This window comes from Cimex lectularius, unplaced genomic scaffold (genome assembly GCF_000648675.2).
Source record: "Cimex lectularius strain Harlan isolate CLEC.00 unplaced genomic scaffold, Clec_2.1 scaffold151, whole genome shotgun sequence".
In the NCBI taxonomy this organism is placed as follows: Eukaryota; Metazoa; Arthropoda; class Insecta; order Hemiptera; family Cimicidae; genus Cimex; species Cimex lectularius.
This window is the reverse complement of record NW_019392786.1, coordinates 643,910-781,917: the sequence shown is the minus strand read 5'-3', so window position 1 is coordinate 781,917 and position 138,008 is coordinate 643,910. Positions and strand designations below refer to the sequence as shown.

Below are 138,008 nucleotides of genomic sequence, written 5' to 3'. Positions count from 1 at the left end.
ACTGGAAAATGCATTTATTGACTTTATCAATTCTAAAAATTCTGAATTCTACTCAGACGGAATTAATAAGTTACCAACACGTTGGGAGAAATGTATTGAGAGTATGGGAAATTATTTTGATTAAAGAACATTGCTTTAAAGTAACTAGTTTCTTTTTTTTTGTTTAATACCAAAATCCTGCATTATTTTCCGGACAACCCAATAGTTAAGATAAAAAAAGTCAATGGCACGAGCGGGATTCGAACCCACGATCTTCGGCTTGATACGCCGTTGCTCTACCACTTGAGCTATCGTGACCTCGATCCATTCGGACACTAACTTCCCATCTCAACCCCACCTAGTAGCAAAATCGTAGCGTCCGACAGACTAAATCAATGAAGGTAGGTAGATGATGATCGGTAACGACCTTCATCACCTCACTCGCCGCTTGGGGGAACAATACCCATAGCTTCTTTTTTTTAAATTATTTTATTTAACTCTTGTGTACATACACATTATATTTTTCTAATAAATACTGATATACAGCACGCTCAGAAAGTGTGATTAACATGGCATTTGAGGGTGGGTCCTGCCCTACGGCAGTCCACACAATAATTCACTGGAGTATAATAATTTGAGATAAATAAATATCTCATTAATAAATAAATTAATCTACTTTTTTGTTTTTATCTATAATAATATAAGGCGCACGTTTACACTAGCACTTATTTACATTAACACATATTTACAATCTGTAGTCCGTATGATGCTTTCTTTCCAGCCGTCTTTGTTGGCGGGGTGGAGGCATATTCGCTGGAATTTGTGCAATTGCCGGATTCGGGTGGGAGTCAGCTTTGGCAAGCAGCATCAGGTATCTCTTCTTTAGTTCGTCTTCTACCGATGTCAACGATATTTCATGGTGGAGCTGTTCATTCCTTACGAACCAGGGTGCGTTTGTTATTAACCGTAATACACGGTTCTGCAGCGTTTGTATCCTTTTTATGTGCGAGGCGGATGCAGAACACCAAATGGGCGAGCCATAAAACCATATTGGTTTTATTAGGCTTAGATAAAGGAGTCGCTTAAGTGGAATTTGGACAGAATTGCTAGAGAGAATTAATTTGATATTGCGAATACGCAAGCGAATTCTCGTTACACATGAAGATATATGGTTATTCCAGGTGAGATGCGAGTCCAAGCGCAGCCCTAAGTATTTATATGAGTACTAAGGTAGATTAGTTTCACCGAGTACTATATGTGAGGGCCTTGAGGTCTTCTTATAAGTGAAGTTAATGAGTTTGGACTTAGTTGAGTTCAGCTTAACTTTCCACTTGGATGCTCAATCATCAATTTTTTGGCAGTAATTCTGAATCTTCGTTTCTGCATCACTGAGCGTGATACTTTGGGACTGCACTGCTTTCTCATCGGCAAATTGGGCTATTTCGATATTGCTATCTGCTGGAAAGTCATGCTCGTACAGAACGTAAAGGAGAGGTCCCAGAAAACTTCCTTGAGGAACACCCGCTGAGATGCTGTGTACTTCCGAGTTCGCTCCTTTATAGCGGACAAAAAATTTTCTGTCGGTCACATAAGACTTCACCAGCCGGTAGTATGTATCGGGTAGTAAATTTTTAATCTTATATAGCAGGCCCTCATGCCACACCCGATCGAAGGCCTTTTCGGTATCTATAGATAAACCTAGACAATACATTTTTCCTCATAAGTTTGTAGTATTTTATCCACTACTCTGTGGAGTTGCCATGGACAAGAATGAGATGCTCTGAATCCAAATTGTGTGATCGGTATTACAGGACGTAAATAACTCAGAAGCTTTGGAAATATTAGTCGCTCGAGGATCTTCGATAGTGCAGACAACAAACTTGTTGGTCGATAACTGGTCCATTTATCCCATTCTTTTTTGGCTTTATGTATAGGTACCACTTTAGCAATTTTCCTTTTTTTTTTAAAGTATGCTGTTCGAAGGATGCCATTGTATATTTGTGTTAACAGTACGAGACATTTTCTAGGCATATGGATCAATAGTGGCCTTACGATCATGTCCATACCTGGCGCTTTTTTTGTTTTAATTTTCTGAATTACACGGTGAACCTGAGATGGAGAGAAGAAATCATAAAAAGGTGACAATTGCAAGGGAGCTTGAAGAGCTTTCCGTTGTTTGAGGATTGTCAATGACATTTGGCTGAAACTGCTCTCGGAAAAGATGCCCGAAAATTTCAACTTTGTCCTCAGGACTGGTCGCCCAGCCAGCTTGAGTTTTAAGAGGAAGTATATTGGAGGATATCAATTTTCAATCTTACACAACTTTATTCTATAATTTCATATCTCCTAGAATGTCCATCGAACTGTAAATTTGATTGCCCCTACAAAAAAGTACTTTTTTAGGTAACTTTACCAAAATTCTTGTCTAAGGAAAAGTTCACTCAATGTCAAATTTTCCCAAATGTCATTTATAATCAGTGAATAAATAACGTTTAATTGCAAAAATTTTATTTTCGGCTATAAACTGTTCAAAATAATTCTTCATTATGATTGGAAATTTCAATTAACAAATAATAAAGTAATCAAAAGTAAGCAAATAAGAATAGAAAGGATTCAGGATTCCTATGATGTTATGAGAAAAGTGAAGCAGGATGAAGTCTTGAGAGCAGTAAAATCTATGAGGATATGATTTCACACTTCCATTCTTTAAGATGGTGGAAATTTTGAACATTTATTTTAATTTTTTTCCAGGTTTTTGATTGAATCTGGCACCTGAGTTTACTGTTAAAAGTCGTGGACATCCTACCCTCTACATGCTTACTCATCCTTAAATCCCAACTCCGAAACATACATTAGATTTTAGGGTTTGATCCTCACACTCTACTTTGTAAAGGATGGACTCCGGAGAGTCCCTGTTGTGGTTAGTATATACTGACAATAGGGGTATTCACGATCTTTGTGTTAACCCTGTTAAGTCAGTAGGTCCTGTTCAATCGAGAAAATGTTGACGTAAACTTGTAAGAATTGGCTAGTTAACATTGCTCGATCACAGGCCATGTAAGGTCGAAAATGTAGTCACTTTGCTATCCGTTAGGGCGTAGGTAACCAACATGGCAGCCATGAATTGAACAACTGTTTTTTGTTTACATGTATTTTTATTCCTACACACGCATTAATTAATTCAGACCAATACATTTCTTTGTTAATTTCTGACCTGCCAATGTTACAGCTTTCTTACTGCGGCTGCACAGTGGTGAAGGGGGGAACATGTTGAAGGGAGAGACAAGTGATGGTCGGTGAGGAGGTGAAAGTTTATTTATAGGTGTTATGTTGAGCGCCACGGTATTTTTGGGGAAGGATAAATACCGAAACCAGGGGATAAAAAGGAAAAGAAGGGTATAATAATAGGAAGAAAAGGAAAAGGAAGGGTAGCGATGTAGCGCTTCTGGCTTTCTTCTTTCTGATGGCGTTTCCAACCAGGATTATGATGGAAGCTAAATGATGAAGTTCTTCCTGCTTCTATCCGAGTTAATTCGTTAACACAAGCAAGATATCTTAAGGTATTATCTTACTTAGGGTTTAAAACTACGATTGAAAAAAAAATGAATACTAATCACAACTATTCTATTTACAAGTACATAGACAAATCCTTTTAAATTAAAAGCTAAAAAAAAAAGGCCGAACCTTATAGCTAATGTCTCTAGTCCAGAATTATCAGGCCTGATAAGAAATTGAAAGTACCAACTCACGGGATCACTCCTCACTTGCCAGGATCAGCCCCTCCTCTTCGATCAGCCCGACTAGGTTCACAAACCACACACACATACACTTTTAAAAAAACAATATTTTCTTTTCCTCGCGGAGATCACCTCTTCCTCGGAACGTCTATATCCAACTGACTCTCCTTTCTTTTTTTTTCCTTTGTTTTTTCAGTCTCGCAACCAGTGCCCTCCCGATCAGGATCTTGCAGGCCGCAAATTGCTTCCTGCTTCTCGCGCTTGTCTTCTTCGGTTCGTCCCGCTACTATTTAAGCTTTATTAATTTTTTTCCGAAAAAATGTAATACCAATATACTCTCATTGATAATAGATACATCCCCTATCCTATAAAGTTGCAGGCCGTTAGACATTAGGATACAAGTTAGTTATGTCGGCAAGAATTGAAGCGTGTCATTTGTTAGTACTTTTCGAGTGCATGGATAGCATTTTGAATGAAACAGTTGATTAATTTTCCTTTTTATTAACTTCTGGCATCTTACAATTTAACTCAAAAGAAAACCAAAAAAACAACAACAAGCCTTCCAAGGGGGCGTTGGTGGCCACAACGGTTTAGGCGTTGACACGGTGCTCATCACTGTAAGGTAAAGGTCCCGGGTTCGAATCCAGCGGCACTGCATTCGAACCCGACATACTTTCAAATGGGCTTTTTTTCAAAAACACCCTCACCCTGAGGGTTTATATGACCTCTCCTGTTGAGGGGAAAAAACTTTCCAGGACTGCTATAGCTTTATTTTTAGTTCTACCAATCGCCACGCGCAGCATTGCGGAAAAATTGGAAAAATTAACATTTAGCATGGTAAGAAAAGAAGGAGTCATTCATGATCTTACTAGACGTTTCTCTATTCGAGTTAACACGAGTCAACATCTTACAAACATTGTGAATACCCCTATTAGCCCTTCCCAGACCGACACCGCATACGCTGATGACACTGCCATTCTATTCTGTAACACCGACCCCGACATAACTCACCGAACCCTCCAGACACACTTATATTCTGTTGAACAATGGCTAAAAAATGACGAATCGAAAAAAAATGTATCTAGATAGATAGATTCATAGATAGGGAAAGATATATATATATATATATATATATATATACGCACATAGACATATAGAAGGATACATAGATTGAAAGATAGATAGACAACGATAGAGAGAGAGAGAGAGAGAGAGAGAGAGAGAGAGAGAGAGAGAGATTAATTGATTGATTGTTTGTGTTATTTAATGACACAAAGTTAGTTCTCTTGAACCTTTCTTACAGTTAACATGAGTTATACAATTTATATTATAAATTTGTTAAGATATAGACTTGTTTAGTATTTACAATGTATTTTACAAAACAGAGAGAAAAAGAGAAAGACAGATTGGGGAGAGTGGGAAGAGAAAGATCAATAGACGTAACGATAGAAGATATATAGAGAAAGAGAGACGGAGACTAAGTGAAAGAGAGATATGGAATGAGAGAGAGAGAGAGAGAGATGGAGTGAGTGAGAGAGAGAGGGGGAGAGAGTTGTAAAGAGATAAACATTGGTGGAATGTCAGAAAGAAACGCAAATTGTTTATGTTTTACGTAAAATTAATAGGGATTATAAAGTGTTTATATTATTACTTAATTATCTAATTGGGTCGTTATTTTTTATTGTTGACAGTGGCGATTTAACGGGATGAAAGGCAAGGGTATCAAGTTCTGGTTATCGCGAGCGGTAAAATCTGCCATCTGCCATTAATTGACTCGTTCCGATCCAATTGTTCTCAACCAGGTTGAGAGGCATGCTCGTCCTAATTGACATCGCGCCGGCCACCTGTGCGTCTCGTCAGCGTAGCACGCGAGCTAATCAAATCTTTATCCACGATTGCTTTCTTTGCCGTAGACACGCATCTTTGAACCCCGACGACGTCGACGACGACAGACAAATTGGCCAATTTTTTAAACCTGAAATAATAACTTAATCCGGAGACGAGGATTTCCTGGGCGTTGCGTGCCCGATTAGGCCGTTTACACGCTGGAAAAATGATCGCGTGAACCCTAGAAGGGGTGGTTACTCTATTTACCTTTGCCATGATGAATTAATAGCCTCTCACAAGAAAATAAATACGTTTCGAAGAAATAATAACCTCCCTTTCCGAGAATAATTTCTTAATTGTAACTACCTACAAAAAAATTACAAAAATTTACTAATGGCCAAAATTCAGACGTTCTTTTATATAGCAGAAATTTGATGTTAACAAATAAATACTAATAATCATCTATGTATTTAGATTTATGAATCCTTGCAAACTATATTAATCAAATCTCAATACATTGGTAGATCTAAAAAAATGATGAACATCTTGAACGATAATAAACTTCATGTTACAACCTCCGGTATGGTGAAAAGTAAAAAAGAAAGAAGGGTATCGGGCAGTATATGGTTTCAAGTATGTTCATCCCTATTAATTGCTCTAATTAAGCGGATAATTGGAATTGTTTCTTTTTATTATAAAGACAGGTTGGGGGAAGGGAATCTTCCTCCGGTGTCTATTTCCGCCGCCCATCATTTCCTGTAATGGGCTGCCGACGAAAGTTACATATCACGGGGCATTGTTAAAAATAAAAACACATGAAGCCCTGGAAGGAAACGGGGGCAAAAACAATGGATTTATTATACTTACCCCCCTTCATCATAGCTGTCGAAATCGTGGGGAGTCATTCTGCCAAGTATGAAAACAGGATTTGTTAAAAAAAAAAAGAGAGAGAGAGAGAGCTGAAATATCGTCTGAAGTCCGGCTCGTACGTGCCTCTTTTGTGAAAAACTGATTCCATTGTTCTCTCTGAAATAGAAACCATGAAAAGAGAAAAAGGCTCAATATTAATTAGAATCTACCACATGTAAATCTTTAATCTTTAAAATACAACTTAAAAAACAATTGGCGCTAGCCAAATAAAATGTACAAAAAATCGAAAAAGACCATTTCATATTTGGTGCTCTCTTTCTCGAACATTGTTTCTTTCCCTCTCTCAGAAAGTCATCATGTAATATCTTGGTCTCTCTCTCTCTCTCTCTCTCTCTCTCTCTTTCTTTCTTTCTTTTTCCCCATCTCTTTCTCTCTCTCACTTTGTCTCTCTTTCGTTATTTATTTACTTCTCTCTCTCTCTTTTTCCCCTTCTCTTTCTCTCTCTCTCACTTTGTCTCTCTTTCTTTCTTTTTCCCTTTCTCTTTCGCTCTCTCTCACTTTGTCTCTCTTTCTTTCATTTTCCCTTTCTCTCTCTCTCTCTCACTTTGTCTCTCTTTCTTTCTTTATTTCCTTCTCTCACTCACTCTCTCTCTTTCTTTTTCCATTTCTCTTTCTGTCTTTCATACTTTTTCTCTCTTTCTTTCTTTTTTCTCTCTCACTCACTCTCTCTCTCTCTCTCTCATTGACTCACCCTTCCTCTGTCTTTATTTTAATTCATCCAAAACATCTAAAGAGAAACCCTCAGTTCTGACAAGCAAAACCTTCGAACAGCTCGCCCTTTCAAGAAAGATCCCTTAAAAAATTAGATTAAAAAAGTAAACCGAATCCATTTGTATTTTGTTTCTTCTCTTTCATCCTTGACCGCCAGCACGTGGCTCAGTTAAAAGAAAATTTTGCCTTAAGACCAAGAAGTCACCTGATCCGCGTTTGTTGTGAGTTCTTCTCCGGTGGTCCAACCACACATTTCTCCAAGACAATAGTGACGACCCGTCGGCTTTGTGATGATCCCCCGCGTACCGTCCTCGACCCAAATTGACTCCTACACATCTGCCCTGGCCGGCCCCACCTGCCGGCTAATTCCGATTCCGGATTTCCAAACCGGATCAATAAACAAACAAGGCGTTGGGGCTGGCCGCTTACAAATTGATAGATCGCCTGTTGATCAGTAATCGCGGACGAAATAATGAAGACGTGCCGGTTTTACGACCTGTTTCTTAATGTTGTAAATTGGTTTTTTAATTAATTAATCCAAAGGAGCCTCTCCTGTTAGGAACTACTCGTGACAGGTGTTGTTTATTTTGGTGAAAATTGTATGGTAATTTATAATATTCAAACAAAGCACCTATTTAAATATATTTAAAGCCTACTTCGCCACACAGGAAATGATAAAGTTGTAAATTTAGTAATAACCATAAATAAGTCTAACACAGAATAGTATTTCAACTGTCCCTAATTTTCTAAAATAATTTAATCATCTATGATTTGTCTTCATAATTGTCACCATTATGTCATATACAATTTTCACAACGCTATTTTAAACTAACGATCAAAAATTCACGAAATTTGTACTAAAATAAATTAAATTTTTATATTTATATGTAAATGAAAATAATAATAGAATTTTATCTAATTGTTATGAAATTTTTATTGCACTTTTGGAATTTTATAATGCAGTTAAATCAAGGAAAAGCTATCATTCCCATTTTATGACTTTTGAGGGATGGTTACTTTAGGATTTTACCATTTCATTAAATTAAATTTTATTCTGTTAATTTATTTTGATTGTTTGCAGACTTGTTACAAAACATATATGTTTAATTTAGAGATAGTATTTTTTAAACAATTTTGTTGTATGTTTTTCCTTTCTTGAATGAATTCTTTCTCGCCTATATTCTTCTTCGAAACAAATTTTCAACCGGGCGCTCAGGTGGTTGCAAGAAGGGACTTTTCGCAACGATATTGTCGAACCATTGTCCGGCGACAGATGGTGTCCAATTTCTCGAAAAACCGTGGCGTAAGCGGAGATCTGCTCCCGAGGAGGATAATGCTCGGTGTCCGGGAGGCGTTGAACCAGGTAGGGCGCTAATGGACTCTTTAGATGGCATCGAGGCCCTTGTCAAAACAGCTAAATGGCCTTTTAAACTGCTCGGTTTCACGGAAGGCGGCCTGCATTCATACAATACTTATCTATTCGTTAACGACTAACAAACTGGCAAACGAGAAACATAAAAAAGCACTAAAAATTGTCAAGGGGTATGTCAAAATCGAGTCTCAAACATCACTAGTCACTATATAATTCTTCAACTAAATGTTTCTTTCAGAAGTTTTATACGAGTAGGTTTAAGGGGGTGTAAAGCATAGACAAACAGTACAAAATCGTTTTATTGCGGAAATGTTTATTATTAATTAATCTCTAAGAGGTCTCTCTAAGAGGCAGTACTACCCTGTACGTAAATATTACACAGAGGCAAAGACACAAAGACCAACTGGTCCAACTTCCTTTTTACTAACAACATTTGGGAGAGAAAGTATGTAAAGGGCAGCTTATCAAAATAAAAACTCCTTCATGAATATCAACACACCTACCAAAAATTAAAATCTGGTCTCTTTCGAATGAGGCTAGCGTATACACAGCTGAACTTCATGCAATCAGACGATCATTGAGCATTATAAAGGAATCGCCAGGAATTAGTAATGTCATTATTTGCTCTGATTCGAAAAGTGGTCACGAAGCAATCAAAAATAATTTTTCGGTTGACCCTTACATCTTAGAAATTCACAAATATCTCTATGAAATCAGAACACTCAAAAAACATGTGGGATTTGTTTGGGTTCCTAGTCATGTCGGCATTTCTGGAAATGAAAAAGCTGATCAACAGGCAAGGAACGACGCAAACCATCCACATGATGATTTTCGAGCATGGAAGTCTTAATTTAAAATGAAGATTTAAAAGTTCGTCTTTACCGGCTAATTTTAAATGGGTGGAGGTAGTGTTGTTAATTGTGTTGTAATCCATTAAATGCTTTGACTTTGACTAGCAAATTAATAGAAATGATGAACCCAGGGTGATTATTGTATATCATCATATCAAAATATCATAACAATCATCTAATCTATCATACTCACCCCACATACATAATTTCTAACCTTTTGCTATTTTCTTTTTAATCCAATGTACTAACAAAAAATAAAACAAACAACTCTTATTTTAATGTAAACTAAAATAAACATGATCAAATTTATGAGTTTTAATAAAAATTATTTAACTATGATGGTTGATGACTAAACGACAAAAAACAGATCAATTTCCTCTCCGTCCAGATGATATAGTCGTTTATGTTAAAAACATTATCAAACGAAAGTGGGCGGCAAGATGGAATGTCTGTAGAGATAGTATGAAAGAAATTAAGCCAGATGTACATAAATGGCCAACTGAGGAACTTGAGAGAAAAGAACTTGTGATTCTCTCTAGATTGCGAATAGGTCACATCAGGCTAATCCATAATAGGCTTTTAATAGGCAACAACCTTCCAACTTGTCCTCGATGTATGCGAAGTGGAGAACGCATCATTTTGACAGTAAAACATATTTTGGTCGACTGTCCCACTTTACAACCCTTTAGGCAAAGGCTCAACCTTTCGAGTGATTTACAGGAGTTACTGGGTCCCCGGTGTTACTTTCGAAGAGCACTTTTCAGCTTTCTCAAATTTATTGGAATTTATAATGAGAATTAGGCCTTTTCCCAAATTGTTATACCATTGAATGCCTGCTAATGTTTGAATGAGAGTTGCAAGATTTCTTTTTTTCAGAAGTTTTTGAGGCTGCCGGAGCGGAAAAATGAAATGGAAGAAAATACAAATTGCGCGGATACAAAATGTCTAAAATCGCAATTTAAATAAAAAAAATAGCCTCAAAAAAAAAAAAGAAAAAAAAAGTGTTATTGTGTTTTGTTTCTTATTATTGTTATGTAGAATTAGTTTATGTATCATATATGAATGGAAGAATAAAAGGATAAGGATGAGGTTGAGAACAGCGTTGTATTGAGCCATGTCACAAAAGGTCGTGGGTTCGAATCCCGCTCGAAACACTAATTTTTTTTTCAAAGGTGAAAAACTTACTGTGGTGATTCTAAACGATTACTAGCAAACCTAGAGGCCAGCAAATTTCAGAAAACGACTCCATCTAATAATTTTTAATGGTGTAATTGATTTTTGAATTACTTTTTATAGAAAAAATGAATGAAGGAAGGAAAAAACCGTAGTTAACGAATTGGTATGGAAGATTAAAAAAATTATAATAATAAAAACAAGGAAATTTTGATCGAATTTATTAAACGTCTTTTAATTTGGATTCGAAACCAAGTGTTTCCTGGTTTACCAACATGATTGCAGCTTGGATTAAAGGATTATTGTATTGTTATTCCACGTACTAAAAGAGTTTTAAGATTCAAAACGTTTTTATTTTATTCATACAAAACTTCCTTAATTTTTATTATTAATTTCACTAATTTCGTGGTCCGCTTAACCAATTGATATATTACGATTAATTAAGGTTTTTAGTTGAGATAAAAAAGTCAATGGCACGAGCGGGATTCGAACCCACGATCTTCGGCTTGATACGCCGCTGCTCTACCACTTGAGCCATCGTGACTTCGATCCACTCGGACACCAACCTCCCATCTCAACCACACCTTTTAAATTTTCCCTCCTTTTTGCCATTTTTCATTTTGGTGTCCGAGTGGATCGAGGTCACGACAGCTCAAGTGGTAGAGCAGCGGCGTATCTAGCCGAAGATCGTGGGTTCGAATCCCGCTCGTGCATTGACTTTTTTATCTCAACTAAAAACCTTAATTAATCGTAATTCTTATTAATGTTTCCTTCTTGCCAATCCGTCAACTACGGTTTTTACTTTCAATTTTGTCATCCACCAAAAAAGTAATTAAAAGAGCAATTGCACCATTAAAAAGGATACTAAATGGAGTACGTTTTCTGAAATAATTTTTTTAACTTAAAAAATATTATTTTTCAATGTTCTGCCTACAAAAACGCTTATTTCTCCAACGTCTATAAGTTTAGTACTGACCACGTCTTGCTGGAAATGGAACGTAGTTTTCAATGGTATCAACGGATTTGTCCAAAACCTTCTAGTTTTGGAATTATCAATGTTTATTTGAAGCAAGGTCGTGAAATCTTAAGAAATCAGAAAATCTGGAATAACTCCGAAACTGCTGAGATTCGGGCCATAGTTTACATATGACGTTTTGGTTCCATTTTGAATGTAGAATCTACTGGCAAAGTTGGTAACACGAGTTGCGAATAAAATAAGCACTTCTACATTCCAGACCCTGTCAAATTCAGTTACCTTAAATTCCACTCCAAATCATCTTTTCACCTGAAATTATTTTATCCCAACTTACTCTTACTACGAGCAGACGACTGAAATGGCGATGGCTCTGCGGTCAGTTGGCTAGATTAGGATGGTCAACAAAAATTAACACCTTATCTCACTATGAGGCGACCGTCGCGTCGTTCAGCAGATGGTTTTTCTATGTTGTATAAAATAGTTGCAAATACAAAAAAATCATCATTCCTTGTTTCAATTATACAATTGACTTATTTAAGTATTTAAAACTTGGTTGTTGTTTTTTCTTTTTCGTTTTTAGTAACACTTTTTGTTTAAAACACAAATAAATGAATCCAAGCATTTTATTTCATTGGGATAATGTAATTAGCAATGAAATGGAACCATGAGGAGGAGGAACCATGTTTCCATAATGGAATAACGGTTCGTATTTACCAGGTACAAGCCGGACATCTCTTTACATATCGCGACGTTCACGATTATCCATCGACGTCATTTAATTACGCTAATAATTGTAATATGTTACAATTAAACGATGGTTAAAGCGTTATCTAAATACGGCTCGGAGCGTTAATAAATTTACAGCAATTTATCGCCGTTCGCAAATCAAACGGAACCGGGCATTAGGGAAATTGTCATAATTAGAGCTCCGACAAAATTGGGATTTTCCTGCATTGGCTTTGTTTAATCCTTATAACGTCAATTACGTTTAATTATTCCGAATATGTTGAAATGTGAATTTAAATGTGCATTCTGACGTTCGGATTGGCTGTGAAGTCTTGTCAGTTGAAATTTAATAGAATGGTACTTAAACACACGCTGCAATAATTTACAATCCATGGTGATAATGTGATGTATCATTTTTTTAATAGCAAAAACCTAGTAATATTTGATCATGTTTAATTATTCAAGCTGATAAATCTGCTTTACCAATTTTTGTAAATTAAAAAATAAAGTAATATTATTTTCATCAAAACTTTAGTTTATATTTTCAAAATATCTTTATATTAGTAGAAATGATACTGATCTTTATTTTATACTTTGCATTTAAATAAATATTTTATGAGTAAAGTTATATTTCTATAACTAAATATTTATTATTGTACAATTAATTAAGGTTTTTAGTTGAGATGAAAAAAAGTTAATGGCACGAGAGGGATTCGAACCCACGACCTTCGGCTAGATACGCCGCTGCTCTACCACCTGAGCTATCGTGCCATTAACTTTTTTTCATCTCAACTAAAAACCTTAATTAATTGTAAAGTATTAATTGGTCAAGCGGACCACGAAATTAGTGAATTTAAGGAACTAAATATTTATGTTTAATCTCTTATGTACGTCCTCACAAAATACGTGTAAATGCTATTTGTAATTGCACTTGCATTAATTTAATAAGTGTAATTTTTTTCATTTTCACTAGCCTAACAATTACATTTGTTTTACCTAGTGATTCTGAGATTGAAGAGATTTATAATGGCATGTGTTAGTGATGTTGCTCCACAGGAGCCCATTTGTATTAGTAGCTTTTGTAACTGCTTAAATACTTATTTATTTACATTATTAATTTAAATATCACAGGAAATATCGCATATCACAGACAATTTCTCATATCACCCCAGACGTCTTGCAATGTTCTAGGTCTTAGACGGGAGGCCACCCTGCTGCTTAGGTTGAAGTGGACTGCTCTCTGCACCTGGTGAAGCTTTGTGTGAAACGTCCTGAACCTCGTCCTGATGTGTTCCTTGACGCTCTCCAGTTGAAACTCGCTATGAAGCTGGGCATTCCGGACAAACCACTCTGCAGGATTTGGATCTTTTTTAGTTTTGAAGTGGAAGAATAATAGTATTAAAACGAAACAAACAACGAGTAGAAAAGGGTACAAAAAAGAATAGAAATGGTAGATGATGGAGTGAGTGTGGTGTTCAATCCTTTTTAAAAAGATAGTTCCTACTCACAGTAAGTTTTTTGCAACGATCCGGATTTCGAAACTTTTTGCTCATCATCAGGTTGAAGTCCTTCAAGAATACATCATCATGATGAGCTAAAAGGCTCGAAATCCGGATCGTTGCAAAAAACTTACTGTGAGTAAGAACTATCTTTTTAAAAAGATTTTTAAAAAAAGAATTTACTGTGAGATGTCAAGAGGACATGGATGGTCGTGCTTTTGTTAAAAAGATTCACTAAGCTGGATATGGTGGGAGTTGTATGAGTACCTGGGCACGTAGAGCTGGGAGGTAACGAATGTGTAGACGATGCGTCCAAAGCCAGGAAGGCTCACACTTCAGGCGCCATCGCGATCCGATCAATAAAGAATGTGGTAGTGTCAGAGGACTGGGTCGTCCGAGAAGCTCTTGTGCGTCAAGAGGAAGATTGCTAAGTGTCACCCCGGGGAATCTAAACCACAGAACTGCATAACCCAATACAGAATTTTCCAGTTGATAAACGAATACTTACTTTTGGGCCAAAGCCCGCGTAGTGGCCGGCATGCTGAGAAAGGTTGCTCATTGAACATAATTGAAGGGTGTCATTCTTTGGCTCCCTATAGGGTGCGAGTGGGCAAGCCGCCCGAAATAATAATTGTGCTCGAGTAACGCAGCGAATCTTCGAATACCGTATTCCTATTTCTGGAGGAAAATGGAGTAATTCTGTTTGGTGATTATTAGGGACCGTTAATCGATAATTATTCCGAAATCGTGAGAGCGGTTTGGTGTGATGGTGTGTCAGATCCTGAAACCTACATCACACCAGACCGCATCTCACGATTTCGGAATAATTAATAATTCTGTTTATTGCAGTTAGTCCTATTATTGTACATATGCACTACTTTGGTGAAAGATGTTTTAAGTGTTTAGTGAGAATGTATTTATATGCGTGAATATGTGTGTATTACACTGTGTAAGTGTCGATGTAGGAATGTCAAATACCACATTGACATTCACTTAGACTAGGTATTATAAGTAATGACAGTTGTTTATAAACGTGAGGGAGGAATATCTAGTACTCCATCAAACTTGAGTTTAAAGTATGTACTAAGATGTAACGTAATTAATAATGAGTGATGGAGTGACTGTGTTTAGGTTAAGCATGCGTTGGTGGATTAACTTGAGCCTAACTTGGACGGTGGTATGCGACCCTGAACCCGGGCTACCAAAACACCAAATTTGGCAAGCCGCGAGCTCATAGCATCGAGCAAGTGAAATAAAAAATAAATAACCAGAGAATAAAAATAGTTTGTGAAGCCAACGCTACAAAATACCATTTAAACAAAATTTAAATATTGTTAGTTTTATTCATTTGTTTCTCCGTGATAGTAGTCTAATAGTAAGTTGTATTATGACAGAAATTATTGTTTTCCTGAAACGTCTTAAGTTTAAGTGTGCATTTTGCCCTGTCCCGGTGTTATAAAAGATGGCTGTATTTCAACCGTTGTCTTTTTATTCTTCTTGTTTTATATTGCACCGCCCCCGCTGGTAAGCACCTGTTACTCGAAAAGCACCCTGTTTATTCAGGGCGAGACCGAGGTTATTCAGAAAGCGGAAAGTTGTAAAAATGAACAGTACAAATATGAAGCGACGGGTATGACGGAAGACCGCACAAAGTGTGTTTTCACTGCGTGATATTAAAAAAAATAAACGATCCCCTTTTTTTCTCTTTGTTTGATAAAACCTATATTTTACAGGATGAAATTGTGTCTTCAGCGATAAGGGGGTTGTTTTACAATAATTATAATTATTTTAATTAACCTGCTCGTAAGATAGAAAACTAAAGAAATATTGTGGTTTCGGTGGTTCAGCAAAGAAAATAAGTATTTTTAGAAGAATCATCTCTAACTTGTTTTTGCAAAAATAAAGGCATCAAAATTATATATTTTACTGTATTTTTATTAACAGGGCTAGCGACAACAAATTCCATTCTTTACGCATGTAATTTTTAATCTAGACATGCTCACATTCACTATTTCTTAAATACATTTTTTCTTATTTACGTACCATTCACTCAAGTAGGATGGAATACTCGATATTGTCTATCGCCCAATACACGTACATAAACAACTTCATGTACACAAACTTGTCTAAGATAGAGAACTCAATATTCCACTATTCTCACGAAACAGGAAACACAGAATACATCCATCATCAAACTTGGTTTACGTACAATAACAAATTACCTGCAATACAAAAATGGATAAATACATAAATGCACATGACGCCCGCTTATGAGCAGTATTGAAGTTAAAGTCAATACTGAAAAAACTGATATTCTTCTTCTTTGGCTGATATGTTACTAAAGTTTGAAGTTGTTCATAATCGTTCAATACTTGCCGTTCGTATGTCAACTGCGTTTGACAATTTTTGAGTCGGGTTAGGATGGTCTTTCTCGTCTCGGGTGGATATGAAGAAAAAGAATGACTCCGTTCAATTAAGTGCGACACATTAAGCAACCTTTCTATCCTCTGTGGACAACTGGCTAGGGTTTGGCCCAAATATAAGTCATATTCATATGGCTCGCTTAGCATGTCGGATTAGGATAGTAAAGTCTTGTGTGTATCCCGTCTTTGCTCGTACGATTTCCTCGATCCCAACGTGTCTGGGTACACAACTTTTGCAGTTTTCCCACGAAGCTATTTATACAGTTCTGAGCATAAAGTATTAAAATTTTTCGCTAAAGCCGTCAGCAGATACGTCACCATATTATAACCATTTTCCTGCGATATGTTATAAGAAAACATATAAAACTTAACAGTTAAAAATTAAAAATTTATTCAATATAAATCTCCTACATGATTTAAAAGGATCATATTATACTTGGCTGGTATACTTTCGCAGAATTAGATTTTACTGGTCTTCAAGTCAACATACTGAAGATGTTGTGAAGCGTTTGAGTGAAATCTAAACATGCGAGAGTAGAAAGACTTAGCAGAGTGAAGTGTCGATCAGTTTAGCATATGTTCTTCAATTCGCAGAGCAACACCAAATTTGTTCGTAATTTTGTAATCTTTGTGCACTGGGCTTGATTGCTTGGCTACTTCATTAATTCTGTAGGATTTGTTGACGTACTCAGAGCATAAAAACTATTGAAATGTAGAATTCCCCGGTGGTAAAATGTGTAAATCATTAGAAACAGTTAAAACATTTATGTTTAATGGCCTAATTGATCATATTAATTATTTCAAATAATTATTCTTTTTATGTAAGGCCTTGGTTGAGATGAAAACGTTAGTGTCAAGAGCGGGATTCGAACCCACGACTTCGGCTAAATACGCCGCTGCTCTAACCGCTTGAACCGTGGTGACCAACTCGTCATCTCAACCTACAACCTTTTGAATTTTCCCACGTTTTCCGGCTGAGAACCGAAGTCTGATTACAAGACATTTGAAAAACGGAAAAAGTGGGAAAATTCAAAAGGTTGTAGGTTGAGATGACGAGTTGGTCACCATGGTTCAAGCGGTTAGAGCAGCGGCGTATTTAGCCGAAGTCGTGGGTTCGATTCCCGCTCTTGACACTAACTTTTTCATCTCAACAAAAACCTTGCATAAATTAGAAACAGTATTCATGAGAAGGGGATATATTCCTTGAAAGCTTGACGAAGGTACTGAGTGTTTTTCTTTCTTGCAGATTTTTCTTGCCTTTGATGTTTTTATAAACAATTATTATAATTGAAACTTATATCAATCACATCAAGATAATTTAGAGTTAGTCGTCAATTCAGAATGAAATATTCTTACCGTAAATATCTTTATATGATGATATACGCCTTTGTCAAAGAGCGAAAATAGGCGGACGATCAAACTGCCTACAGAGTTAAGCATAAGCGGCCACATTTTACCGTTGGAAGATTTATTTCGCAGCAATTACTGCCGGCTGCCTGTCGTCGGGGCTGCTCGTCGAGGGCCCTCTTAATCCCAACCACTTAATGGCCCTAAATATTGAACAATCTCCCATTGAGGGCCACAGGGCATAAACATTGATCTAATCCCGGTGTGAGGTAACAGAGCGTGCGGGGTGGAGTGTACTTAAGAGCAGAACGGCACCCCTTCTTGACTGAAAAGGGGAAATTGCTAATCCCCGTTCCTACCTGGAAAACGCCCTATTGCGTTTCCGTCCCGACGATTGTTGCATGCCTGCAACCGAAAGAAATTAAACCACTCACACAAAAAGGTTTCATCCACTATGACAATTATCAACAATGGTTATTTAAAAAGGTGTCTACAGAAATGTATTGTGCTATGATTAAATCTTACAAGGAGGTCACGGATCATGATTTCGTCAAATAAATGCAAATATATATATTTCTAAGAAATGTAATTATAAAACAACACTTCACTGTTCACACTATTGCTTCAGAGAATATTAATCCATAGTAGAAATAAACTAAAATAATTAATTTGATCTTTACTCTGTTAATTTATCGGATTTGCTAGATTTAAATGAATCAAAAACGTTTGGTGATTAGTGACCGTTAATCGATAATTTTTCAGAAATCGTGAGATGCGGTCTGGTGTGATGTAGGTTTCAGAAAAACTTTTTCTTTATCGTGCCAAAGTTTCGATCTTTATTGAGATCATCTTCAGGGCTCAAAGTGTTTGTCTTCTGTGTAATTGTGCCATTCTTGCGTGTCGCGTTGAGAGAGCCGGCACGGTTCGAAACAGCAAATGTAAGAAAAATGAATGCAAAATCAATAAAATTTATTTTTTTTTAGTTTTATGCCCCCTGATCCACTCGGCTAAACAGATTAAATATATTTCAATATTTAATAGCGGATTGTATGAATTAACTGTCTTGATTGTTGAAAAGATGATTTTGTGGTTTATTTCATAGCTGTTGTTTAAGTGGGACAGCAAGCCTATTAAAAATAATGCTTGACCTGCCCATTTTCGATCCGGCTGTTGAGTAAACGAGAGTCATCAGAAATTAATTTATTTTTGATCATTTATTAATGTTGGCATTGACAACCAATGGATCTTATGAACTTTAATAGTTATTTAATATTGCCTGTTATTTATTTTTCCTTTCTTCGACTAACAGCAGTGTCGCTTATGGTGGGCTTTCGGAGACGAACTGTCAGGTTTATTTTTGGCACCCTCGAATGCCCAGCGTCTCAAACTGTATTCAGACCTATCCTGGCTTCAACCCTCCTTCCAGGAAATATTTTCTGGCCAAACTCTCGTCGATTTTCCAGCTACTTCAATTCAAATCTTCTATCTACTCTCTTATGATCCGCTTATCTCCCAGTGACCTATTCCTTCCTCGTCATAAAACCTGCACATTTTAACCTTCCTAGCTCGAATCACAAATCTCCCTGTAATTATCTTACTTAGCCAATCCACAAAGCCGCCTCCCTTGCCTCTTTTAAATCCCTCCTTTACAAACACCTCATCTAACTACCTCCAGACAGAGCTCACATAGTCCACAATATTATTGGGTCCTTTTACTACATAAAAATGCTTGTTTCCATCCTTTTCTCAACTTTTAAGTTTACAGTTTGTGATTACGATCGCACAAAATAAAGTATTCCTTATTATTACTATTTTCTCTAAATTCTTGTTATTGGTATTATTATTTCTATTTTTTGTATTTTGTACTATGTGTTTTAGACAATTTATTTCACTACATGTTAACGTTAAAACTTCGTTAAATCACATGCCAGATTTATAAAAAAAATTTGTGATCTTATTGTTATTCTTAGGGGACTCTAGTCCCAGAATAAAGAATTCTCTGCCTCTCACTCACTCTCTCTCTCTCTCTCTCTCACTCTCTCTCTCTCTCTCTCTCTCTCTCTATTTAATAAATTTTGCGTTTTATCCGGTTTGGCCATCGCTTGAAGTTTATTTCATTTTCTTTTCCGGTCTTTCTCGCGTTTTAATGTTACCATTTTTTTACTGTTTAACCCAGGCATGGCCAACTGTATTTACCCTTGTAAAAAAATATTCTCACGAGTCGGACGAAATATTAATGTCAAGGATTAGCCTGATCTATAAACTAATAGGTTAATCCTCTGACAAATAGTTACTTTGCTGATCATCTAGATTAGTAGAAGATAAATTCGAATTAATTAAGATTTCAATCAAAACTTTACATAAAAATGAGAGTTAAATGAAAGAAGTAATTTGGTCAATCAGACCGCTAAATATAATGGATTAAATTATAATCCATTACAGTTTGTGGTCCGATTGACCAATTAACATTTTTCAATTAATTAACATTTATGAAAGGTATTGGTTGAGATATGGCGTATTTAGCCAAAGGTCGTGGGGACGAATCCGGCTCGTGACACTGACTTTTTTATCTCAACCAATACCTTCCATAAATATTAAATTATAATATCTTTATATATTACTTTATAATATTTAATTCTAATATTTTCTCTCAACCAAAAACCTTAATTAATTGTAATGTATTAATTGGTCAAGCGGAGCACGAAATCAGTGAATTTATTAAATGATAATATTGAAAAATTGTTAATGTTAAAATTAACTAGCCAAAATTTGATCACGCTAATTATGACGGCGTTATTCCCTCTCATTAATGTATTGAAAAATTCCTTCGTGATAATTATTATTTATTATGTCGTTATATTTTAGTATGTTTATAGTGAAATTGGTGTTAGAACGAAGTCATATTACACTCAACGATCGAGAATTCTATCAGTTTCGATCAAATCAAAACTTTTTTTCCAAGTAAACATTTTTTCTAGTTTTATTCATTTTTATTCAATTCAATATCTAGTATATTTTATCAGAGGGAACACGTTAATATTGCAATTGATCCGTTTAATATTTATCCGTTGAGCTGTTTTGTAAGGACGGGTGTTGTAGATGAGGTTTACTGGAAAGGGGGGGCTTATAATGTAGTGAGGTCTACTCGAGCCAATTACGGAGGTACATTTACCTTACAATAGTACCGTGTATTGCATTAGGTTAAGTAAAGGGAGGTGTAAAGACTTCAGGGTATCGACCACGGGAGGGGGTGAAAGGCGGAGCTTTTAAGGGTGGCAGGATGAAGGGGAGCCAATGGGAGGGAAGGCACCCTTCCGGCGAAACGCCCACTTAGCATCTCCTGCCTACCGAAAGGTCCTTGCGACCAGTTGTGTCCTGTGCTATGTGAAGGATGAGCGAGTCGCCGAAAATCGACGTCGTCAGCGAAGACGAAGGGGAGTCGAAAAGGTGCGACACCAGGCCCCAGGGCGCCTTCACCAGTTTTTCGATTTCAAGCATACTTAGCAAAGAGTCAAAAACGCACAAAGATGCCTCCTCGCAGCATCTGGTTGAGCCTTTGGCTATGCAGCACCATTCCGCTGATCCAGCCATGCTCTCAAGGTAATTTTCTTACATATATACATTTATTTAAAAATATATATTTTTTTTCCGGTAAAAAAATTGATTTGCAATTCCATAGAAACATTTTTTTTTTCAAAAAGTACATAATTTTTAACATGGTTACAAATTATAAATACATAAAACTAAATTTATATTATAAATTTTATGAATTAGGCAATTGATTAATTAATTACTCTGCAATCATATAACACTTTAAAAGTAGTAAGAAACAAAAACGCATCAAACAAATCGACAATGTGAATTTCTCTTGAAGAAGTGAATCTGCACAATGATGAACTTGTTGTTTCCGGATCTAAAATAGTTTTGGTAGCCAATCGACGCTGTATTGGTCGGTCAGAAGCGTTTCGCTTTTTTAACCACTTCAGTAATGGGTCAAATAGCACGTTCTGAAGATGATGGGAAGCCGTAACGGGTCTAACAGACAAAAACAGCATGGATTTGCAGACCGAAACTATCAGTGACGACAAACCACACGTTCATCCAAGAGGCCAAAATGAAAGTAATAATATTAATGTAAATGTAATGTAATAATCCATTTATGTTTACTGGTCCAATTGAACAAATTACTTATTTCAATTAATTATTCTTTTTATGTAAGGTATTAATACAAATAATAACTACCAAATTAATTGGTAAAGTTAAATAGGTAAAACATAAAAACTATCAATAAATTTGTCTCGACCAGTACCTTGCACAGAGATTAATTAATTGAAAAATATTATTTGGTCAAACGGACCACGAAAACTAATCGACTATAAATAGATACAGATAATTGACACTTTTTTTTTCAAATTGACTGAAAAAATAAAAATCTAACCACAAACATCACAATCGTATGCTTCTCGATCACAAAATTTTATTATTTTTTACTCACTCGATAAAAAAATATATTGAACAGAAAATTAAGTTTCAAACATTCCTGTCTTAATGAAGTAAATATAAAAAATATGCATGATGTAAACAATTTTAATACTTACTTAAAATGTTCTTGGTGTGATCGGTATCAGCCTTAATATTATAATTATTGGAGATCGTGAGATGCGGTCTTGTGTGATGTAAGTTTAGAAAAACATTTTCTGTATTGTAACAACGTTTCGATCTTTATTTAGATCATCTTCAGGGCTCAAAATAATAAACATCAAAACATTGGCACAATAAAGAAAGCGTTTTTCTAAACCTACATCACACAGGACTGCATCTCACGCATCTCCAAATAACCATTAATTATCGGTCACTAAATACTACACATTTAATGTTATATTTGTATATAAAAAGCCAGATATAACGCTAATTTAAATTTAAATCCAACAGTCAGTTCTTTTGCCAATATTCAAAATTATTTTTTCAGTAAATTATGATGAGTAGCTTAGGAAGAGATCTACCGTCCGGTATAGATTACAATTGTAATAATTTGTTAATAGTTACATCATTGGAAATAGTTTCGATGTCCTGATGAGAGTGATAAAAATAATAAAATAATAAAAACCTCGAAAGCTTGACGAAGGAGCTGAGTAATTTTCTTTCTTTGAAATTTGCCTTATAAACTGAATTTTTATGCACAACTTACTGAAAATATGGAGTTCGTAAAAATTAAGTAGAAAGTTTTTATAAAAATCTAAAATTTATAAGAATGTGCATACTAATGTGCACAATAGAAAAATGATTTTTTCCATTTATATATAATATATAATCTAATTATATAAATATAATATATAAATAAGATAACTGATTTATTGGCTTAGTGCATTATATGACTTATAATCTTATCGATAATGTAACAAATATGTTTCAGGAAAATTATTTAATTAACTATAGATTTAACAATGCCAGTAGAGCCAATGCAACACAAACATAAACGATAAAATCCTAAAAATAAATTAACATAAAATAAGTTCAATACCAAACAAAGAATTATCCGCATCATCTAATTATTAGAATTATAGTCCACATAAAAAAGTTACTGAACTGAATGTATTAATAAACCCGTTTTTTATTAAATTGAAATTATCAATGTCAAAATATGTGCTTTTAACGCCAGTGAAACAATATCGTTAACAAAAAACTATCTAATAACAAATAACACGTTAGCCATTAATATCGACATTTGTCGTTATACAATCATCCATGCTCTAAACTTGAAAATATAGAACCAATTTAAGTTTTGCGTAATTATGGTTAATGCAACTTGCTGACGGTAATGTCGAAACAATTGGTTCTTTTTTATTTTTTAAGTTCCGTTTAATAATAATTGGTTTAACTTATTGTTTAATAATAAGTTAAATAAACAATAATTGTCACAAATATCAGTGCTGATCTATGCATAACAATCTGTCATCCTGTTTGGATAGCAAATATCCCTTGTATTCCAATAAATTGTCAGGGGATACCAATAGGAAGAGACCCATTAGGGTATAATTAATTTTTTTTTAAAAAGCAACTCACCTTATTCCAGCAGTTTTTTAAAAATCCTTGTGTGGTCTGAAGAATATATTAATTTCAGTGGCTCAGTTTTGAACCAAAATTTTTATTAATCCGCGCGGTCCTTCGCATCGGTATGTTGTCTCTTTGAGGTTCGGCGAGGTAATGGATGGGAAATAAAAAAGAAATACGCCAGTAAATAATTAAGTTTTATAAAATTAATATATTTTGATATTCGATTAACTCGATTTAAAAAGGGTTCAAATAGAAAATAGCATTTAAATCTTTCACAGTTAAACAATAAAATATAATATTAACTAGGCGAACTGAAGGTTCTGATTAAATCTAGTAATTGTCTGAAAATAAATCAATTTATTTATACAAAATATCATTTATGTTCTAATTACTAAAACATATTGTAAATATTATTACCAATAAGATATATGAATCTATAATCTCAAGATTGGACTCGATCCTATAAAAATAAATTGAACGTAATTATGCAACTAATATTACACGCAACAAATTAGGCATAATATTTGTATTAATCCAATTATAAGAGTTTATCAGCCTTGCAAAGATATTTGATTGCTTTTTTTTTTTATTGAACTTTTTAAAAGGCACTCAAAAACCAATTACAGAGGAACAATTCAACCCTACCAGTTTGTTTCCAATTGCCTAAGGGACTTTGTAATAAAAAAAATCTTTGTAAATAAAATAAAAATACCGTTGTTTCATCGCTTTACTTTATTCTCAATTGACGGCTTTATTCACGTGATTTTATTTTCAGATTTTTTATTTAGGAAAAATCTCTTGGTATTTCTTTATTATTATTTACTTTTGACATTAACTTCATTTTAACATCAGAAAATAAGGGTTGTTAAAAAATTTATGAAAAACATACTTTACACATTTAAGAATAGGTAAAAGAGAAACCTAAACCTTTTTAGCAAGAGAAAACGGACTAGATCATCATGTTACACATTATTTTATTTTTTGTATTATTTGCTCAAGAATGAATAACGAGAATAATCAGGCTGGAAAAGGTTCATTAGTTCACTGATAAAATGAGTTAATAAATAATTGGTTCTGATAGGGAAATAAAACCAAGAACATACTTCATAGGGTGCCGCCATTCATGATTAATCACGCCTCAGTAGAACTAAAGCAACTTGGGCCTTTTACAATTTTAATAGCTCTTTCCTCTTTGAAAATAAAAAGCTAAAGTGCATCCCTGAATATTTTACGACGGCCGAGATCGTTTTCCGTCGGCGAGGATAAGATTTTCCTCTTGTAACGGTCCTAAAGTATTTCACAGCGTTTTTGGATTATTCCTTATTATAGAGGTGTTTTTTTGGTAAATTAACGTGAAATATCGGCAGGCGGAACTTTGATGAAGTTAATAAACTTTCCAAACTTTCCTTGAGTTCGATCAGCCGTTTTAAAAGCTTACATTTAATGTAATTTAAGGTATAATATACTACTTAAGGTCGGATAAAATACGCTACCTGTTTTAACGTTATTTAAAAACTTTTAAACATGTATAAAATTAATGACATTAATTGTTTGTTTTATTAAAAATAATTTATTCAATAATAACAAAAAAACAATAAAAATTTTAAATTTATTGCAAAATGAGTTTTAGGGTTGCATTTATATGACTAACAGATAAATAACAGAATTTTCACCATTTGATAATATACTCATAATTTAATTTAATTACGATTTTACATTTTGACCCCTTTTATTCGTTTTATATTTTGCCAAATCTAGTTTAAAAGTCAAAAAATGAATTGTGGGCTGTTATCGAAACGGATTATAAAGTTATGCTGCTATCAAGAATGTAAAAATCTCCCTTTTTAATTTCCAATTGAAAATACTATATTACAAAAAATTCTGTTATTTATTGGAAAGAAGTTTTTTTGTCGCTTAAACAGGTCCTGCAGAGAAGGTACTCTGCTAAATCAACTCAAATAAAAAAAAAAAAAAAAAAAAAGCCTATTAACTGTAAAATCCCTTAATATAATACACAAATTTATTTTCTGTCGTAGGCCTACCTGCTGTGCAACTTGGAACTTGGTGGAAAGTTGCATGTTCAGTTTGTTGATGTAGCATTTCATTTAGTTTTAAAAACTTACTTATTACTGCTGGTTCCAAATTATCAGTGAAAATAAGTTATTAATATGTATTACTTATTAATACACATTCAATATTTCGCATGTTGCTTTGTTCATTTCATTTATAGATAACTACGATTCGAAAAGCTTGTACATGTGTAATATGTCTGTGTCTATCTGTGTGTAACAGGTGAAAAGAAAGAGAGAGAGAGAGAGAGAGAGAGAGAGAGAGAGAGAGAGAGAAAAAGAGAGAGAGAGACGGGCAGACAGACAGTGATAGGGAAAATGGGATAGATATACAGGGTGCGTCTAATTATGACTCGGCACATTTTATTTTGTTAGTCTCGTACCAAAAAATAGGCGAGTCACTTTTCGACGCATTAGTTTTAGTAGGTTGGAAGGAAAATAAACAAAACCAATATTATTAAAACATTATTCAAACACAATGTAAAAATTTAAAAAAAAATTCTTCACAAATTAATCTGATTAAGGTTTAAGAGTATTTTTTCTGGTAAAGTACAAAAATTAAATAAATGTAACAATCTTCTTTGTTAGCAAACCAAAAATGTTCAAAATCATTACAATAATTTTTCGAACAGACCTCCATTTGCTGCAACACAGTAGCCTAGACTATCGTAAAGCGATGATCGGACGAAAAAAATACCCTCGAACCTTAATCAAATTAATTTGTGAAGAATTTCTTTTAATTTTTACATTGTTTTTGAATGTTTTAATAATATTGGTTTTGTTTATTTTCCTTCCAACCTACTAAAACTAATTTGTAACGAATGGTGTGTCGAAAAGTGACTCGCCTATTTTTTGGTAGGAGACCAGCAAAGCAAAATGTGCCGAGTCATAATTAGACGCACAAACGTTGATTTCCTTATGGTGCACCGAAAATTGACTCACTTTCTTTTATTAACTTATTCATCAAAGGAAATAAGCCTCGAGTCAGATTTAAACGCACCCACGTTGATTTTTCAACGGTGCGTCAAAAAATGACTCACTCTGTATAGGTAGTTACATAAATAGATAGATAGATAGACAGAGAAAGAGAGAGAGAGAGAGAGAGAGAGAGAGAGAGAGAGAGAGAGACAGATAGACAGATAGAAAGAGAGAGGATGAGAGAGAGAAAGAGAGAGCAGAAACACAGAGAGGTAGTGAGAGGGAAAATGAGATGGGTAGATAGAGAGGGTAGATGTAGATAGAAGGAGAAAGACAGAGAGAGAGAATAATGAAATATAATGTTTATAATTTGGCAATTTTTAATAACGTTTAAACTTTGTGCGTTATTAGGTAGCAATGGAAAAATACATTCGTGCATTAAGTTTATGTAGTGTTAAATATAAAAAAAGGAAAAACAATGTTGTACAGGTTAAAAGGACCTGGGATTTTACACAAAAGTAAATGTTTTGATTAAAAATATCAACTTTAAGTCTTTTAAAATAAAATTTTACGTTAAATCGTAAAACCTTTAGTCTTCCATAAAGTAGCTTTTATATATTTATTTGACCTAATACTTAGTACAGTAAAAAGTATAAATTCTCGTTGTTATCAAAATATTTCTTTATTGTGTATAGTTTAAAATGTTCTCCCATTAAATGATATTACTAAATATCGAGCTACCTTTATTTTTCAATTGTTCGACGTTGTTGGTAGCTGAACTGAAACATTCGCACAAAAAAATATTTATTTTCACAAATACAGTTTATAAATTTATCGTCAAAAATTCGAAGCTGACCATCGTCAAAGAGTCAGTTCCACCCCCAGTTCCTCACTTCTAGGAAAAAAAACCCACCCTCCCTAATAGAGAGATAAGGAAGCTAATCGAATCGTATCACGAATACCAGGGGTAAACAGTTGCCTCTTTATCGGCAGCTCGGATCGCGGCAGATGTACTTCCATCATACTGTCCCCACAAAATGGTCTAATTAATTTATCAGTCTCGTGACGAGCGTTGAGCAAGCAACAGAACCATGGAAATGGTCACGCCCAGTTATGCTGACCGCATAATAAAACGGCCGTCTTTCCGGCTAAACATTCAGATTGGATTTTTGTATTTGTGCGTTTTGTAATATTTAGATCGAGACGCTTAATTTTTTAAAACAAATTTTACTTTCGACAATTTTTGTTAAGTAACCGTTGAACAAATGTCACTGAAATGATGAAGCAATCTGCGGGGAGGATTGGTTTTTGAAGTAGATACTGACGATTATGAAGAGAAGCTGATATTGTAAAAAGTAGTATATCTAAAATCATATAGCCATAAAGAACAGTGCATATATTAGAACACACAACACAAAAATATTATATTATATCATTGAGAATCATAATTTTTTATTATACAATGTACATGGTAATGCTTTTACTATGTCTCCATTTAATTAAATTCTAATGTTTTATTGCATAATTATTTTACCTGTTAAGTGTGGTTATTAAACAAGAAAGTTTTATGCGTGTAAAAATGAAATTGTCATTTTGACAACCATAGACATAAAGTAAAGCAATTCCTTGATCCAATGAGGTTTTACATCCTTGTTGGATGTCGCGGACAAAGGTCAAATAACTTTACAATACTTTTACAAATTATTATCAATTATTTTTGTGGGCTTTGTCTTCAAAACCAGAACCTCTGGTGTGGTAAATACAAATAGGACGCCCTATTCACCGCAGTCGCAGATTAATCTTTTATCTTTTTACTGCTTTACTTATTTCGAAAAAGAGAAAACTAAGTACCGTACTGGTAGGCCGAAATGTGTTAAGGTAAAATGGTTTAACTAGAGGCAATCTTGTAAACAAGCATTTTTTCGAGATTACGAGAAAAGGCTTATAAATTATTTTATGGAAAATCCATTATATTAAGTGATCTATTGACCAGATTACTTCTTTCAATTAATTAATCTTTTTATGTAAGGTTTTGGTTGAAATGAAAACGTTAGTGCCAAGAATGGGATTCGAACCCAGGACCTTCGGCTAAATACGCCGTTGCTCTACAACTTGAGCTATCGTGACTTCAATCAACTCTAATTTCGCTAGTGGCACTAATTTTTTCATTTCAGCCAAAACCTCTCTAAAAAAAAAGAATTTTAAAACGTTCACGAGCGAACCTGGCAAGAATATGTCCATTTTAATTTAATATTATTTGTTCGAAAAGTATTTTGTATAACAAACAAATAGGTATATTTTTCCCTCTTGACAAAGCAAAATCTTATAAGCCCTTGGTGTCTAGATTAATCTCTTTTTCATAATGTAAATTTAATCTTGTATCGGCTTGTAGTCCGGTACACAAGCACACTTACGAGACAAGACATTCACGCGAAAAAATAAACAACATAGAAAATAAAAACTAACGCTTGTACAAACTACAGTACAGACAAAACAAAACAGGCTCAATAGAAACCCTTTCACGCTCCATATCTTAACCCCAACAGGATCAACACCGAGCCTCGTTTCCTCTGACATATCATCAGCACTGACATTTTGTTAAGCGATATTAAGGACCTACGAGCTTCCATGGATGTGTTAGAAATGACTCAAATCCTAACCGGAACGGCACTGCAAATAAAGAAACTACTGTGAACACTAAAAATCGAGGGTTGGAAATATTTCATCGAAAAAAGGGCCCAAAATTGGAAACGAAAGAGCCGACGTCCTGGCAAAAGAAGCGTTAAAAAATGACCTTTCGATTTAGTTTTATGCCATACCTAGATTTTATATATTACAAACTGTTTCACTAAGTAGTCTGCGGTTATGGGAACAATAATGGGACAATATCGTAAAAATAACTCTACAAACTCTTTCCAAGCGTTCACCAGCGACTAAATTTGGACATCAACATGATCTACATGGTATAAATGCTTAGCTGGCACGGCAAAAACAAAGCCAAAGGACGAGAAACCTCGGTCCAAATCCTGTTCTCATGCGCCATCCATGAAAGACCACGGACCAGGCTAATGAAAGGCGTCATACTATAAAGAGAACTTATGAAGAATTTTGATTATGAATTTAATATCATTAAGAGAGGGTACGATTTGAATAGGGTAAAAATGTACCTAAATATCGTGTAGAATATATATTATGTACAGTGGTGATAATCGTCAATAAGTAAAAACTACTATTTCAATTACAAACTTTGCTTTTGTCTAGCAATGCGAACATGGAATCAAAACATACGATCATTCTCTGATTAATTTAGATTAGATTTTTTTTTAAATAATTTGTAGTACATTACAACTACCTTAGAGTAGGTAATAAGTAACAGTGAGCAAGGTAATTAAAACAAAACAAAATAAAAACCAAGAATGGAGAAAACACCCATTGGTATTTCTCCAATGTTATAATAGTATTGTTTGTTCAATTGATACGTGAGTCATTATCACTTTCACTGTCATCACCATCACTTCCTAGATCTCGCGGCCATTGTCTTTTCCGTCGGCGGGGAGGGTTTGAGGGGATTCGTCGGGATGCGCGATTTCTGATGTGTTAGTTTACGTTAGTTGGGTTTTTTAAAATGAAATTTACGGTAACGGAAACGTATTTCATCTTGTACGAAAGGAATATGTAAATCTGTACGTGTAGTTTGGTTTGATACATAAAATAGAGCATCTAGTATTTTTCGTAGTATTATAGACTGGGCAGTTTGAATGCGGTGGATGTTGGAATATTTGGCTGAACCCCACACTTCCAGTCCGTAAGTCCAAATCGGCTTAACTATGGCGTTGTAAAGCAGCCTTTTATTTTTGAGAGGTAAATTAGAGCGTTTGTCAAGAAGTCGTGCAAGAATTCTAAATCGTGTCATAACCTCCTGACGTTTCAGTCTTGTGTGAGGATTCCACGTCAGGCGTTTGTCGATGTACAATCCGAGGTACCGCATCTTGTCCGCAGTTCGGGAATATTGTTTAAGAAAACAGGGGGGGGGAGATCTTTTTACGAAGAGTGAAGGTAATGTGGCTTTTTGTCAGTATTTGAACGCTTCAATTACTTGATATCGGGTTCAGAGAGAAAAATTAAGTGCCCTTTGGTGGATCTGCAATGCCCTATTCTCAATCTTGTTAAAATTACATCCTCTGCTTTTCCTAAATGAGGAAGATCAAGAACAGATATTTGGCTTGTATCTCACGTAACTGTTTTCTCTAACACTCAATTTTAACTTTGCAAAAGGGTACTAGGACTTGCTGACTATCAGAATTGCTAATGCTGTTTTAATGCTGCTTCTTTGACAGCTGTTAACGTTTCCCATTATTAAATCCAATATATTTAGTTGTCTGATTGACCATACTTCTTTCAATTATTTAATCTTTTTATGTTAGGTCTTGATTGAAATGGTTTCCCATTATGTTAGTTGAGTTATTCAAATAAACAGAATATTTTTTTCCCTGTAGTGCGTTAGTGAAGATAATCTGTCTTGCTCTATTGGATTGTTCGTTTAATTGTTGAATCTCATCTGGATGGATTATGTTTAAGCATTTGATTATTGTCATCACTGCAGTCTTGAGGTCGGTTTTAGGGAGAGAGATTTTTTTTTTATCACCGCAAACACAGGCTGGTCCAATACCATTCAGGTTTTTGCATGTCGACATACATATCTATTCAGCGGATATAGTTTTATGTCTAAATTAAAATCTGAAACATATTTCATAATTTTATTTCTTCGTTACCTATCGTTTTTGTTCTGCCTATCTTTGCTGTTTGTGTCCGTGAGAAGTTTCGGCATTTTGGCACGGAAATCTCATAAATTAAAATTTTTGATACTGCATTGGTTATATCTTTGATAACCGCTAATATGAAAAAGATTTAAATCCACAAAATGGCAAAAATACCGGAAAGGCAATGTTGTATGTTGCGCTATATATTTAAATATTTAATTAGATATAGCTATATAGATGGATACATAGATATATAAATAATTGAAATAGGTCGAAACTTGACAGTAACAACTGAATGTGCTTTTTTAACAAGACCATACAAAAGTGGTCGATACTTCTTACACAAAACATTTACAGATTTACATAACTGAAGATTCCTTAAAAAGATGTACATTTTCTGCAATTAACGTCGAATTTTTTAAGTTACAATATTCAATGGCAATTCGAACCTCGCCTCATGAGATTTCCAATTGAGTTTCAAACTCAACCTCGGCGATTCACCAATTACGGACGGTCTCGACGGAGTTGTTGAGAGATTAGGCATTGTTCTCAAGACGCTGAGCGTGAGTAAGGGTTGGCCTATTGTTCTTCGCCAAAGGGTGGGGTGAGTTTTTGCCAAAAGTATTGGATTTTGCCGTAAGTTGTTCCTGGAAAGACGCCGTCGTGTACCTGGCTCACCGATATCCATCTCAACGGGTCTCACGCTACCTTTTTCCCCCACTAATCGTGTAAACAAGTAAACAACCCCTTTTGTCCACCCCTTGGTAGATGGTAGATTAGCCTTATCGACTACCGGGGCTTTAATTAAATTAACTCACTTTACATCAGTGGTTTTAACTCTAAAAGCCAGTGAAACAACGTTATTCAATTATCACATACTGATTGATTATATAAACGAACTAAAATCGAACGATATTTATTTAAATAATAATCTTTACGGTTTATTAGATTTCCGGTTTGATTTTCATCATCAAGCTTTACATTTCCTTTAAGCTTTATAAGTGGCCATTAAGGAGAAATCTTTTCAGGAAAATTTGCCGGCGTTCCCTTAAGTGGGCAGCCCTTGAATAATATAAAACGCCTTGTTTGGAGGCTAAAATTTGAACCCTCTTGGAATAAATCATCTGTGGAAAAAATTTACTTGAATTTCAAGAAATTAACTAATAAAAAATTAATTCCGTTATACTTAATATTGATAATAATTTGAGTAGATTTATTTTTAAGGCTTGTCGATAACTGACATGAAAATCTAGGTAGGTCGTTTAATAATCTCTCGATTATCCTCCACTCTTGCAGGTTCTGGGATCTTGTCATGACCATATTTTTTAAATATGTGGTTCATATCAATTGTCCGCGTTGGAACTATATGTTAAGCCCTCATGTTTTTATGAGCAACTTTATTTTATTTTTATTAGTTATTCAGATATCGTGAGATGCGGTCGGGTGTGATGTAGGTTTCAGAAAAACATTTTCTTTATCGTGCCAACGTTTCGATCTTTATTGAGATCATNTCGAAACGTTGGCACGATAAAGAAAATGTTTTTCTGAAACCTACATCACACCCGACCGCATCTCACGATATCTGAATAACTATCCATTAACGGTCACTAATCTCTACACATTTTATTTTTATTTTACTCTCCATACTTCAACAATTTTGATTTTTTTTGTCATTTGGTATGCCTATCCTCGTTGGGTTGGTCTGTCCGACGTATTTTGGCATTTCGCCATCTTCATTCTGTCTCTTTGATTGCTATGATGTCAAGTCGCCTTTGTAACTGATAGGCCGACTTGTGTTGGTGTTATTTTTTTTTTGTCGATGTCTTTGGTTTTCCATTGTGACGAACCTGTTGTTTGTTTGTTTCTGATGATTTGATCTTTCCGAGAGGCTCACTATATGATATGTCGTGAAGCCGAATAGATAATAATAGTAATAAAATTTGATCCGATCAACTTGGTCACTCAGACGCAGTGGCAGTCTGGGTTATTTTATCTAGTCGAGTCCCTTGACCGATTAAACCTAGTTTGGACCAAACAACAAAGCAGTTAATACTTTAGGCAGGCGCCACACTAGACGGAATGAGACGGAAGTCTTCGAGACGGAAATTTCGCGACGAAAAATCCGCCCAACCCGAACAAGCCAGATATACAGCGGAAATAAACGGAATGACTTTAACAACTGTTTGGATATGCAGTTGATAACGTGACTCAGTTCATCATGTACAGACAATGAAACAACTTTTCATTTTGTGTATTTACAAGGCAATGGAGAAGCAAAAAAAAGAAAAAAAAAGGAGAGAGAACATTCGATTCATCCATTGAATATGAAAAGAGTAGTCACTTGGTCAATTACACTATCTGTATGGGGAATTTCAACGCTATCCTGTCAAGTTCTTCCAATACTCTGGGATGACTATAAAATTTCCACAATAAATTGGTCCAAATCCATACTAGATCAGCTTCACTTGCTGCTTGCTTGTCCGACTGCCTACCTCTTCCGTTCTACGCTTGTCCGTCGTCAGTGTAGCACACCCCATCTACGTTGCAGTGTTTTGATCCGTTTAGATGGAAACCAGCGGAACTTCCATCGACGGACGCTAGTGGATCCATTACGACCGAAATTTCCGTTATGGACTTTCCGTTCAGTCTGTCGCTGGATGTGTGTTTTGGAATGTAAGCTTGTGAAGCGGAAATTTCCGTCGGGAAATCTTCCGTCTAGTGTGGCGGCGGCCTAAGTGTCATATATTGGACCTTATACAAATACAGTAAAATCTCGATGTTTCTTATCCCGATATATCTTAAGAATTATAATTAATTAAGGTTTTTATTTGAGATAAAAAAGTCAATGGCACGAGCGGGATTCGAACCCACGATCTTCGGCTTGATACGCCGCTGCTCTACCACTTGAGCTATCGTGACCTCGATCCACTCGGACATCAACTTTCCATCTCAACCGCATCTTTTGAATTTTCCCTCCTTTTTGCCATTTTTCAAATGTCGTGTAATCGGATTGGATTCTCGACGACAAATGAAATGGCCGCGGAGAGCTGTAGTGAAGTATACTTCCTTTTCAATCATTAAATTCACTAATTTCGTGGTCCGCTTGACCAATTAATATATTACAATTAATTAAGGTTTTTAGATGAGATAAAAAAGTCAATGGCACGATAGCTCAAGTGGTAGAGCAGCGGCGTATCAAGCCGAAGATCGTGGGTTCGAATCCCGCTCGTGCCATTGACTTTTTTATCTCAAATAAAAACCTTAATTAATTATAATATATTAATTGGTCAATCGGACCACGAAATTAGTGAATTTAATATCTTAAGAATGTTGACAAAATCTCGTTAAAATCAGTTAAGTCACCTCGGTGTAACTTTTTTTTTTTTTTTTTTTTTAACTTTCAAGTTCGACAAAATGTATTATTATAATTCGTATTTCAGCATTGATATCCCGATTAAACTTATGAGAGAGGTAGGAGTTTGTTTATAAGGATGGACTGGGCTCTAGTCTAGTACCAGAAGGGCCTGTTGCAACCCGTGGTGGGTGTTTGCACGATTTTGTTTGTTACACCCGATGTCACTTACACACGATAAACCACATTGAAATGACGCCGACGAAGCATGGAAAAAGGTAACGGAAACCACAATAAAATTTGATTCAGTACTTGCGGAGGATATGTCGGATATGGAACCAGAAAATGAAATCCAGCTCGGATGGCGTCTCTTGTCACAAAATTAAGATCCGGCCACTATTCAGGTAGTCGTTAATTTTGATAATGGCGTTGCAGATAATTAACGACTGAAGTTTTCACTTAAAAGACGACGTAGACGGTGAAGAAGAAGAAAACCCAGAACAAGAAGTTCCGAGTATCAGTCCTAAAGAGGGCGAGAAATTAAACATGGGGGGCAATTCTCTCCACTGAACTAGCATTAGACAGCACATGAACTTCATATTTTTTAACTTCATCAAAACCCGCTATAAAAAATTCATCAATCACTGAACACACCCACTAATCTATTAGTGCGACAGTTATCACTTTCACCCCTACCCGAACGATTATCCAAAACGATTGAAGCAAAAATGGCCCAGAGAACTACTCATTGAGGAACGATTGATGAGGTTTCAATGTGAAAGAGTGTGAGATTAGGCAGCTTATCCTACCAGAGGCTAAAATGACAAATTGAGCATAAACGAACATATTTACTTAATACAATATTTGTAGTCAACATCATTAAATAAATGTAATAAAAAAAGTATTTTTTTAAATTTGAAATATCGCGATTTATTGTAAAAGCGTGTGAGAAAAATGGGCATTACGCCTGGCAAATCTAACGCTTGTATGCTGGCGGCAAAGCACATCCTCTCACGTTGCTATGGGGATGGGGAGCATCAAACACAACCCCTCCCACATTAAGGCAATAAATTCCCTCAGCTTTGAACCTGCAATTCACTCTCGCCTGCCGTTTTCACTTTTCCTATTTCCACCTCCGTGGGGTTGGAAAGGGTTGGGCGAACCGACGGACGATTAAACTTGTCCGAAATAATAAATACCATTCCCTGATGAAAGCGAAAGCGAGTTAAATCTTTCAAAGGCGCCTCGAGCTTTTCAAGAAAATTATTGCTTATCTTAATCGGAATAAAGCTCAGGGGCGGCTTTAAATGCTTTCTGGTTAAAAGTCGTCTGCGGGTTTAAAAAAAAAAAATCAAAGCGGCTTTCTTTAGGAGATTAATGAGAACCGGGTGGCTGGCGTCTCTCAACGGATTTATTCCAGTTTTTAAAAAGTGACTATTGGAAAAAAGCTTCATTCCTTTTTAAATCCTCTCCGTGAAATTAGATAATGAATTAACAAATTTCTCGGAAATTTCCTTCTAATAAAATTTAAAACAAAAATTATAAAAATACAAGTTGAGGGTCATGAAAAGAAACTTATAAGAATGTATTAAATATATTTATATCAAATCTAATCGTGAATAATCGTACGAGTAAGTAAGCAGTTAGGAGAGCGATTCAAGTTGACTTAATCAGTTTTTAACGACTATTTTGAAGAAATGAATAAACCCACATCTCTCCTAGCTCTCCATGTTGATCCTATTCATTAGCATGCGTTTATGGACAAACCCATAAAAAAATAAGAAAAAAAAGTCAAATTTGGAAATGCATATTTTCTCAGCCTTTTAAGTCAAAGACCTGCTCTAGGGCTGTTTTTTTTCCTAGCTTCAGCCTTTCATCAGTAATTTCAAAAATTCGGGAACATGTTAATTTTTGAAATTTTTACGAAAACTTCAAATTGAGCCTGGAGCGGCGCACTATTTTTTACATTTTTTCCTGCAAAAATCAGGTGGTCGGTTTATTTTTTGATTGTTTAGGGATGGATATATATAATTAATGTTTTCCAAGAGGTTCAAGCTAAACAAAATCTCGTAGTAAATTCTTCTATTATAAATATAAATTTTTGATTTTTTGTTTTTAAAAAAAGAAGTTTGAATATGGATTTATGTAAACTCAAATTCGTACATACATATACACACATGCATACATGTGCAGAGCCTATCACTATTTGAGGTCCTCCGGCAATTCCAGCTTTTGTAATTTATAATAATTCACGGACAGGTGTCAAGAATCACTCACGTCGGGTTTTGGCAGTCCTGGGTCTGGCCTCGGTCTTATCTGTCCAACCACCCAGGTTGGGCTTCATGTGCTGTCAACAGCTGATTCAGCATCAATTCAGCATCCAAGGCATACAGTTCGTAGATCCCAACCTATTAACTCTCATTAATTCTTAAATACATTATTCCCTAATTATATACCATTCACACAGTTTGGGCGGTGGAGTACTCGATATTCTTCCATCACAACCTTAAAAGTTTTGATTAAAATTCATGTTGTAAATAGATTTTATAAAAAAATTAACATTGCTATTTATTATGTAGGCTGATGCCCCCGAAATCGATATCAATAAAAATAAAATGAGTTTGTTGATTGTCTAGTTGCTGAAAAGAAACCCAAGAAATTATTATACTTTTGTTACTTTGAATTTATTTTCACCCGATCAAGTACTTATTTTTAAGTCTAATCAGGATATATTGGGAGGAGAGGGATCGGGATGCACGCTGCCAGGCTGGGGCGCTTTGGGGTTCTGGAGGATTCTGGTCCCGAGCCCATTACTCAGCTCCTCGAAAAATATACATATAGGGCCAATCAGCTCAGTACTGAAAGCCCCCCCCCCAAAAAAAAAGTACTTGTTTTCATTCCTTTTTTTTAAATTTTGTATTAGAAAAATCGAGGATAAGGCCAAACTGAAAAAAATACTCCTCCGAGAAATTTATTGCATTAATCTGCACTTTGAAACTATTATTAATCATTCACATGATTAAGAAATATGAATATCTTATATTTACAGAATATATTCCTCGAAAGGTTAATGAAAGACCGAGTGTTTTTCTTTCTTGTAAATTTGCATCATCCTTGATTTTGTGATAAAAAAAAATGTGTGGTGATTAGTGACCGTTAATCTATAATTATTCAGAAATCGTGAGATGCGGTTTGGTGTGATGTAGGCATGAAGTGGGCACTCAACACGACACTCAAGAATGCTACAATTACACAGAAGACAAACACTTTGAGCCCTGAAGATGATCTCAATAAAGATCGAAACGTTGGCACGATAAAGAAAATGTTTTTCTGAAACCTACATCACACCAGACCGCATCTCACGATTTCTGAATAATTAGATATAAAAAAATGATAATATCAAAGGCTGATATAAATTACCATGAGATTGTTTTTATTTATTTTTGGTGTAATCATTAAATGCTAAGTTTCCTACGTTTTTTTATAATCCAAATTAGCCGATTGTAAAAAAAAAACATCTTTTCTTAAGAAAAAAAATTTATATTTTAAACGAATAACAACGAAAATTTTAGGTTATATCGTATGATTTCGTTCCTTATAAATTTTGGGAGAAAATAAAATTCAAAAACTGATCATACAAGTGTTCAATGTTTCAATTATTTTCAGAAATATTTCGTCAATAGCACATTTATTTTATTTAATCAGCAAAGGAATTATACGTAGAAAAATTTGTAAGTGCAATAAGAATTATAAATCTTGTAAAGTTCGTATGTCGGAATCCGTCTAAGAGTAGGCCATGTAAGGTTCACACACGGACACGAACATTTGGGCCAAAGCTTACGTACGTGTCCGGCATATAGAGAAAAGATTGAGATGTTGCTCGATGTGATCAAATTAATTGTTGGGTACCATCCATTAGCTCAATATAGAGAGCGTATAGGAACGCCCCCCGATATGAGAATTGTGGTTCAGCACGGCTTTTTGGAAAAAATAGAACTGTTTTATCGTTATAGTACTGTTTGACATCTGGTTTCGTTTTGCAGAATAGGGAGAATGATGTTGCCGAAAATTCTGTACCGTATCGACCAATTAATTAGATTATTATGCGTATAATGCGCGATGGAGGAATATTGAGGACACATTCATCGAGTGAATGGTATTTAAACTGGAAAGATTTGATTTAATAATGATTGAGAGCATGAGCAGTAATGAGTGAGCTTGTTGGTACCTGGAGTCTAACTTCGGCATTGGGATGGATAATACCAGGGTCTGATCACGGACCTTCAAAACCCGAATTAGATGAGAAGACATTAGTATTGATACACATGAGTTATGAGTAATACACATTTCGTTTAAAAACCTCATAGGAGAAAGTAGGATTTGTTTTTCGGTAAATTTGTAAATAACTTGTGCATTTGTTCAACATGCATATATGTCTAAAGGGTACATTAACATAAAAATATAAATGATGATAAGTTATGAGATGATTATGATTATTATGATCAAATGAAATTGGGTGTTTTTCCTTAATAATTTTTCTTGACTATTTGGAGATCGTGAGATGCGGTCCAGTGTGACGTAGGTTTTTAGAAAAACATTTTCTTTATGGTGCCAACGGTTCGATCTTTATTGAGATCATCTTCAGGGCCTGGGATTATAAACATTGTTTAAATTTTACAAACACATGTACCATGTGGAAAAGTGAATTTATACAATGCAAAATATATTTTATATATTCAATCAAAGTATTTCTACTCAATCAAAGTGTTTGTCTTCTGTGTAATTGTGCCATTTTTGCGTGTCGTGTAGAGAGTGCCAGTGAGATTTTGCTATTTTGTGTTTATATACGTTGGATTTTGAAGGGGTGGGGAAGGACGTCGGTATAGAAAAGACATTTTTGTATAAGTTCAAAATAACGTGATAAATTGATTAACCCCTATTAAGAGGTAAACATAAATTACATAATTCCCTACTTTCGCCAATGTCTGGATATTCAGATTTCTTCATGGCAAACTGTACTGGTCTGCCTTTTAATAAAGTTGATTGCGTCAACACCTTCAGAACACAAGTTTTAATGCTAACATTCATCTTAACTTACATAATAATAAACGGGGCTTTTATTGAAACTGCGTTGATGTTGGGTGAATGTGTTTGTAAATTTTTTCTTGTTTATCAAAACGAATTATTTAAGGAATAGTCAAATTATCATTGAACAGTTGGTTGTTCGTAAACATCTTTATTAAACAATCATTCCAAGTTATATAGATCGTTTTAAATTAATCAACTGAAGCCACTTTTTAATAATTTTGTTGTTAAGATGTTTTTCTCCTTCCATGGCAATTATTGTGCAATTTTTGTTATCAATGTTTTACTTACGGTTTATTATTACAAACAACGTATGGACAGTTGCTCACTGAGCCGAAAAGCTGCTACGAAAGGAGATCGGAATAAAGCGGCCCATAGACGATCAATATTATTGCACAATATTTTGGGTTGTTCAATTTAATTGATCGTGTGTAGACGATATTGAAAGTTTGTGCAATACATTCCATGATTGACGAAAAGATGAAAATATATTGTACAACCTGGAAAATATTGCACCGTCTGTTGGCATTATTGCGCAATATCAGTCGGTTTGTGAAGTATGAGCAAGTGCACAAAATATTGCACAAACTTCAATATCGCCTTCAAACTATTCAAGTTCATTGCACAAACAAAATTTTGTACAATATTATTGAACATTAAGGGGCAACCGGCAAATTATTTGGCAATCTATATTGTACAATAATATTGACCGTCTATGGGCCGCTTTAGCAACTAAAAAAAGTAAATCATCTTTCAAACTATACAAAAAAAATTTCATAACAAATTTTTTTGTTAATGCCACAAAAGAAACGTGACATTTTTGGACATAAATAATTAAATAACATGTTATTTGATCCTCCGTTTATGAGACAATTAGAATATGTAGATATGTGGAGGGTTATAAAATAAAGAAACAGGGAGAGAGAACGAGAGTGAGGAAGATGGAGGGAGATTATATGAAACAACGAATTTATGTGATGCTACACCATTTTTTTCACACATTTTTCTTAAACTGTAAAATTTTAATTGCTATTCCATCAAATAATTATATGTCTGTTCCCCAAAACACTAAATTTTTTTCCAAAACGTTTTACATGCAATTCAACAAAGCAAACGATCAACGTTTCTGAACCAGAAATTTGGTAGAAAATTGTGTGTGTAAAACTTGATACTTCATTTAACATTATGAAATAAAAATTTGAATAAAATCTTTTGTAAAATAACATTCCAAATGTACAATTGAATTGTATAAATGATCATAAATTATCTTGATTATGTTCACGCACAAAAATGAATCTGAATTCGTAGCGCTAGATTTTTTAGAATAGGAAATTGTATATTGTTCCTATGACTATTTAAGTAATCTCGTGAATCATAGTGAATTAATAGTTTAGTGTATTTTTGAACACAATATTGATAAAGTGTTTATTTATTTATTTTCCATTTTAGATCGGGCTTGTAAAAAAGTGTAGATAAATGAATTAGGGTTATGGGCTGGAAGGTATTTTGCTGAAATCAATCGATTTAGCCCCGACAGGGCTTTATAAACAACGTATGCTCCGAGAACTTCCATCTCCGAGTGGAAGCTCCCGCGCCCCAAACAACCGATTTCCTTTATTCATGAACCCCAAAGTTCTAGCATCCCCTGAGGTCCGCTCTGAAATATTCAGAGCGACTCGTTCTTGAAGAAAGTTTCTTAATGGGGCTTCCTGTTAATGATTAACCGCTTCCCCAAATGCGCTGAGTCTACAGCCCGCCGCCCCATCTACCTACCCCGTTGCAAAGTGACAAAACTCTTCTAATTACCTTAATAAACTTCGTTACTTTGTCTCATAATTTGCGTTTTTAGTGTCCTACAGGAAAGCGTCGTTTTACCTCAAAAGTGGTTTGAGCTTTTACTGTAATACCCATAAAAGAAGAGCGCCGGTGGGAAAGGGAGTAAATACACTTTGGCAGGTGTCAGCTTCAAATAAAGCTCGTCTCTATTAACTCTACTAACTTTTATAACCTCAAAACATAGTCAATTATTTAAATAAATGTTATGTATCTTTAAAAAAATAATATTGTTTTATTAATTCACAGTAAAAACAGAGAATTTATATTATCTATCTAATCTAACTTAACGATAATACTTTATAATTATAGTTGTTCTTACTTATTTAAAAATTAATGTTTAAAATGGATGGTGTTTATATTTAAATAATGTAATCACTGGGCAATTATTATCGTTATTACAATTAATTAAGGTTTTTAGTTGAGATAAAAAAATTATCGTTATTTTCATTTGGCTGATATTTGTTTAAAGGAATCGAAGCTTTCAGTTTCGAATATTATTAGTTGAAACTTCTTTTTTTTAATACTGCAAGTGCATTAATTTATTGGTTTGTTATGAGAAAATAATACAAAAATTAATTTCATTAAAATTTTAATATATTCAAGATTGACATTTTGTACACCACCTGCCTTCAAAAAAAACTTTTTTATCACATTTATTTGATATTTACAACTACAAATATTGTATTAAGTAAATAAGTTCATATATGTTGGGTTTGTCATTTTAGCCTCTTGCAGGAGAAGTTGCCAAGAGGAAACATTCCTTCACACTGATATTCAAAAAGAACATTTTATTTTTCTAATATGACAGAATTTATTATAAAAATAAAAATATATACACAGTGCCTGTGGTTTAGAAAACAAAGTAGTGTAGAAAACAAAAATAACAATGTAATTGCTGTCTTCTTCGACCTGGAAAAAGCATACGATATGACCTGGAGATTTTGAATTCTTAAGAAATTCTATGATTGGGGTTTAAGAGAGAGCTTAATTAATACATTTTTAAAACATTTACCCGAAATGAAAATCGGGCGAGATTTTGTATTGCGTACGTTAATTCAGGAAAACGGGATTCCTCAGGGTTCTGTTCTGAGTGTCACTTTGTTTGCTATTGCGGTAAATGGTCTGGCTGATAGATGATCGTTTAATCAGGCCTCTGTATTTCGATGGCCTTTGTCCAAAAAATAAACAAAAAACATTAAAAAATATGAAAAACTATGATAACAATAGACTTTAAAAGTATAACCTATTACATTTGATTATACTTTAAAATTTCTATAGGCTCAATTCTGCTCATATATGCACTTGTGTACATGTGCAGAACCGAGCCTATGACGATCACCCAATTCTGTGTTTTAGTGGCCGGGCTCAGAACTTCGTCATATCCGTACCAACATCGTATCGACAACAAGGTCATTTCAGCATTCTATTACTCATTCTTAAATAAATTCTCTTTTATTTATATACCTTTTACTCAAGTAAGGAGACGGCGTACTAGATATTTCCATCACCATTTATCTCGCGTATTGACAACTATACGTACAATACATAGTTCATGAAGGTCGGTAAGGTACTTGATATAGACACTCTTGTACTACACATACATGCACGCATGTAAATATATACATCCTCACGAAACAGTTAAAATATCACCAAATTATGTATATATAAATTATAGTATATATTCATCACATTACCCGCAGTAAACAAAAGTTTCTATATATTCAGAATTACGCCAGTTTCTTGCAGAAATCGTAATAGGGGACCCAAAGGTTCGTTGCCGTGCTCAAGATCTCGTATCAGGCGGCATGCCTACTTGCTCCCTATATGGAGCCAAGGAACGTCATCCTTAAATCATGTGGGGGCAGATTGAGCAAAGTTTCTATATATTCAGAATTACGCCAGTTTCTTCCAGAAATCGAATAGAGGATCCAAACGTGTGTTGCCATGCTCAAGCATCTCATCGGGCAGCATGCCTTCTTGCTCCCTATTTGGAGCCAAAAAACGAACCTTTCAATCATGTGGGACAGATTGCGCAAAATTTCTATATATTCAGAATTACGCCAGTTTCTTCCAGAAATCGGAATAGAGGATCCAAATGTGCGTTGCCGTGCTCAAGCATCTCATATCGGGCATCATGCCTTCTTGCTCCCTATTTGGAGCCAAAAAACGAACCTTTCAATCATGTGGGACAGATTGCGCAAAATTTCTATATATTCAGAATTACGCCAGTTTCTTCCAGACATCGGACAAACGTGCGTTGCCGTGCTCAAGCATCTCATATCGGCCGGCATGCCTACTTGCTCCCTATATGGAGGTAAGAAGCGACACCTTCAATTCTGTTGGACAGATTGAGCAACCCTTCTCTCCATGCCGTGCATATCAGCGGGCTTCGTTTCAAAAGTATGTGTTCGTATGTCACTCAGTATTCTAAAAATAAAAATAGATTTCTATATCGTATAAAAAATTACATTACTTATATATTGTATGTCAAATTATTAAATTTGGTGATAATGGATGACTCAAAATTGTTAATACTTTAATATAAGTAATTTTAATTTTATAGTGCTGATGAAAGAAATATCCAAACAAAAAACTAACCGTGAAACAAGAGCCAAGTTCGAGACTTCCTTCAAAACAATTATCCTATATATGTAATGATATCTGCACTGAGGCCAGTCCGTTCATTTTTAGTCCATAATCTGAGAGAACTCAAACAAAAATATAATAGTTCCAGACTCCCTCCCAAAAATTTCAGCCTATCAAAGAAGTGATATCTATATAGTGGTCAACCTCACTTCAATATTACTTTTCTTTTTTGAGCAACACTTTTTTATTTATATTGCTTAACATTTAGTCAATTTCTGAATGAGCGCTGAGGAGTCTGGAACTTTTTGCTTTCTTTTTTGTCCTTTACCTTTCCTTCACCCATCTCGCCCGTGTGAGCACGCATGGTACTGATGTTTTATTCCTTAGAAAGTGATCAAGTGTGAAGCAATAAAAATAAAAGTTGAGTTTATGTATAACAGAGCAGTCATCAATGTCCCAAATGACTTGCTCAATGGTGCCGTTGGATTCGTCGGCTTAGACCGACATCAATATTTATCCGCAACATCGCACGAGCAACTACCTTTCACGTTTCTACCTATATAAGCAGAGCCTTATAATTTGGATAAAGCGGCATTAATTTTAAGAAAATAACAATTTTAATATTTTTCCATTTTTGCCCATATACGACCTACCTTTGTATTAAATTTCACGTTTTTACCTATACAAGAAGTGCCTTATAATTTGGAAAACAACCCCCTTCCCTTCTTAAAGCAGCACTAATTATGAGAAAATTACAATTTTAAGATTTTTCCATTTTTTACCATATATGGCCTACCTTTGTAAAACATTTCGTGTTTCTACCTGTACCGGAAGTGTGGTAAATCTTGCCAAACCTACATTTGTGCCCAATATATTATTTCTACTTATACAGGAAGTGCCTTATAATTTTGATGTTGAGACTACCCCCTCCTCCCGTAGAGCGCCATTAACTTTGGAAAAATTGAAATTTTCAAATTCTTACTTTTTTATAGTAGAAAACCTAACTTTTTACCAAATTTCATTTTCTACCTACAATGGAACTGTCTTATCATTTTCTTGTTCCTTCCTAATGCAACATTCAGGAAAATTGTAATTTTCCGATTTTTACATTTTTTTAAAGTGCTATATAATTTTGATAACGAGACTACACCCTCCCACCCTAAATTAATTTTAATTAATCACTAATTTTAAGTAAATTGCAATTTTTATATCTTCCCTTTACTTCCAATGTAAAACCCACATTTTTTACAGAATTTCACGTCTAGCCATTCGAGAAGAACCTTCTAATTTTGATGATCAGTGAGTCAGTCAGTAACAAAAATGAAAATTTTGAAATTCTCCCCATTCAAAAAGGCTTAATATTAACTACTCAAATTTTACACTGTCCTAAACGACTTATGCCTAATTAATGTTTCAAATTTCAAAAGCCCATTTTTAAAGGAAGATATAAGGGTGAGAAAACCGGGTGAATTCATTCGAGTAAAAAGAACTGGAAGATATATAATGGGTCATAAATATACTTCTTAACGATAGAAAAACATTACGCTACTTATTTTTATTTTTTCTAAAAAAATACACGTGGATATTTGATTCTATTCATGCACATTTTATTTTGCTATAACATTTTTTCTTTTCTAAGCGCTAACTCATACAATTACGGGAGTTGGGAACATTGGCAGAGACGATAAATCTGACCAAAATATATCAATATTGGTTTAAACAATATTAAAGTTTTAGACTATTTTTTGCCCATCCATTTCCCAGCCGTTCAAGAGCCAGACCACACACCGGCAGAACAATTTATTAGAATTTAGGTCTATAAAAGGATCAGTCTTACTTTCGCATTTATATTCTCTTCATTTAAGAAGAGTTGATAAAGGAAAGGTTACTAATTATTTTTCTTTGTACATTTTGTAACTTCAAGTTTACTGCAGAGTGGTCTCAGATTTGTTGGTTCCGTCTTTCCTGGGAAATAGGGAAACAACCCTCTACACCCTACCAATTTTTTTTGAATAAATAATTTAATAAAAGTAAATAAATAAGTTAATAATTAATATACAATATAGAAGTAAGCTATAAAATTTATAAATTTGTGTACTTAGGAAAGAAACAATTTTATGAGAAGCTATCTATGATTGTTGGGTATAAAATTCTCCAACAAGAACCCCTTGAAAGGCTTGTATGTTTCCACTTTTTTATTAAATCATTTAAAGCTAATGGACATCGTTGTAGAAAGAGAGATCTCAGGCGTACTCTTTATTCCGCAAATATTACACATATTAAAAATCATTGATGTTTGTTTCAATGCATATTTGTAACACACAGTGCTATTTTTAACCCTTGAAGTTACTGATTATTTGGAGATCGTTAGGTGCGATCTGCTGTGACAGGTTTTAGAAAAACAGTCTCTTTATCGTGCCAACGTTTCGATCTTTCTTCAGATCATCTTCAGGGCTCAAAGAGTTTGTTTTCCGTGTAGATGTACATTCTTGTGTGTCGTGTTGATTTGAAGATACTGTTGAAACGTTCCACGGCCTGGTACAATTTGGGTATTTAGAAATCTGGAAGGACCCAAGTCAAAGCTATACTTTGTCCTATATTTGGGTTATATTCAAAGGTTTAGATGTAAGAGGTTTTATTGATTTACCGAATTTTCTTGTTAGCATTTGTTTTTTAAATTTTAATTACTGTACGTAGTAATAGTATTGTTCTGAAAATATCTCTGTTACTCAACAATTACTTATCTACTTTGTTTATAAAATCCGTAAAAAACTACTGTTAACTCAAAATCTTATGTAGGTAATGTATTTAGCTAAAATAAGCCAGTGTCGGTTTAAATCTATTAAAAGTTAAATCTTGTAGTAAAGAATTTTATGCATCACATTTTGAGTTGGTTTTCTTTGAATGTATTAACCATGTTTGTACGATGTTATAAAAAGGGAAACGTTTAAGGCGAAGATAAAAGTGAGGTCAAGAAAAGTTCATTGATCTGGAGAAGGAACGATAAAAAATCGAGGTGCTAGGGAGGAAGAGTTTGAAAGATGTGTTTTTCCGCTCCTCCTCCTCAGGGGAGATCCTCGGGATATTGCGATGTATTCGTGCCCGTCGAGGGCCCTAAAATGGAGTACAAGTTAAGAGCCGGGAAGTGAGCACTTCAGCCTAAGTGCTTTCTCCTTCCTAGCTGTATCCAAGCCGCAAATCAATGCCGCCCCCGACCGCCCCCACCTTCACAACCTACACCTTCAAATTACCTAGAGAGAGTTTACTCCCCGCTTGCGGCCGTTTTCTGAAAGGAAAACTTAGTTGAATACCTCCCTTGACAAAAGGGAATAACGAAGTGGTTTATTCCCGCCCTGATTGCTCCTTTATTCTCTCCTCTTCTCCTTTTAACACTTTCCCTTCACTTTTTCAATTGGCAATTTCTCGTTTTTAATTTCTTTTCTCTTGTTATTTCGTTTCAGGCTAGGCCTCATGGGTCACCTCGGAGCGTTACCGTTGTTATTTCCAAGCCACCACCCGTCCAGTCCATCTTTGGATAAACCATGGTACAGTGCGGCAGTCGCAGCCGCCGCTTGGGCCAGAGTTCAGCCACCTCCGATCAGCCCCACCGGTAACGATTTTTTTAAGATCGTAACAGATTGGTTTTTTAATAACAATTTTAAAAAGCAGACAACAAGAGGCAAGTTCACAATAAGAAACACAAAAACTAATATTAGTTAACCATTTTGTTCAAAATACGCTTCCTATTTATTAATGATGTTAAAAATTAAAGTTAAGTAAAATGTTTAAAATGATAAAAAGAACTATATTAAAGAAAGTCTTTTATAATTAAGAAAAAATATTGACAACTTCACTTTAGTCATTAATGAAAAAACAAATGAAATTAAGTCAAAATTACGAAAAATCCAGTCGTTTCAAAATAAATCGAAACGCGAAAATACTTGTGTCAAAGAGGAAAACAAAAATTTAGTTCAATCCTAAGAGGAATTGTTAAACAATTTGGAATAAATACTTTACTAAACATTTAACGGGGGAAAATTGTCGAACGCAAGTAAAAAAAATCGAAAAATTATAACATAAAAATAGGGTTCATCAAACTTTAAATAGTGAACGACTCATTGGCCACAAAACTTCAATTCCTTAATTTTTGATGGTTGTTTTACGATTGCAATCAGAAAATTTTAATTTTTATCAAATCATATTGGCCAGCATTTCAAAGTTATTGCCTCTTAATACATTAAAGTAAGTTTTTGTAATTAAGAAAAAATATTGACTACTTAAACTTAGTCATTAATCATAAAACAGTTGAGTTGGAAAAATCGAGTAGCTTAAAAATAAATTATTCAGAAATCGTGAGATGCGGTCTGGTGTGATGTAGGTTTCAGAAAATTATTTTCTTTATCGTGCCAACGTTTCGATCTTTATTGAGATCATCTTCAGGGCTCAAAGTGTTTGTCTTCTTGTCTCGTCACTCTCAACACGACATGCAAGAATGGTACAATTACACCGAAGACAAACACTTGGGTTTTGTTGAGTTCATGTACAAAATGGATGATTAGGTCGTTATGAGTAGTGTAATTTTAAATATAAAAAGGATCATTTATAATTTGACGGAGAATTTTAGTTTGGATTGATTGGAGATGTTGAGAATTGGAATCCTCGGTTGGGCCAACAATTCACAACCGTACGCCCAAAGAGGTCTAATCATTGTCTTGTAAATTAAACGTTTGTTTTCAATGTCTAATTTTGATCGTGAGTCAAGTAGTCTTTTCAATAATTTATAACGTCGGTTTGTTTGCTGTATTTTTAGTCTTGTGTGAGGATTCCAAGTCAGTCGTTTATCCGTGAAAAGTCCAAGATAACGCAATGGGAATATACTCATTACAGGACAGATATTTTTACGTAATGTAAAATTTATCTGTACGCTTTTCGCTAGGTTTAAATTTTATTCTCCTCTTTGTGAACCAAACTGTTAATTCATTCAGGTGTTGTTGAAAGTGTTAAGTGTTAATTGAGAGGTCCGAATTGCATAACAATCGCTGTATCATCAGCGAATATGTGTTGAAATGTTCACATGTGTAGGAATATCTACAGTGTATGGTGAAAATAGAAATGGGCCAAGTATGCTTCCATGAGGAAAACCCGCCCTTATGCGTATATAAGGTGAGAATTCAGTTCCCTGACGGACTCGGCAAAATCGGTCCGTCAGATAAGATCTCAGTATGACATAGTACCCATGAGGGTAGATGATCTTCAGTTTCCAAAGCAAGCCCGAGTTCCAATAATCGTCAAAGAAGTAGTTTTTCTAGAATTGTGGCAAGAAAAGAAAGGAGACTGATGGGCCGATAGGAACTTGGAAGATCAGAAGGTTTATTTGGCTTATGACTATTTTAATTATAGAGAACTTTCATTGCAATGGAAAATATGTGGTCCTGAGTATAGAGTTGTATAGTTATGTTAAGCAAAGTAAGCCTCTGTGGGGCAAATTTTGTAATATTTTTGTTGTAATTAGATCATAACTTGGAGCTTTCGTGAAGGTACTTATTAATAGTGTGCCGTATGTCTGATGGAGTAAATGCTTTATTTGCAATGTTGTTCAAATCGTAATTAATTTAAAAAATATTATTTAAGAATTCCACAGTAACACCAATTGGATTAGCGATTTTTCACTCCTATTCTGCTTTTTTGTTATTTTGTATATGCATGCCCGTTTTCTAATAATTAATTGCTAATACATTAGAAATATCAAACTATTGATGTAGTCTTCATGTAAAATTACTATTTAAGCATAGTCTTGGTAAGACGGGAAGAAATCTTGAACATAGTAAAACTGAACTGGCTGTAAATAGTTGTAGTCAAATAGTAAACTAAAGTTGTTTAATACCTCAGCAAATGGAAAATAAGAAAGTAATTGTTGCTTTGTTTTATGGTAGAAACGAATTGAACATATAACGAAAGGAGACTAAATTGAATAGAGGGAAAAAAATTGTCGTTCTCAAAGAAAATCTGTTTTTATTGTATTCTATTAATCTTTTCCAACTATTATTTCTGATGCATACATGCAAATCTATCTGCCACGAATTATTTTCAACAATTGAATTGTCTTTCTACATTCTCTTGTTCTCTGATATTGTATTTACAAAAGAGTCAAAGATTTAAGGTGGTTTTTCCTCATTTTTGTGGTTGATTCATCTGCTTCAAGTTAGCCGATCCTACTGGGAAAAAGATGCATCCGATCTAGCAATATTCCCCACATGCAGCCCTGCGGCCACGGTTCTCAATTGATTTTGACTCAATTTTTCTAGAATTTTGGCAAGGATAGAAAGGAAACTGATGGGTCGATAAGAACTTGGAAGATCAGCAGGTTTATTTGGTTTATGAACCATTTTATAGATAACTTCCATTGCAATGGAAATGTGATCCTGAGCGTTGTATAGTAAAGTAAACCACTGTGTGGCAAAGTTTGTAATATTTATGTTGTAAGTAGGTCGTAACAGGGGAAAAATCGAATATATTTTTAGTTAAAAAAGTTTTGGACTTTAACCACATGTTAAACTAAGTAAAACGAATGAAATAGAAGTGAAACTCCAACGTCAATTAATAAAAGACAAATGCGAGTTTATAATAGTTCTGTTGTGGAGTCCTGAGGGACCAAGACGTACAAAAACGCCGTGTAATTCAAACCAGACGACAAATTACCGGCAAAGGGCGTTTATACACGACACATTGTCTGAAAACCGTTATAACTAAATTGCAGTACCCTGTATATCGTGGACGGTGACGAGTGAGGGAGAGGAAGTAAGGCGTGGCCCCAGGCGAAGAGGGGATGATCCGAGACCAATCCTCGCCCCCTGTGAACAACCCCTGTCTTCCTTGTATCGCTTACATCTGCTCTCGCTCTCGTTCCCCCACGTTATTAGACTCTGTCACCCTTTAAATTAGCTTCGACAAAAACCCCTCCCATTCGGCTGGAGCTGTATAAACAAACGTCCGCTCATCCATCCTCGGATGCCTCCATTGGTTACCCGCCGAGGGACTGAAAAGTTTCAGATGTTTATCTGAAAATCAATAAAATCGGAGATAGCTTCAATTGCCGAGACCTTAACTTATTGACGTCTCTAAAACCCCCGAGATTTGTTTTCTAGGATTAAACATTGATTTTTCCAAGCAACAAACACTTTTTTTTTTAAATACACTGAGAGGCAAAAAATTCCACCAAATTGTTTTTTTGTTTTTTTCATTTTCTCGATAAACGAAAATTCTGCCCTTAATTTGTCTCATTGTTTTTACCAATAAAAATTTGTTTATGCTATGTTTTAAATTGGGAATATCAATTAGACGTAAACACAATTAATCCTTAATCCAAACAAGAATAAAGGATTTTTCAATGTTAACTTTTTACGGAATTTAAAATGTTTATTCAGTCTCATTTTAATTCTGAAGCGATAAACTGTTTTAGTTTTCATCTTTGTTTTCTTAATTTCAATTTTCAAAATTAAAAATGCCATTTAGTGCTGAGGATGTTGCGCGTGGTGTGGCACTTATTGATGATGAATGTTCCATCAGGATGCGGCTATTGCCATCGGAGTTTTCTATGAAACTCTGCGAGACGCCGTTAGACGTTTTCGAAAAACTGAGTCCTACCTTAGAAGGCGTGGTTCTGAATGCCCTTCGGTAACAGAACCACAAACGTATTTTGACTTTGAGAATTTTGCGAAATCGGCACCTTACTGTTCAAGCGATTCATCAGCTCCAAGAAGTTCGAGGTGTCCAAATTTTCGAACGCACTACTCGAAGAAGATTATATCAGTATGGACTGCTTTTCGTCCCGTAAGGGGGCCAGAATTGACCAGAACACACAGAGATCCACGGCTCGCATTTACTCGAGAACACATCCATTGATCTTTGGACGACTGGTCTGCTGTACTTTTTAGAGATGAATGTAGATTTGCTCTACGATCTCCAGATAGGCGTGAAAGAGTGTAAAGAAGACGAAATGAAACGTACGATGCTTGCAATTTTTCCCAGAGCCAATCTTTTCAAGGTAGCTCAGTGATGGTGTGGGCGGGAATTTCAATGAAGAGTCGCACAGAGTTGGTTGTTGTTCTTGGAGGGTCTTTACCGTCCACTCGTTCTGTGGATGAAATTTTGGAACATCGTGCGTTGCCTATCCTCGATGAAATCAGCGACAATACTATTCTAATGCACTATAATGCCCGTCTCTAGCATAGTACAAATCTTCAACAGCATAATACCAGGGTCAGCCTGAGCAGCCCGTTCTCCAGACTTGAAACCCATCGTGCATTTATGGAATATCTTCAAAAGACGAATAAGAGGACGTTCATCACTTCCTTATACACTACACAATCTTGAAAACACGCTTCGTGAAGAATAGGATAACCTCCAGCAAAGAAACGTTTCCAGTCTGGTAAAAAGTATGCTGCGACGTTTTCGAGATGTAATTAAGGCAAGAGAAGGAAATACGCGATCTTGAAATCTTAATTAAAAATCTAAAAGTAAATTAAAACGAATTTTATTTGTCCGTCTTTTTTCATTTTCCTTAGCAATTTAATTTTTTTAGTCAAAGACTCAATTATTATATGTTAAAAAACGTGAAACTTTTATTAATATCTAAAAATATTTACAAATCAATTTATATTACAAGTGGGTGGAATATTTTGCCCGTTGGTTTATTAGCAAGGAGTTCCACAGTCAAGAGACTCCCATCCAATCATCATATCATATTGACAGTGATATTGACCATCCAAGATGGAAACGAGACTGAATTGACGAAATTTCAAATTTCCATACATCTAGGCATTAATACTAAAATATGATACTGACAGTAATATTGACCGTGTTATTAAATTTTATATTATTACGTGTAAGTTTATCTGATGACGGAAGGTATTTGAAGTTTCGTGGAGAATTACCAGATACTTATTTGTATTTCAAGATCAAACGTAAATGAGTGAAAAGGAAACCAGCGAGAATAGACGGACCGATCGATCAGTTCAATTCTACTGTGTTCATCAACTCGCAGATCAATAAAAGCTAACATTAAACATAAATGTGTGGTGATTAGTGACCGTTAATCGATATTTATTTAGAAATCATGAGATGCGGTCTGGTGTGATGTAGGTTTCAGAAAAACATTTTCTTTATCGTGCCAACGTTTCGATCTTTATTGAGATCATCTTCAGGCTCTTGGATTTACAAACATTGTTTACATATAACAATTACATTTGGGATGTGGAAAAGTGACTCGACACGACACGCAAGAATGGCACAGAAGACAAACACTTTGAGTGAGTAGAAATACTTTGATTGAATATATAAAAAATATATTTTTCATTGTAAATCCAAGGCCCTGAAGATGATCTCAATAAAGATCGAAACGTTGGCACGATAAAGAAAATGTTTTTCTGAAACCGACATCACTCAAGACCGCATCTCACGATTTCTAAATAAATATTAAACATAAACCATTTGTCAGGAGCATCGGTGGCCGCAACGATTAAGGGTTTGACAGGGCGCTCATCACTGTAAGGTGGAAGTCCCGAGTTCGAATCGAGCGGCCCTGGATTCAATCCTCTAAGAAGAAAAAGGAAACAAAGATACTATAAAATTCTAACTCTGCACTGAATGAATACATTTTTTCTGTTACATAATATAATTTTTCCTTAACTTATTCTTGTGGAGAGTTATATAACCTTTTTCAAACAAGGATGAAGTTTAAACTAATTCGACTATATTTTTTTAGCTATTTCAACAGGTTAAATGAACCTTTGGGAAAGCCCATTTGAAAGTATGTCGGGTTCGAACGCAGGGCCGTTGGAATGAGCGCGTGTCAACGCCTAAATCGTTGTGGCCCCCGAAGCCCCTGCCTCTTATGAATAGAAATTTAAAAAAAATCTCTTATATTAGTGAACAAAGTAAAAAAGGTAAATTTAAAGCTAACCAAATAAGAAGAAAACTATTCAGAGAGTCCACAGAAAAAAGAGTACTGATTCTTTTTAAAGCTACCTTAAACATAGGAAAAATAGAACATGCTTAATTTGAAAAAAAAAATTGATCTCAACATTCTTTTGTTGTTTGTTAGCACCGAGAATATATAAAAAAACAGATAGTAAGAATCTATTAAAATAAGAAATAGACAAACAAAATCTTTATAGGAAACTATTTTTTCAATTAAGGCAAGAAGAAGAATCTTTTCTTTCACCCTCTACAAATTTGAATATTTATCTCTACGTTTCTATCCACCCATCTACCCGTAAATGCATTCGTTTCAGTCGACTATCATCGATGATAGTGTCAGAAGTGTTTCGGCTTCCCGCTTTCTTCCTGAGTGTTATTTTCGCTAGTCGAGTGATTTTCTTAAGAGGTGAAAGGGGTGTGTTGATGTTACTTATTTTTGTCAGCGTCTTTGGTGGATTGTGTCTTGCTTTTTCTTTGCATATTTATGTCAGTTATTATATTATATAATTCGTTTTCTTGTCCTGTTTTACGAATATTCTCCCTGTTTTAGGGGTTTTTATGACCGGAAAAACTCGTTAAAATTGAGCACTTTTGATCGGTGAATAAAAATTTTAAAACAGCCGGTTTAACATTTTCCTCCTTCCTTTAATGTTTTAAAATTTCACATTATCACTAACAACATAATCAACAAACATATAAAAAGCGTTATACCATATAATTCCATAGTGAGCCTGATCATTTATTAACAAAATATCGAATGCAAAACAGTTCCAATTCTAAACAGCAAATACATGCTCAATTGCTGAATAATCTGATCCTAAATACTGGATATTTTTCAATGAATTTTGTTCTTTCGTACATCAGACTTACAAACAAACTAAGTAATGTAAGAATACAGCTTTACTCAATACAAGGCAACAATTTTTATTTTGTGACTAACGTTTTAACAATTAATCGTGATCTCGATATGATCTGAATAAAAACAAATTCAATAGTTATCTTCAAAGAGTTCCATCTATTTTAAGGTCATCATCAGGGAAAAACCTTAAAGATGTCTACAAATTTACATAGTTAAGTTTTTAATAAAAGGTTTCACTTTTGAATTCCCAACATCTTCAAGGATCGTTTTCTGATGATGATGTCCTTAAAATAGGCTGAAAGCTCGGCAGATAACAATTTAATTTTTTTTCATTCATTCCGAGATCCAGATAACATTGAGTAAAAATTGGTCGATGCATCTACCCCTTTATGTATCAGTTAAAATTGACAAAATGCCAAAACTGATCTCGTCCCTCGATCATTTTACGGTTTAGATGTCAATAAACCTCGTTTCAGCATACGCCATCTTCAGTGAGGAACTTAAGGATGGAGTACAAGAGTAGAGAGACCAGTTAAAAAATTTTCTCCTGACTTATAATGTTTTAAAGTTTTACATTATCACTAACAACATAATCAACAAAAATATGAAAAGCGTTATACCATATAATTCCATAGTGATCCAGATCATTTAATAGAAAAATTTTTAAACAGTAAAATATGCTCAATTATAGCTACTTCGTGGACTGGCGGACATAATTTGTTGAATAATCATTAATCTGGGGTCATAATTTTTTTTTGTACAGTTTATTACTTTCATACTAAGTAGTGATTTAAATCGTGTATTGGGTTTTATTTCAATAAGTTTAATAAACTTCATCAGTGAAGATGTCAAAACGCCGAAAGGCACTGACAAGAAAGCCACAGGTTCGTCACTTCGCTGAACTCAGCTAGCTGTTAATTATATTATTTACATAAACTTTATGGGTAAAATAAATGGTTGAGATATTGTTTGATTACACAATGAAATTCTAATGAAATTATTTAACGTTTGACAACTGACATAGGAATTTGCATAGTAGTTAAGATTAAAATAATTGAATTACAGAGAGCAAACAAGAGCAGGTGAAAAACACCGAAAATTGCCTGTTACGCGTGGATGTCGTTAAAAGATAAAGACCGAAATCTATTAGTAATAAGGGCCGAGGGTCTATCGAGCCGGCGGGTCACAAAAGTTATCCGATCGAGGGATCAGCCCTGTGCCGGCGGGTGCAGGTGGCAAAGGCAAATTAATGACCAGCAACAGCCGAATAAGGGCTCTGGTAAACAGGCCACCAACTGATTAAGTGCTAACCATGCAGCATTAGCCTCTATTAGTGGCGGAAATGTACCCCCAAAGCTTTTCCCGGGTGTAAAATAGATCCGTACTACCCTTTAGATCTGTCAACGTAAGTTATTTATTAATTAAAAAACATAAGGACAAAGGAGAGGGACTTTTTTAAATGTAACAGCACTTACTATTTGTTCTTAAGCATGTCCCAAGTTGATCACTGAGTTAGCTGAATAAGAAAGATGAAGCTAATAGCATTTTTACTGAAACAACTGAATTGATTCCCGAGGTTCAGCATTTAACCCTGTTAAATTAGTTAATTATCAGACCACATTATTATCACGCCGACATCAAAGCGAACCTTAAAACATTGTTTTATTAAACTAGCATAAATAAAAACAATAATAATTTTTGTCAAAAAACTAATAAGAAAAAATGATTAAGGTGATTCAAAAATAAATTATGTAAAGTCAATGGTAATTTAAAAAAATATGTGTGGTGATTAGTGACCGTTAATCGATAATTATTCAGAAATCGTGAGATGCGGTCTGGTGTGATGTAGGTTTCAAAAAAACATTTTCTTTATCGTGCCAACGTTTCGATCTTTATTGAGATCATCTTCAGGGCTCAAAGTATTTGTCTTCTGTGTAATTGGGCCATTCTTGCGTGTCGTGTTGAGAGTGCACTACTGCAAGAATGGCACAATTACACAGAAGACAAACACTTTGAGCCCTGAAGATGATCTCAATAAAGATCGAAACGTTGGCACGATAAAGAAAATGTTTTTCTGAAACCTACATCACTCCTGACCGCATCTCACGGTTTCTGCATAATTAAAAAAATATAAAACACCATTTTTTCTTATATTTATTACAAGAAGAGAAACTTAATTGCAGTAAATTTACTATACTTATAGAGAAACAACTTCGAACCTAATTTGTTTAATAATTCGAAGAAGATAATTAATTTGCTCTCGCCGTTATCACGACGTTTAATTTCAAATTAACTTGTGCATCGCGAGTTGTTGAACATTTTTCATATGATTATTCCTTTTATGCAAGGTCTTGGTTGAGATAAAAAAGTCAGTGTCACGAGAGGGATTCGAACCCACGAACTTCGGCTAAATACGCCGCTGCTGTATCGATTCTCGGCGACATATGAAGTGGCCACGGGGAGCTGTTTCCCACTTCACACTTCTTTTACTTATTAAACATTAATCCATTTACGTTACGGTCGATTGATCAAGTTACTTCTTTCGATTAGGAAGGTAACTAAGTAGTACTAACAAACTGTAGGTAGAGGTGGAGAGTTGGTGTCCGAGAGGGTCCAAGTTACGATAGCTCAAGTGGTAGAGCAGCGGCGTATTAAGCCGAATGTAAAGGGTTCGAATCCCGCTCGTGACACTGACTTTTTATCTCAACCAAGACCTTGCATAAAAGGAATAATTAATTGAAAGAAGTTACTTGGTCAGATCACTAAAACCTAAATGGATTAATTTTTCATATGTTTGATCATCCCAGTTCATCCTGCTCGTCCTCTTCGGTTATGGTGGACTTTTCTGCAAATTTTACATGTCCTCTCACACATCACGACTTACATATCATGAAATAGTCGATGAAATAGTTATATAGTTTTGGCTAATACATATTTTAGTACCTACAATTTGTAAGCTGTTTGTCAGATGTTCGATCGTCTCTGATCATCCTGTGTGACCTCGCAATGGCTTTTGTTGGATTTCTCTAGAGGTTTTCCATGTTCTTTCTGATCTCAGTAATTACAAAAGATTAGATGTAATAAAATACAGCTTTCATCGATAAAGTTTTAAGTTCTTGCGATTTGTGAATCATCCTGCCCGGCTCGTTGGTTAGATGGATTTTTTTACAAATTGTATTGCAATATTAATATAACATTAACATGCATTTTCTGACATCAGGACTTACAAAACAGTCTAAATTCTTTAAAATACAGATTCAGTCTATAAAATTTGAGTCATACTTGATCACAATATTCTGAATAATCTGATCCTAAATATTAGATATTTTTCCAAGAATTTTGATCTTTCTTACTCGATACAAGACATCAACAATTTTTGTTTTTGCAACTAACTTTTAATAATTAATCTAGTTCTCGGTATGAACTGAATAAAAACAAATTCAATAGTTATCTTCGAAGAGATCCATCTATTTTAAAGTCATCATCAGGGCAAATTCTTAAAGATGAATCTACCCCTTTATGCATCGGTTAAAATTAACAAAATGCCAAAACAAATTCAATAGAGATCTCTCCAGATAGATCTCTTCCAAGAGATCTGTATATTTTAAGGTCATCATCAGGGTAAAATCTTAAAGATGTCTACAAATTTACGTAGTTAAGTTTTTAATCAAAGTTAATAAAATAAAAGTTGGGAACTTTTGAATTCCCAACATCTTCAAGGATCGTTTTCCCATGATGAAGTCCTTAAAATAGGTTGAAAGCTCGGGAGATAACAATGTAATTTGTTTTTTCATTCAGACCATTCGGAGATCCAGATATTATTGAGTAAAAAGTGGTCGATGCACCTAACCCTTCAAAAAATATTTTTTATATATCAGTTAAAATTACCAAAATGTCACTCTAGGGCTTAGATGTCAATAACACTCGTTTCCACTTACGCCATCTTCAGTGAGGAACTTAAGGATGGGGTACAAGAGTAGAGAGATCCAATAAAGTGATCAAGTGACGATCAGTTAAGAGATTTGACCAACATAAAATGCCAGAAATTTGATAATTCTTTGATAAAGATTTTTATTATTTTATTCAATAATTTTTTTTTGTGATTCTTTTATAGGTGGAACTATGTAATCATTGAAATTTCCTTGTTTCGAAATCAATTCCATCATGTTTTATACAATTTCATGAGTAATACACACATAATTGTTTATTCTGATGAAAATAGTTCTTTTGGTGATGAATTGATGCAGTTTTATATGTTATAAATGTGTTATAAAATTTCTTTTTATTTGGATCTTTTTCGAAGCTGATCACAAAAAGCCAGGGTGAATTTTTAAGTGTTGTAACATAAAATCGGCTGAATCCGCTTTTGCCGACAGTGTCCTTCCGAGAAGGTGGCGGGCCGATTGTGGAGCGAGAAGGGATTAGTTTATAGTTGCGGTAAATGGTTTCACGGATTACTTCAGAAAGGATAAGCCGTTTTTAAATGAGCTACTTGAACACTCGACAAGGGGTCATCGAAGCGGACGGTGCCTTTCAAAAGGGGATCTGTACAATTAGTGGACACTCGGTTTGAGCCTTTTTCCACGGATTTGGCCGGTCCTGTTGAAAAATTAGGCCGCTTAGCGAAATTTCTTTGGGATAGCTATGAGAAAGATGAACCGAGAAAGGAGCCCTTGAATAGGTCCATAGTGAGGCAAGATAATTTTTGACCGGAACAACTTGTTCAAGTTGAGCCGTTTTGATCGTTATTGAAAAATTTGAATACTGACAACCTAAATTTTCCTCCCTTCCTTCGTTCCATATAAAGTTTCGCATTATCTCTACCAACGTAATCAACAAAAATATAAATAAATAAAATAATATAAAAAAATATATACCACACTCCAATTCACATCAATTTCCTGAATAGTCGAACAATTTATAAACAAAAGCTAGAATGCAAAACAGTTCCCTTACTAAGCAGTATAAAGAAGCACAACTTTGACTCTTTTGCGCGCATGAAAACAATACTAAATGCCTAAACCTTTGCCACAATTAGCGAAAATGGCGGACTAAATTTGTTAACTTTGCTTAAACTGGACCTCACATTCAATCAATAGCGAATACTTATTTCGGCTAAAATAATTTTTGAAACTTTTTTAGAATCGCACTGTAATATGATATTTCTATATTCATTTTTAAATTAGTAATATATTTAATTTAAAATGAATTAATTTGCATATCATATAACATATATGACAGGCAGTTATTGTCTTTGATTTTCTTTTCTACGTCTGAAATACCTAAGAAATCAGGGTAAGAAATAATCAGAATCCTGGCAAATGATCATTTTTCAAGAACAAATTAGTTTAATACGGTCCGCTTGTGAGTTCTGATTAAAAAATAAATAAATAAAATTCCTCAATGCTCGATGTCTGACTGAAGAAGATGATCAAGGATGATTTAAAAAAAAATCCAAAAACGATTAAAAACCGAAGTTTGTTTAAGCTTTATATCGCCGAAAGCTGTGAAGATGAAAAGAACAAACACGTTTGACAAAATGAGCCATAATTTATGAAAGACACTTTGTTGTTATCATAACATTTTAAAAATACAAAAATAACGATTACACAATTCAATATTTAAAAGTAGTAATAAACGGCTACTTGTAAAAAGTAGTTAGTTCAACGTGACATGAGCTACCCATGCATGACTTGAAATAGAATTTGAAATATTTCATTGGAAAGATTTGACTAGGTCAGTAATATAAGAAAGTCGAAAATGAGTAGAAAATGCGTCCATCTACAAGTAATTGTTCAACCATCCTCCTGTCCTCCAGCTGCTTTCTGTATAGGAGCTAGAAAAGCTGTATACTCTGTATTTAGACCATTACCGATAATTGTAGTCTCCCCATCTTCGGTGATTTGGCCTGTCGAACGCGTTTGGCCAATTCATTATCTTGGGTCTGTACGATTCCTATTAATGATGATTACGATGTTATCTTTGTTTGTCGGTGTCAATGATAAATGATCAAATCTATTTTTCCCTATATTTTGTGATTTTCTGTCCAACTTCTTTGTAATTAGCGTACTTAGTCTTATGTCCTGTATAAACGATGTATGTGAATTGTCACTTTTGCAAATGTGTTTTTATGAGTTTGTATTTGTTAAATCTTTTATGTTACGTATTCCCAAGTGTTCAAGAATGTTAATTTTTCGTCTTTTTTATACGGCGTATAATTGTTTCATGCTTGGCTGTGTTGTTGAAGGCATTTTTTGAAGACTTTTCTTTAATAATAATAATAGGAATGTCTGTCTAGTAGTTTGTACTTGTAATTCAATTCTGCAGTTTTTAGCATAATTTAATTCCTCGTCAACCTTTTTCTGAGCGCAGCCCCAAGTATATACGGTATTTGACGTGATTTGCAGTAGAAATTGAAATTTGATTTAGGAGGGATTATATTGCGTTGGAGGGTAAAAGGCACATATTGGTATTTGTTTTTATTTATTTTTATTTTCCAGTTAAACTATGCTTCCAAGATAAGGTTGTAAAGGGAAAGCAGAGAAAATTGCTGTATCATGAACAAAGTTTAGAATGAGTGTGTTAGAAGTCTGTTGTGTACGCTGAAACGTTATAACCAACCAAATATGGAAAAAGATAAAAGCAAATTCATATAATAATTCATATTTTTATTCAGGTACGGTTACCAGGGAAATGCCAGTAAAACAGACTGCTTGGTTGGTTATGTTTGTGTGTTGCGAAATAAAATGTTTTATGATATAGTATGAAACGATATATAAAACAGTAATTATCATCGTAGACGTTAAATTAGATCATCTAAGTTCGCTCGGGCGAATGACTCCAAAAGTAATTACGAATAATTACTTTTTTAATTAATAAAATTTCACGACATAAACCTCTTTTCAAAAACTTACATTCATAACATACATTACGCTGTAGTTTAACGACATGATTTTAATACATCCAATCCTTCATAAGCCGAAACGTTTGATCCCCCCATGGGAAAAACGAAATTACATAATCATTCCAATCCTTTTCTCCCTCGTCCCCAGACTGGAAAGATTAGGGGACTTGGGGTAAAACATCCCTTAAAGACATCCCTCGATAGGTTGCTAGGAGACGAGGCCGTGGAAATCCCGTATGCTCGACCGCCCTTCTCGGCCGGAACCTTCAACCTTTGTACGATCCTTAATGCATGTTAGATCTTGTTTCTTTCCTTAATCTCAAACCAAGTTAAGCTAAGTACACTTACAACAAATATAAGATGCTTTAATATGTTTTCATGCGGAATACAGATCTCCTTTAACAAATCAAGTCTACGGCTCTCTTCTATTTTTCTGTTCATCTTAATATTGATATAGCAAAAACATAAGTGATTTGAGATTATTTATAGATTTTTTCGCTCTCGTACCTTTTGTGCTGCAGACTTTAATAAAATTACAGAGTCGAAATCATATTGGATTAATATCAATAGCAACGAGTGATATTATTGATGTATTATGATTTTTTTTTTAAATGACCCAACTAGAACTTAAACCATATGTTACGTTATGAGATCATAAAGTGAAATATCTGAAACACAATGGTGACTAGTTAATTGAATTTAAAATTTTAGATTCTAAAACGAGATCAATTAATTTTTTAGTGGAAGTGGTATTTTCCACAGACAACGATTGAAACAAGGTAAATAACAAACCCCTTCTTATAAGTAAGTTAGTCTGCGAAAAAGCGGCCAACTTGATGGTCGAAGTTCAAAGATATTGAAGAATTATTTTATTCTTTGTTTACATTATTCAGCTATAGAATTTAAAAAAAATATGAATTATATAATCGTGAGGTTTTTTGGTTCTCACTTTTCGTGGTGACTAAATTAAACTGAATCCTCAAGCATCCCTTTATTACTATATTTTAAATAAATGAACGACTTTCATTGGTAGTTCAACTTCTTCGTTCAGACATAAGTTTGTATGTATGCAATTAAATTGGTAGAACGTTTTTGAAAAAAATTTATATTTCAAGTGAGAAAAAATACCAATCATAGACAGCGAAAGGGTGTAAGTAATGGGGTGAAAAAACCTCTTTTCCCGCTAAATATTTAAAAACAATGCTTATGCAGATTTTAGTACAATAAGTTATTTTTGGGTGATATTAAATGATATTANTGAGTAAACAAGTTATTTTTGGGAGATATTAAATTTGAATATTTTATGAGTAAACAAGTTATTTTTGGGTGATATTAAATTTGAATTTTTTATGAGTAAACAATTATAATTAATTATTAAAAGTGTAATTTTCATCAATCAGCGTTATCAACACAGACTGTACCTATATGTAAAATAAGTTAGGGTGAATTATGACATCTTTCAATCATGCCATTTTGCAGTTATATTTTATTATTTTCATATGACGTTTCCTGATTACTTTACCCAACCAATAGACGTTCTTTACCCAACCAACTAGCATCGCAGTGGAATTTTGTATAAATCTTATACAAGTTACACTTCGTGTCTAATCCCTCTTAAAAATGTAACTAATGCTCTGTAAACTTTAGCATTATTTGAGCCCAAAATGGTATGTAGTTAAATAAAAGATCCATGAAATGGATTATGAAGTTGAATAATTTTTTTCTTTCTTTCTTATATTTGGGAAACAGGTAAGGTGTTCGCATGTGTCATTATTTGGTCACAAACACTAGAATTGGGTATATTTTATTTCGTATAAATATTCATTGCAAATAGCATGGTTCGAGCGTAGTCTACATATTGTTCGACACTTATCCTTATTTACTGGTTGGTTCTTAAACCAGGAAGTACCGACTTTCAGCTGTATGGATTGGTAAAACCTCCTTCACTCGAACTCCAATAACTGTCTTGCCACGTGTGTAATAATGCCTCCTCTATAACATCTTAGATTGTTTAAAATCTGCGTGTTGATTTAAAAGAAAGAAAAGACAGGTTTAAAAGTGGTTTTAAAAGTTTTCTAAGGCTCTATGCAGATTTTAGTACAATAAGTTAATTTTGGGTGTTATTCAATTTAAGTATGTTTTATGAGTAAACAAGTATAATTAATTATTAAAAGAGTAATTTTCATTAATGAGTTTCTTTCAACACAGACTGTACCTATGTATAAAAAGAGTTAGGGTGACTTATGACATCTTAGAATGTTTAAAACCTGTATGTTGATTTAAAAGAAAGACAGGACAAGTTTAAAAGTGGTTTTAAAAGTTTTCTAAGGCTTCTCGGTTTGTAGTCAGCATTCAATGTCGGAATCAATAGGCTGAGTAAGAAGGTATTTGACACCGGGCGAAGACAACAAGGGACAATAGAGAAGGGCTTCACCGCACCCTTTCCACCCCCGGAGCCCTAATTATTGAGTAATCACTTTACTAGAGAAACAACCGGCCAATCTCTAGGACTAGTATGTACAGATGACATAAAGAACCCGCAGAGTTCCCTTTGTCCACCGCTGATTCATTTCCGACAACAATGGGCCCAAGAACCTACCCTTCGCCCAAAGAGATAAATCTGGCGTTTATTTCATTTTGAGCTTCATCATATGTGATAAGCCTTTTGTTCAGTCTGCGGTCCAGTTTATTACTTTCATCATTAAATGATTTCTTGTTCCCCCCAAAAAATTATTATATTTGTTAAGCACCTAAGCACGCCAGGATTTGTCAGTACAGTACAGTTATTATTTAAATATATTTCAAGTAATTTTAATTTAATTCATTTAAATTTTTTTAAATGAATATTAGAAGAGAATAGTTAGTAGAATTATTATAGACCCGTTTACATCTTTCTTTAAGTACTGTAAAGTTAAATCATCTCCACTCATTACACAGCAGTGTTAAACACTCTTGCGCATTATCGTTATATCCCGCATAATAAAAAAACTGCCTCAATACGAGATTTCCTATGGCGCATTAGTTCAAAATTATTATGTATTTTTCCTCATAAATTTATTACAATAAGTTATTTTTGGGTGATATTAAATTGGAATTTTTTATGAGTAAACAAGTTATTTTTGGGTGATATTAAATTTGATTTTTTTATGAATAAACAAATTATTTTTGGGTGATATTAAATTTGAATTTTTTTATGAGTAAACAAGTTATTTTTGGATGATATTAAATTGGAATTTTTTATGAGTAAACAAGTTATTTTTGGGTGATATTAAATTTGATTTTTTTATGAATAAACAAATTATTTTTGGGTGATATTAAATTTGAATTTTTTTATGAGTAAACAAGTTATTTTTGGGTGATATTAAATATCATATTTGAATTTTTTTATGAGTGAACAAGTTATTTTTAGGTGATATTAAATTTGAATTTTTTATGAGTAAACAATTATAATTAATTATTAAAAGAGTAATTTTCATCAATCAGCGTATCAACACAGACTGTACCTATATGTAAAACAAGTTGGATGACTTATGACATCTTTCAATCATGGCGTTTTTCATTCAAATTTCCAACATTATAGTAATCCCATAAACATAAACAATTTATTCCTAGACGAAATAAATTCCCATTGGCGGGAATTCTATAGTATATTCATAGATGGATCGAAATCCCAAGATGGTGTGGGTTGTGCGATCTGTGATGCTAATTTAAATTATAAAGAACAGTACATGCTTCCAAATTATAGTTCGGTATATTACGCCGAATATTATGCTATCCTAAAAGCCGTTAAGTACACCCAAAAGATAGCAAACCAAACAAAAATTCTAATTTTATCTCATAGTAGAAGTGCTCTCCTAGAAATAAAACTCTCTACATTAGAAACTTCATAGAATCCCATAATAGTAAAAATAATGCACAACGTCTACAACAACATAAATATTAAATTGATTTGGGTCACTGCGCACTGCGGAATTAAAAACAATGAGATTGCCGATTCGCGGGCCAAACAAGCTGTCACCGAAGGATCATGTACCAACAACTTGAAAATGGCGACCTCTGACACTTTCACTGAAAATAAAAAACTCCATCGAAAAGTATGGCAGATTAAGTACTCTAAGTCCCCAAAAGGTAAATTTTTTAAATCTATTCAGCCAGAAATACCGTCATTACCGTGGTATGTAGGACGTACAATACCAAAAAGACTATGCAAAACCGTCTGCAGACTCCGTTCTGACCATGCACTATGTATATATTATGCAGAGTGGGCGACCAAGACCCGAGGGGTTAAATGCCTGGGTAGACTCCTACCCCACCGCTAAAAGGTCCGGGACTTGGTCGACTCACGTGTCCTACATAAATCTCTTGGACTTGTTCACAAAACCCCAATATTTTGGACCATTTTATCTCGGGGAGTGATTTGGTGATGTCCGCTCCTTCAAAGATTTCAAATCTGGACCTCGCATACCTATCGTGAGGTAGTGTCTTGCCGTTTCTTCTTATATTTCGCAAAGACGGGAAAAAGGATCTGGTTGACTATCCATTACGGAGAGGTGTCTTCTCAGTGGGCAGTGGCCCGTCAGAATACCTATCAGCCTCCTAATTTCCTTCCTTGAGATCGAGAATAGCCATTTCGATTCTGCTAGTTTGATCGCCTTAACAAACTCTTTCGATTGCCTGTGTCCGGGGGATAAATTCCACTCCCTAAGGTTCCTCTTTCGTTGTGCTCATAGAGTGAGGTAATACCGGTTGTGGCCCGACAAATGTAGTATTAGAACCTTCTTTGGCCAGGCCATCCGCTTTTTCATTGCCATGATTTATGTGCTGGTATCCAAATATGGGTTACCTTGTTCTCAAACCTGGAAGAGATCTACGGTTTCCTCCACCAGTCTTAAGGTAAACAAATCTTTTTGTAATGACCTAAGACTAGACTGACTGTCAGAAAAAATTCTAATATCCTTTGCACTATGTAAAAAATACCTTTACAAAATAGGACTAAAAGCTGCCCGATATGCGATGGGGAAAGGAAACGATGGAACACATATGAGTTGCCCAAGTTTCCAAAGGAAATGACAAATTTTTTTCAAACGTTTAGTTCCCCTTCCCTTCAACTATTCAACGCGGTTAGGTTCTAAAAACGTATCAGTGTACTTATGTATACAATCGTTTCTAAATGATATAGAACATGAGGTATAAAACAAGATCTATATCATGTTTATAGTCTAAATTAAAATTAAATAGTTAGCATGGCTATGGCTGCAAAGCAGCGAATGCAAAAAAAACACTTCTTTCTTCCTAAGGGCTGAAGTGACCACAAAGAAAGTTGATAATCAACGATCGGTCGTTTGGTTAAAATAAAAAATATTACATTTTTAGTATATTATATATATATATATATATAATACTGGAACGTTTTTGAGTGTAGTTTAGTAGACGAGTCTTGTAATTGAAAACAGTTATGGTACCAAACAAGAATCGTCTTCTGGCTAATTAATTGAATTTGGTAATAATTCTGCTGTATTGAGGTCACCTATGTCCAGAGATCAAAAACTTCAGATAACCGCAAAACAATACTCAGGTAATTAACGACCTTTTTTGCCTTGTTTTGAGAACGATGAAAATTTTAGGGTGGCCAGGATGTCGGTCCGGTTTCTGATAAGCCGCGGAGATAAATGTAGATTGTAGATTAGCCCTAATGTGGGCCGAGTCCAAATTGCTTCCTCCCCCTTTTCCTCCTAACAAGTCCATCAATAAAGATGGGAATTAGTCGCGAATTATCAGATAATCACGAAGCCCCTGACGAGGCTCCAATTTACAGCAGATAACTCGATGGCCTTATAATTGATTTTATTGGCCGGGAGATTTCGCTAGAATGGGAAGATTAAAAGGCTCACAGGAGTCCGGCCAGGTATCTGGTTTTTTCTTCTTGTGCCAGCCTACCTGTCGTATGACTGGCTAATAGGAAAAAAAATTGACCCAGTCTTTTAATCTCAATTTGGGACAATAAAATGGAAATTATCTGCAGGTCGAAGACATTGAAAAAAATTATATTCATTGTGTAATAATAAATAAGTAAGCTTGTTTTTGTTTCAACTTTACGTCTAATCTTTCAATGCCTGTCATACATGATTTATTTTTATTCAATTATGCAATATATTTTGTTGACATTTTAAAACTATAGCTTAAATTGTTGTCAAGTTGCTTTTATTATAAATCATTACATAGATTTTTTTTGTAGTATTAACTGTATTTATAAACTGCAGATACACTGCAGTCCATACCATTTTGTTCTGAGAAATTAACAAGAGTTTCTTATGAAAATTTAGTCATAGCTGCAATTTTTGTGAGTCTTTTAGTTTCTCTATCTAAACTTATCATTATTACATGTAATGTATTTTATGTTTAGGTGGTTCGACAACGACAAACGAAGAAACGAGCCGACCTTCCACCCCGCATTCTGTCGGTGCAGGGACGTCAAATGCGACAGGCGGAGAAAGACAGGGTGGAAGCCCAGTATCGTCCGGCCCGGAAGAGGTCTCCCCCAACGTGCCGGTTCTCTCCTACCAACACAGGGACTTTCTCCCAAAATACTCCAGCCAGGACGACGCCCAGGACGACGAAATACAAGAAGAAGAAGACGACAAAGAAGACAAGAAAGAAAACCCGGGTAACAAGAGGAAGAAAAAGACAAGGACCGTCTTCTCCCGGAGTCAAGTCTTCCAACTAGAATCCACATTCGACATGAAGAGGTACCTTTCCAGTTCGGAAAGGGCAGGCCTCGCCGCATCCCTCCACCTCACAGAGACCCAGGTCAAAATATGGTTCCAGAACAGGAGGAACAAGTGGAAAAGACAGCTCGCGGCCGAGCTCGAGGCTGCAAACATGGCTCATGCTGCACAGAGGCTTGTACGAGTCCCTATCCTGTACCACGAAGGAGCCAACATTCACCACTTAAGTACATCCGGTGCGACGCCATCCTCGGTGACGACCAGCCAGTCTTCGTCCCCTTACCCGCTCTATTACCCTCATCCGCAAACCCTCCCTGCGAGCCCTGTCGTGTCCAGGGCACCCCTTCCAGGGCTGGTCTGAGAAACGATCCCCACAAATGGGGAGAACACATAGCGCGCTTAGATTGTAGAATGGGCGCCCTGTTTATCTTCTAGTCATTATCCAAATGGGGATGTTGTAAATAGGAAATAAAGCACAATTTCCTTCCTTCGGTGAAAAGTTCATTCCTTCGCACACAGGATATCAAAGGCTGTTTGAGGACCTCCGAGAATAAAGTCTGATAAACGCAACTACTCGTATCAGAATCAAGAAAACATTGTTCAACAATCACCAGTTTAAAAACAAGAAATAAACACTAATTTTTTAAATTGAATAATCAAATTATCTTATGCGTATAAATCTTTAGTTATATAATATTGATTACTTCTGTTTACTCGGGTCAGGACCCCGGGGACTTTAGACATGCCAACAATCAATGTTATCCTTATAACGCTCATCAATGGAAGTTAGCCTTAGAAATTTTTTTTAAATTAATTCAACTTGTACTGAATATTTCGCACTTACAGAAAGCAATAATAATAAATAGAAAATTGTTTACTGCACAATGCAAATTAACGAAATCTCAAAATGAAATGCTCTTGGATAAACCAACTTTCGCGCACTTTCTACTGAGTTTCATTTCTTTCCCAAACAAATGTTACATTTTTAAAGATTTTTGAATTTATGGATTATATAAAAATTAATGTTTGAAATATGGTGGTATATATTTGAAAAAAAAAACTATTGTACGTCAAGAATTAAATTAACAAGATATCATACAATTTTAAATTTTATTTATGATCAAAAATAGCTTATTAAATAATGTGATTTGCTTGAAGAATCTAGAGTAAAAAAAATTACCATTGGATATTACATCCAAGTTGAATGCATTTAAAATTTGGTTCATGCGACAGAGCATTTCATTTGTTCCATTCTGTCTTGTTTAACTGTAGAATAAGAAAATTTAACAGACAAGAGAAAAAACGAGTATGTTTAATTTAAAACGATATTATTTGTTACTATTAAGAATCAAATACAAAACTTACTCATGAAAGTCAGGTGAAAAGAATTATTCAAGCCAGGCATAAGATTCGTTTTTAACTAAACTCTTGTTACTTAAAAAAAACTTATTTCCTTTATAAACTTTTTACTAAACTAAATAGCATGCCATCTTAATTTAACATATTTTGAAGACAATAAAAGTAACCTGACTTGAAAATGATCGACTGGTATTTGAAGTCATCGCAAACCACCGCGTGTACATTGTAACTGTATATAAACATATTAATTTATTTGTAATTTTAAGAGGTGTTTCGTAAGATATAAGTTTTTGTCAAAGGGCGCCCGAACTGTTAGAAATGAAGTTTTGTAACGTGTACAGAATCGATGACAAAATGAGAAAATGATTGAGGAAAAATGATGCTTTATTTCTTACTTTTTAGACACATAAGCTTGTAAATAGTTATCTGTGTGAGTAGGTCCGCTGCTAGCTCCACCAAAATTGTAAATTGTAATATTATAAATACATATCAGTGTAATTAATAGTAAAAATAAAAAAATAATAAAAATAAATGAGAGGCTTGTAAAATAAAAAAGTTACCAGAAAATAATGCAAACAAATTGTAATCACAAACATTCCTTTATTGTATGATAATTGTCTATATGTGATATGTGTATTAATTAGGGTGTAAACTATATTGTGGAAAAAAATAAAGTTGATTATTAAAAAGAAACTGGAAGGGGTGCAAACGATTCAGTTTGTTGTTTAAACAAAAACCGCTTTATCCCAATCCTCCAAATCGAATTAACCGTCGGGAATCCGTATATTTCTAAGCGTCAGCTATACTTTACAAAATGAACCTTTGACTTTTCAAATGTTTAAACGGTTGCGTAACAAAAGATGTGTTCAGCGAAACCAGTAAAAAACAATTTAGCCGAATAAAGCTACTTATAAAAATAAAATGACATAGATAGATTACAATATTGGTCGATAGTGCGAATATCCCATCAAGTAGGTCAAATATTACATTACGAAAGTACAGTAAGTAAGTAAATAAAAGATTTGAATTAATTGTAAGAACAATTTGGCATATATAGAATTTAATTGTTGAAGACATTAAGTATTATTTTGCTCAAAAAAACAGTACTGTGCGGTTTTATTAAATTATAAATTTCGAGGAATTTGTAAAACGGAGTAAGTATGCCGCTGGATTCGAACACGGGACCTTTACCCTACAGTGATGAGCACCGTGTCTACGTCTTGTTGCATCCACCGACACCTTCTATAAAAACAGTATAGCATGTCGAGATTTTACTTTTTTTGTTGATATTATAGATGTTAATAAAATTTGTATACATATTTATATTTCTTCTTGTGTCGCTTTATCGCTTCCATACCTTTGTTCCTCCAGTACATAAGGAGTTGGTAAATTTTAAAAGAAACGCAAATAAATTTTTTTTACTACATTTATTTGAAATTTACAACTACAAATATTGTATTAAGTAAAAATGTTCATATATGTTGAATTTGAAATTAAATCTCTTGTAGGAGAAGCTGCCCAGTAGCAACACTCCTTCATTTTAAATCTTTTCAACATCTTTTCACTCAACAAAATAAAATAAAAAAGTTAGTAAAGATCAAGAGTTTCAACAGTTTCCTGAATTTAATTATTATGAATGGTTGTGAAAATCTTTTGGCAAATTGGTAACTACAGGAAGTAAATTAAGGTAGTATTGCTTAACAAAAATTGTCATGAATTAAAAGACAGTAGTTATTTATTATTTTCAATTAATTATTCTTTTTATGTAAGGTCTCGGTTGAGATGAAAAAGTTAGTGAAACAAGCTGGATTCGAACACACGACATTTGAAAAATGGCAAAAAGAAGGAAAAATTCGAAAGGTTGTAAGATTCGATCACTCACTCTTGACGTCACGATAGCTCAAGTGGTTAGAGCAGCGGCGTATAGAGCCGAAGGTCGTGGGTTCGAATCCCGCTCGTGACACTGAATTTTCATCACAACTGAGACTTTATATAAAAAGAACAATTAATTGAAAGAAGTAATTTGGTCAATTAGACCACTAAAACATAATGGAATTTTTTATTAGGTTCATAAGATCGAATTATTCAAAAACAGTTCAGAATGTTATTTTGTCAGCAAAGCTGTATTGTGTTCGTCGTTTTGATTATGTTTATCGTATGATTTTTTTCTCAAACTGTTTACTATAGATATAGACAGTATTGCATAATCTTATTAAGAAGTGAGATTATTCAAATTTTCCTATTCAACTCTGCTTTCCGTTTTATTTATTGAAACGGATGGAATGTTCGTAAACACTGCACATCAAGCCCATTATTACTGTAAACCGCAATTAATTAAATGGTTTCAATTAACGTCCGAAGGTCGGCCGTATGATAAACTAGTTTTTTTATTGGGGCCGTAAATAGAGTGGGTAAGTGTCGGAAGGCGCTAGTTCGCCCATTATTCAAAGACACCTGCCTTGGCAGGCTTCTTTGATAAATCTACTTAATTACGTCAATGAGATGACCCCAGGGGCGAACAGGAAATATTAAGCCTGCGGGGAAAAAAATAAGGCAAACATCGCTTTTGTTTCGCGCCCCGGCTTTAGATATTGAGATTTCCTGCTACGATAAATCATTTATCTTAATTGGCGATGTTATATGGCATGAGGAAGCAGCCGCAATTAACAACATTAAAAGATAGAATGAAGGCACGAACAAACACATTATACCTTTATTTATTTCACAACGGACTAACATGCAAAATCCAGATCGAATTTAAAGTTATGTTATTATCAAAAAATGCAAAATTAGTTAAAAACAACAGTAGTTTCGGTTCAAAAACTAGGTAGAATAAAAGATTTTACAAAGTTTATATGTGAGTTTCTAAAAAAATGAAGATGACCTAGTAAATTAGTCGTGGCTAGAGTCACAATACCGAGAGAGGCAGAGAGAGATAGAGAGATAGATAGATAGATAAATAGATAGATAGATAGATAGATAGTAGATAGATAGATAGATAGATAGAGAGAGAGAGAGAGAGAGAGAGAGAGAGAGTGAGATAGAAAAGCGAAATAATTACAAATATAATTTATAATAAAAACAAAAGCAGGGGCAATTAGTAACAAAAATGAATAAATAGACAGGTAGGTGGTCATATAGATAAATAATTAAACAGATAGATTGTTAAGTAGACAAATTGTTATACATATAGATGGGTAGATAAGTAAAATAATTTTTTATAAAGAGGTAACAATGTGTATATATATAAACAGATAAATAGGGAAATAAATAATGAAATAGGAAGATAAAAGTGTAGATAAATAGATAGATGAGTAAAATATTTTTTTATAAATAGATAAGAAGACGGGCAGAAAGATATATAAATAGACAGATACATTGGTACATAATTAAATAAATAAACAGATAGATGGGTAGATAAATAAATAAATATAAAGATAAAAGGATAGATAAATAAAGAAATTGGAAAATAAAAGGGTAAATAAATAGATAGATGAGTAAAATAATTTTTTATAGATAGATAACGAGACGGGCAGGAAGATATAAAAATAGACAGATAGATCGGTACATAATTAAATAAATAAACCGATAGATGGGTAGATAAATAAAGAAATATGAAGATAAATGGATAGATAAATAAAAAAATAGGAAACTAAAAGGCTAGATAAATAGATAGATGAGTAAAATATTTTTTTATAAATAGATAACGAGATGAGTAGAAAGATATATAAATAAACAGATAGATCGGTACATAAATAAACAGGTGGATGGTTAGATACATAAAGAAATTGGAAGATAAATAGATAGATAAGTGAAATAACTTTTTATAAATATATAACAAGATGTCTAGAAATATTGATCAGTACATAGATATATCAATAAACAGGTAGATGGATAGACACATAAAGAAATAGGGAGATAAATAGATAGATAAATAGATAGATGAGTAAAATAACTTTTTATAAATATATAACAAAATGTGTAGAAATATTTATCAGTACATAGATATATCAATAAACAGGTAGATGGATAGACACATAAAGAAATAGGGAGATAAATAGATAGAAGAGTAAAATAACTTGTTATAAATAGATAACAAGATGTGTAGAAATATAGATCTTTTATTTTATTTTCTATATCTACTTTTATAAATAAAAAACAGTATGAGTAGAAGGTATATAAGTAGACAGATAGATCGGTACATAGATAAATAAATAAACAGATAGATGGAAAGATAAATAATTGAACAGGAAGATAGATGGGTAGAAGATGGATAAACAGGTTGATAAATAAATAAAACGAAGATAGATCGGTAGATAGATAAATAGGTATATAGATATATAAATAAACAGGTAGATGGCTAGATACATAAAGAACTAGGAAGATAAATGGATAGATAGATAGACAAGTAAAATAATTTTTTATGTATAGATAACAGGATGAGTAGAAAGATATATAAATAGACATATAGATCGGTACAAAGATATATATATATATAAACAGGAAGATAAGCAGCCATTGCAAGTATTATTTTGTTATTTTGTAAAAAAAAATGTAATATTTTATTTTATTTTCTAAATCTACTTTTATAAATAAAAAACAGAATGAGTAGAAGGTATATAAGTAGACCGATAGATCGGTACATAGATAAATAAATAAACAGATAGATGGAAAGATAAATAAATGAATAGGAAGATAGATGGGTAGAAGATGGATAAACAGGTTGATAAATAAATAAAAAGAAGATAGATCGATAGATAAATAGGTAGATATATGATAGGTATATAAATTAGGAAAAAAATAATAAAAACATAAGAGTCAAGGTAGTCAGATAGATGTGCAGTTGGAGGACGAGATAAACAGCAAGTGAGAAAATAAACGAGAGAGAGAGAGAGAGGGAGAGAGAGTGAGACGGGAGAACATGATAGTGAGTGATGCAAAATAGTGTTGTATTCGAATCAAATCGTTAAATAAATAAGGAAGAACGGTGCCATTTGAACTTAAACATTTTTTTAGGCCCTTCCTGGATACATACACGGTTCAAGGAAGTAAGGGTTATTTTAAAGTAAGGGCTTAGTTATATAGAAGTAGACAGAGGAAGAAAGAATTAGGATCATGTAAACTTTTTATTAAGTTAACAAGATTATTCAAAAGCTGTATTGTTTAGTTAAAAAAACGACATGAAGGAGGCGGTTATTCAAAAAAATTCAAAACAGTGGGCGCATAAATTAACAATTAGTTATTTAAACATGTAATCATTACTTGTATGTATTGTGTTATGGAGGGGGAAACGGTAATGGGCACATTTCCATCTCCGTGTTTTTCTAATTTATCACCTTCAACGTCGTTATGAATTATTTACATACGGATGACGTGTGAAGCCCAGATGTCTTAGCTCATGTACCATTTTGTTACGCGCGTTTTACGCCTTTAATTAATCTAATTAGGCTGGGAATTCGGCCAGGAATGAGTGAGCGAGTGTGTTTCCCTCGAATGATTTGTTCGCGCGTGTGTCCGCGTTATAATTTCCATTTGCGTGCCGTCCGCCCGTTGGACCTTTTGTGGATTTGCTACGCCCAAAATTGGCAAAAGAGCCAAGTCCATGTAATAATTGGCAAAATAATGTTTTACAAAAATCTTGACAAATTTTCTTAATTAACAGTGAGAACTTCAAGATCGTTGTCAATAATCCCAACCTTAACTTATTTATGTAGAAAAAGTGAAATAACCACAATTTGAAAACATGTAGCTCTTTCTGTGTTAACATTATAAAGCTGTCAATTAATTGATTGACTATGATATGACTATAGACCGTTATCCACTGTTTCTCGATACCATTTTCGAAAAGAACAAATAAAACGGGAATGCAATCTTCCGAAAGTTCATTAAGCTTCTTGGAAGAATTATGTACAGAAATGTTCTACCATTGGTCAATTGCATGGACTGCAAAATCAGAATTTGCAAACATCCAGTGTAAATAAATTAAAAAGAGAAGATGACTAACACAAGAGGGTAGAATTACATCAGAGGAAATTTCAAAAAACGTATTGATTCTGATTTATTAACATAGATAAGTNGTATCTCCCTCACTCTCTCCTTCTCTTTGTCTGTCCCTCTCTCTAACTCTGTCTCCCTTCTCACACTCTCTCTCTTTCTCTAACTCGGACTCTGTCTCTCTTCCTCTGTCTGTCCGTCTATCTCTCTGTCTCACTCTCTCTCTCTCTCTCTCTCTCTCTCTCTCGGTCTCCCTCTGTCTCTATCGAGAGAGAGGGAGAGAGAGAGAGAGAGAGAGAGAGAGAGAGAGAGAGTGAAAGGAGGCGGGGGACAGAGGTCTTTACAATTTATTTTACAAATGAAACACAAGAAAAGAAAAAAAATTGTATACAGTTTTACTAAATAGTTCACAATACGAACATTTGTTAAATTTTTATTATTTATCTTTTTTATTGCTATTCACAGTTATTTACATAGATAAATACATATTAGCATGTAAATTTAAAAAACTAAACATGTTCGTATTGTGAACTATTTAGTAAAACTGTATACAATTTTTTTTTCTTTTTCTTGTATTTCATTTGTAAAATAATTTGTAAAGACCTCTCTCTCCCTCCCCCTTTCAATCTCTCTCTCTCACTCTCTCTCTTTCTATCTATCTCTCTCTCTCTCTATCTCTCTATCTATCTATCTTCTATCTATCATATATCTATCTTATTAGTAGCAACCGCAAGACGTTGACTTGCTGATAAAATGGCAACACATCAACCTTCAACATAAATTGTATAATTAATTGTGTATATACGACATAGTAGTTTAAATGTAGTAATTTTATATACTTTTCAACAGGTACCTTGTCAGTGCACAAAGAAAATTGAAAACTGTCATTCCCCTCTCACCTTACCCTGTAAAACAAATTTCAAGCCATAACACTTTATACTTACCACCATAAGGCTATCACCTGGTCCAAATCGAGAGCATACGGTTATGATCGATAATGGGTATCTATTTGAGCTTTTGACGGCCGTTTGGGTTGAGCCAACCGCTTATTATTTTCGACACACTCCTTTAACCCTAGGCTCTTTCCGACAGGGCGTTTAATCATTAGCATAGGACTCAAATTGAATTTTTTCCATAAAAACGATCTCGTTATAACTACGTGGTCAGGAATTATTGGCTAGTAAATTACAGTCTTCGGGAAGCTCGGGCTTTTCTGTTATGAATTTTTAAAACAGAAGCTATTTCTTAGCTGTTAACCATCGTTTTATGCAATCGAAAAATTATATGGTTGTTAAAAACGAAGAATTGTTACTTTGTTTTTTTTCTTATGGCTCTTGGCTTTGTCAGTATAGCATATAAAAACTATTTATGCTATTCTAATAGAAGAATTGAGCTTGAGTTTTTCTACCCCCTAGCGATAGTCGTCCAAAAAAAGAAACATAAATAATCTTTCACTTTTAAAGCAAAAAAGGCTTAATAAAATTTGAAATTTGCGTATTACTGATCATTTTGGTCCTCCACCCTCGTAGGAGAGGTTTGTCAGACGCGTTTCGTCATTTCGGAATCTTCAGTGTGTAAGAATACAGTATTGATAATTCTGTGAGGACGGCGGGGTGATTAATCTCAAATTCGGTTGTTACCGACTATGTCAGATTGCTCTCGCCTTTATTCCATAATTAATTTTAATGTACTGCTAAAATTTAGACGTGTTTTTGCCATTCCTAAAAAAGAAGCCTCTCTTTCTCTGCTTCTAACTCAGTTTCTCTTCCTCTCTGTCTGTCTGTCTGTCTCTCCCTACCTATCTATCATACATCTATCTTATTATTAGCTACTGATTATTTTTTCTTATGGTTGTTGGCTTTATCAGTACAGCATATAAAAATTATTTATGCTATTCAATTACAAGAATTGAGCTAGAGTTTTTCTTCCCCCTACAGGTAGTCATGCAAAACAAGAAACAGAAATAAACATTCACTTTTAATGCAAAAATGTCTTAATAATTCCTGGACTTTATTCCATAATTAATTTTAATGTACTGCTAAAATTTGGACGTGTTTTTGCCATTCCTAAAAAAGAGATGCGCGTTTCCATCAAATTAGGCTCATCAGGTCGCGCTGTAGATGTCGAACTGTGTGGACGGGTTTTTGCAGCTATCCAAGAAAGTACTGCTTATTGACGAAATGGGAGTCCAATCCGCATAAAAGTGCACACCTTATGTGTCGTAATAAAAGATCACCCCCACAACAATGAACCTAATGAGCAAGACACTACAAACCCACTACGACCTCGACCTCCGCTACAGGCCATCCCTTACAAGTTACACCCCTCTCCCACATCTACAGATCTCCAATCAATCCTAAACTTCCTTTTTACCGAATACAAATTCTAAATCATACCCCTCATTTCCCTACTCACGACCGGCGTTTCACATAATTCTATCCACTTCTCCACTATTTCTCCTGATACCCCTACATATTGGCCAACGGATGTGAACCGACTCCCTAACCTTCAAGATTTCTTTATACTAAAAAACCTCGATCATCTCCACTGCTCAATATCCCTCATCCCAATAGATCTAAGCATCACCTTACAAACTGCTGAAAAACTGGATGAGGCGGTGAATCTCTTCACCACTGCAATTCAGCAGGCGGTTTGGAGGCGGTGCAATAATGTTACGGTCCTTGGCAATGTTGGGACTGAGTCGGTCTATAAGGAAATTTTCGATCGCCTACAAAACAAACTTAAATATGTCTACAGATAGACATATTAAAGTTTTTCTCTGATGATGACCTTAAAATAGGTCGAAAGATGGTGTAACAACTGATTTTACTTTCTTCTTCAAGACGATACGTTGATAAAAGTTTTTCTTTCAACACCTACAAGCTTTCCTTTGTGCCAAGCTTTACAACATGCTCTCTATATCAAATTCACCTAGAGGCAAGCACAGAAATTGAAAAAGAGTGGATGCCCTTGAATCTGCGCTAGCTGCATCAAGATGTATCTCCAAAAACGCCCTTCAGGGCCACTCCACACTAAAGGTATTTAGACTATACCTTGATCTAGAGTGTTCGTCAGTGAAAAAGTGGTCGATGTTTCTATTAGTGAAATCAGTTTCAACATAAAAAAAAGTGTCTATCTACAAGACAATGCTGTAACCATTTGGATGTACGGACTGTGGGGTACCGCCACACCTTACAATATCCAAAGAGTACTGTCCTTCCAATCCATGTCCTCAGAATCATAATCAATGCTCCTTACACAACGATCTCAAAATCCATGTCGGGCAAAAAATATTTTCCACTTTCTACACTAAACTCTCCTTTCAACTCAATTGAGTTGATCAATCTTTATTCAATAGAAACCACTCCTACACCAGACGTCTAAAGAGGAAATTGCCTCGCGACCTCCTCATTACGCCTCGCGTATAGCTGGGAGAACAACAATGGTCGTTATCTCCCCTCAAGATCCATGTCATTTGTAAATTTAAATCATTGAATGTTTTAAATAATGCTACAAATTGTAATAAATATATTAAATTTAAAAAAATTACTTACAAATTACCTTTGCGTTCGATAAAACTCATTGCCTTGATAGATGACAAATGGTACCCCTTTTTTCTACGGCCAATTAACTAAATCAATTCTATTGATAAGATAATCCTAATAAATTAAAAGGGACATCAGTAAATCAATGATGATAGAGCTAGGGGAGGACAATGACAAAGCTCGTGGGGCTAATGCAGCGTAGTACAGTTCCTAGCTTTGTGTGTTTAGATAGCATATTTAAGCACCTAATGCCTCATTCCAGCAAGAAAAAAATTTAAAAAATATTGCCAATTAGATTTAAAACGCTAATTAATTAATTATTAACAACAGGGCTTTCCAAACTCTATATAATTTTATAATGCCAACTAGGAGAATGGCATTTTATTTAATGTTTCTTTTATATGTGTGAATTTGAAATCAGAATTTCCACAGCTCATTTTATTGTTACATATTTCACTAGTTTTCGTGGTCCGCTTGACCAATTAATATCTTTCAATTAATTAAGGTTTTTACTTGAGATAAAAAAGTCTATGGCACGAGCGGGATTCGAACCCACGATCTTTGTCTAGATACGCCGCTGCTCGGCCACTTGAGCTATCGTGACTTCGATCCACTCGGACACCAACTTCCCATCTCAATCTCACCGTTTGAATTTTCCCTCCTTTTTGCCATTTTTCAAATGTCGTGTAATCTATTTGATTCTCGGCGACAAATGAAATGGCCACGGAGAGCATTAGTGAAGATATTCTTCATTTTAACTTATTAAATTCACTTGTTTTCTTGGTTCGCTTGACCAATTAATAGCTTTCAATTAATTAAGGTTTTTAGTTGAAATAACGTCACGATGGCTCAAGTGGTAGAGCAGCGGCGTATCTAGCCGAAGGTCGTGGGTTCGAATCCCTCTCTTGACACTGACTTTTTATCTCAAATAAAAACCTTAATTAATTGTTATATACATTGAAACAAAACAACGTAAATTATTTAAGTAAAGTGAAGTATAATAATAATTAGAGCCAAGAAAAAGAGAGATAATCAAATTATAGAATGCATGTAGAAACGAATTAAAAAGAGAAAAATTAAAAACGTGATAATGATGTTTCATTGAAAAGAGAACTCATGGACTTGTCTACAAGTTAGTAAGAGTGTTAAAATTTTTAATTGAATGGAACATTTTGTTTATAAAAGCACGCAAAAAATATCTCGTGGACATTTCTTCCGTTCAACGAGCATTCTTACATACAATTAACGTTTACATTATTGAAAATAAAAAACGAATGGAATACAATTTTTTTTAATGCATGGATGTTACATACTCGCTTGACCCTCAGCTGTTGCAACCCTTCACATTCCTCCCTTATCACACCTGCACGTGTTCACTTCCAAAAAACCCCTCCTTCGTTATATCCCCAAGCCTTTGCTAATATTAATATTTTTAATGAATCTTTTCATCGAGTATAGACCGAAGATTCCTTAATTGGAATCGGTTATTCCAGTTTTGAATTGCCTTGCTGTGTAATAATTAATGCTCTTTTTAAAAACGAATTTAATACACGCAAAACAAAACTTGCATGCACTAGTGGCATTGAAGAAGTGTTAATAGGAAGGAAAATGGTACAAAATTAAAATTGCTGTTTTTTTCTGACGATATCGCTATGGTTTCTTCTCACCCAGCGGAATTACAATATAATATTAACGCCATTGAATAATATTGCCATAAATGAAACTTAAAAATAAATTTATGCAAATATAAAATAATTGTTTGCCGTAATGTGGAGAGAAGTACAAGTTCAAAAATGAATCATAGTGTAGATTACAGAAACAGGGAATACGCATATTTATTGTAACATGTCACTTATGATGATTTGTAGAATGAAAATGAAGTGAAAAAATTCTGAAAGATGAGAAATTACTGCAAGACTATAACTTTTATTTGAAAGCATTAGTGCATCAACCTAGATAGATAGATAAATAGATAGATAGATATAATAGAAAGATAGATAGAGATAGAGAGAGATGGATAGATAGAGAGAGAGAAAGAGTGAAAGGGGGAGGGAGAGAGAGGTCTTTACGATTTATTTTACAAATGAAATACAAGAAAAAGAAAAAAAAATTGTATACAGTTTTCCTAATTAGTTCACAATACGAACATGTTTGGTTTTTAAATTTACAAGCTAATATGTATATATCTATGTAAATAACTATGAATAACAGTAAAAAGGAAAGATAAATAACAAAAACTTAACAAATTTTTTGAGAGTTAGACGACTTTAAATTAATTCACTAATAAATATTTAATTTTCGTTTGTAATATAGCTATTTGCAAAAACACACAATGTAATGCACATAAATGAAAAAACACATTAATGAAACATATAATATTAATTTCCATCATAGTTGAAAATTGATGTTTCCATGATTTTCTGATTTGTGTGAGAGATAGATAAATAGATAGATAGATAGATAGATAGATAGATAGATAGATAGATAGATAGATAGATAGATAGATAGATAGATAGATAGATTGAGAGAGAGAGAGAGAGAGAGAGAGAGAGAGAGAGAGAGAGTGAAAAAGAGAAGGTAAGATACATAAAAATATACTGTTTGTTGCAGACCAAAAATAGCTTAAAAGATGGAAAGAAGAAACACCACATCTTAAAAAATATGGATAAAACAACTCCGTTCATTGTCCATCGTAAGAAAACTTTATTTCTAAAATGTTCGGCCTTAATGTACCTCCATACCTTTTGCTATTGCTCACTCTCTTCTCTCTCTCTCTCTCTCTCTCTCTCTCTCCCTCCCTCTTTTTCTCACTCATTTTCTCATTTCTATTGCTCCCACACTTCTATCTAATTTATCGATATATTATAAAATACCTAGGTGGAACGACCAAACCTGTATTGATACTAAAGCAACAAGCTCGGAAAAAGTTTTATAAGTAATTAAGTAATTTTTAGTAATTTTTTTAAATTAGTTCAATAAGATATCGATAAGTGCTTAAATATTATAAATTCAACTATTTTTAACGATAATTGTTTCATATCAAAATAAAGTTGGAAATAACAGTGATTGAGTTTTTTTTTAATATGTTTGTCTGCCTCGTGCGTTTGTAAAATATTAAAACCTCCCCTTCCTCCTTAATAGAAGATTCGAGTTTCTCCAGTTCCTACGGTTTGTCAAAAACGTCAGAAAGGTGTCAATTCTATCCCGTCCGCTTTGTTGGTGTGAATCAGTTTTAAAAAAACCACCCCTACACGCCTCCTCCGGAGCTCATCTCGTAAAAAGGCATCGCCCGTATTGAAAGGGGGGGGGGTCCACCAGAGGCTACCATTCACATTAGAGCCGCCACGACCCCGCAATCCGACACCCTACTCTATATAATTGTCACACGATTTCTTCAAATGCTCCTCGTTTTGTTCGACTGTTTGTTGAAAACATCCTCTGCTCTTTTTTTTTGCTCTTTTTACTCCCCGGGGGTGGAAACGGATGGTGGGGGGTGTTGAATTTCACGAGTTTCCTCCACCAATCGGCGGCAACTGATTGACAGAAGTAAAAAAAAATGGTAAGACTAAACGTCAATTCACTTTAGTTTCTTTTTCTATTGTTTTTTTATTTGTTTATTTATTGGCATTATGCAATGAAAAGAGTACGTAATTACTACTTACCTATCTACAGTCGGCAGATTATAAACATCTCGATTTGAGGAAAACCGGTTATTTTACCAAAACATTGTATTCAGGGTTTTTGGGGGTGCAAAAAATTTGTTTGTTGTTCATTGCATTTTGACATATACATTCACATGATTTTTTATATACAGTTATCCTTGCGTCTTCAGGGGAGGGTTTTTGGACACGACTGACAAAATCGCACTTATACCCTCTACTGAAGAAGTCGAGAAGGCAAAACGCGCAAGATCAATTCAATCTAAATAATCGGAAAAGACCAAAATGCAGGTTCATTGGTCCACTGACCCTTAATGGAAATCTCACAACAATTTAAACTATTTAATTTAATCTGCTGTATGTCAAATGTACTAAATAATTAAAGGAATTTATAATAAAAATAACTTATTATTATACTTTTTTTTCACCTCGAATTTTATCATATTACCAGTTTTATTTCCCCCACTTAATATTTGCATTTACAAAAATTAACACATATAACAAATTTATACAATTTTCATGACAGACCGGTAACAGAGTATTTCCACTTTTTGATGTAATATTTTTAATTGTTATTTATAATAAAAGGAAACTGGGCTGATTTAGTTTGAATTGTCTGTTTATTAAAATATAGTATTGGCTCGGAATGTTTAAATATTTACGATTAACTATTATCAAATTAAACGTTAATTATTTAAGATATAAATATTTTGACATTTGAACCCGTATTTTTCTGGTGTATACAATATACCAGATCGAACAGAAGCCGGTTAGTTGTGTTTTTTTTTTTTTTTTTTTTTTTTCACNATAGATAGATAGATAGATAGATAGATAGATAGATAGATAGATAGATAGATAGATAGATAGATAGATAGATAGATAGATTGAGAGAGAGAGAGAGAGAGAGAGAGAGAGAGAGAGAGAGAGTGAAAAAGAGAAGGTAAGATACATAAAAATATACTGTTTGTTGCAGACCAAAAATAGCTTAAAAGATGGAAAGAAGAAACACCACATCTTAAAAAATATGGATAAAACAACTCCGTTCATTGTCCATCGTAAGAAAACTTTATTTCTAAAATGTTCGGCCTTAATGTACCTCCATACCTTTTGCTATTGCTCACTCTCTTCTCTCTCTCTCTCTCTCTCTCTCTCTCTCCCTCCCTCTTTTTCTCACTCATTTTCTCATTTCTATTGCTCCCACACTTCTATCTAATTTATCGATATATTATAAAATACCTAGGTGGAACGACCAAACCTGTATTGATACTAAAGCAACAAGCTCGGAAAAAGTTTTATAAGTAATTAAGTAATTTTTAGTAATTTTTTTAAATTAGTTCAATAAGATATCGATAAGTGCTTAAATATTATAAATTCAACTATTTTTAACGATAATTGTTTCATATCAAAATAAAGTTGGAAATAACAGTGATTGAGTTTTTTTTTAATATGTTTGTCTGCCTCGTGCGTTTGTAAAATATTAAAACCTCCCCTTCCTCCTTAATAGAAGATTCGAGTTTCTCCAGTTCCTACGGTTTGTCAAAAACGTCAGAAAGGTGTCAATTCTATCCCGTCCGCTTTGTTGGTGTGAATCAGTTTTAAAAAAACCACCCCTACACGCCTCCTCCGGAGCTCATCTCGTAAAAAGGCATCGCCCGTATTGAAAGGGGGGGGGGTCCACCAGAGGCTACCATTCACATTAGAGCCGCCACGACCCCGCAATCCGACACCCTACTCTATATAATTGTCACACGATTTCTTCAAATGCTCCTCGTTTTGTTCGACTGTTTGTTGAAAACATCCTCTGCTCTTTTTTTTTGCTCTTTTTACTCCCCGGGGGTGGAAACGGATGGTGGGGGGTGTTGAATTTCACGAGTTTCCTCCACCAATCGGCGGCAACTGATTGACAGAAGTAAAAAAAAATGGTAAGACTAAACGTCAATTCACTTTAGTTTCTTTTTCTATTGTTTTTTTATTTGTTTATTTATTGGCATTATGCAATGAAAAGAGTACGTAATTACTACTTACCTATCTACAGTCGGCAGATTATAAACATCTCGATTTGAGGAAAACCGGTTATTTTACCAAAACATTGTATTCAGGGTTTTTGGGGGTGCAAAAAATTTGTTTGTTGTTCATTGCATTTTGACATATACATTCACATGATTTTTTATATACAGTTATCCTTGCGTCTTCAGGGGAGGGTTTTTGGACACGACTGACAAAATCGCACTTATACCCTCTACTGAAGAAGTCGAGAAGGCAAAACGCGCAAGATCAATTCAATCTAAATAATCGGAAAAGACCAAAATGCAGGTTCATTGGTCCACTGACCCTTAATGGAAATCTCACAACAATTTAAACTATTTAATTTAATCTGCTGTATGTCAAATGTACTAAATAATTAAAGGAATTTATAATAAAAATAACTTATTATTATACTTTTTTTTCACCTCGAATTTTATCATATTACCAGTTTTATTTCCCCCACTTAATATTTGCATTTACAAAAATTAACACATATAACAAATTTATACAATTTTCATGACAGACCGGTAACAGAGTATTTCCACTTTTTGATGTAATATTTTTAATTGTTATTTATAATAAAAGGAAACTGGGCTGATTTAGTTTGAATTGTCTGTTTATTAAAATATAGTATTGGCTCGGAATGTTTAAATATTTACGATTAACTATTATCAAATTAAACGTTAATTATTTAAGATATAAATATTTTGACATTTGAACCCGTATTTTTCTGGTGTATACAATATACCAGATCGAACAGAAGCCGGTTAGTTGTGTTTTTTTTTTTTTTTTTTTTTTGTGTTTTTTTTTTTTTTTTTTTTTAATCCACAGGCGGCAATTGTCTGTAATCACTTCTGACATTAACGGATGAAATTGGAAGCACTCCAAAAGCAATCTGGATAATAATCGATGAAAAGAGGGGTCCGCTTTAATCCGCTGTTAGGAGCGCAAACTATTTATACAGGGTGTCGCGCGGCGTGTGGGCTCCGGCAAACAGCCATTACAGCCCCTTTCCCCGTCTCGGGTTCCTAAGCCGAAAATTAGTCGACACATGAGATTTAGCGTGGGCTGTTATTTTAAGCCATCGTACGTCGGAACGAGGAGGGGCAGCTCGAAAAATAAGCGACAAGGATGAAAAAGCGAAAAGAGAGTTATGAGCTTTATTCGCAAAATTGAAATACCAGAATTGCTACATTTATGAAAGACAGTTCAAAAACATGTTGTATAACGATGTTTTCATATTGACTCTTCAAGCCGTCTCGACTTATAATAAGTAAATAAAAGCTTAATTTTTTTTAAATGCCTTGCCATTAAATGGTCTGTATTTCCTATAAATTTGTTGTCACAGAAAGATCAATAAAATATGTTCTTTCTTACACAGACTTTAATAATATTAATTTGGTTCAATCTCACGAGGTCCCAAATCCCTTTTCGAAAAAACTCTTATTTTTTGAAATAACAATAACAAAATGTCATAGGGGCGTCGGTGGCCGTAATGGTTAAGGCGTTGGTACTGCACTCATCACTGTGAAGTTCCCGGACTCGAATCGACATACTTTTAAATGGGCTTTTCCTCAAAATCACCGGCACGCCGGAGTTGATATGATCAATACAAGCCCCGGAAAAAAGTCCTTACGATTTGTCTACCTAAGGATATTGTTAAGATCTATGAAAGACAGTTGTAATCCGTACCCAACAGGTATTGGACATATGCAGGAGTGCTTAATATCTTGAAAGAGCAGTGGACAATTTTTTACAACTAAGCCTGGTACAAAATCGTTATTTTTTTACTTGAATCTGTCTAAAAATGAGTCTCTCTTGTACTGGTTTGACCTGAAAACTTTTGGCAGTACAGAAAATAGTAAGCAAAACTTACGAATTAGGGATTGTTCTACATTCTTCATCAGAGGGTTAAATGGCAACCATATGGCGCCAATACTAGTTGTACAGGACCAATTTTTCATCAAAAGTTTCTAACCAAGAATGGATCTTATTTTAGGTGAGAAGCTAAGGATGTGGCTATAGATAAAACAACAACCTTGAACTGCTGTTGGGTACTGTTGTGGCTCTAGGTTATGTATTTTCCCCCACTTATTACAGATAATACCGGATGGTTAATCAAGAGATATTGAGCTGGGAAGCTAGCTCTGCTATGAGTTAACAGCATTAGTTTACAATATTATAATAATAAAGTGGGAGGTTTATGGGTCCACAAACAGCTGAGTCATCGCCGGCCCTTTGCGGGTTTTCCTTCTTTTTCTCTTCATTCGCGAATATTTTATTTTAAACTGTAGCCATTTGAGAGTCACGATCTGGTTTCTGACTCTCTGCTTTTAAATGTGTACGACGCCGATATTCTAAAATGCTAGCCGTTGTCAAATACGGAATAGAAACAAAACATACAATACATATATATACATCACCATCAATATAGATTGGTCACATTCACTCCCCTAGAGTATTCGATATTCCTCGGAGGGGGTTGAACCCACTCCATTCTTGCTAATAACTTACTTTTACTTCTAGACGTCACACACTCACCCCAGAGTACTCGATCTTTCTCGGGGCGGGGTTGAACCCACTTCATTCTCGCTAATAAATTACTTTTACTCTACAGATGTCATACACTCACCCCAAAGTGCGCGATATTCCTCGGGGCAGGGTTGGACCCACTCAATTCTCGCTAATAACTTACTTTTACTCTCCAGACGTCATACACTCACTCCAGAGTGCTCGACAATCCTCGGGGCGGGGTTGAACCCACTCCATTCTCGCTAATAAATAACTTTTACTTTCCAGACGTCATACACTCACCCCAGAGTACTCGATATTCCTTGGGGCGGGGTTGAACCCACTCCATTCTCGCTAATAAATTACTTTTACTCTACAGATGTCATCCACTCACCCCAGAGTACTCGATCTTTCTCGGGGCGGGATTGAACCCACTCCATTCTCGCTAACTTACTTACTTAGTACTTGATATTCCTAGGGGCGGGGTTAAATAACCCCTTCCTTTGAAAATTACATCCATTCCAATAAATGATCATAAAGTCAACACAGACACAACACAAACGCACATAAAAACACTATTTAGATTTAAGATCCCTTAGCCCTGAGGTACCGGAACAGCGATCTATGCCCGCTGCAGTGCACCAAGACTACGCTTGACGTTATTACAACTTTATAAAAATAACCTGCTGATAACAGGCGTTGTACTTGAACATTTTCAAAACGATAAGGGTAATAGATTTTACATTTAATATAAATTAATTTCATTAAGAAGAAGACTCTTTTTCTCAAACGTTTGGGAGTTAACAGAAAAAATGTGTCCGTTTTGTAGATTTTATCTTTTAATTTAAATTAACAAGCGGTTCTTACCAAGTTCAAAGGTAACGAAGTTCCTCAGGGAAAACGCTTCTTATTCAAGGAAAAGTAAGCCAAACGTTTCAAGAGGGAATCGGTACGATTATCCCATTAGGAGTAGCGAAATTGGGATCGATGTTCTTTGATCTTCCAGCTTGGAAACGGCGTATAAAAGAAAATGAATGTATTCCATCTAACGTCTCAATTAGCAGTCATTGAACAATTTAATCAAAAGTCAAAAAGAATAGTTGCGTTTTTGAGCGATTTGTAAATCGCATTAATGTGGCTTACGAACGAATAATTTCCTAAGTGGTGCATCATTTGTAAATTATAAATATAATTGTTAACGTATTCCGTAAAATTATCGGTCAAATTTGTACTCACACTGCCATACGGCTAATTTTATATTTAACTAAATTATTTATGTCTCTTTTTCCTTCACGCACACCAGGAAGAAAAAGCTTATCTATGAAGACTACACTATGAAATGTGTTTCCATTATTGTTTTTAAAAATGTTTTTTGTTTTCTTTTCTTTCAGTTGAACATGTTATACCAACTTTAATTATCGACTACATATTTTCTCAATTTTTCTGCGTATTCCAGTAACACCAACGTAGCTGACAGTACGTTCTACATGTCAATTATAGAACAGGAAAATTCCAAGAATTAAGACTTAATACAAGAATTATCTGGAAAAATGTTCGTAGAATAAGAGACGGAAAGAAATTAAATGATCACTTACAGAGAGACATGTCTCTTTAAAGTTATGTAAAGACAGAAATAGATATGGGGAGATAGAAAGAGAAATATGAAAGTAATAGAGAGGATAAGAGCGTTAAAACAAGAGATAAACATATATACAGTATAAATAAAAAGATAGATAGATAGAGAAAGCGAGTAAAAAATAAATAAATTGGCAGAGCACGGGGGAGAGAGAAAAAAGTAAAAGAAAGTGATATATGAAGATATGCATTATTGAATCAGGCGCAGTTAGGTTTCAGGGTTCTTCTACGTTTTGACGTGGAAAGATAGAAAAACAGATATAGACCTAGGTAGATTAATCGATATACAGATTGTGAGAGAAGAAAAGTCTGAAACGGAAAGAAAGGGAGAGAGATGTTTTATTGAAGTAACAAAGTTAGACTTTATTGACCTTTCCTCCATTTAACATGGGGAGAGAATGAGAGTGAGTGAGAGAGATTTAGAAAGAAAGAGATAAAGGGAGTGCATGAGAGAGAGAGAGAGAGAGAGAGAGATATTCAGTTAAGGAGGAAACTGATAGAGAAAAAAGAGAGAGAAAAAAAAATAAAAAGAACCAGAGATAGTGAGAAAGATAGATAGGTAAAGAGAGAGTGATATGCCTTATTGAAACAGGAAAAATAAAAGCCAGAGAGAAAGAGAGAGAGAGAGAGAGAGAGAGAGAGAGAGAGAATGTGAGACAGAAAGACAGAGCCAGTGACAGAGAAAAAGGTAGGTAGATAGGGCGATAGAGAGAGAAAATGGAGATATGCCTTCCTGACCAGGAAAAGTCCACGAAAAAAGAGACGGAGTCCTTGTGAAGAGGAAATTGCTATAAACTTACGGTAGTGAGAGATGGAGAGTGAGACAAACAAATAAACACAAGAAAAATGGACATAAAGTGTGAGAGGAAGCTAGTTAATAGATAACTACAAGGCTCCGTATTCTGCTCGCTTCATTCGACAACCCCCGGCTCGCTGCTCCGTTTTTTTCGTTGCCCACTTTAAAAGATAGCAGGTGCTAGTTGCCGTGGGCCGGCTTGGGGGTTGACGAAGCCGCTGCTAGTTTTATATTATCATATTTATTTAAATAAGTAAAAAAAGAACAACTCCAAATAAATAAGTTCAAAAACGTCCGCGCCGGTCGATTTTTGGCAGGGTAGCTTACTTGTACACTGCTACAACGCCCAAATATTTTCTATGCATATTTCTTTTAATTTGAATTCTATTTCAATGGCAATCTTTGTCTTACACCTCGACAGAGCTTCATATAATTGTCCAAGAGTAAATGTGTTTTCTGATTTTATAATAAAACCTATTTTATCGAAATTTCGTCCTTTTGACTTATTTATAGACAAAGCAAATGTTAGACGGACTGGGAATTGCAGCATTTCAGAACAAAGAGTATTTTTTAAATCCTCGCGTGTTTATATATTGGAGGGGAAATTTTTTTATTGGATCTCAAGGATTGCGTTTCATAATAATAGGTAGAATATCCCCTAAAACAGCTTGTTGTTTGACTTTCTGAGCTCGGTGCATCATTTATACATCAAGTATACATCGTCAAATATGTATACTTAACCTAAACTTGGAGTGTTTTTAACACATATAAAACATGTAGTAGCTTTGATATTAGCTGCACCTTCAATCCGCGTGGAATATGGACCACTTCCTTTAATATCTGCATTTTTAACATTGAATGACTCAATTATAGTATATAATTATAAATTCGATTTTTTTCCCTAAAATGTTTGTTTATCTCTTTAGTTATATGCTATATAACAGGCTTTTTAATAATTAGTCAGAATAGGTATTGAGATCAAAAGGATAATTTTCAAACTTCTCCAACAAACGACACAGTCCACCAGAGCATATAACAACCATATCTCGTACATCGAGATGTTCGATATCGATCATAATATTGCTTTTAATCTCTCCCAGCATTAGGCCTTTTTTTGCCTCTGCATATTATGCTATTTGTCTTTTATACCTTTGTAGGACGATTCTCTTAGACCTTGGTTGTTATTATTCGCATTTGCAATAGTTACCATGAAAGACATCCTCCGTACAAAGTAATGAAAAAATCGGCCCAATTTTGCCGATAGTGGTTACAGTATTATCCCGAAAAATGTTTAAACGCATGTTGTTGACTCACTAGTCTTTTGACTCATCCAGTTCGATTTGGACAACATGGTTACCGTTCACTTTCATTAACTTGAAATATTCATACTCATCTTATCATAGATCCGAGCCTAGAATGAAATTGCACCTTCTGTTGACTGAAACCTCTGCAAACCTGTTAGGCCTACTGTTAATAAGATTCAGGTTAATAAGGTCAGTAATATCATAAGGAATTTTACTCCATAGCAGTTGGAACGCTGTACTCAGTTGATGCAGGTCAACTTGCTGCGGATTGTGATCTAAAAGCATTCTTTCAACGCATCCCACATGTGCTCAATGGGATTGAGGTCTGGAAACAATAGAGGAAGGGTAGGTGGGTAATTTCCAAGTTTTCTAAACAGTGATAAACAATCCTGCCTCTATGGGTCTGGCATTGTCATCCAGAAATCGAAAATCCCTGTTAATGAGATCCCTGGTTTGAGGGAGGTATTTCTCGATAATTTCTTGGACATAACGGTCGAGTTTGCCTTCTATCATATTAAGTCCAGTTCGTCGTCCAGTGGAAATTCCATCTCACACCGCCTTCCCCAAACTGTATTGAACGAAACACAAATTGGGGCAGTTCTCGGTAGACTCTTCGGCGCCTGTTATCACTATACAGACAGAAACGCGACTCATCAATAAACATAACAGCATCCCAATTGGTGTTCCCTTATATGGCGCTCGCTGCACCATATTCTCTGAGCTCGATAGAGACCTTTTACCGTAGACAGTGCTCATCTAGGGGGTGGGTCGCAATCCCACTATAATCCGAAACCGCTGTTGGGGCGTTCCCGAAAGTTTCTACGCTAGAAGAGCCTCTCCACTCAGAGAGATAGAGTCGCCTTCTCTATCTAGGGAGTACGCGGGGGGGGACGGGCTGATGTATTTCGGCCCGTTAGCCCCTCGCGTGCGGCGTACGACCCGACGCACAATGCGGGCCCGACCATTCGGAGTGGACAAGCGGAGAGCGTGGCTACTGACCCTTAGGGGCCGGGACACCACTACACCAATGCTGCGGCGGTAACACTTTTCCGTCGTATGCGGAGGTGCGTCAGCTCTCATCTTGAGAATCAAAACGTCCGATAAGGCCGTATAGGCTAGGTGCGGACGTTAAAGATCCTCTTGTCTTGTTGACGATGAGTAACCGGGAACCCAATGCACCATATTCTACCCACTAAGGGAGTTGTAGCCCACTAAATTGGTTGGTATAATGTGGTTAAGGCTCGGAGCCCTGAAAAGGTTTACCTCGTGTCCTCATCCACGTCCCTTTCCAGGTTCCTTCATTCTATCCTGTGACCCCTTCCCAACTCTTCGTTACAACGGGGGTGTCCGGGCGCAAAATAATGGTGTAGCCCAGAGGGCGGGCAACCTCTCTGAAGCACAAACTGTACTCGTGTCGGCCTCGGGTCGGCATGGGGCGGCGGGTACTCTATCAGAGGCACATGTGGGTTAGGGTTTCAGATCCTGTCTGCACAGACGGGGGAGGGTGCATAGCCATCTGTACTACGGGGTAACAGAAATGTTCCAAGCCCATGTTCACAAAAGTCAGCTCCTGTTACACTGGGAATGGACTCGTAGTTGGCCGTGGTGAGACCCGTGGCGGGTACCTGGAGAAGAGGCTGTCTTCTACCTGTGACCTTCGCATGAAACTTGCGTATGACCTTCGGCAGCGTATAACCGTTGAGGACGCTATGATTATCCTGAAAATTCCCTCGAATGCGTGAGTAGTGGCGGATGGGAACGGGTAGTGTATCGGTTGCTCCTACTCGAGTATGTTTGTCACGTAGGTGTAAGCTGAGCTCGATTGGAGACTTTTACCGAAGGCAGTACTCCTCTAGGGGGTGGTTAGCAATTCCACTTTAAACAAAACCGCGGCCGGAGCGGATCCGGTAGTTTCTATGCTAAAGAAGCCCCAATACACTGGGAGATAGAGTGGCCTTCTCAATCGAGGGAGTGCGCGGGCGACCGGGCTGATGTATTTCGGCTTAGGTAGTCCTTTACGCGCGGCATACGGTCTGATGCTTAATGCAGACCAGACCACTCCGAATGGGCAAGCGGAGAGCGAGGTTGTCTTGGCTCTTCGGGGCTGAGCTGCCTCTACACCAACGCTGCGGCATTAACACCCTTCTGTCGTATGTGGAGGTGCGTCAGCTCTCACCTTGAGAATCAAAACGTCTGATAAGGCCGAATAGGCTAGGTGCGGACGTTAAAGGTCCTCATTGTCTTTTTTAGGACGACCGAGTATATAGGAAAGACTGCATCATATTCTTCTGAATTGATGGTGGTGGGCTGTTGCTCCAGCCGTCTGAAAAGTTGTGAGGCCTTGCGTTGTACATGTTGTACTTCATTTAGGATTTGGCGGGCACTATGGAAAGGGTTGCGTTTTGCAGGAATGACAATATTTATGTCCTCCCTTAGCGTCGTGGTACGCTGAGATCCACTACCAGGACTCTATGGGCACTTCCAGTCTCTAGCAATCGGGCTAAAGCTAAGACCACGCTCTGAGAAACGCCAACTGCCTCTGCGATATCCACTTACCGATGACCTCGATGACTCATTCTCACAACAATATTGCGAACCTTTGGTTCAAGATGATGTCTTTCCATGGTTAAAGAAATTACAACTGGATTAAAATGGAGAAAAGTCGAGAAAAAGTGTTTGTCTCCAAAATGAGTAATATTCATGTTTACTATTCGTAAGTAAATCCGTTATTAAAAATGAGGATTAACCTTTGTTTGTTTGTGGTTTCTATTTTCTATTTTATCTATTTTCTATTAATAAAATATAAATTTAATTAATAAAAAAATAAATTACAAATATCCCTATTCATTTTTGAGCAGTATAATGCACTACTTCTTCTCTTGATTTATTTTTATCATAGTGCAGAATGATTGAGGAATTGGCGAGGAACGGTAGCAGACCATCGGGAGTGAGCGCCATGGAGCCATTATCCTAACGAGAGGCCCTTATCTCCACCATCTCACATAATTATACACCACCCTCGCCCCCTGACTCTAATTGAAAACAAAAACAGGGCGGTAAATTGTTTCTTAATTATACCGCCGAAAATATTGTTGACTCTATAAATTAAGGGTGGGTTTTCATAATTAATGCGGCATGTGTGGTGAGGCCGGCGCGGCGGTCTGGCGGGGGTTGAAAACGTATTCGTCATTACCAGCCCTCCTCGTCCGTTTTACATTCATCCCCTTCCCTTATTTGTACTGTATAACAATTTACTTTGGGAAAAATAGGGAGTTGACCTATCGAAAAACGCAAAAAAAGGTTTTGAAATTAACATCATCTGAGAAAACAACTCCTCATCAAAAGATCGTGAATAACTACTACACTTACAATTTCAGGTTTAAATTTGAAGACTTTACAATTAAATTCACTATACTTTATGGTCCGATGGACTAAATAACTTACTTCAACTAATTAATCTTTATGTAAGGTATTGGTTGAAAAATGGCAAAATGGAAAGAAAATTCGAAAGGTAGGTTGAGGTGGGAAGTTGATGTCCGAGTGGATCGAAGTTGCGATAGCTCAAGTGGTAGAGCAGCGGCGTATTTAGCCGAAGGTCGTGGGTTCGAATCCCGCTCGTGCCATTACCTTTTCTTTTCTATCTATACCTTAATCTTATTTACAATGCTCATTGCAATGAAAACGTATAAAACCTTCAAGTGTACTGAATAATCTTCTGAGAAAACTAACGTTCATATGGTGGAAATGATGTAAAAAACAAAACACGCAATGCAGAGAAAGGTTGCTCGATGTGTCCCACATAATAGAGGCGTGTCATGCCTTGGCTCCATACAGAGAGCGTGTAGGCATGCCGCCGGAATTAAGAAGAGTCCTCGGGTATGGTAGCGAGTTTCAGAGTCCCCTGTTCCGCTTTTTAGGGGAAATTGGGGTTTTTTATTGTATATAGTATGTCTTATGTGTTATGTGTCTATATGTTTTGTCTGTGTGCATGTATTTATTAGCGTGAATGGCGAGGGGTGAGGGTGAATATAACGTCATCATCGCCCCTCGAACGATGAAAGCGGGTGAGTGTGTGTTCGGGGTCGATGGCGGAATATTTATAAAAGTACCCCATCGACCCCAATCTAGTTTAGTTTAAGTGTAGGTCGGTGGAGGAATATCAAGTACTCCACCGACCAAACGGAATGAGTGTACTGTATGGATGTATTTATGTGTATGAATGTATTTATTTGTATGAACGTGTATAGAATATAGACTTAGTGGGGGCTGAAATGACCTAGATGTCGGAAGCCCCGGAAAAAAAAAAAAAAAAAAAAAAAAAAAAAAATACAATATTCACGAAATTCCTCAACCAAGGATCAATTTTTTCCAGACGGGTGTGTCCGGGAATACACCGTTGTTCTCATGTTCAGTAGATTTGCTACTGTACAGTTCTTATTATACAGGGTGTTCGGCTACTGATACAAACATTGCCAGTAGATTCTACTTTCAAAATTGAACCAAAAAGTCCTAATTAACTATGGTCCGATCTTAGCAGTTTCGGGGTTATTCTACTTTTTCGCATTATTTAAGATTTCAAGATCTTGCTTCAAATAAACAATGATAACTCCAAAACAAGAAGGTTTTGTACAAATCCGTTGATACCATTGAAAACTATGTTCCATTTCTAGCAAGACATAGTCAGTACTAAACTTATGGACGTTGGAGAAATAAGAGTCTTGTACGCAGAACAGTGAAAAATATTATTTTTTAAGTTGAAAAAATTATGGTGATTCTAAACTACTATTTACAAACCTAGAGACCAGCAAATTTCGGAAAACGTACCCCATTTAATATTTTTTTAGTGACGTAATTTCTTTTTTAATAATTAATCGGAGATTGTGAGATGCGATCTGGTGTGACGTAAGTTTTAGAAAAACATTTTCTTTATCGTGCCAACGTTTCGATCTTTATTGAGATCAACTTCAGGGCCTGGGACTTACAAACATTGTTTAAATTTAACAAATTTATGAAGGATGTGGAAAAAGTGAATTTATACAATGCAAAAAAATATTTTTTGTTAATTATTTCTACTCACTCAAAGTATTACGCAGAAAACAAACACTTCGAGTGAGTAGAAATACTTTGGTTGAATATAAAAAATATTTCATTTCATTGTATAAATTCACTTTTTTCCACATCCTACATCTGTTTGTTAAATGTAAACAATGTTTGTTTCACTGAAGATGATCTCAATAAAGATCGAAACGTTGGCACGATAAAGAAAATGTTTGTCTAAAACCTACGTCACACCAGATCGCATCTCACGATCTCCAAATGATCATCGACTAACGGTCACTATTCACCACATTTTTTTAATAACTTGTTTAAATATGAAGAAATTGATGGAGGAAAAGAAAAAACCGTGGCTTACGGATTGGTAACGTGGAGAATTTAAAAAAAAACTTAAGGAAATTTTGAATGAATTTATTAAACTATTTTTTAATTTGGATTCGAAACCGAAATAGTGCAAGTGTTTGCTTATTTACCAACACGCCTGCAACTTCGATTAAAGGATCATTGTATTATTATTCTCCTGAATAAAAGAGTTTTATGATTCAAAACGTTTTTTAGTTATCTATGTGATATATTTTTACCAAAATTGAAAAAACGTGTAATAAATTCATTCATTTCGATTCCAACCACGGTTTTTTCCTTTCTTTCATCAATTTTTTCCTCTCTGAAAAAGTAATTAAACAAACAATTGCAACACTCAACCAGATATTAAATGTAGTACATTTTCTGTAATTTGCTCGTCTCTAGGTTTGGAAATAGTAACACCAAGGTACGTTTTTCAACTTCAACAAAAAATTCACTATTTTTCGTGGTCCGCTTGTCCAATTAATAGCATTCAATTAATTAAGGTTTTTAAGTTGAGATAAAAAGTCAGCGTTACGAGCGGGATTCGAACCCACGATCTTCGGCTTGATACGCCGCTACTCTACCACTTGAGCTATCGTGACTTCGATACCCTCGGGCACTAACTTCCCATCTCAACCCCATCTTTTGAATTTTCGAATTAATGAAGTTAGTGCCCGAGGGGATCGAAGACACGATAGCTCAAGTGGTAGAGTAGCGACGTATCAAGCCGAAGGTCGTGGGTTCGAATCACGCTCGTGACGCTGACTTTTTATCTCAGCTTAAAAACCTTAATTAATTGAATGTTTAAAAAAATATTATTCAAAGTTCTCGCTATTAAACTCTTATTTCGAAAACGTTTACAAGTTTAGTATTGATCACATTTTATTGGAAATTTAACGAGTTTTCAATGGATTCAACGGATTTGTCTAAAACCTTTTTGTTTTGGAGTTATCATGGTTTATTTGAAGAAAGGTCGTGAAATCTTAAAAAATCAGAAAAAATGGAATAACTCCGAAACTGTTGAGATTCAGAACATAGTTAGCTAGGACTTTTTGGTTCCATTTTGAATGTAGAATCTGCTGGCAAAGTTTGTAACACGAGTAGCCGAACACTCTGTATTATCCATTCCAAATAGCTCATATACATACATATATCGTTTGGAATTCATCCTGATAGAATAACGAAACTGCTTTAACCTTGTAGAGTCTCGACAGTCGATAAGTACATCTATCTATTCTATGTATTTAATTAACTATGGTGAGCTACCATCCTCCTAGTGAACATCGGGGAGGGATAAGGGCATAGGGCTACATCGGTTGGAACCGAAGGTCCGTGGAGATAGTGCTCTCGTGCTTCAACCTTGTAGTCTCGACAGTCGATAAGTAAAACTCGAGTGAATACAGCTAACATTTAGGGATCACGTCAAACTCCGATATTGGTATTTCCTATCAAAAAGTATTCTTACCATCATAAAAATGTTCGTAACTGATACATTTTTTACAAATATAGTTTGTAATTTGTTAATTGTCTAATTTATCCCAGTTAATTATTTAAAATTCAATCTACTGTTTCATCAATTAGAGCTTAACGTTAGTTACAATTCGTCGAGGTACACGTATGATAATTTAGATATGTAATCTTCAAAACGGTACCTTGTTATCAGGGTTCATTTAACTTTCAGAAGCAGCATCCGGCTTTGAAGTCTGAACTGCAAATGGTAAATTAATAAGTAAATAGGTTTGCTTAAGGTAGGTGACATAATTAGGTGTAAATGCCCCTCTAGGCCTGGAGGGATGAGAAACATCTGTTCATGGTATTTACATTAAACAGCTTTGTCCATAATGGGCGTTCATTAGTTTCCAAAGTCTAATGGCCGGCTAATCGCCAAGCCGAATCTCTCACTGTTTGCTCTTTTAGACATCTGTTCAATAACGAGCCCTTCTTCTCAATTATTGAAATTACCCCTTCTCCCCTAGAAAAGGGCAGCCCTTCACAAGCGATTGTTTTGGATTTAGTCGAAACAAAGATTCAATAAGGGTTTGGTAAAATATTTTGTGCTGAAAAAATAAATCTTTTCATTCTTCTGATTTGCGTAAAAATGAAACCAACATATTAAATTAGAACATTTTCAAAAAATATGTAGGGATTAGTGACCGTTAATAGATAGTTATTCAGATATCGTGAGATGCGGTCGGGTCCATGCAAGGTCCATGCAAAATGGCACAAGGATGGCACAATTACACAGAAGACGTGAGTAGAAAAATACTTTGTTTGAATATAAAATATATTTTGCATTGTATAAATTCATTTTTCCACATCCTAAATGTATTTGTTAAATGTAAACATTGTTTGTAAATCCCAGGCCCTGAAGATGATCTCAATAAAAGATCGAAACGTTAGCACGATAAAGAAAATGTTTTTCTGAAACCTACATCACACCCGACCGTATCTCACGATATCTGAATAATTTTCAAAAAATGTTCACTCTAATTTGGGTAAATTGGCAGACCCTATTGTCAAACCAGAATGACTGTATTTTTTTTTTTAGTTGTTTATTTTTACGCATACCAATTTTCTATACGCTTTGCTCAAAGCACTCACCAGAGCCTTTTAGGTCCTTCAATAGCCATCATTTTTTTTTTCATCAGCTCATAGGCCAGAGCCACCGTCTTTTATTTTATTATTTCTATATTTCTATTTGTTTTATTATACTATTATTTAAATTTTCACTCCAGTTCTATCAACGAAGCCGGCAATAGCGGAGTAAATGCACCTTGACACCGATTTTATTATTTCTTCGTAGCTTCCTACTGTATTTTTTGGAAGGTGACTCACCACCACATTTAACATTTCTTCTCGAACTCGATTATATTTTTTACATTCCATTATGATATGTTCCAGCGTTTCCACAGCTCCGCATGCACATAACTCGTCCATAGACAGGTTTATCTTTTTTAAATATTTTTTACATATGCCATGATTTGATCGACGTCTGGAGATAATTTGACTGGTTTTCTTATTTGCATATTGAACTGAAAACCAGGGAACCAACGACACCTTAGGAAATAAGTTCTTGTAATATAATCCTTTGTTGCAGTTATTATAATCTTGCTGCCAAGAGTCCAAACATTGCTTCTTCGATAACCAATAGAAATCTTTAAAATGTATTGTTGTGTCAATGGGAGGCTTTTCCATAGCTGCTTTCTTTGCCAACACATCCACTATTTCGTGAATTCCGCAGTGTGCAGATACCCAAAATAATTCAATATTAATCTTATTTTCTTCGTACGCACGAGATATCAATATTCGATTTTGGATGATAAGATGGTTATTAAGTACCCCTGAGTTTTGCGAATTTATAGCATCAGCTACGCTTTTCGAGTCAGTAACAATAATTACTCTTGAACCCGGTTGAATTCGCTCAATAGAATATTAAATTGCTTCCTTAATTGCATAATTTTTACAGGTACAAATGGATGCCACTCCTGGAAGGCATATTTGTTTTTTGTATTTCGTGAGTGGGTCGTAAAAAGCACATCCTGTGTTATTTCCTGTTTTAGAACCATCAGATCTTTTAGCTCAGCTGTGAATTCTTGATTTACCAACTATGGGTTCAGATTCTTATTTAGACGACTATATGCGACTTTAACTTTCATTAAAGTGTATGAAGTCGTTTTCAAAGATCGGTAATCTTTCTGAATTATGTATCAGGCCCTGATGTTTACTGTACATGGTAAAACTTTCTATCAGTGGTGGAGAAGGTTGCTCCAAAAAGCGTAAATTAGATCCTTAACAGCTAGTCTGCCAATATCCTTTGCTATATCTGGATGACAGGGCAATATCCGTAAAATAATTCGATCGGTTAACAGTTTTCTTCTTATTCAAAGAGTCTCCTTCTCTTTCAAGAACATTTATAGGAGTGGATTAAAGGCATCCTAAGCTCAATCTAATGGATTGTTTTGTAACACGTCCAACTTTTTTAGGAGGGTTTTCCTAGCTTGTCCATATAGTGCACATCCATAATCAATTAGCGACCTGATGGTTGATTTGTAAAATAGTAAGGATATCGTTGGATCAGCTCCCCAGTTTTTGTAATAAATCATTCTCATTATATTTAAATATTTTTCAGAAGTGTTAACTATTTGATCAAATGTAGTACTTCTTATGACTTTAGCTAAAGTTAAATGAGTCAAAATTTTTGACCAAACGTCACATCACCTGAGGTCTCTGTAAATAGTAAACTCCTTCGAATAGTGTTCGTGCACCTTAACTTCAGCAGGTGTTTTATAACTTTACCAAGCTAACGGGTTTATGAGTATACACAAAATACTATATAATATTCAATAAAACATAAAATATATAAAAAGAAATGATATTAATTATAATGGCATTAAAAATAGATCATTCATTGAAAAATTCAAAATCTTGTATTTTCGTAAATGTGCTTAGAGGGTAAACATGGTTTTTACTGAGCATTAAGTGTTTTTTTTTAATTTTTTCAATATAATTTTTTATATTTGTTTTTATAATTAATAATAAATTAACCATTAGTAATTTTATTTGTTCGTGCATTTGATCAAAATTCCAAACCTAGTGGATGTATCCTCCATATTCTTAAGATATTTTTTTATTACAGGGGCATCCGACAACTAAGTCAGTTCAGCCCCGAGCGAATGCGAAATACGCATTCACACAAATAAATACATTCACATCAAAATACATTGCGCTCATTCTGTTTGGTAGATGGAGTACTCAATATTCTTACATCGACCTGTACACAATAACAAACTAATAAATAATCGAATTAGGTCGATGGGGTACTTTTATATTAAATATTCTGCATACAACCCAAGTCACGCACACAGCCCGAGGGGCGATTGAGATGCTACTTCACCATCAGCCCCTCCCCATTCACACCAATAAATACACTCACTTATACAAAACACAGAACCCCAAAACACATATTTTGACAGCTATATACAAGAAAAAATTCGAAATTTCACTAAAAAGTGGAACAGGAACTGAAACTCGCTACTGTGTCCGAGAACCCCTTTTCAATATGGCGGCAGGTCCGCTCACACCCTATCGGAAGCCAAAACATTGCGCCAAAGCACACGCTTCAATTAGGTGGGATACATACAGGGGCTCTTGCGCGGGGGTTGGCCCATGAGCAAGTGCCAATGTGTCAACCGCGTATGACCTATTCTTAACCTGGCAAGTTTTTCCTTTTTCCTGGTTCAGTTTGAGCTCTTAACACGCAATAGCCCCTCGGACGACCACGCCCACTGACGCTGCCATCTCTCCCTTATCATTCCTTAAGGTATTCCAAGTGCAAGGCCGAGAAACTGTTGAAAATCTGGGGAAAAAAAGGCAGAAAATCGTAAAAAGGAACGAGCAATCAAGAAATGTAATGAGAAGAGGCTCAAGCCGGCGGAAAAACAAGGGGCGAAAAGGGTGACAGAAGGAGAAAGGGAGAGGCGAGGGTGCGCAGAATAGGCCTGGAGTGAGATGGAATACTTTTCAAAAGTCGGCCCGAACTGCTTTGTGGCCAACTCCATTGTCCTAGGGCTGATAATCAGGGCGGGGGAAGTTAATGGGTGAGATATTGTCACAGGTCCTCCGACGGATCAAAGGCCAGCGGAAAACAACAACCTGAATCTTTGAGGTGGGGCTCTTCGCGAGATGAAGTCATTTGGGAGATTAGAAAGGTCATGCTCTATTGTGGGTTTCGTCGAAATCGGGCCACCCTCTTCTTTTTATCTTTTTAAAACGTTCGCGGGATCCTCGAAACTCTTTCTCTTCTCTCTTCTTCTCATTCAACGTTATTCTTCCGTTATAAGCATAACTAAAACTTTTTTGAGACACTTTTTTTCTTCACAAAGTCAAGTTTTGTTCTGCTAGGCTGTCAGATATAAACATTTTTGAGAATACTGTATATTTTTTCAGGAAATAGATTTTATACCAAATAGCAGTATGTCACTCTTTTGTCTAGCCAAACACTCAATTTGGCTGACGGAATTTCGGAGATGTACTAAAAAGGATCAACCTATCCTCCAATTCTACATTTCTTAAACAGGAATTCTTATATACATTTTTGAAAAATACTTAATAATGAAAAAATGTTGCTTTTTTGTTGTTTTTGTTACTGTAAACAATATAGTTTTTGTCTTTCAAATTAACCCGTATACTAGTCAAATTAACCATTTTTTATTTGGAATTAACCATTTTTGCACCAAATTCACCCTTTCTCGAATCATACAAAACCTCTTTAATGTAAAATTACTCTTTTTTTTACCTTCGAATTTCCGATTTAAAATTTAAAATTAACTTTTTTTTCGAATCATACTAAACCTTTTTAATGTCAAATTATTCTTTTTTTCTAGTCAAACTAACCATTGTTGCACCAAATTAACTCTTTTTCGAATCACACTAAACCTCTTTATTGTACAATTACTTTTTTTACCTTCGAAATTTTTTTTTTCGAATCATACTGAACCTTTTAAATGTAAAATTACTCTTTTTGACATGCCAATTTCCGATTTTAAATTTTAAATTAACCCTTTTTCGAATCATACTAAACCTCGTTAATGTAAAATTACTCTTTTTTTACTAGTCAAATTAACCATTTTTGATTTGGAATTAACCATTTGTGCACCAAATTCACTCTTTTTCGAATCACACCTCTTTAATGTACAATTACTTTTTTTACCTTCGAAATTCCTTTTTCAAATCATACTTAACCTTTTTAATGTAAAATTATTCTCCTTTTTTCTAGTCAAATTAACCATTTTTGATTTGGAATTAACCATTTTTGCACCAAATTCACTCTTTTTCGAATCACACTAAACCTCTTTATTGTACAATTACTTTTTTTACCTTCGAAATTTTTTTTCGAATCATACTGAAACTTTTTAATGTAAAATTACTCTTTTTGACTTGCAAATTTCCGATTTTAAATTTCAAATTAACCCTTTTTCTAATCATACTAAACCTCTTTAATGTAAAATTTTTCTTTTTTTTTCTAGTCAAACTAATCATTTTTGAATTGTAATTAACCATTTTTGCACCAAATTCACTCTTTTTCGAATCACACCTCTTTAATGTACAATTACTTTTTTTACCTTCGAAATTCCTTTTTCAAATCATACTAAACCTTTTTAATGTAAAATTATTCTCTTTTTTTTCTAGTCAAATTAACCATTTTTGATTTGGAATTAACCATTTTTGCACCAACTTCACTCTTTTTCGAATCACACTAAACCTCTTTATTGGACAATTACTTTTTTTACCTTCGAAATTTTTTTTTCGAATCATACTGAACCTTTTTAATGTAAAATTACTCTTTTGACCTGCAAATTTCCAATTTTAAATTTCAAATTAACCCTTTTTCATGTAAATCATACTAAACCTTTTTAATGTAAAATTACTCTGTTGACGTGCAAATGTCCGATTTTAAATTTCAATTTAACCCTTTCTTTAAAACACAAAACAAAAAACATAAGAGATGGTGTGAAATTATGCACGTAAAGAAAATTCATGCTTTAAAAAAAAATTCTTCTTTTAGAAGACTATATTAAATTACTGAAAATTAAGAGATGCATTAATCCATATTTGCTTAGTGGTCACAACTGCCCATATTAATTTTTTCAATTAATTATTCTTTTTATTAAACCTATTGCTATCTCAACCAAAAACCTTAGATAAACGGAATAATTCATTGAAATAATTAAGAATTATGTAAAATCTTTTAGTGATAGTGTGAATAGTTATTTTTAGGAACTTGTTGCTTTTTGGGATGAAATGACCCAGCTGTTTGAGCTTCACAAGCCGAGGCCTGCCGGTAATTTACTGTAAATTACAGACTAGAATTGTTGGTGGACTGCGAAAAGTGATAAGCTCAACTCTGTCCGTTTGTGAATGTATGCAACTAATCAAATATCACGATGAAATAGTACATTATGCTAGTAAATTCTTAAATTCATTTGATTTATCTGGATTACCACCACACATTATTAATCTAAAGTTTGATGTTCCTATCAGTGTTCTTAGAAACATTGAACCCGTCTTTCAGTGGTACCAGATTGGCAGTCAAAAGATTATAAAACAATGTAAACGAAGCAACAATGTTATTTCAAATTAGTGGATGAATGAATGTACAATGTGAAATAATAATAAACATTGTTTTACAGAACTTAGTGATAGTTAATAGTGCTGATTTTATGCAATTATATTTTTAACATTCTGACTTTTATAAAGTAAAAAAATTCGATGTTCCGTATATTAAGTTTTTTTAATATTTTGGTAGTGTCTTACTATTCAGTATTAATAAAGATGATTTTGCTGTAGTATTATGAGAAGTTCTGAAAGTATACCTAATAATTTCTTTCAATTAATTAATATTTTTATATAATGTATTGGGCGAAATGGAAAAGCCAGTGTCACGAGCGGGATTCGAACCTATGAACTTCGGCTGGGTGGGTTCGAATCCTGCTCGTAACACTAGCTTTTTCATTTCGCCCAATACCGTACATAAAAAGATTAATTAATTGAAAGAAGTTATTTGGTCAATCAGACCACGAAATATAATGGATACGTAATAATGTTTAATGTTACATTCTAATTTTTTCACTCTCTGTTGTAGAATTGCATTTTGCTCTTGTTTAAAATGCCACCAAAACGGCAACATGTTATTCCTAGAATAATATTAATATTCTTACTAAAATTTAAAGAAGAGGGTGTGATGGCTAATACAACATATACCAACAGAAGAGACTTACCAATTCAAACGATTATAATTTCCAATTAAACTGTCTTGTTTTCTCATGGACAATTCAGGAAAACAAAGGATTTATTGTTTGCATATATGCCAAATGGAATCACCAAAATACATTGTATATCCAAAAGTATTGAAATGTATTTACAGCTCAATACAACAGAAATTACAATTTAATACAATGAAATACAAAAGAAAAATAATATTGCATATATAAATATCTAATATCATGATTATTTAATTTTTATATATGCCCTACCTAGCAATAGCAATAAGTATACTCAAAATAATGTATTAAATAAGAATTTTTATTATTTCCCTGGGCAATGCCGAGTTATAAAGCTAGTAAAATATAAAAAACAAATTATTATTCTTTTGTGATTAGTTTTAAATATAAAATAATTGATCTCATAAAACCAACAATTGATATACTTGTTTTACTTACTTCATAACTTTTTTCAAAAACACCGTAACCCTGAGGGCTCATATCACCTCACAGTTTAAAATGATGTCATTAAAAAAATCCTTTTTTTATATTTTATTATGTATGATTTTTAATTTTAATTACAATAAATTTTCAGGTCTTATAAGAACACTTTTATTTTGCATACAAAAAACCTCTCAAATACTTAGGAATTTTACTTGTCATCCTTACATTTCATAACATTTTCCAAGTTTTTTTAATACTTTAAAGAAAGGGTTAGTTTGTATTAAAAAGAAATCGTGAAGAGTTAATTGAAAATTAAAGATGGTTAATTTGAAGTTCAAAAAGATTAATTAAACGTTCAAAATCGTTCATTTAAAGATAAAAAAAGTTAAATTGAAGTTAATACGATCAATTTGAAATTTGAAAAACATTCATTTGTAGTTAAAAATGATTATTTTGAAATTAAAATATAGTAATTTGGTGCGATAAAGGTTCACTTTGGAATTTGTTTTATTAAAAATTCCTTATTTATAAAAGTGCTGCATTAATCTCTCTAGTTTTTTTACAACGAGTGTTATTAAAATTCCTATTTTACGAAAGAACTGCAATATATTAAAATATCTTACATTTATAAAAGAACATCATTAAAAATAAAATAAAAACTTTTAATTTTTAATTCTGAAAAAACAAAACAACCTGTAATGATTGCAATATTTGAAGGTGATAACTTATGCTAAAACAAATAGTGAGTAAATTTTTTTCTAGGTTGAATTCATTTTAAGAAAATCAGGTATGACACTGGTATGTTGACACAATATTTTTAATTAAAATATTGTAAGTGAAGCATATTTGCTATGTAATAGCGGGCAGGAAAATTTCTTGCAGAAAACGGAAAAAGGATTGGCAGGCTACTTGTCAACTATAAGCTAAAAAAAAGATTTTTAATATTTTCGCAAAATTTTTCAGATTCAAATTCACCTGACTGAATTTTATTTTGTATCATTCATTATGTTGTATATCGTTATTGAGCATATTTATACAGGGTGAATTGCTACTCGTGCTACAAACTTCTCCAGTAGATTCTTCACCCTAAAATGAACAAAAAAGTTCATATTGTCCATGGTCCGATTCTCAACCATTTCAGAGTAATTTCGCTTTTTATCGATTTTGAAAGATATCACGTCCTGGCGTCGGAAAATCGTGATATCTTTTAATCTAAACATTTCTCTTAAAATCTATAAGCACCGTTGAAATCCCCGTTAATTTTTAGAGAGAATCAAAATCATAATTCCATTGAAATTTTTTAATTTAATTTAATGCCCATTTAGTATGTAATGCTTAAGAAGTTTACAAACAGCTAGAAGGTCAAGGAAGAAAGACCCAAACGTTTTGCCACCTTCATCTTCTTATTGAAAAATTAACGGGGATTTCAACGGTGCTTATAGATTTTAAGAGAAATGTTTAGATTAAAAGATATCACGATTTTCCGACGCCAGGACGTGATATCTTTCAAAATCGATAAAAAGCGAAATTACTCTGAAATGGTTGAGAATCGGACCATGGTCAATATGAACTTTTTTGTTCATTTTAGGGTCAAGAATCTACTGGTGAAGTTTGTAGCACGAGTAGCAAGTCACTCTCAAACATTAGCAATCCTTGAACCACCATTTTTTCTCTTTTTGTCATCAACATCTTGGTCTCACAACCACTAAATAAGAAAATGACGAGTGCGTTGGAAGCGTTATTAAATCAGGTAGTTTTCCTCAAATTTGCTGCCTTCTGAGACTAAAATTAGAAACTCTGGATTACTTTATACACTTTCCGATTTACACAATTTTCCACTCTTTTTGTAGTTCTGGCTGAAATAAAACACAAAAAATTAGCCCAAACATTTTGCCACCGTCATCTTCTTATTGAAAAATTAACGGGAATTTCAACGGTGCTATTAGATTTTCAGAGAAATGTTTAGATTAAAAGATATCACGATTTTCCGACGCCAGGACGTGATATCTTTCAAAATCGATAAAAAGCGAAATTACTCTGAAATGGTTGAGAATCGGACCATGGACAATATGAACTTTTTTGTTCATTTTAGGGTGAAGAATCTACTGGAGAAGTTTGTAGCACGAGTAGCAATTCACCCTGTATAACTATCAAAAAAATTTATAACTGTCGGACTGTAACATCTAATTAATCTCTAAAATCTCATCGGACTGTAATTTCTAAAAAATCTAATTTTGAAACATTTAAACTATTTTTTAAATATATATTCCAAATTCAATCCTTTGAAATTAAGAAAAAATACGTTAATTATTTAAATAAAACCTTCTATCTTTTATTAAGATTAAAAAAACCGTAGAAATTTCATTTCATCAAAAGCAACAAGATTGGCAGGCTATTTGTCAATTATAAGCTTGAAAATAAATTCTCCAGAAATTCGGCACTACGGTGCTTTCCGCTCAAAAGTACACATTTTGCTCAGAATTTAATGGCCCAATTTATTTTTTTATCATCCAACAATTCATGCTGCACTTTCCAGGGGATCGTATTTATTAAAATTCGAGTATAAGAAAAACAAAAAATTGAAACACGAAAAACAATATATAGAGAAACATGAACAACAATGGAAAAAATTTATTTTATTTTTAATAAATATTAACAAAATGCATTTAAAATCAATATGAAACATTAAACTGCAAGTATTAAACACAGTTTCATTAAATCTTTTGGTCTAGGTGAATAGATGATAATTAAACCGAAGTGTGCCATTTTTTCCATTAGATAGGTAAGATACGCTTATTTTTTTATTTTTTTTTGTCAGCGACTATTTTATTGACATTAAAAAAAAAGGTTACATACGTTCTACTTTCCTTAGTCTTTTATGCTTTATATTTATAGATATATTATATGTGTATATATAAAAGGAAAAAGGGAGGGCCCTGAGAATTTGTAGAGGGGTGGCGTAATGGGAAAAATGTAACAAAGCGGCGGAGTATTATTTCAAAGCGTAGGTGAAATTATGATTACCGTGGCCGGGGAGACGGGAAGAAAAGTTGTAATGGAAGGTGCGGGGGCCGGAGGAAGTCATTCTAGCGTTGAATAGGAGCTTAGAGGGTGATATCTGACTGGAGCTTCGCCGGGTAAAAGAGTCAATCTGTAAGTCGGGTGATCCCCGTGCCGAGGCGGAAGGGGAGATTTCAGGCGAACGTGATTGGATGTCCTCACCGACTATCAACCCTCCGTGGATAATCTAAGGGGGTGTATATAACCGCGTGACTTTTACAGTGCGGACATCGCTGTAAATATAGGGGCGGTATAGCTCCGCTGGAATAGACCTTTACGGCCCCTGCCTCAGAATAACTCCAAAGAAGAGAATGCAATATAGAACAAAATATATACCGGCCTTGAATATAACCGTATAAACTTTTTTGTGGCGCCTACTATGCCTACTTGACTAATATTTAATTATTGTAAATTAAAATACAATTAATAAATAAATTTTATAAAATGAAAGCTTTACCAATGGGGGTCTCTATTATTCCCAATTTGGCCGAAATATTCATGGATAACTTTGAAAAAAGTCTTTTCCAAACAAATAAAAAATTAATTAAATCTGTCCTTTTTTGGAAACGCTATGTAGACAATATTTTATGTAAATGTTCGGGAACACTAAAGGATATAAAACAAATCCTCCAATTAATTAATTTTTGACACCCTACTATAAATTTTATATTGGAAATAAATAAAGATGATTGTTTAAAGATTTTAGACTTTATGACGTTACAGTTTGGTCCTTCCCCGAGGGAGTGAATCTTTTCCTTGTTTAGATAAATGAGTGAATAATAAACAAAAGAATATTAAAAAAGAAATAATTCTTATATTGAGATATTAACAAAATTTGAAATGAAGGTCGTCAGTTTGGAATTAACAATTTGACAATTTTGTAAAGGAACTGACTGTTATTATTATTATCTTCTTTTAAATTAAAAAACAGAAACAATTCTTATATTGACTAAATATTACTACTACTATTTTTTTGAAATTAAAAAACGGAAACAATTCTTATGTTGAAATATTAACAAAACTTTAATTAATTGAATTGGAATTAACAATTTGACAATTTTTTAAAGGAAACTGACTGAATATAATTATTTTTTATATTAAAATACGAAACAATTCTTACTTGACTAATTATTATTATGAATAATAAAATAAAATAAACAAACGGCAAGGCAGACTTTGTGTTGATTAAACAAATGAAAAATTTGACTCTTTGTTGTAAATTATATGATGAAAAAAATCCATTTCCACGAAAAACAAATTAAAATGAAAAAACTTGCATGATGATTCTCGCTAGATGAAAATGGGTTGATCTTTGCTGCCTTTTCACCGAAAAAATCAAACGTGTCACCTCTAGTCCAGCGCAAACCCAACAGTCTTCTTCCAGTGGAAGTCTCCTTCCTCCTCCTTTTAGTGGCTTGTGGAAGGGCTTTCGGCGGCCCTTATAAATTTCACTGTGATAACTTAAAACTGACCATAATAAACAACCTAATTAAAATAGACATATATAGAAAAACCCACAAATACAGATACTATAATTACCAGCAGATTATTCTCACTCATGGACCCCAAAATGTCATTTGACTCATAGATCGCATGTAAAACTCCCATTATCACCTGCTACTTGTACAACATAATTACAAACAAATAAGACCTTTGCTAAAAACAATGGATATCAAGAAATATTTGTCGATAGATTGCTAGTAAAACGCGTAAACAAATAAACTTATAATATAAACTTTATAACAAATAAACTTATAAACTTATAAAACATGAACAATCGGACTTAGCCACCCCACCAAAAATGAATCAACAGATTTCGTGGCTTGGCATAAAAGTAGGTAAAATTCTTAAACAATAAACTTTACAGTGGGTTTTAGAGGTAGGTGTTCACGTAGTAAATCCACTAAACATAAAAACCTAAAGACAAGGTTGCCAAATTGTCAAAATGTGGGGTTTACCAACTTAATTGTAATTCAATTAAGTAAGGTTTTTAGTTGAGATAAAAAAGTCAGTGTCACGACCGGGATTCGAACCCACGATCTTCGGTTAAATACGCCGCTACTCTACCACTTGAGCTATCGTGACCTCGATCCACTCTGGCACTAACTTCCCATCTCAACCGTGGCCATTTTATTTGTCGCCGAGAATCAAATTGATTACACGACATTTGAAAAATGGCAAAAAGGAGGGAAAATTCAAAATGTGGGGTTGAGATGGGAAGTTAGTGTCCGAGTAGATCGAGGTCACGATAGTTCCACGAGTAGAGCAGTGGCGTATCTAGCCAAAGATAGTGGCTTCGAATCCCGCTCGTGACACTGACTTTTTATCTCAACTAAAGACCTTAATTAATTGAAATATATTAATTGGTCAAGTGGACCACTAAAACTAGTGAACTTAATTGTAATGATTGCGATAGTAAATCTATACGACAAACCGATAGCAAAATTAAAACAAGAGTTAAAGAACATTTGTTTAAATCAAACAAATTTTCTGAATTTAAGGGCACTCTAAATATTGCAATTTAAATTTCAATACAAGTGTTACATAGTTTCAAAAAATGGAGGGAAAAAGACTGGTTTGAGTAATTTGAAATAAAATGTAAATGTAAAATTAAACATTTTAAACACGTACCTTAATAACAATTGACATACAAATTAATCACTAAATGAAAATTATTTTCTTATAGTATTTAAAATGTTAATTTGATAAAAAATAAATTAAGAAACAAGAACAAAAAAGGAGAAAGAAATTTTATTTGCCAATGTACTAACTTATTTTGATTTAAAAAAGTTAGAAACATATTATAAACAGTTAGATAGGTAGAGAGAAGGAGAGAAAGTAGAGGAAGAAAACAAGAGAGAGAGAGAGAGAGAGAGAGAGAGAGAGAGAGAGAGAGAGNGGGAACCAAATCGCAGCAATAACAGTCAATGACCTGATACTTCTGAGAAGAAGGATTGAGTCTATTGACTAAACTAGGGAACTGGGAAGGTACAATAAGCCAGAAGGCTGCAGTGCCTGGGGAATACAAGCCCCGTTTCCCGGCATCCCTTCCACCATACCATACCATACCAAGTGAAACGTATAAAATATGTTTTTAGAATTGAAGAAAAACTAAGAACTTTTAAGAAGGAGAACATAATAATTTATAATTTATTAATAAGTAAAGAGAGGGGAGAGTGTCGAAAAGAAAGAGTGACAGGAAAGAGAGAGAGAGGGGGAGGGGGAGAGAGAGAGAGAGAGAGAGAGAGAGAGAGAGAGAAAGAGAGTGAGAGAGAAAGTACGAGAGAGAGTGTAAGGAGGGAGTGAAAGAAAAAGAATTAGAGAGTCAGAGAGAAAAACCGGGAGTCAGTAAAATGAGACAGAGAGAAAGAGAGTGCGAGACAGAAAGAGAGAGAGAGAGAGAGAGAGAGAGAGAGAGAGAGAGAGAAAAACGATAGATGGAGAATGAGAAACTGCGATGAAATTTTGTTCGGAGTTTTTATAACTTTTTTCTCAATTTATAATTTACATGATGCTATAAATAATTTTGGTACTTTCTCCAAGATTAAACTACATTTCTATTTATTAAATTCATAAATAAATAATTCATAAATCGGTGTTCTATATAAATATTTTCCAATTAACTGTTTTTGGAATATTGAGAGCTGGAACTTTTATTATCATTGCTCGCTAATTGAATAATACGAACGTGGAGATATATTTGTAAATTGTTTTATTACATCCCGTTGCACCACGATCAAAAACCAATGGGCAAAAGTGTTGTCAATTTAAAAGGGTTTAATAAACGACATAGGTTTTCCATTTTCCATTCCATTCTGCAGCTAGTGTCCCGATTGTCAACCCAATTAAAATTAATTGATTGACACTTTTCGGAGTGGTTTCTGTCGAATCCAGGTAGCGAATAAAAGCGTCCCCCGTATTCCATTTTCGAAATTCCAGGCCTTCTGCGGACGCGCCCGTCGTCAATTTATTTCCCATCATTCACATCCCCCGGTGATCCCCACATTTCTAATGCAGTCATTATTCCACGGAGCGTTGGGAAAAGGAGATATTGGAAATCCGAACCGATGGTAATACAGTTAAAGTCCTATCAATCAACGGCGGAAAAGTGACGGGAAAGGCGGATGAGGAAAAAGAACTTGGGGGCTGGCAGATCTGCGCTTAGTTCAACTACTCGCTTTCAATTAGTTTAATTTATTACAAATCACGGTAACTACTTATTAAACAACGCAAGAAGATCTTAACATTATTATCAACTTATATTTCCCTATGTTAAAAAACCAAAATCGTAAAAAGTTTGCTATGATATAATTTATTATCGATTTTTTTCATAGTAAGCAAATCTAATTGTGGGATTTTAAAATTCCTTAATTTAAACCGTGCTACATATCAATTATTACATTGATGTATAATAATTACAATATTCTGCGAAATACATGTTTATTAATAATTTAATTGAGGCTCGGTGGTGACTCAATTTTCAACCATCAGACTTATCTCACTACACATTCTCGCTCGTAAATACTTTCAATCTCAATAAACATAAAAGGAAACACAACACCAAATATTTACCGTACTATAAACAATAAAACAGCTCTATTTTCTCCAAAAATTGGAACAGGGGACCCATATACTAACTTCTATGATCAAGCAAAACATCACTTCAGCTTCGAGCTACGTTTCGCTAAGTGCCGGACGAACGTTGGGCTTTGGCCCAAAAGTAATTGTTCGTGTCATCGCATGGCCTATCCTCAAACCGGTGAGTATGATGCCACTTCTACGATGAAGATCCTCCAAGGGCCACCCACAACGGTTCTTTCACGCGCGTTTTTCTCTGCTGACCCGCCCCATAGATGCAGACTATGTTTTATTAAATCCATCGATTGACCAAATAACTTCTTTCAATTATTTAATCTTTATGTGAGGTATTGGTTGAAATGAAAAAGTTAGTGTCACGAGCGGGATTCGAACCCACGACCTTCGGTTAAATACGCCGCTACTCTACCACTTGAGCTATCGTGACTTCCATCCATACTATTTTTTATTTTAACGTAATAATGATTTCTTTTGTTTTGTCTTGGGCTGTCATATTTGCGTTTTTTTTTTTTCAAGGCAGGGCCGGATTCGAACCCGAGACCTTTACCTTACAGTGATGAGCGCCGTGTCAAAGACTAAACCTTGCGGCCACCGACGCCCCTCAAGTTTCTTTATTATTAGACAAAACGATAACATTGTTCTCAAACCAAATTTGGTTGACTTGATTTATGATGAGTTTATTCTAGTGAGTAGCGTTTTTTAGAATGTTTGATTATTTTAGTGAAGAGTGTACAATTTTTGCATAAATGGATTTTAAATTTTGGTTGTAGTTCTAATCTTTACTGTTACATACTTTTGTGCATAATTTACCTTTTGGAATTTCAATTTCGTTTTAGTTATTTGTTTAACGTTTCAGATTTGCTGTTGTTTATGTAAGTAATTTATGCTATACAGGAGACCGTCTTAACGTCCAACTACCCGTTGGGTGTAGCGTCGAGTAGTGAATCAATTTTACAATATTTTTTATATATTATTCATATTATTATTATTTATATATCATTGACAATTCGAAAGTCAAGGGTTATGCCGGGATTCGAACTTAGAACCGCTAGCGTGGCACATAGGGTCAGACGCCCTTACTATGCGGCCAATACGATCAGATATATTTTGCTATTGTATACAGCAGCTGCTATTGATAATTAGCATTTTTCGTTTGGTAGTAGTTTTGTGGATTGTCTGTTCACTTTGTCCTTGTTGCTTTACTAGTGTTGTAGTTTTTTAATTTTTTTCTTGTAATATTGATTGTTATTTTTATGTACTTTTAAAATGATAGTTCTTTTTATTTTGTCTAGTTTTTAGAGAAAATGTACAATTTGTTTTTGTGTAGTAATATTACTTTTTATTATTCTCAAGGGAAAAGTTTGTTGTTGGTTTGATTATTATTTTAGTAAAACTTGTTGCATGATAACATAAGTTATTGTCCTATACTAATTCAGTTTATCTATTGTTAAAATTTGCTTGGATTTTTTGTGTTCTTGTTGTTGGGTGGCTATATTTTCTACTGCACGTTTATCGTACTTTTATTCTTATAATCAATTTTCTTAAATAGCGTACTAAATTTGTAAGGGGGTTGCAAAAATGCAAAGCGCGACTGACTGAAATTGCTCATAGGTTCGAATGTTTCAAAAAATATAGGAAATTAACTTTTTCTTTTGATTGAATACGGGACAAAAACTGTCTTAATCGCATTTCGCTGAGCTGATTGACCATTAAATAATAATAATCCGACTTTATGTTTATTGGTTTATCGTGTGATATCTCGAGTATAAAATTAAGAAGTCACGCCATGTTATAAATTATATTAAAAGCCGTTTTTTTGAAAAATGTAAAGCAAGGCTCTTTTCTACATTTTCCATTTAAAAATTTGGGTACTTGTTACTGTTCGACATTTCAAAAAGTGTTATTATGTATGTGTTATGAAAAATAATACAAATTCAAATAAACGAATTTTTATTTCCAATTCTTCTACTTTAGAAAGAAACAGGCAATTTCATCCTTTATTACATAGGTGCACAATCTTGTGATAAACAAATACAGTCAAGCTTAACGCAAGCCAGCCATAACTTGGGGTTACGTGATTCTCCCCTGTTTCTCTCTTTTTCACTGAAAGCAATTTGATAAAAACTCTTGAGAGGGCTACCGACACATAAATGAACTCTTTTATGATGATGGCACAATTCTCGTTTAAAACGCGATCAGATAAGGGACCGCCACGCCCTTTCGGCTACCCCGGCCCATAAAACAACAGCAATGTAATTACAGAGAATGCGTCGCTCTAAAGCGTTAATAAATTGGCGAAGGATCCTTAATGGTATTAAACGTTCCTTGCATGTCCTCTATAACGTGTTCAATCGTCCGGCCGCAGCTGTACATAATTTGTAGTATTACGACTCGAGAGAGCATTGAGTACCGGTTGGGCACGTTACTGGAGGTCATTTGATAGGTACCCTTTATCAACTTAAACTACTTTTACCTACTTCTTATTACCTTATTCTGGAATCTTATTTAACCAGCCGCTGATATCAATTGATCCTGATATCGAATAAAAGGACTCATATACCAAAATCAAGCTGGCGTCCTACAAAGGAGCATATATACCATTTATACTGCTTACTTTCCTATACATCCCAACACCGTCATTGAATGTGTAGGGAGAAGAACAAGACTGAATGAGGAAACATGTACCCAAAGTATATTTACATTGAAAAATCATACTTACCGTCCAATGTTCATTAACATCAAGGAACTACGGACTATTCAATTGAGAAACTTAAGACTATCATACACCTATCAGTGTCGTAGGAACCCAGCACAAGAAGGTCATTGGACGGGTGAAAAAAATACTAATCGCTGGGTTCACCGAGCTTTCGGCAATTTATACTGCCATCATCAGGGCCTATTTTTGCTGCAACCAAACGGGACATCAAATAAACCGCATTAGACTGGGAGCCAAGAGGCAATTTAGACTTTAAACTTGTATGTAAACTTGATAAATTATTTCTGTACTTTAAGCAATATTTACATTTATTTTATCAGACATTAACTTTTTAATTTTCTTAGCTACATCAGGAATGTAGGCAGTTGACTTAAAACTAGTCGGAGTTGAAATAGGTTCCACCCCAACGCAGGGAGAACACTAAGGTTATTAAATTTTCATCTTAAATTTGTTTATAAGTTTGTTAATAAGGGCCAAAGGGTAATGGATTGCTATTAATTTTTTTAACTATATTTACATTTTTTCCAATGAACCTCGGGTCACAAAGTCCTAAAGCCCGGTTTATTAAATTATCAGAGCAATTTAACTTTAGAGAAAATGAATGGGCTGAGTGGAAATCCATACACCTATCGTTATGAGTAAGTTTCCTGTACAAATCGGTTATGAGCTTGTTATTGTTATCTCTTTTAATAATCAGGTCTAAGTTTAGCAATTTTCCATCCTTCTCTATTTCGAATGTAAATTTATGTGATGCATGATATGAGTTAAAAAGATCCAAAGTTTTCTGAATATGTTCCTTTGGTACAAAAGCTAAAAGGTTGTCTGCGTACTTAGTTAAGAATCCTATGGTGTAAGGGAGTTGGTGTACCAATCATTCTAAAAAATCGGTCAACACCAAATCGGCTAGAATTGGCTAGAAACCAAACCCCACCCATGGCGGCACCATCTTTTTGCTTATATATATCATCTAAGAATTTAAAATAGCCAGTCATGGATGTCTAGCACATAACCGTATATAACTAAAATCTCTCTTATTTACAAGTAATTATAATTAATATTTACAAAAGGAATACATACTTACTTCAAAAATTTCAGTAATGTAATAATAGAACATAATTATATAATAATAGCTGAAACATGATTGCAAATATATACATCTCTTATTTATGATTACCTATAGTGCACATAACTCAATAATAAAATAAACTGAAGTAAAGTAAATGGGAATAATAAAAGTAAAAATAAATAATAATGCAGTACATTATCTACCACAAGAGATAATAGTAAAAAACAAAACAAATATAAGTGTTTAAAATATAATATTCAGGTCGAAGATGAGCTTTTCACCTATTCAGGGGAATCCGACGAAAGAAGCCGCCTCCATCCTCACCAGGTCTGATTCTGGCTCTAAGAGAATAAGCTTCTGCAGAAATTTACCAAGACAGCCCAATCCTTGCCATTAATATATTCTAGCAGAATCTCACTAGACAGAGTTTCCCTACCAAAATAGTGTTTCCTGACAGCGGTCAGTGCAGGGCAAGTTGCCAAGAAATGGAACAAATCCTCCGGCTCTGTACCACTACAAAGTTCACAGTTAATATCCTGCTGCTTGAAGTGTTTGTAGTTTGAGTTAAACAGATCCCCCCGACACTTAATTATCCACCGCATGCTATCTAAGGGTAGCGAGAGATCCATTAGTTAATTTGGGGATTTGAAAAGAAGCTCTCTATGTAGTGGGAATTAATTATATATGTTTATGTGCTAGACTCCCTCAGACGGTTTTAAACCATGAGGAACGTCTTTCTTGCTCTGTAATACATACTGCCGATCTGTAAACTTTGTAAATATATTAAGCAATAAAGACATATAGTAGTAATAGTAGCAGTCATGGGTGTGAACTCCAACACCTCCATAAATATCTCAAAATTAAAACTTTAAAATATTATGTGATAGTAATTATAATTTTTATATAGATGTATGTTTCACCGTCAAAATGTATTAGGCTGGCCAAGTGCTCTATAGCCTTAACCCCAAACACTTGTACAATAGTTTTTCATATTAATCGTTTCTTCATCTTTGGTAGTACGTATACCATTTTATTGCATTAATTGTTATTATTATTAATTTTTAAGGGCGTTTTAACAGCTAAGGTTATTTCACGCCCTAACATCCAAACCTTCTATCTTAGGTTAGCTATATCTCTTCTGAGTGCTATAAAGCTCTGACGCCAAACAATCACTCGTAATCTAATTTATCCTATTGCCATCCAAGCTTTAATTTTTCTTTTTAAAATTCTTAATTCGGAAGGCCAAATGTATACAAAATTCTCATTTTAAATTGCATAAAATTTAATAAAATTATAAAATTGATTTCTGTTTCTTTTTTTAATTAGAATTGTGAATTTTTGTTCCATAATTTAAAAATTCCCGGTAGGCTTGTATGGCTAATAATAATAATAATGGAGTCAGACTAGCAACAGTCTCAGCATGAGTATAGGCTCATCCTTATCCTTTTATTCTTCCATTCAAATATGATAACTAATTCTACATAACAATAATAAGAAACTAAGAAACAAAACACAATAACATTTTTTTTTTTTGAGGGATCTATTTTTCTTATTTAAATTGCGATTTTGTGCATTGCAGTTTATTCCCCCGCAATTTGTATTTTCTTCCGTTTCATTTTTCCGCTCCGGCAGCCTCAAAAACTTCTGAAAAAAGAAATCTTGCACGCACAACTTTTATTCAAACATTAGCAAGCATTCAATGGTATAACAATTTGGGAAAAGGCTGTTAATTGTATTTTTGAATTTGTAATAAAATAGGCCCTGATGATGGCATTATAAATTGCCGAAAGCTCGGTGAACCCAGCATTTAGTCTTTTTTTTCACCCGACTAATGACCTCTACGAAGATTGGAACCCTACATTGATTATCTGCACGTCGATAAATGAACATCATACCAGCACAAGAACTAAGAGCCAACAACTTAACAGACTTGGACAGCTAAGAACACTTTCAGGGCCAAAATTGCTCTACGCCAAACATTACTGCGAACACTTTGGACATAAGGAGAAGAACTGTGGGTTTTGCAGGCCATCCAATAGCCCACGCATCTAATCCTTCTAATCAAATGTTCCAGACAAGTTGCCGAAGATCTACGTCACCAACCTCAATATCCGCAACGATCTCAATATTACTTTTGTCCGAAAACTGATCCAGCTTACAGAAGTTGAACTAAAACTCTCGATCTATTCTAACCCTTATGCCAAAGCCCTCTCTACATATTCTCATCTCGAGAACCCACCATCACGTTAAACGACGACATTCTCGAGGTCTCTTTGCCCGTATATAATTAATATTTATATTGAGAGCCAGCGTTATCTGGTTTCTTGTAACATGTGTCCTCTGGGTGCTATGCTGAGTATACTGTCAGAGTTGTGACCAACGAGAAAAACAATTACGCACATATTATATATTTTGCCCTGTTAATGTGTATTAATTGGTACAGGCTACGGATAAATTATCTTTAATAAACATATTCCGAGCGAGCGTGAAACTCGGAAACGGTTTGTCTTCTGGAAATTTTTAAGTACTTGTGTTTTCTCAGCAATAATCAAAAAAAATTTCAGGATTTATTTTTATTATTGTATTTGAGAGTGTAAACTTGAATACTCGAGCAGGCTAGCGTAAAAACTAAATGCTTAGATCGAAATTGGACAAGTGATGAATTGTCGAAGCGGTGGGCGGTAGGCGAAGCGCTCAACGCTCGTAGTTTTTGCAAAGTTAATCCGAGCTTGAGTTCTCCCTTTGAACTCTCTGCATGTATTAATACAGCAAGCCCTACTTTCAGAGGGGAAAAAGTGGAAAAAGAGAACAGACCTTTTAGCGGCATTGAGAGCCTCCGTGATTAATTTTGATAGAAGCGGCTTAAATCCGCAGAGAGGACAGTAATCAGTGAATCGTTCCCGTCTAATGTGCTCGAGATTACACTTTTGTATCGCCGCTACTCGTCATTCATTGCCGCCCTTTGCCTCTTTTCGAGCATGATTAAAAAATCGGAACTTCTAATTCCCGCCAGATCAAGGATGGCCGAGAGGGAGCTTTAACGGGCCCGGCAATTGTATCCCGCGTACATCCCTGCCCAATTTACTGACAACGTTTCCATTTTGACAACAACCGATTTTTTTTACATTTATTCACGCTTTCTAAAAAAATATTTGAACCATTTCTGATACGCCTATTATTATTGTCATTCTATCTTTACGCGCAGTTTGGTATTATCAATTAATGAAACTATATTAAATTTGTTTTCTCCAATACCTAATCCCAAATTCATAATTTGCCAACCGTTACTTCTTCTACTGTTCTTCCCACTCACACATCCTGCCTTGAAAATATCCTCAGGCTCAGCAATATCCAATCCTCATGTCCTCTCCCAAGTTCTGTTACCCTTCACCATGTCCTCAAGAACTCATACAGGGCGTTGAAAATTATTCGTCTTCAAGAGCAGGATATAGTTCGAATGTACAAAGCTGTAGGGTACCCCCTGAGAGAATGTGTACTGAACAAACCCAAATAATTGCAAACATGAATACACCCGGTCTCTTACCCAGTAATTAACGTGGATTTATTGTTAGAAAACAATTCGATCTGGAGGTCTACACTGACAGCAGAAAGGATGTAGACATGTAGGCTGCGCGTTTATTGTCTTCAGCGGGAACCAGCAGATCATGGAACCGGGATTTCGTTTGAGTGGCCAATGCTCAAACAATCAGGCTATACCACTGGGTCTGAAGCAATGCAGCAAAAATAAGAATCGCTGCTGAAATAGATACCTTATTGCCTCGCAACTTAACATCAATATTGAGGATTGGGTAGGATCATCTCAATTTCATGGGTCAAGGCGCACGTGGAGACAAGCGGAATATGAGATCGCTGATCAGTTAGCTAAGGCCACCTCCCAAAACGAGGACTTGCTTTGTTTGAAGGTGCTTATTCAAGGGCTCCTCTATCCGCTGTTAAGAGGGCTAAATGAACGGAGCATCAGAAGAAATATGGAGAAACTCAATCCAGGGACAACTCACCAAGCAGTTCTTTCCAACGGAATAGCTTATTGCTGAGCCACCTGCAAATGGACTACAAGCTGACAAAATTTCAGACAGGTCACAACAAAATGGTAGACATTTGACGCAGAATGTCATTCCTCTTGTGTGAAACTTTTTAGGTTGTCAAAAAAACTTATATAATCAGTGGTTATCAAGCCTGTGGTACAAAATCAAAACTGTGTTTGACCAAAAACGTTTTCGAAAATACAGAAAATTTCATATTATTGAACTCTACTTTAATTACAGTTGTACAGTTAAGGAATTGTAATATAAAAAAGATAGAAATCAGTAAATCTTCCAAAAGAATGAAATGATTAATCAAGCGGTGGTCTCCAGGGAAGAATTGTTTAGTAAGCCTTTAATCCGAATGGTAATAAAACAAAGCATATAATATTTCAAAGTGAGATTAATTCGGCCGCTTTTTGAGTGGTCCATATGTCCGTGTTGCGTGTCGCATGGCCTTTTGTCGGCCCATCTTTTGTCGACCCTTGACAGCTACTGGGGGAGATTAGTTGTTGTGGCAAGGGGAACATGAAAACTAATACAATAAAAACGCTCCTTCCTGTTTTAACTGTTTAAAAATGTATTGTTATTTACAAGAATCTTCGTTTTAACCTAAAACATCAGATTAGGTTGACATGCACTGTTCATCCACAAAAAACGTTCGCACAGAATAAATCTTCTATTTTGGCTTTTGAACTAAATAAAACCCATTTTTAGGAGATGTGTGCAATACAATGTATTAATTTGTTTAACAGCAGATGTAACATATGTGTTTCATTCTTTTTTTGAAAATGTTTAAGCCTATTAATTGGTTGAGAACATTAAGTAGAAAGAAACTGGCGATAATCGATAATCTAAACACACCGTAAAATTTCGTAGACCAAGCCAATAATGATCAAATTGCTACAATCCCAAAAATTAATGATCACAGCCTTTTGAAACCGATGATAATAGTCATAACTTTAAATTTTCCTATTTGTTCCAAAGTAGTGGTTGTTCCATTATATGTAAACATTATTACATTATATGTAAAATCTGTATTATAAATCTATATGTGTGTGTTGTGTGGTGCTAATTTACAGGGTTTTGTCTGTAACTATTATATGCGTTTAAGTGTGATTATTTGTGCACAATGTAGTTTTTCACACTGTTCTTCACTTCTTCTTATAATTTAACTAATGGTTTTTGTTTGTTTTGTATGTTGTTGTATTTGTACATGGATATGTTTTCGCTATGCCCATATTATTATTGGTTGTTTATTGTTTGTTCTTCTTGAGCCTTATATGTTTCTTTTTAATGTTTGATTTTTAGAGAGTAATATTGTCCTTGCTATTTATCGTAGAATCAGATGATAAATAAAACTTTCATCCTGTATGCATAAATTACAAATTCGCAATTACAACGGAAAATCCATGTATCTATGTCTACCTTTCTCTCTCAATCACTTTCTCCCTCCCTCCCTCTCTATCACTCTCTCTCACAATCTCTCTCTCTCTCTCACTCTCTCTTGCTAGCTCTCAGCTAGCGAACAACATACCCACCTACGTATTTATATATTTTTATATTTTTTTATTCGTCTACCTCTTTTTCTCTGTAATTTGTCTCATTCACTAAATACATACAACAATGGTCAAAACAGGCATTTTTTATATTAAAATAATATTTTGTATCAAGGGCCTGTTAGAAGTATGTTTTTAGAATATTTATGGAGTGTGGCAAAAATAGGGCCGGTGGAAGTGATGGAAATGAAGCTCTTCCAAAAATATAAATGTTAGAGAATAATAAAAAATACATTTAATTCTAAACGAACCTAGGTGTTTAATTTAAGGCTGACGACCATAAAGTTTCATATTTATGGAAAAATTATGTTAAAATTCATTTTGGACGGTCAACGCCAGCCGGATACGGCGTCCGAGGGCGAAAACGCCATTAGGCCTTTCCGTTCCTAAAAACCAACGGGTTTCCGAGAATCGGACAATGCAATTATAATTAATTTCCACCAAACTGCCCTCCGGTCTTTTGCAAGCGGGTGGTGTGTAATTTCGGCCCGAGGTGGCCATAATTTATGCGCCGTGGCGAAAATAACTAGGAAAAGTTTGTGAAAATACGACTGTTGCGAGAGTCCGGACACGCCTAGTCATTTGCATCCGGATACAGTGGAAATTGGCAAATGGTCAACGTTGCTTGTTAAAAATTACCATAAGAGCATGATGTACGAATTATGAAAATATAATCTGTACGTTTACTTTTACGGGCCTCAGCTGCTATAATAAGCGATAGTCGACAAGCTTTGTAAATTTACACATTAATCCCGAAGGAAAGCTTTCAATTTTTATTGTCAAAACTGCGAGTAAAATTCCTCCTTCCGGAATTATTTTTTTTACAATATTTCTTTGATATTGACACTGCAAATACTGTATTAAGTAAATTTTTCATCTATGTTGAATTTGTCATTTTACCCTCGTGCAGGAGAAGTTGCCCAGTGGCCACACTCTTTCACACTTAAATATTTTCAATCTTCATTCAATGAGAAGGTCTATGGGCCACATTCGTTTCAATCGTCTTGGAGGATTTTCAGGTAGGGTTGGATGTAGTAAATGTCGTACCAATAAATTATTGAGTGTGTTCAGTGACGGATGAAATTTTTTAAAGCGGGTTTTCATGAGTTCATGTACAAACGGGATGATTAGGTCGTTATGATGAGTGCCTGGGGAATACAAACGCCGCTTGCTAGTATCCTTTCCACCATACCATACAAACGGGATGTGTTGGACTTGAATTGATTGGAGACGTTGGAAATTGGAATCATTGGTTGAGCCCGACGCTTCCCAACTGTACAACCTGAGAGGTCTAATCTTGTAAATTAAACGTTTGTTTTCAATGCCTAATTTTGATCGTGAGTCAAGTAGTCTTTTCAATAATTTATAACGTCGGTTTGTTTGCTGTCTTTTCAGTATTGTGCGCGGATTCCAAGTCAGTCGATTAATCGTGAAAAGTCCAAGATAACGCAATGGGATTCCATTTATCCTCACCGCAAGACAGATATCTTTGCGTAATGTAAAATTTATCTGTACGCTTTTCGCTAGGTTAATCTTAATTCTCCACTTTGTGAACTATACTGTTAATTCATTCAGGTGTTAAGTTTTGAGTGTTAATTGATCGATCGGAATTATGTGTAAGAATCCCTGCATCATCAACGAATGTATGTGTTGAAATGTTAACATGTGTACGAATATCTGCAGTGTATATTGAAAATAGAAATGGGCCAAATATGCTTCCCTGAGGAAAACCCGCCCTAATGCGTTTATAAGGTGAGAATCAGTTCCCTGACGGATTCGACAAAATCGGTACGTCAGATAAGATCTCAGTATGAGATAGTACCTATGAGAGAAGATGATCTTCAGTTTCCAAAGCAAGCCCGAGCCCCAAAAATCGTCAGAGAAGTAGTTTTTCTAGAATTGTGGCAAGAAAAGAAAGGAGACTGATGGGCCGATAGGAACTTGGATGATCAGAAGGTTTATTTGGCTTATGACTATTTTAATTATAGAGAACTTTCATTGCAATGGAAAATATGTGATCCTGAGTATAGCGTTGTATAGGTATGTTAAGCAAAGTAAGCCTCTGTGGGGCAAATTTTGCAATATTTTTGTTGGATTAGATCATAACTTGGAGCTTTTCGTGAGGGTACTTGTTGTGCCGTATGTCTGATGGAGTAAATGCTTTAGTTGCAAGGGGATGTTCAAATCGTAAAACATATTATTTAAGAATTCCACAGTAACTCCAACTGGATTAGCGATTTGTCACTCCTATTCTGCTTTTTTGTTATTTTGTATATACATGCCCGTTTTCTAATAACTAATTGCTAATATATTATAAATATCAAACTATTGATGTAGTCTTCATGTAAAATTACTATTTAAGCATAGTCTTGGTAAGACAGGAAGAAATCTTGAACATAGTAAAACTGTACTGGCTGTAAATAGTTGTAGTAAAATAGTAAACTAAAGTTGTTTAATACTACAGCAAATGGAAAATAAGAAAGTAAAATGTTGCTTTGTTTTATGGTAGAAACGAAATTGAACATACAACGAAGGGAGATTAAATTGAATAGTGGGAAAAAAATTGAAGTTCTCCAAGAAAATCTTTTTTTTATTGTATTCTATTAATCTTTTCCAACTATTATTTCTGATTAATAAATGCAATTCTATTTGCACCAAATTATTTTTATATATAAAGAAAGGAAACTAAACTGAATAGTGAGAAAAAAATTGAAGTTCTCCAAGGAAATCTGTTTTTATTGTGTTCTATTAATCTTTCTCAACTATTATTTCTGATGTATAAATGCAATTCTATTTGCACCAAATTATTTTTATACATAAAGAAAGGAAACTAAACGGAATAGTGAGAAAAAAATTGAAGTTCTCCAAGAACATCTCTTTTTATTGTATTCTATTAATCTTTTCCATTTATTATTTTAGATGCATACATGCAATTCTATTTGCTACGAATTATTTTCAACAATTGAATTGTCTTTCTACATTCTCTTGTTCTCTGATATTGTATTTACAAAAAGTCAATGATTTAAGGTGGTTTTTCCCCATTTTTGTGGTTGATTCATCTGCTTCAAGTTAGCCGATCCCACTGGGACAAAGATGCATCCGATCTAGCAATATTCCCCATATGCGGCCCTGCGGCCACGGCTCTCAATTGATTCCGTCCTACACATGTTAGGCAGAGTCGGTGTAAGAGGTAATAGACCTGTCACGGGATGAGTGATTAAAGCGGCAGAAGGGATGCGGTCATGGGCTATGATCTGCTTTTATGCGATGCGCAATGAGCCGACCCTCTCGTGAGGATTGCCAATATGACCCTTGGATAAAAGAGAAAGGGGTATTTTTTAATTCCTCCAGACCGGTTTATCGAGATTATTAGAGATTTTGTGTTCGGAATAACTAGAAAACATTAGAACTTAAGAACTGCTATTGGTTCAGGGTACTTCAAAAACCCCACAAAAACGTGCGTTTAGAATTTTTTGGCATTATGGTATGTTATGGACTTCAGACTGGTATCAATCTTCAAAGCTATGAACATACGTTGATTAAGTTATAGGTTTTGAATAAAACACACAACAAACATCGACTTTCTTATTGGGTCATCTTGTCTCTGAGCTTGTTCTTATTAATTTGACGGGTTTTAATAACTTTACATAACCCCATAAATAAATAGAAGTTATCTAAAAAATTGTTCGAAAAATGGTTCAAACTCCTTCCAGTAAGAGCTGAAATATTCAGAGCTCTGACAAATTAATAGTTCAGAACAAAAGCTACACCTGGGATGAGACTTCGGGGCTTTGTTTTCAAGGTTCTCGGGAATCTGTCTGCTACATGGGGTTGATCTGTTTTCCGTTATACAAGGACACCGCTCCTCCGAGGAGGCTTAGCGGCTTCGTTCACGCATAGTGGCGGTCCTACTTTGTCTAAAACATCGCAGAACTTAAGTACTAAAAACAAATAATTGTTCATTTTGAAATTTATTGCCCGTTCTCTTGCAGACGATTGCAAACCATAGATTTCTTTTCTTATATTACAATTATATTGTAAAATATTCTTGCATGTTCATTGAATAAAGTACTTTTTCATTCATTCATGGCTCACCTAAGATGCTGAGATTTTGCAATACGAGCATTGCCGTTTCTGATCAATATTTGAAAACTAAGAAGTTAAACAAATTCAAAAGCCATAATAAGCAATAAATCTTGGTTACAACTCTGACATACAGCGACTCACAGATTCTTTTACAGCTGAATGCAAATTGTGTTATATCATTATTTACTTTACAAAACAATTGTAGGATATCAAATAAACGTAGTTTTTTTAATATTTTATTTATCTTAACACAAAAACGCCAAAAAATTAAATTGTTCCTTTATCATGATTATTAAAATAATATAAAAGAAATTACCGTGTGCGAATGATAATATGATTGTGTCATAGAAAGTCCTTTAATGTTTTGTATGTCCTCCTCTGGCTTTCAAAACTGCATCAGTCCTTCTGGGCGCACTTCTCACGAGATTTCTGTACTGTTCTGGACAATTAGGTCCCATTCAACTTGTGTTTTTTCCCAAAGTTGATCGAAGTTTGAAGCTTCTCCTGTAGCATCGGCTAAAGATTTTTTAGTTTTCCCCACAAGTGCTCAATTTGATTAAGGTTAGGTGACTGTGGGGGCCATTCCATGATATTAAAACCACGATCAGCAAACCACTGTTTGGTCAGCTATGGTTTCTTCACTTTTCCCGTCGCTCTTAATCCGGCCTCACGTAAACATCTCCGTTTGTTTCAGCACTGACATCCATATCATCATTATCACGCGGCCTACGCTGAATTTGGACAGCATTGTCAACCAGTCCTAATCGAACGCGTAGATAGAACGCCTTTTGACCTCGGAAAATTTTGTTTTATGTCCACTCCTCTTCTTTTTAAAACAACTATCGTAAATTCCGGAAGATCTTTTAGGTTTTGTTATTACCCCAATAATAACAATTTATATTTTTTTGAAATTTCACGATAAGGAAGTCCTTCTTGTAGAGATTTTATTATTTGATCTTTCAAACTAAATAGATCATAACCATAAGGGAAAGGAAATATTTTCAATATGTAAGAAAAATAACTAAATTGATGATACCTGATAACAAATTTGAGATGAATTATTGAATGGTTTTTGCGAAATTTGCAATGAAGTAACCCGAGTCGTAAAACTGTTCACACGAAGACTCGTAATAAACTGGCCCAATTCAAAGGTATAAACATAAATAAAGATTATTAGGATGGATTGCAATTAATTAAGGTTTTTAGTTGAGAAAAAAAATTCATTGGCACGAGCGGGATGAAAGTTTAGGGTGAATGTTTGTTTACCAACAGTTCAACGAACTCAATCCTATTGCTGTTGTCTGGATTAAAAAATACGGGATTTGCGAACTAGAGATAAGAGATAGAGATAAGAGTTTTACTGATCAACGGTACTATTAAAAACAACTATGTTGGAGTTTTATGCATATATAGTTGAAATATTGAAATAGTAAAAAATCAAATGGTGGCTGGAAGAATGAGGTATGTAACTGAACATTTTCGTAGAATTTACATTTTTTTTTTGCCTTATGATCTTGCATATTAGCCATAGTACGAATTCTTGTGTGTTCAAATTGGGGGTTATCGGGAAAAAATGGCCAGAGGCGACGGTGGGAATCGAACCCACGACCGCGGCGTGAGAGTCTCTCATGCTAACCACTCGGCTACCGCGGTCCCCCAATTTCAAATACTTTGTTTGAATTTAAAATTCTAGCATTGCATAAATTCATTTTTCCCACACCCTACATGTATTTGTAAAATTTAAACAATGTTTATAAATCCCAGGGCCTGAAGATGATCTCAAATAAAGTTCGAACGTTGGCACGATAAAGAAAATGTTTTTCTGAAACCTACATCACACCAGACCGAATCTCACGATCTCCAAATAATCATTTTCTGTTTTATTATGAAGGGTCTGTAGTGTATAAGTTTTCTGTAATATTCTGAATTTGGTTGTTTTTTGTCCGGAAGCTATATTTTTATTTTTTAATGTAAAACGAGTAAGTAAACTGAGGGAAAAACGTTATGCGAACAGTGTAGAAAATGTTATGTGAGTAAAGATTTAAATGTTTCATAACATAAAGGGTGTGGTCAGATAAGGCAATCTCTTAAGTAACCCGATACAGATGATTATTGAGCCCTTAACATGAAAATGGCTTCCTTTAGTGCTCTATTATCCTACTCGACGAATTACTCAGAAAACGGATTCAGAGTGAAAATAACGATTTCAGAACAGTCGTTAATCATCTTTCATTATTGAAATGTCCTTTTAAAATTAAAAATTACTGATTAAATGTCAAGGACCGTTATTTTCTTGTTTAATGATTACGAACATTTTTTGTCGGATGGGACAGGGCCTATAATTGCGGCTGCCTTGTTAAAACAAAGATTGGCCCTATCATCTTCTGCCGGGGGAGACTTTAAACACCGGCCCCTTTCGGCTCAAGGTGTTCCTGGGACTCTAACGGCCACCTGCTCCTAATAGCTATCTAATCTAGTACCAATTTGCGCCCAATTTATTTATTACAAGAACATACAAAACTCCTTTGCCAATAATTGAAAGCGCTATTTAGTCTGCAGACGGGTTAAAACCTGTTTATCTCGGATCTTTCCTTCCTGCGTTTATTATTAAATTTCTTAATTGTATTATATTTCGTGGTCCGATTGACCAAATAACTTCTTTCAATTAATTGATCTTTATGTAAGGTTGAAATGAAAAAGTGAGCGTCACGAGCGGGATTCGAACCCATGATCTTCGGCTCAATATTCTGCTGCTTTATCCACCCGACCTATCCCAAATCCCGCTCGTAATTCTGGTTTTTTCATTTCAACCAATACCTTACATAAAGATTAATTAATTTAAAGAAGTTATTTCGTCAATCGGACTACGAAATATAATGTATTTTAATAAGTAAAACGTGGACCCTCTCGTCGTGCTCTTGTTAGAGAAATACGCGGAGCTGGAGCCTCTCGGAAAAACGGTGGTTGTTGTCTGGATTCCCGGACACGTCGGCCTGGAGGGTAACGAACGCGCGGACGAGGCGGCGAAAGCCGGTACGTCCCACCCTCCAGATCGGACCATCGCGATCAGGCCCCCTGACGCTAAACANAAAAAAAAAAAAAAAAAAAAAAAAAAAAAAAAAGTAAAACTAAGTATATCTTCACTAAGAGCTCTCCGTGGCCATTTCATTTGCCGGCGAGAATCGAATCCTGATTACACGACGGTTGAGAAGGGAAGTTAGTGTCCGAGTAGATCGAAGTCACGATAGCTCACTGGTAGAGCAGCGGCGTATCTAGCCGAAGATCGTGGGTTCGAATCTCGCTCGTGCCATTGACTTTTTTATCTCAACCAAAAACCTTAATTATAATATATTCATTGGTCAAGCGGACCACGAAATTAGTGAATTTATTTCTATTGTTGATTTTTGAAATTGTTAAAAGTGAAAATTGAATTGATAAAGTCAATTTACGCAAGTTGATTTTCAGCATGTATGGTGTAGATTAAATGAAATTAATGTTTATATTAGTTTAACTGGTTGTTGACAGTAATCGTTATTTATTTTTTAGTAGATAGATATTTAAAGATATTGATTTTGTAATGTTAATCTTATAATGATATAGGCTTCATAGTGACATATAATTATAAAGCAAATTTAAAAAGATACTTATTGATACTTAAATACTTATAGTTACTTATTTATAGTAATGTTAATTATTGAGTGAACTTAATATGTACATGGCAACACCAGCCCTCATCTCAAGGGTCTCCTTACAGAGGGCTGGCATTGATGATTGTAAAGTCACTCAATGTAAATATATTCTTTCTTTCAAATATTCTGATTTAAAATTTTCCGATCATTTTTGTCTGCGTATCTTCAAATAGGCCAGCTTCAGCGTGGGGTTTGTGTATACGCCTGACAAAAAAGCACAAAGAACCAATACTGAATATGTCGAGAAGCCGAAATGCGTTTTCAGTCCAAAACAGAAATGCATATGGCAGGCCAAAAGTTTTTTCAAAACTGTACATTTTGTCAGACTCTTTCTATTTCCACGAATTGAGCTTGTTTCAAGCAAAGTAATGCTGAATGATGGACAATAGTAGATTCCATACGCACTTATCAGGGTGCTTTGTTTTGAAATCTTTTTTATGCCTGCTGTATTTCAAATAGAAACATTCTCTCAGTTTATTTTTGTTTATTGAACCTCACCACGCTCTTCTAAGATGGTACCGCGAGTTTGAATGAGAATGCCGAAAACAATTAATGCCGAGACTTGGTGACATGAAAGAAAATAAACAAGTCTTTATGCCTCGTGGTTGAATTTGTCAAGTTGAAACGCCGATTTAATACAATTCCTTTTGCGCCAGTGGCAATGTGTCAGGGCTGAACTTGTTGACAAATGTGATTCAGTCTATTGTCAGCCGGGGTAAGCGAAGTCGAAGAAGGTCCCAGGCTGTTTTATGCTAGTTCAACCCTTAGGCGAACCGGGCCCCGATTAAGGAATTATTTGGGGAAACGGCGAGGATTTAAATTGGGGCTAGACGCCGTAGGGTTAAACGCTAAGTGATTGGACCTCAGCGCTTTCATTAATGTCCGAGCCATCTGTTAGAGAGTAGGGTTACAGATGGATTCCGCTGATACACTCCGATCCCCTCGTCTATTAACGAGACACAAAAGACGATTGCGAGCCATGTGCTGGAGTCAATTTGAGGTCTGTTTAAAACTTTCGTTTGCCCCATTTAATTTCCTCGACGATTAATTTCCACCGCTGTAATCGCTGTTGGAAAGAGTGACGCCCTAATTCCTGCTTTACGACTCATGTAATCCCTCTCTGATTACTATTTGGTTGTAACATACGAAATCCCAATTATCGACATGGTATTAACAAAAGAAAACCTTTTATAACCTCAAATTTAAAAGAATATATAGACAAATTAAACTGAACTGTAAGATTATATCATTTTTTTGCTATCATTTTTTTAAATTGCAAATCAAATATCAATTTATTAACATGAGTAAATTTCAAAAAATATACGGCTCTTTAGAGTAAGTACATATTTTTTTTAAAGAACTTCACTTTTCATTCGACGGTATTAACAAAAGAAAACCTTTTATAATCTCAGATTTAAAAGAATATATAGACAAATTAAACTGAACAGTAAAATTATATCATTCTTATTGCTATCATTTTTTAAAATTGTAAATCAAATATCAATTTATTATTAGAAGTAAATTTCAAAAAATATACGGCTATTTAGAGTAAGTACATATTTTTTTAAAGAACTTCACTTTTCATTCGTCGGTATTAACAAAAGAAAACCTTTTATAATCTCAGATTTAAAAGAATATATAGACAAATTAAACTGTACAGTAAAATTATATCATTTATATTGTTATGATTTTTTTAAATTGCAAATCAAATATCAATTTATTAATATAAGTAAATTTCAAAAATGTACGGCTCTTTAGAGTAAGTACATATTTTTTCAAAGAACTTCACTTTTCATTCGACGGTATTAACAAAAGAAAACTTTTTACAATCTCAGCATTAAAAAATTTTATTGTTAAATTAAACTGAACTAAAATTATATCATCATTTTTTTTAATTGTAAATCAAATATCAATTTATTAATATAAGTAAATTTCATTTAGAGTAAGTACATTTTTGTTTAAACTTCACTATTTAATTCGACCAGCCTGAGTATCTCACTTATCAGGTACGCCAGTGGAAATTTATCTGAGTTTTGACATTGCTATTTTATTCACCAAATTCAAAGTATTAGAAATAACACTAATATTTGGTTCATTCTCTTCTTTTCTTCTGTTGTTTAATATACCAAACCCAACTATTCTGAAGGTACGTCAATTGATAGATCAAGCCATTCTTCAACACAAGACCATTGTAACAACGAGTGAAAACTGTGTCCAGTATGCAGAGAAAGGTCGCTCAATGTCAGCCTTAAATGAAGGGTCCCACTTATATTCTTGGCTCTATATAGAGAGCGAGTAGTAATGCCACTAGACATGGGAATGCCCGTAGGACAATAAATCTTTGTGTCCTCTGTTAGGTTGTGGGGTGATGTTTGTATATATAGATTTTGTTAAATTTTTAAATTTTATAATTGTTTATATAACAAGTTCAGTGATAGATGTATTTTGTGTGCACTGTTTTGTTAGAATGTATTTATAAGTGTGAATGTGTAGTACGGAACCTAGATGGCGTCATATTGAGTGCACCTTCGACTCATGTGGTTGTTTGCCTGTGTAAAGGTGAAGGAGGAATATCGAGTCGAGGAATATCATCACCCTACATGAGTGAATGGCATGTAAATAAGAATATTAAAAATGAGTGTTTATGTGTGTAAATTTGAATAAGGACAGAAATGAAGACCGTAACTTCGGCACAGGTAGGAATATACCAACGTCACGTATGTCCAGAATTTAGCTACATAAATCATTTAATCAATACTGAATATGGCTAACAGCAACGATGTCAGAACGCTGCTCTTGAGAACACCCTCACGAGTGCTTTAGTTCTAGATGTCCCTCTTTTTACACTATTTAAGCTGACAAAAAAAGAAAAACTACGATTTTCGCGTGGTCTATAATTAGGAAAATGTATAAGAAAAGTCCGTTTTCTTAATTAATTAATTTTTTAAATTGTCGGTTAATTCAACTTTAATGAATTAGGTCAAGTTTCAATGTAATATGATGCTGAAAGTATAACCTGAAGATTAATAATTAACGAAATTTGTATAAAAAAGGTATAATTTAGAAGGTCCGAAGTGGCTGCCTAAAGGTACGCCGCCTAAAGTGAGTTGAATCTGAAACGTAGAATGTTATCCGTTAGGTCCACTTTCTCTGTAAGATTTTGTCGGCTCACACACGAGTGTATACAGACAGAATAAAGGCAAACCAGAAGTGTCCGATTGACCAATTAACATTTTTCAATTAATTAATATTTACGAAAGGTATTGGTTGAGATATAAAAAGTCAGCGTCACGAGCAGGATTCGAACCCACGACCTTCGGCTAAATACGCCGCTACTGCTACCACTTGAGCTGTCATGACTTCGATCCACTCGGACACTAACTTCCAATCTCAACCCAACCTTTTGAGTTTTCCCTCCTTTTTGCCATTTTTCAAATATCGTGTAATCTATTTGAATCTCGGCGACAAATGAAATGGCCACAGAGAGCTTACGTGAAGATATACTTCAGTTTAATTATTAAATCCATTACAGTCGTGGTCCGATTGATCAATTAACATTTTTCAATTAATTAATATTTATGAAACTTATTGGTTGAGATAAAAAAGTCAGCGTCACAAGCGGGATTCGAAAAATGGCAAAAGGGGGGGAAAATTTGAGAGGTGTGCTTGAGATGGGAAGTTAGTGCCCGATCGGACCGAAGTCACGAGAGCTCAAGTGGTAGAGCAGCGGCGTATTTAGCTAAAGATCGTGGGTTCGAATCCCGCTCGTGACAATGACTTTTTCATTTCAACTAAAAACCTTAATTAATTATAATATGGAGGATATTAGGTTTGGAATTTTGATCAAATGCATGAACAAATAAAATTACTAATGGTTATTTTATTATTAATTATAAAACCAAATATAAAACATTAATATTGAACATACCAAAACTTTTACAAAAATACAATATTTTGAAGTTTTCAATGAATGATCAATTTTTAATGCCATTATAATTAATATCATTTCTTTTTATGTTTTGTTTTATTGAATATTATACAGAATTTTCAATTAATTAGTATTTATGAAAGGTATTGGTCGAGATAAAAAAGTCAGTATCACGAGCGGGATTCGAACCCAGGATTTTGTGTGAATGCGTATTGAATGTGTGTTGTATACCTTTTAATAAGGTGTTAATACCTTTCATAAATATTAATTAATTGATTAATGATAGACATTTGCTTTTATAATAAGTACATATTTGGTAAGGCAAAGTTTATTGCATACCTGAATAATTAGAGAAAAAGGGCTGTGAATGTTGCCTTGGGAAAGAAGAGTTATTATGCGCTCTTCTTTGAACAATTATTAATAAAATCAGTCTATGATTTTACTTGTTTTTGGCCTAATCGCTCGGGCCCTGTGGTCCCCTTAAGCTTTGCTATTAAATTCACAGCCGTGTTAAACTTAGCCATGAATAATACAGTAAAATGACTATTTTAAGTGAAACTCATCCCAACAAAATCCTAACCGTGAAAAAAGGGCCGTCTCAGACTCTCTAAAGAAATTAACCTATCATTGTAATGATATCTACATACACTGTCGCCAAGTCCGTTCTTTTTTTAATCCATTACCTGAGAGAACTCAAAAAATAAAAGATAAAAGTTCCTGTTTCCCTCCTAAAAATGTCAGCCTATTAAAGTAGTGATAACTACGTTGTGGCCAACCTCTCTCCTACTTTTATGAGCAACACTGTACTTTTATTTTTATTGCTTAACACACGGCCACACCCCTCATCCTAAAGCGGACTACTATAGAAAACCTACTTTTTTACAGATTTTCATATACGGGAAGTAGCTTATTTGGATGATCAGTGAGTCAGTCAGTAACAATAATTAAAATTTTGAAATTTTCCCTTTTCGAAAAAGCTCAATATTAAGTGCTCAAATTTTTACAATGTCTTAAGCAACCAAACCTTAATTTACGTTTTCAATTTCAAAAGCTCATCTTAAGAGGAAGCAGAGAAATGAGGGTGAGAAAAACCGGGTGAATCGATTCGAGTAAAGATGTAATTGGCAGCTTGCTGGAACTTGGACAGCGTACTGCCATGCGCTTAGATAATTGCGTAATTGGAAAAAATGTTCTTTATGTGAGTCAGTGTGTTTTCGATGCAAAATATTTATGTTTTATGGGTTTTTTATTATGAGGGTATTTCACCTACGAGGTTTTATGAGCCCTCGGGGGGCCGGTGTTTTTGAAAAAACCCATTTGTAAGTAGGTCGTGTTCGAATGCAGGGTGGATTAATTGAACCCGGGACCTTATTCACAGTAATGAGCGCCACGTCAACGTCTAAATCGTTGCGACCACCGACACCCCAATATGGATAACTTTAATTTACTAAATCGAATCGTATTGTCCTTGTTCAACATGTCACCACAACGCCCCCAAAAATATGGTTTGTTAGGACTTGACAGCTGGTGACAAATCGCATCAAGTCGAAAAGCGACAGACCACTAAACAAGAAAATTAGATTCCTATTAACCGACTTCGCCAGGGCTAAGTCAATATTTGGAACGAGTTATAGGACCACAAGGGGCCGTTTACAAATACACCCATTTATTAAGCACATCTGGGCTTATGGGGTTCTAAACGAGTCGGCCGGATTCGTAGGCTGTCCCTCTTATGAAAACATTTCGATTTAAATCCTCTTAGGACCCTCAAGCAGATGGGACTCTATGATTTCCCTTTGTGAGATATCTTGTCATTGTACAATAATGGGCATAACAGCATATTATCCATCATCCATTCAAGGTTTGTAATGAAACTGACTTTTGAAAGATTCTTATATTTTTATTGAAGGATTGAACAATAATTTGCAGGCACTAATTACCCATGTATTATATTTTCTATATTATTTCAGAAAATTTAATTCTTGCTGGTTCATTTTCTTCGTGATTGGTTTCGTGTTACTCAAGCACTGCACCATTCTGGCTTATTGTACTTTCCCTAGATCCAATTTTATTGACTCAATCCTTTATTTCAAAAGTAGAAGGCTTTGATTGTAACTGGTACAATTATTTTCCCAAAACATTTTGATGCCTACGTTTCCTTAACATTCGAACAAAATATGAGTTTCTGCCTGCTCGTTGCATAGCCAACAGATGAGGTCATTATCGAATATAACCATGATGTTTGTAGATCGGCCTGCAGATAATCAATGTAGAGTTCAAATCTTCTTTAAGGTCTTTCCTAGGTGAAAGAAAGACAAAAGTATTGGGATCACCAAGCTTTCGGCAACATTATGTTGCCATCATCAGGGCCTATTTATTAAGAAAAATATACATAATTAATATAAATTCAACCATCAATTAAAGCAATAATGCATACTTTCCCAAGAGAGAAGAGTAAAAAATTCTCATCGGAAAAAAAAACTAATGTAAAAGTGCTTTGGTTTAGGTTATGAAGCACATGGCCAACATTCAGTTATACATGGTGAACAAGACATCTACGGAAAGTAGTGAGTAATTATTCTCATATAACATTAACAATTGACAACAATAATAATTTATATATATAATAACATTTTAAAAAAATTACCTCACTAATAATTCATATAAGTCCAACTGTTTTTGTTCTTACTAGCTATTTTCGACATTAAAAACATACGTTATCACAGAGTATTACATTAATGACTAGAATTATAGCTTTTTAAATTATATGTACAAAGGATTACAAATTAAGATGAGAACACGACACAACGTCGCCTCACCAAAGGTGGCTATTCACGATCACTCCAAATGGAACCGCGCCAAGCCGTACAGCTCCATTTGGAGTGCCTGAAATTTGAGGGGCATTCACGACCACTCCACCCACAGCCAGTCGCTCCGAACGTCAACCAGTGAATTACCTTCTCAAAATGGATGACGATCTCTTGTGCTACTCTTCTGTTTATTTACATATTAAAAGCAAAAAATCAAAGAGGAAATGGTGTAAGAAGTGGCTCCTGAACAGAAGCTGTAATACCTACATCAATTTGATGAAAGATCTTTCCCTTGAACCCGCTGATTGGAGGAACTATTTAAGGATGGATGAAACGTCTTATTTATT

At 34.7% G+C, this 138,008-nt stretch overlaps 1 protein-coding gene and 1 non-coding gene across 2 annotated transcripts; both read left to right on the top strand.

Moving 5' to 3' along the window:
* Positions 1 to 20,887: 20,887 nt before the first annotated feature.
* Positions 20,888 to 69,704, top strand: LOC106662450 (homeobox protein HMX3). The gene is made up of 3 exons (XM_014386548.2): positions 20,888 to 21,151; positions 47,673 to 47,821; positions 68,356 to 69,704. The coding sequence occupies exons 1-3, from the start codon at positions 20,943 to 20,945 to the stop codon at positions 69,036 to 69,038; spliced, it is 1,041 nt and encodes a 346-aa protein (XP_014242034.1). The 5' UTR covers positions 20,888 to 20,942; the 3' UTR covers positions 69,039 to 69,704.
* A 2,221-nt stretch (positions 69,705 to 71,925) lies between these two features.
* Positions 71,926 to 71,999, top strand: Trnay-aua. Its single transcript has one exon. It is a non-coding gene; the product is annotated as a tRNA-Tyr (tRNA).
* Positions 72,000 to 138,008: the final 66,009 nt, after the last annotated feature.

Excerpts from the sequence above, each read along its gene's own strand:
- LOC106662450 (XM_014386548.2), top strand. The coding sequence starts at position 20,943 with ATGAGCGAGTCGCCGAAAATCGACGTCGTCAGCGAAGACGAAGGGGAG. Across the intron at positions 21,152-47,672 it reads GATCCAGCCATGCTCTCAAG|GCTAGGCCTCATGGGTCACC; the intron begins GTAATTTTCTTA and ends ATTTCGTTTCAG. Across the intron at positions 47,822-68,355 it reads ACCTCCGATCAGCCCCACCG|GTGGTTCGACAACGACAAAC; the intron begins GTAACGATTTTT and ends TTTTATGTTTAG.